Source organism: Lynx canadensis, chromosome A2 (assembly GCF_007474595.2).
Source record: "Lynx canadensis isolate LIC74 chromosome A2, mLynCan4.pri.v2, whole genome shotgun sequence".
Classification (NCBI taxonomy): Eukaryota; Metazoa; Chordata; class Mammalia; order Carnivora; family Felidae; genus Lynx; species Lynx canadensis.
Window position 1 is genome coordinate 69,663,217 of NC_044304.2, and position 144,179 is coordinate 69,807,395.

At 43.8% G+C, this 144,179-nt stretch overlaps 2 protein-coding genes and 1 long non-coding RNA gene across 3 annotated transcripts in view; 2 read left to right on the forward strand and 1 right to left on the reverse strand.

The window, feature by feature from the left end:
- Positions 1–9,189: 9,189 nt before the first annotated feature.
- VOPP1 (VOPP1 WW domain binding protein) lies at positions 9,190–117,529 on the reverse strand. Its single transcript, XM_030307689.2, has 5 exons — positions 117,248–117,529; positions 68,490–68,548; positions 41,235–41,312; positions 35,528–35,664; positions 9,190–11,786 (listed from the first exon to the last, which is right to left on the reverse strand). The coding sequence occupies exons 1-5, from the start codon at positions 117,299–117,301 to the stop codon at positions 11,596–11,598; spliced, it is 519 nt and encodes a 172-aa protein (XP_030163549.1). The 5' UTR covers positions 117,302–117,529; the 3' UTR covers positions 9,190–11,595.
- On the forward strand, positions 14,407–16,566 carry LOC115508713. The gene is made up of 3 exons (XR_003967091.1): positions 14,407–14,691; positions 15,149–15,292; positions 16,397–16,566. It is a non-coding gene; the product is annotated as an uncharacterized LOC115508713 (long non-coding RNA).
- Positions 117,530–136,018: 18,489 nt separating the features above from the next.
- Positions 136,019–144,179, forward strand: part of LOC115501432 (ral guanine nucleotide dissociation stimulator-like) — a 40,459-nt gene continuing 32,298 nt past the window's right edge. The window contains exons 1-2 of the mRNA XM_030296514.1: positions 136,019–136,024; positions 142,528–142,721. Of these exons, the coding sequence (XP_030152374.1) occupies positions 136,019–136,024; positions 142,528–142,721 (200 nt within the window). The remainder of the gene's footprint in view (positions 136,025–142,527; positions 142,722–144,179) is intronic.

Below are 144,179 nucleotides of genomic sequence, written 5' to 3' on the forward strand. Positions count from 1 at the left end.
CGGAGGCAGTCTTGGTGTAATAAGTTAGGTAATGAGTGTCTGTGCTGTGCTGGTGCTGGCAGGTGGCTCTGTATTTATGCTGAGGGGCTGAGGAGGGAAATGGCACCTGCCAGTTTCTTTGTTCCCAGAGGGTTATCTCTATGAATGCTGTCTCTCTCAGACATGCTCTGAGATGAATGAATAACCACCACACTGTGTCCCAGGTACTCTTTAGATGGCTGTTTCAATGCTGTATGTTCCCAGCTGTTTGTCTGCCTTTTGTCCAAGAGCAGCCCCAATGCCTCTGAGCTCTCCCAGAACCAAGCATGCTGACTTTAAAACCCCAGGTTTTAAACCCTACTGTTTGTTGCAAGAACTAATGAAATTCAACCCCTCTCACTTTCCAAGCTAATTGCTGTGGGAGGTTCATTTTCCCTGTGAGTTTCTTCTTCTGTTTCTTGCTCTTCTCCATGAGCACAGCTCCATCTCCACTAAAGAGGCCATGATGTGTTTCTCTCTCCAACAGTATCTTCACACTTCCTACCTTCTTCAATGTGGCCTCTTCTCTACCGTTAGTTGTGGAGTTTGTTCTGCCAAGTCTTCAGGCCAATTTCTGGGTATTTAGGATGATTTAATAGTTACGTGGCTGTATTCATGGGATGAGGTGAGCCTATGGTCCTCCTACTCTGCTGCCATCTTCTTCAATCCCATGATTACTTCTTAGATGATATTGGTACTTCGTATTGCATTATGTAAGGAGGCCTAGCTGGGAGTTCCAGGATGCCCCAAGTGACTTACAAATTGTGTACATATAACTAGAAATATCACTCTCCCCCACTCCTTCTCTGGTCCTGTCATCCTGGATCCCACATACTGTGATGGAAAAGATTTCCAAGGGAAAAAAATAGAATGAAAAACTTGCAGATCTGAAAGGTAATTTTGACATCATTGTTATAAAAGCTGAGGAAACTGAAGCTCAAGACTTGGCCAAGGTCACTGAGGTGAGTTTGAAGCCACAAAAATGACCTTCAACAAACATATTCTTACCCCTGGCCAGACTCATACATCAGAGTTGAAAATATCTGGTGGCAACTGAGGTCAGTTGGTACCACTAACCCGACTAATAACCATATGACACCTTTTATTGAGTACTTACCAGCGTTAGGTACTGTATTTAGTCTTAAAAAATTACTTTTCATAATTCTCACCACCACCCATGAAGCACATTTTGAACAGAACATCTAATCATTTCTTTCGGTGGTAAGAAATCATCCACGGATTCAGTAATTCGACATTGTGAAAGCAGATGCCTCTGTGATGATCTTAGTGATAATCTTTCCATCTCGGTCATAGGATCACTGCTGCAGCTTCAGATATCACATCCATGAAGAGAGCTGAACGAACTGGCATGCGGCAGTGCTACCAACTTCAGTCTCATTCATGAGACAAGTTCGATCTTTCCCAGAAGCCCCAGAATAGACTTCTGTGGTATCTTTCATTGTCCCAAACTGTATTACATGATCACCCATATGAATATGATGGGAAACTGAATATGATGTACAGCCCTTCCAGCTTTTGTAGAACAGACAGGCAAGGGAATGGGGGTTAGATAAACCACACAGCAGTGGAGGTGTTTCTATCCTCATGGTTCAGAGAAGGAAACTGATTCTCAGAATGGCCAAGTACCTCATTCAAGGTTACCCAGTGACCAACTGGCAGAAATGTTTTGACTCTAAAGCTCATGGTGAGTAAGGCATGCTCACCAAAGAATGGTGATGAAGACTGATATGGCCAGAGTCTGAGGTGATTTGAACACTTGAAGAAGAGGTAGGGTCTGTGTATCCTCAAAGCACAGAGGAGACACTGCTCTCAGACAGTGATGCTGCTACTTGGCTAATGAACTGAAGAAGGCCATTCAGGAGAAGAGTTGCCTGCTGGTGTTTGGTAAGTGGATGCCTTAAGTTGTTTTTCTCAACGTTTATTTTTGAGATAGAGAGAGAGAGAGACCGAGCACAGGTGGGGGAGGGGCAGAGAGAGGGAGACACAGAATCTGAAACCGGCTTCAGGCTCTGAGCTGTCAGCACAGAGCCCGATGTGGGGCTCCAACTCAGGAACAGCGAGATCCTGACCTAGGCTGAAGTCGGATGCTTCACCAACTGGGCCACCCAGGTGCCCCTTAATTTTTTTTTAATGTTTATTTTTAAGAGATAGAGGCAGAGCACAAGTGGAGGAGTGGCAGAGAGAGAGGTAAGTGGATGCCTTAAAAGACTTCTATTTATTCCACCCGTAATATATCTTTAATGCTGTATTTCGTGTATCTATACATTTAATGCTATATATATTCAGTGCTATATTGCATATATATTTTATAAATATATATTTAATGCTATATTGCATATTCTCCCTAACCTCTTTTCTGTAAGAGCTTAATCTTGCCATCCCTGGTCTTGCCAACCACACACCCTTCAAGAAGGTACTTCCCACAGTTGGTGAGGGATACATGTTAATAAAATAATCAAACTCAAACCAAAAAAAATGGGGTTTCTTGTCCCCCCATCAAATTGGCAACATTATGTGGACTAATAATCATACAGGGTGTTGGCAAAGGCTGGTGGAATAAGTCAGTATAATCTTTCTAAAGGTAATATGTATCTAGAGCCCTCAAAAACGTACATATGCTTTGACCCAGCAGTTTCAGGAAACAAATGTTCACATAAAAATTAGTAGCAAGCACGCTCAGCATAGCATTTTCACAATAGAGAAAAATTAGCAACAACTTGTGCAAAAAAGCAAGTTGGAGAACTATATTGATATCATAAAGCATGATATCAAAATACATGTCTGGTAAATGTATAAGGAAAAGCAAGGGGATTTTTAACATAATATGTAGGATGATGGTACGTGATGCAGTGGGATAGAAACTCACAAGGACCTCCGCTTTCTTAAGTCAGAAGGCAGTGTGGTGTGTTCATACTATTACACTTGGTCTGCATCATCCAGCTATGCTGACAAACTGTGAGTCATCACAGCGAAGACTGATTTTCACTGGAGCCGACTTCCCGGCGGTTCGTAGGCGATCTCAGCTCCACAATCATCCAGGGGCCCAGATTCTTCCATCTTGCAAGTGTGAGACTCTGCAGCTGGGCTCCAGAAAGAGAGGGAGAGCCGCGGGGCCTGGGTCCCCTGTATCCTCTCTCCACCACCAGCATGGTCCCACCTGGCTGCCAGGACCCGGGGGAGGTGGGCGCAGCTGAAGAGGAATGGATTCTTCTAAGCATCTAGCCAGCATCTTCCACAACTGTTTGTTTTTTTTTTTTTATAATGTTTATTTGTTTTTGAGAGACAGTGGGGGGTAGGGAGGGGCAGAGAAAGAGGGAGACACAGAATCTGAAGCGGGCTCCAGGCTCCAAGCTGTCTGCATCGAGTCCAAGGAGGGGCTCAAACCCACCAACCATGAGATCATGACCTGAGCTGAAATCAGAGGCTTAACTGACTGAATCACTCAGGCTCCCTTTGTTTTTCTTTTTTCTTTTTTTTTCACATCTTATGCTAAGTTACACTCATTCTTTTGAATGTGTAGATTATTTTGTTATTTAACAATGAAAAACATGGCACAACCTGAGAGATCACAGGACAGAGCTTAAGAAAATGCGTAGCACCCATATGGTAGGGCTATTTAATCATTAAAGCGAAGAAGTAGGAGAATGTTTTAATGCCATGAAAAACTGGCAAAAAACAGGCTACAAAAGATTCCCATTTTGATCCCGGGTGTGTGTCGTGGAAGCAAGACAGCTAGAAAGCCGTGGGGACACATCCAACTGTTACCTTGGGGCAGTTGCCAGATTTTCCTTCTCCTTGGTGCTTTCCTTTTCGGTCTACACTTTCTGTACTGAGCACGTATTACTTTCGTAGTTAGATTCAAAAATAGGCGTGCCGGGGTGGCTCAGTCGGTTAAGCGACCTACTTCAGCTCAGGTGATGATCTTAAGGTTTTGGGGGTTTGAGCCTCTTGTCAGGCTCTGTGCTGACAGTTCAGAGCCTGGAGTAGTTTTCAGATTCTGTGTCTTCCTCTCTCTGCCCCTCCCCTGCTCATGCTCTCTCCCTCTCTCAAAGAATAAAAGTATTTTTTTAAGATTTAAAAATAAAGCCATGGGTTTGGTTTCTTTTGAATGAAAATGACTAGCAGGGACCTTGTCAAGATGCGCCAAGCTGGGTGCCCGCCGGCGCCCCCTCGGCCCCGCCTCGGCCCCGCCCCGCCCCCGGCCCCGCCCGTGCAGCCGCCTCTGAGAGCCCCCAGGCCCTGAGCTCTGCCGGGTGGGTGGGGCCGGCCTACCTCCCGGTTCCTCCTGCGATCCTCCTCCGCTAGGCGCCGCCACGCCCCAGCGTGCTCTGTTTAGTCCTCCCCCCACCCCTGTGTGCCTCCGTAGCTCCATTTCTTAGAATAGGAAACGGAGACATCGGGAGCTCCCAGGACCCCAGCCGTGGGTTGATGACGCTGGGTCGCAGCAGCCAAGGCCTGGCCCTACCTCCCTCCCCTCAGCGTCATACTTCGGTCCCGCCTGGGCCCTGATCTCTCCAGGACAGGGCGCGCGCCAAGAACTATCCACCTGCGTCCTGTCTCCTAGAGCGCAAAGCCGGTGCCTTCGCCCCTGCCGAAGGGCGATGAGGCCTGGCTTTCAGAGGAGAGAGTGACAGGACCAGAGGCAGAAGGCGGGAAGAGGGAGCTGGATTTCAAGGTCAGCGCGCCCAGCGCGTCCTACCAGGTTTGGGGGCTAATACAACGGGCAGAGACCTAGCCGAGAAGGGAATAAGGAGAGCCAGAATGCTGTAAGGTGGACATGAGACATGCCCTCCCCACGACTTCCCAGAACTGAGATACTCCTTCGGAGCACTAGACCAACACACCATCCCTGCTCGGCTTCCAAGTCTCTGTGAGGGAGAGGAGACACCTGGAAGGAGGGTCCCTGGCTTTGCGGCTCCCCAGGGGAGCACAGAGAAGGCGCCCGCAGAGGCCAGAGTACTTAGGCAAGTGCTCCCACAGAGGGCTTTTCCCCACTGGGCCTATCCTGGCAGGGGGTAGCAAAGGATAGCATGGCCTTTAGGGACAGCCAGCCTGGCCCCAGAAGAGGGAAGCCCTCTGCTGATCCCAATCCCATCCCCCTCTTACTGTCGCCTTCATCGCTATCCCTCTCTGTACCTATATTCTAGGGCTCAGTCATAGAGGTCAGATGGAAGAGGTTCTAGACGCCTTTAGGACACCCCTGTCACATCTGAGAGGAGAAACTTGTCCTAAGGACACTCAAGTGGCCAGCAGGTTTTTACGGACGAGTCCTCTGGCTAGAGGGCAGGATTTCTGCAATCTGTATCTTGGATCTCCTTGTGCATCCACACTGTCAACACTGGAAAGTTCTTCCTGACAATGACAGGCACGGAGTGGTGGAACTATTGCCTTGTCCTGCTTCAAGAGAAATCTGAGTTTCCTTGGAGAACCTGGTGAGAACCCAAGGAGTGATGGGCTTATGGTTGGGTACACACCTGGGGCAGGAGGCCTCAGGGCTGGTCCGGCATCATCTACCAGACTAGGAACACATGATTTGGGAAGCACTCTTGAGGTTCCACGAAACTGCTCTCTCTTCTCTTGGGTATTCCTCAGCAGCACCTGGATGCTGTTTCAGGACTGACCAGCACCTTTGGAGATGAGAATGAAACAGTGAGCTGCAACGGAGCACAGCAACCCTCATGCTCAGCCAACAGAGTGCCAGGAAGTAATTCAACCTTTTAGCTCCCAAGACTGAGTTGTGATGTTTTGTAACAGGGATCTGCAATATTAGAGAACTGGGTTAGAATTGTGTGTAGAGAATTGTGTTGGTTCACCAGAAGTCATCAACCCTTGTCACAGGAGCTTGAATTTTACCTTCAACTTTATAAATAACCTAATTATGTTGTAAATAACCAGCAAGACCTTAAGAGTGGAGCATTTTCTTTTTTTGTTTTTAATGTTTATTTATTTTTGACAGAAAGAGGCAGAGAGAGAGAGAGAGACAATCCCAAGCAGGATGTCCCTGCGCCCTCAGCACAGAGCCAGGCACAGGGCTTGGGCACAGGGCTTGAACCCATGAACTGTGAGATGTTCCCCTAAGCAAAATCAGAAGTCTGATGCTCAACTGACTAAGCCACCTGGGAGCCCCAGCGCTCAGCATTTTCTTACTCTTGCCCTACACTGTCTAATAAAGTAGCCGCTGGCACTGTGGAGGTGTCGCACACTCGAGATGTGGCTTCTCCAAGTGGAGATTGTGCCAGGGAGTATAAAATGCACGCTGGATTTTGATGGTAATGTGGGAAAAAAATGTCAGCATTATTTTTTAAATGTTTTTTTTTTTGAAAGACAGCGAGAGAGAGAGGGCGAGCAGGGGAAGGGCAGAGAGAGGGAGGCACAGAATCCGAAGCAGGCTCCAGGCTCTGAGCTGTCAGCACAGAGCCCGACGCGGGGCTCGAACCCTCGAACCAGGAGACCATGACCTGAGCCGAAGTTGGATGCCCAACCGGCGCCCCAGGAGCAACATTTCTTTTTACTAAACTTTCTATTGTTACATGTTGAAATGATAGTAGTTGGATTTACTGGGTTAAATACGAAAATAAATTTCACTTTTTTTCTTTGTAATGGAGCTACTGAAATTTTAATGTAACATATTTGGCTCCCAGTATGCTTTGATGGATGATGCTGGACTAGAATATCGATCTAAAGGCATCTAAAAGTACCAGGGGTGTGGTGGCCTCGGTGTTGTTTGTGATTTCCAGAGTCCAGAGAGAGAGAGATGAAAACAGCTCTCTCCAGCATTCCTGTTACTGATGAAAAGGGATGGAGTGACACTCCTCTCCCTCATTACACTCTTGGGACCTGCACAAGAACTCCCTCCCTTCACCTTTCTTCAGGGGTGGTAGAGGGGAGGCAGGCATGTTGATAATCATCCCTGCACCCACCACACCCTTTTTAGGGGGGCTTTGTGTCCAGAAATGGAGCAGGATCTTTCCTGGACAGTGCAAGACAACCAATCCAAAACAGAAACATTATGGTAAAAAGTTGTGAGGGGTCAGGAGACAGCAAAAGAAGTACTCAAAGTAATACGATTGCTTATAAGAGATTGCTTATAATTGATTGCTTATATAATTCATGGCTTATTCTGGGGTGCTCACCAATCTCATCTTAAATAAATGGTGAGGAAAAAAGATGGTTGCCCCAGGTTTTTCCTTCCCAGCTCTGACTGGCTCAAAATCCATTACTGAGCATCACTCACCATTTTAAGACAAGGAGAACACTACGGTGACATGTGGGGTGGTGGTGTATGGGACATCCTTTGTCGTCTATCTTCACGTAATCAAGGTCTGTCTGAAAGATGGAAAATACATGGAGAATGTATTCAAAGATCTTCTCCCCTACACCTTGGGTCTCATCTGCTGACAGATGGACAAAGGATTGGGTGGGAGTTCACTTTCTCTCCCACTGTGCTTCAATTTTTCCTGCTCAAGGAAATGGAGCATGAGGGAGAACAGAGGACTTTAAACATTTGTTGAATATCCACAGTGTGCCTGGGACACGCCTGGTGTAAGCAACAGGTGGTATCATTCTTGTTTTATAGTTGAGGAAACAGACTTGCGATCATTTGAGTGACTGAAACTGAAGGCATTTGTCTGAAGACACACCTCTAACAAACAGCAGACTCAGGACTTGAGCAAGGCTGTGGGTGCATCTTCAGAGCACATGATACCACATCGCGTAGTTATGCCCATGTGGGTTGCCCTCACGTCTACTTTGTGCTCTCCTCTTTGGCATTCAAAGAAGATTAGAAGTTGAGAACTCAAACTATTAAGGCTGAGATGCTTGGACAGTTGGGTGGAAAGCCTGGTGTAGGACAAGACAGGAGAAAGCTTGGCTGAGCTCCTTTCCTCTGGTGCCAGAGAAAACTTCTGGATCTGTGGTGCTGGTGACTGGGTCGTGATTTCTCCCACGTCCTTGAATCTCCACTTTGCAAGGGATCTTCCTATGACCTTGGATCAAGGTCTGGGGACCATGGAAAAGGGATGGTAGCCCAGACTAAAAGTGTTTTCATTGACTGATTCATTCGAAAATGCCTAATTCACTTGTAAAAGTGAACTAATGGTGGGTAGCCCACCTCCCAACACCTTACGATGCAGAGCGCCCCCTTTGTGAGAAAGCAGGCTTCAGGGCCATCACTTCCTGCAGCTAGCTATTCCCCTCACCTGGGAGCCAGGGGCAGAAAACACAGCACCCCGGGCATAGCTGTTCTCCAGAACACCCATCAGGCGCACGCCCTGGCCATGCTTGCCTTCTGCACCTGCTGGCCTTGCTGTGGAGTCTCTGTAAAGCTCTCACCTCCCCAGCCACCTTCTCTGAACATTTTCAGCTTCAAGTTTTCTCAACCAACCCTCCCTGCCATCTTCTATTTCAGCAATCACTCAGAATTTCTGTTCTTGTACGTTTTCACCGTGAAAGCCACTACAGGTTTTTTTGAGGTTCAGTGAAATTTGGGAGGAACAGATATAAGTGAGCAGTCACTCAGTTTGCATTTCTCAAGTCATGACCTTTGACTTGGAAATAAGGCTGCTTCCAGTTTACTGGGGGAAGTTTGACGACCTGATGAGGTATCCAGGTTAGGTGTGTAAATTAGTCTAGACTTCACCATGAGCAAGCTGCGAGACTTCTTTTGGCTTATTTCCTGTCCTGTTTTCAGACAAAATGCTTCTTTATAAACATCAGCTCAATTAATGATTCATCTAAAATGCAGCCTGCCCGTAGCAACTATATCCTTCCATAGATCTGTGACAGAAATACAGTTTCTGACCCCACAGAGCAGCATCGTTCAAATCAGCTACCTATGGAAAGCAGATCCAGGCCCTTTGGATAACTAACCTTGGTATCACCTGTGAGTTTAGCTCGTTAATGCTTCTGCCTTTCCACTTCAGATAATTTTTTCCTTAGATAGATTTTTCAAATATGTTGGTGCACCAAACCTTCCTGAAATGTTCTTTGACAGCATCTAATTTCTGGGGCTCCTGAGGTTGAGTGGGTCACCCACCCCACTCCGCTCCACCCCCACCGGGCTGAAGCAGGACCTTCTGTACGCCCTTCTTCATTAGAAACATCATCTCCACCTGCTTTTCCCCTTCCCAGAAAAACAATCAAAGCACGTGCCCAAATTTATTTTTTATTTTGCATACATAGGAAACAGGACCCTATCAAAAGAGAACACAAAAGCAAAAGAAGCCAAATGTTGCAGAGAGAACACAAGCACAGATTGGCTCCCGGTTTACTCCTAACCACTGACTCTCTAAGACATCAACACGCCAGGAGCTGGACTCACTCCGGGAGGGGGACACAGTCCACTGACGGCACAGAGGAAATGAGAATGGCCAGGAAATGTCACCACAAGTGGAATTTCTACACACAGTATGGGTGTTCACTGTAGCAGGGTTCTCATCCAGGTTCAAGGGAAAACGCAATTTTTCTTCACAAACACAGAATACAAAGCGGTTGAGCACTACCTAAATCATCCAGTCTCTGAGATCATTTGCTATCAAAAAAGATAAACAAAATTAAGTCATGGATATTTGGGTGCCTATTCAACTGCACCCGGATCCAATTCCAGGGGCATCTCTTACTGTGCTTATTTAAAAAAAAAAAAAAAAAGGGAAGGGAGAAATTCAAACTAAAAGTGCAAAACGAATGACCTGGAGGAAGAGGAACCTTCTGGACCCCTGTGGTTGTCCTTGGTTGTAAACGGCAACGTTGTGCTTTGTTGTCTCACTTGAATCCAGGACTCCAGTGTGGGGAGGAACTGCAGTCCGGGACAGGAGTTCGGAGGTCACAGGAGGGTGGCTGAAAGACACCATCAGCAGCATCTGTGTTTATAAACTGTGTTTCCAACGGTGTTCGTGTGGCTCCAAGCGTTTCCTGTGGAATTCCCTGGGAGGCTGGCAGACTCTCCATCTTTAGAGGGAAGGTAAGTCAGAGCCGTCGCTGCGGCCCCATCCCGATTTCACGCCCTCCCCTGATACAGAGATCCCAGTAGGAAAAGGACTCCTGGTCTGGGGGACTCAGCATCCACTGCAGTGGGATGTTCCCATGCTCAAGTTCAATGCGTAACAATTTCGCAAGAGGCTCCAATTAGCTCATTACAAAAATAAGCCCCTGCCCCCCACCCTATCCCACTACTAAACACACACAGGGATCTACCCACCTTGGCTAGGCTGCTCTGCCTTCCTATACACAACCGGTCAGATCTCAATCTGGGTTTAAACGCACTGTCAGCATCACTAACTGCAGAGGAACAGGACCTCCCTGCATCCCGGTGACTAGGGCTACTGTTGGATCCCAGGGTGAGATCTGTTTCTTAGCCAGGATTTGCATTTCCAACCACATCTTCTATTCTAATGTTGATTTAGTTGTCAGTGAGATCTATTCTGTACTTTTTGAAGAGATCTTCCTGCAGTCCTGGGATTTTGCATTCCTCTTTTTTTTCCAGCAAGCTTTCCCCTTGTCAGACACACACTTCTGCTGAGATCAAACAAACCACTGCAGGGGCCTGCTGCCCCAGGCTCAAAACCACCGGCCAGACCCTGCTGGAATTCCTCTCTCCCAGGGGTTGATGTGACTTCTCAGCCAGATGTGCCTCTCTGCTTTGCAAATGTCCATCACAACCCACTGCCGGGGCTGCCTCGGGGAAGGGTGTGGAGACCTCTGGTCATGACAAAGCCAGAGGGTGGCTGCCAGTCTGAGAAGACACTCTGAGTCTGACCTCAAAGGACAGGACTCTCTCTACAGGAGTGTCCGCAAACTCACTAAAAAACGGGGAAACATTTTATTTCTGCCAAGTCAGACCAAGAGCTCATAAAACGCAATGTTCCAGTTTGAGGCAGAGAGAAATTCCTCATAAACTTAAGTAACTTTCCTTAGTCATTTTCAGGTAAGTGTAGACATCCAACTTGGCCGGATTCTGGATCCTGTCATCTTGAGGAAGAGAGCTCTTCCAGCCCTGGCTGTGCAGAAGGGCGGCCTCCCTCATTCTTAGGAAGTAAACGGAGATAGAAAGTGCTAAGAAGTTTCTTCTACACCACAAGTCTAACGGCTTCTTGAAGAGGAAGGCCCACAGGACGAGGGGCTCAAAGAGTGGAGCCTGTGGGGCCTCGTTTCCACGAGCTGCCTGCTGCGTGCCTGGGAGGAAGCTGTCAAGGCTAGCAGCGGTCCCTTCCGTGTGCTCACTTGTGTTCTCCTGCACACACCAGCCCTGCCTTGCCTCATCCTCCTTAGTCTCTTCCCCGAGGATCTAAGGTGTCAACCCTCGGGGACTGTCCACACTCTGCCAGAGCTCGGATTACATCAGAAACAGAAGTAACAGAGGAGACACAGGGTGAATTCAAATATCGGTCCTCCGTGGAACACTTGAAAGGGGGCTGTGCTTGATTTGAAGGTATCAAAGAGGAATTTGCCCTTAGTGGCTCAGAAGACAATTCCTGGAAGCAAACGTTGATGGGGACAGAGAGGTGGAGTGACAGTGCCCCTCCCTGTTCCCCTGTGAGGTCGCACAGGCAGGTGACCCTGCTACTTGGCCTTCACCACCTGTTCATATGGGGGCGGGGGCGTATTGCAGTAAGAAGGGGGCGGTGGGTAGGCTGTGCTTCCCTGGGGTGAGTTGGGTTGGGCCTGGAAAGCCATCGCCATAGCATTCCCGGCAGGATTCATCCCTGGTCCTCCAGGGTCCGTGTAATATGGCAGCCCCGGCTGCTGGGCCCCTGAAAAGACAGATGAGTGGATGTGAGACAGCAGAAAAAAAACCCACTGCCCATCACAGCCAGGGCATGGCCAGGCTGAAGGGGCCATGGAGAACCACCACGCCAACAGTTCACTCGGCTGCCACGTATGGAGGGCTAGCATGCCCAGATATGGGGATAGGTGACAAGCACGAGCCCCGCGCGAGTCCCTGGCCTCATGGCACTTCTCCTGTCCCGGGGTGCAGATGGATGAAAGGGCACACACAGACTCACCAGGCTGGCTATGCGACGGGACAGACGGTAACGGGATCAGGCATGTTGGGGGTGGGTGGGCCTCCAGTGTCGCTAAACCAGAGCCTGAGTGATAAACCAAGGAAGCCCTGCACAGAGCTGGGGAGGCATGTGCTGAAAACTTATCCGCAGACCGCCCCGTGCACACTTTAGAGTCAAGAAAGCCAGGCAAGTAAAGTAGGCCAGCTTGCAACTATCTACCGCAGGAGGACCGTGGTCTCCTGACTCCTGGCCAGAATTATCGCTGGCAGCTCCACAAACCCCTTGAGAACCCAGTTTGCTGAGGTACATTCTGAAGTGTGGTCTCCATTCCCTTCTGCTGGGTTAACATTTTATCAGGGTGGCGGTTACCTGTCATCCGGGTGAGCCCAAGTTCATGGACAGGGCGGCAACCTATGGGAGCAGAAGCCGGAGGGGCGGGTGGATGCATCTACGGAATCTATTTGTCTTTGGCATTGCCGGAAGAGAAGCTCTCCAAGGGCAAGGCTACGGGATGCAGGCTTGGGTGCAGGACACGGTATTGTGGAGAGCGAAGAAGGAGACAAGAGGGAACAAGCTGGCCACCCTGTCCCAGATCTAGCCGAACTCTCATTTTAATGGGCAGAAATATTTGAGCTGCTGTTGTAGAGTCTATTTTTTAGATATGCTTACGCTGATCATGTTGATAACACTACAGAATACTGAATATATAAATAGAGAAAAAAATGTGAGCTTTGGGTATGTCCTGGGCTAGGCTAATTTTGTGGGTAGACTCAGGTCTATTTGAGTTAGGCCTCATTTAAGCCATAAAGATACTGGGAGTGTCAGTGAAGTCATCTCTGTATGCATATTGATTGGGTAGGGCAACCCCCACCCTCCACCTTTCCCCATCCCCCACAAATCTGTCTTGCCACAGTTTAATTGAATAAAGGTCAGATTACTGGGAGGATGCCCAGGGTGTCAGCAGGAGAGCAATAAGTCACAAATGCCACCTTCATCAACTGCCACCTTATCTCACACCTGGATGGCCCAACAGACAGCACCTGCTTCTATCGGTACATCTCCCACACGCTTGGGATGCATTTGTTTACAAGCCCATGACCAGCCATGACCAAGAGTTTCCCAAGGATAGAGATTATGACTTCTTTATCTCTGGACCCCTGTATATTTTATGCAAATAAAAAGTTACTTAAATATTTTAAAAAGCCAAGCAACTGTTTTGGTTTAGAAAAGACCAGATGAAAGTCTTTGACTATGAGAGCAGGAGAGGAGAGAATGGGAGGCTATAGGAGAAAGAGAGGGCTCAGGGGAATGAGAGGTACAGGAGAAGGAGGGGGGTACAGGGGAGAGGGTGCAGGGGAAAGAGAGGGTGTAGGAGAGAGGGTTCAGGGCAAGGAGAGGGTGTAGGGGAAAGAGCATTCATGGGAAAGAGAAGGGTGCAGGGGAAAGGGGTGCAGGGGAGAGGGTGCAGAGAAGGAGAGGGTGCAGGGGAAAGAGAGGGTGCAGGGGAAGGGTAAGGCCAATGAAAGCTTCATGCTGGGCCTGCTGGAGCTGAGGCAGCTTCCAGACTCCTGTGTAAAAGTGGGAATAAAAACATAGATTTGGTTACCACCACCCAGGAAGAGTGCAGGGAGAGAGAAAAGATGGCTGAGAAGAGAACCATAGCAAAGACCAACGTTCAAGACAGAACAGAACACAAAGCATGGAAGGTGGAGGAGAAGGACGCAAAGGAGACTGGGGAGAAAGAGCATCACCCAGTGAAGCCTGGGTTGGGTCATGGCAGCAAAGGGAAAGGAGAATCCTTAAGGAAGAAGTGACTGGTACTTTCCAATAATGCCTCGCAGAGGTCAAAATAAGAACTGCAAATTTTCAGTGGATATGGTTGGTATTTGGGATTTCTCATCAATAGGTAGTTTTAGCACAGTGACAGGCACGAACTGCAGTGGGGAAAAGGCTGTTCAGGGGATGGAAGGAGACGACTAGAGGAGGGGGTGGGTGGTAGCTGACAAGGAAGCAGGAAGAAGAAAGACGTATTTTTAAGGATGGGAAATGCTTGCAGTTGTTTGAAGGGTGTAGGGACACATTTACAGGAAAGAGAAAGGATTTCCAGGAAGAGTATAAGCTCAGTGAAGGCAGGGACCTCATAGGTCTGGTTCAACATTTGCAGCCCACTGCCTAGCAAAGAGCCTGGAGCACAAGAGGGCACGGGTTTGTTCTGTTGAATGTGCAAACAGACCTGTACAGGCAGCAGTTATGAGAAGGAGCACAGGGGGACCCATGGTTGTGTGGGAAGGAGAAGTGGGGTGCTCCCAGCAGCAAACCTCTATATGCAGTGAACCAGGGTTCTAGGTTATTTGAGCAGAGAGATTCCCAAATCCTCAGAGAAGAGATGGCCACAGATGGTAGCAAAATAGTGACAAGGAGTGACAGAGCCCACTGGCATGGAGTTCAATGTGAAAGGGACTTTACAAACAAGGGTGGAAGCCAGGTACCATCTCTTCACCCTATGCAGGTTGGACACGGGAGAAGAGAAATAGCCCTTCGGGACTGAAGGCTCATGGCAGATGGTGCAGTCAGAGACAGAGAATTCTGTGAAGAAGCTGGACTTACAGGAAGACTGTTTCTACACTAGTCGGAGAGGAAAGGATTCAGAGAGGTGAGTTAGACAATGTCAGCCTCACAGCTGCCCCTTCTGTTTCAAGCATTGAGCATCTGCAATGCCAATGTCTATTACATTTGTATTACATGTATGTACACATGGGTATGCATACATGTTATATGGGTATGGTAGGGGGACAGTAAGGGGACAGAAACGGGATCCGATAGAATTTTATACATATTCTTGAGGACACGGAGGCTCAGGAAGATGAAGTAACTTGCCAAAGCCCCACAGCTGATATTTGGAAGCACCAGGATTGAACACAAGAGTGTACTGGAAAGCCTAGTCTCTTTCCACTGGGACAAGTGTCTCTCACAAGAGGGTGATGAACGGGGGTTGGAAGTTCAGGCTAAAGAGGAATGGGAAAACCAGAGAAGACTAGTGACCTAACGGGCTTACATTGTGGTCTCCATCCTCCAAATCAAGGGCTTGACTAAGAACTGTCATGACACAGGCTTCCCACCTGGGCTGCACTCTGATCCCTGGCACATCGTCTTGTCTCCAGAGAACTGAAGTCACTGCATTCTTTAATGCCATCATCTCTTCCCTCATTGAGAGTCTCAGCACGATTTGAGAAGGGACTCTAGATTCAGCAAAGGTGAGTAAGAATATCTTAAAGACATCAGTTGACAGCAGCTCATCCTAAGTTGAACCATCCCACCTATGCCGAAGGATGGTCTGGCGGCCAAGCCTTCTTAACAGTGATCCTGTCACAAGTCAACTGAGCTGGGCCAATCTTTACTTGAGATGCAGAAGAATCTGGCTGGCAGCAGAGACTGGAGTGAACATGCAGGGAGAGGGGGAGATAGCCTCAGGAAGACCATGTGACCCACGAGACGTGGAAAGCTTACCAGCCCCAGGCTGTCCCAATTCCCAACAGCTTCCACGTGTCTTTGTAATTACCCCCACTTGGAGGTAGCCCTCACGAGTTCCAGGGCTCCTGCCAGCATTCTCAGTTTAATCAGAGCCCATATCCTGGCTTCCTACATCCATCTCCTCAAGGTTTAGGCAGGTCTCTCAAACCTGCCTAAAGAGGAGGCACGCAGTTCAACCTTTCCACTATGACTCAGACTTCCTATATTTATTCCCGCTCTTGGTCGAGGTCGCCATATTCCCCAATTCACTCACGGGACTATAAGCTAAGTTCTCTTATGAGGGATAACAGACGCTCCATAATCAGGTTCTTACCTACCTCAGTCTTGTTTCTTACCACCCTGCCTTATTCTTCCCTTCCTAACAAGAGTCTGGTTGCTTGTATCCTGCTCACCTCTTCCCTGACCCTCACCAGAGAGCATCTCCTGGCTGTCCCACATGCAGAACACTCCTCCGTCTCCACACCACCCCAATCCTAGCCTCTTGTGTGGCTAAATCCCACTTGTCTTTCAAGTCTCAGACCAGAATCACCAACTTCAGGAAGCTCCATCTCACCGCCTGCCCCTCCCTTTCTGGCTGGATTAAGTACCCTGTCTTCTTTGCCTCCAGAGCAGTGTAATTTTCTGAGCCTCCTGCACATGAGGATAGGCTCATTCATCTTGGAACCCTCAGAGCCCAGAATGGCACTTGGCATGTGATTTTCCGTAAATGTGTGAGATGAACGGCTGAAGAGGGATGACTGGTGCCGTAGCTCTGGACTTTGTCCCCGCTCTGCTGTACTAGGCACACTTGGCAGTTTCCTAAGAAACACTTATTTCTGATATGATAGGAAGAAAAGGCTGTCCCAGCTCCGCAAGCCTGCACCAACCCTGCCCATCACTCCTGAGGACAGAGGCATTCAATGATGACCTGAATTCCCTGTCACAGGCCATGGGGCTGCATCGGGCTGTGTATCTGTGCATCAGGGCCACTCACCCTGGAGGATAATAAGAAGCACTGGCAAGTGTGTCCTATGTATTTATTTATTAAAAAAAACAAAAAACCTTTTTTAATGTTTATTCACTTTTGAAAGTCAGAGCATGAGCGGGGGAGGGGCAGAGAGAGACGGAGACACAGAATCCAAAGCAGGCTCCAGGTTCTGAGCAGCCAGCACAGAGCCCGACGCAGGGCTCGAACCACGAACTGTGAGATGGTGACCTAAGCCGAAGTCAGATGCTTAACCGACTGAGTCACCCAGGCGCCCAAGTGTGTCCAATTTAATTGGCATTTTTTATGTTAACAGTAATAGCTCCTGGATATTGCTGGGAATTAGGACGGGACTGAAATATTGGAGTTGGAGAGGCACTTGGAATATTAAAGAAATAGAACAGATAGAAGGTGGATAAATTATGTATTCGTCAGGAATATGAACCCTTGGGTGAAAACACTTGACAAACACATGGATGGAACATGCTGGAAAGAGTGTGGTGGAGGTGGAAGGGCAGCAGGAACAGAGGATAGACCCTCACTGAGCCGCTAAAGGCTCCTGGCCGGGTAGCGACGCCAGCAGACATTTGCTAGATCTCTGCTCTTTTGGCTAAAAGAGTGAGTCCTGACAAGACACTGACTTGGTTGACCATTCAGGCTCCCATGGAGAAGAGAAACTGAGGAGACGGACTCAGTTCTGACTCATCTGCATAAGGGGCAAAAGGAACACTTCACTGTATGTGTGAAAACCAGAGAGAGAAGGCCAGGCAAGAACAGGTATGTGTCCACAGACTTGAGAGAGGTGATTTCAAAAACATTCCCCAAAATGTACTCGTGATTCTTTGGCACATAACTCTGGAACCCAAAGCATATTTTGGCTAATCAGGGTCCTCTGAGGTTGATGGCTTTTTCTATTTCTGTAAAAAACGTCATTGGGATTTTGAAAGGGTTTGCACAGACTCTGTAGAATGCTTTGGGTAGTACTGACATTTAAACAATATTAAGTCTTCCAATCCATGCACGTGGGATCAGTTTCCATTTATGTATGTCTTTTAAAATTTCCTGCAGCAATGTTTGTAGTTTCCACTGTACAAGTCTTTCACCTCCTTGGTTAAACTTTCATTTATTTTATGTTTTACTGCTACTGTAAATGGAATTTTTTTTTTAATTTCCTTGTCAGATCATTCATTGCTTATGTATAGAAATTTAACTGATTTTTATGTTGACTTGTTTCCTGATACTTTGATGAATTCATTTATTATACCTAGAAGTTTTTTTTGTCATATCTTTAGAATTTTCTTTTTTTTTTTTTTTATTTTAGAGAGAAAGAGAGTGTGTGAGTGGGGAAGTGGGGCAGAGGGAGGGGGAGAGAGAGAGAGAGAGAGAGAGAGAGAGGAATCTCCAGCAGGCGCCACACTCAGCGTGGAGCCCAACCTGGGGCTCGATCCCATGAGCTGAGCAGTAATCAAGAGTCAGATGCTTGACCAACTGAGTCACCCAGACCCAAATCTTTTGAATTTTCTGCATATGAGATCATATCATCTGCAGTTTTCTTTTCTTTATTATTATTTTATTATTATTTTTTTGTGTGTGGTGTCTTTGGTTTTGGTATTGGGGTAATGCTCGCCCTGTAGAATGTATTTGTAAGCTCTCCTTCCTCTTCCATTTTTTGGAATAGTTTGAGGATAGGTATTAAGTCTTCTTTAAATGTTTGGTAGAATTCACCTGTGAGTCCATCAGGTCCTAAGGTTTTATTTGTTGGGAGTTTTTTGATTGATAATTCAAATTCATTATTAGTAATTGGTCTGTTCAGATTTTCTATTTCTTTGTGACTCAGTTTTGGAAGATTATATGTTTCCAGGAATTTATTCATTTCTTCAAGGTTGTCCAATTTGTTGGCATATGATTTTTTGTAGTATTCTCTTATAATCCTTTGTATTTCTGTAATGTCAGTTGTTACTTCTCCTTTATTTCTGATTTTATTTATTTGGGTCCTTTCTCTTTTTTTCTTGATGAATCTGGCTGAGGGTTTACCAATTTTATCTTTTCAAAAAACTGGCTCTTGGTTTCCTTGATTTTTTTTTCTATTGTTTTGATGAGGTAGTTTCCTTCTTTAAAAAAATTTTTTTAATGTTTATTTATTTTTGAGAGGGGGAGAGGGGCAGAGACATAGGGAGACACAGAATCCGAAGCGGGCTCCAGGCTCTGAGCTGTCAGCACAGAGCCTGACACAGGGCTCAAACTCATGAACTGTGAGATCATGACTTGAGCCGAAGTCAGATGCTTAACTGACTGAGCCACCCAGGCACCCTGAGGTTATTTCTTTCTATTCCCCGTTTGTTGAGTGTATTTTATCATAAAATGGTGAATTTCATCAAGTGCTTTTTCTGCATCAATTGAGATAATCATGTATTTTTTTTTCCCTTCATTCTGTTGATGTGGTATATTATACTGACTGATTTTTTATTTGTTGAACAATCTTTGCAATCCAGGAGTAAGTCCCATTTGGTCATTTAAAAATACTGCTGAATTCTGTCTGCTTGTATTTTGTCGTGGGTTTTTTCATCAATGTCTACTGGGGACAATAATCACCTGTAATTTTTTCTTGTAGTGTCTTTGTCTGGCTTTGGTGTCAGGGTTATTAATGCTGGCCTCACAGAATGAGTTAGGAAGAGTTGCTTCCTCTCCAATTTTTGGGAAAGTTTGAGAGAGACTGTTATTGGTTTTTCCTTAAATTTTTGGTAAAAATCACAAGTGAAATCACCAGGTTCAGGGCTTTACTTTGTTGGGAATTTTCTGATTACTGACTCAATTTCCTTCGTAATTATAGGCCTATTCAAATTTTCTATTTGTTTGTGATTTAGTCTTGGTAGGTTGTGTGTTTCTGGAAATATGTTCTTTTTACCAAGCTAATCCTTTTTTTTTTTTTTTTTTTTTTTTTGGTGTACAACTGTTCATGGCACTCTCTTATAATCCTTTAATGTCTATAGAAGGTAGAAATGTCCCTACTTTCATTTCTTTCCTCCCTCCCTCCCTTCCTTTAAGTAGTCTTCATGCTCAGCACAGAGCCCAGTGAGGGGCTTGAACGCAGGACCTGAGATTAAGATCTGAGATCAAGAGTTGCACACTTAATTGGCCAAGCCACACAGGCACTCCTACACTTTCATCTGATTTTAGTAATTTATGCCTTCTCTTTTTTCTTAGTCCATCTAGCTAAAGGTTTGTCAATTCTATTGATCTTTTTGAAGAACCAATTTTTTATTTATTTGTCCTTTTATTTTTCTTCCTTATTTCATTTAGCTGTTATTTTTATCATTTCCTTTTTTTCTGCTAGTTTTGTGTTTAGTCTGTTCTTCTTTGTCTAGTTCTGTAAGTTATAAATTTAGGTTGCTGAAGTCTTTCTCCTTTTTAATCTGTGTCTAGCTATAAAGTTTCTCTTCCCTTTAGCATCACTTTTGCTGACTCATAAGTTTTGCTATGTTTTGTTTTTATTTTCATTTGTCTCTAAGTATTTTATAACTTCCCTTGTGATTTCTTCTTTGATCCACTGGTTGTTTAAAAGTGTGTTGTTTAATTTCACAATTTTGTGAATATTCCATTTTTCCTTTGGTTAGCAATTTCTAACTTCATCATGTTGTGGTCAGAAAAAATACTTTGTATGATATATATTTTGTTAATCTATTGAGACTTCATTTGCTGCCTAACATGCAGTCCACCCTGGAAAATGTTTCGTGTGTATGACTGTGTATTCTGTTGTTGGGTAGAGTATTCTGTATGTCTGCTAGATCTAGTTCATTTATTTTGTTCAAGTCCTCTATTTCCTTATCTTCTGATTTTTCTATCCGTTATTCTCCAACTATTATAGTACAACTGGCTATTTCTCCCTTCAATTCTGTCAGTTTTTGCTGTATTGAATTTTTTCTTAATATAGAATATCCTTTGTCTCTTAGGACTTTTTCTATTTAACTTTATTTTGCATGATATTAATATAGCCACCCCTGCTCTCTTTTAGGTACTGTTTGCATGGAATACATTTTCTTCCTTTCATTTTCAACCTGTTTGTGTCACTGAACCTGAAAAAGTCTCTGGTAGACAGCATATAGTTGGATCATGTGTTTTTATCCATTCTTCCAATCTCTTTTGATTGAAGGGTTTAATTCATTTGTATTTAAAGTATTCACTGATAAGGAAAGACTTCTGTTCATGCTATTTGTTTCCTATATGCCTTATAGTTTTTCTGTCCCTCATTTCTTACATTACCATCTTTTTTGTTTTCAGTTGATTTTTTGTAGTGAAATGCTTAATTCCTTTCTCATTTCCTTTTGTGTATATTGTATAGCTATTTCTTTGTGGTTACTATGGAGATTATATGAAACACTCTAATGTTAAAACACTGTAATTTGGGGGCGCCAGGGTGGCTCAGTCGACTGAGCGTCTGACTTCAGCTCAGGTTATGATCTCATGGTTTATGAGCTCAAGCCCCGCATGAGGCTCTGTGCTGACAGCTCAGAGCCTGGAGCCCGCTTCAGATTCTGTGTCTCCCTCTCTTTCTACCCCTCTCCTGCTCTCACTCTGTCCCTCTCTCACACACACACACAAAAAAAAAAAACTTAAAAAAATTTTAAACACTGTGATTTGAATTTATACCAGCTTAATTTCAATAACATACACAAATTCTGCTCCTTTACAATTCTGTCCCTTCCCTTTCAATGGCTGATGTCACAAAATTACATCTTCATATGTGATGTACCCTAAAACATAAATAATTATTTATTTTAAATGCATTCATCTCTTTTTTTTAAATATGAAATTTATTGTCAAATTGGTTTCCATACAACACCCAGTGCTCATCTCAAAAGCTGCCCTCCTAAATACCCATCACCCACCCTCCCCTCCCTCCCACCCCCCATCAACTCTCAGTTTGTTCTCAGTTTTTAAGATTCTCTTATGCTTTGACTCCCTCCCTCTCTAACCTCTTTTTTTTCTTCCCCTCCCCCATAGACTTCTGTTAAGTTTCTCAGGATCCACATAGGAGTGAAAACATATGGTATCTGTCTTTCTCTATATGACTTATTTCACTTAGCATAACACTCTCCAGTTCCATCCACATTGCTACAAAAGGCCACATTTCATTCTTTCTCATTGCCACGTAGTATTCCATTGTGTATATAGACAATTTCTTTATACATTCATCAGTTGATGGACATTTAGGCTCTTTCCATAATTGCATTCATCTCTTAAATTATATAGAAAACAAGATTTTAAGCTACAAACTGATGTTACATTAATGTTAGTTTTTACACTAATAATCATTTTTTCTTTAAATTTATTAGTCTCTTAAACAGTGTAGAAAACAAAAAGTGCATTACAAACAATAGTTACAATAATACTTTTTACAATTGCCAAAGCATTTACCTTTTCTGAGATGTTTATTTCTCCATATGGCTTCGAGTTACTCTCTAGTGTGTTTTCATTTCACCTCGCAAGATTCCCTTGAGCATTTCTGGCAGGGCAAGTCTGCTGGCTGCAAACGCCTTCAGTTTTTGTTTTTTTGGCAAAGTCTTAGTTTCCTCCTCACTTTTTTTTTAATTTTAATTTTTTAATGTTTATTTATTTTTGAAGGATACAGAGACAGAGGTGAGTGAGGGAGGGGCAGAGAGGGGGAGACACAGAATCTGAAGTGGGCTCCAGGTTCTGAGCTGTCAGCACAGAGCCTGACGTGGAGCTCAAACTCACGAGCTGTGAGATCATGACCTGAGCCGAAGTCGGATGCTTACCTGACTGAGCCACCCAGGAACCCCAGTTTCTTCCTCACTTCTGAAGGAAAGTTTTGCCCAGATACAGGGTTCTTGGTTGACAGATTTTTTTCTTTTAGCACTTGGAATATATTAGTTCATTGCCTTCTGGCCTCTATAGTTTCTGATAAGAAATCTGCTTATGAGCACTATCAACAATAGCCAAAGTATGGAAAGAGCCCAAATGTCCATCGATGGATGAATGGATAAAGAAGATATGGTATACACACACACACACACACACACACACACACACACACACACTGGAGTATTACTCGGCAATCAAAAAGAATGAAATCTTGCCATTTGCAATTATATGGATGGAACTAGAGGGTAGTAAGCTAAGTGAAATTAGTCAGAGAAAGACAAATATCATATGCTTTCACTCACATGAGGATATTAAGACACAGAACAGATGAACACAAGGGAAGAGAACCAAAAATAATATAAAAACAGGGAGGGGGACAAAATATAAGAGACTCTTAAATATGGAAAACAGAGGGTTACTGGAGGGGTTGTAGGAGGGGGGATGGGATAAATAGATAGGGGGCATTAAGGAATCAACTCCTGAAATCATTGTTGCACTATATGCTAACTTGGATGTAAATTAAAAAAAAAAACCTCACATTAAAAAAAATAGAAATATGCTTACAGTCTTATTGAGGATCCACTGTATGTGATGATTCACTTCTCTCTTGTTACTTTCAATATTCTCTCTTGGTCTCTGGCTTTTGAAATGTAGATCATAATGTGCCTTGGTGTGGCTCTCTAAGTTCCTCTTACTTGGAGTTTGTTCAGCTTCTTGGATGTTTATATTCATGTTTTTCATAAAATTTTGGAAGTTTTCAAACATTATTTCTTCAAATATTCTCTGTGCTCCTTTTTCTCTCTCTTCTATTTCTGACACTTCTACAATGCATATGTTGGTCTGGTTGATGGTGCCCTACAAGACTCTTAGGCTCTGTCCACTTTTCTTCAATCTTTGTTCTTTCTGTCCCTCAGACTTGATCAAGTCCATTGTCCTGTCTTCAGTTCCCTGATTGTTCCTTCTACTTGTTCAGATCTGTATTTGAATCCATGTGGTAAATTTCTCATTTCACTTATTGTACTTTTTCGCTCCAGAATTCCTTGTTGTTATCTTTTTAGGTTATTGCTTTAATGATATTTCCATTTTTTTATACATTGTTTTCTTGACCTTCTCCACATATTCCTGTAGTTCTTTGAGCTATTTGTTTTTGTTGAGCACCTTTAAGACACGTATTTTAAAGACTTGTCTAGCAGATGTACCATTAGGTATTTTTCAGGAACAGTCTCTTTATTTAATTTTTGCCTTGAATGGACCATACTTTCCTGTTTCTTTCTATGATTTGTGATTTTTGTTGTTGTTGAACATCAGACATTTGAATCTAATAATGTGGTAACTATGGAAATAACATCCTCCTCTCCTTCCTGACAGTTTACTGTTGTTTTGCTAATATTTTTATTTTTATTTTATAAAGTTAATTGTTGTAGGCTGTCTCTGTGCTGAGAATAAGCCTGAAGTATAAACTTATGGATTTCTCAGGTCATTTCTGAGCTTTTCCCTAGGATGCACACTCTCTTTCTAACTTTTCTGGTGTATGCAGTTGGTTTGGAACATCCTGGTCTTTACTGTCTGCTCTTAAAGGGGAAAAAGTGAAAAAGGAAGGGATGGGGAGAAGGGCACTGGCCACATAAGTGCCCTGGAGGCCACCTCAGCCAGAGCAGGGAGACACTTGCAACAGCGTGGGGAGGTGTGACAGGGGCTGCCTGCCTCTTTAGTCAGTAGCAGCAAACACCATCAGAGTGCACAGTACCTATATTTGGAGGACAGGGTCCCTTTGCCCACCCTGCTCCTGCTTGCTATGTGCAAGCTCCCCAAGGAATATGTGCCCAGCGGCCTTTCAAGGGGCCTGAGTTGAGGACCAGTAGCTGCCACTGAGCTGAGACTGAAACTGACGAGGTGAACTGTAATTTACCCTCCAACTCTTCCCTGTAAGTGACAAGCCTTCAAGAGACTTAAAAATTCCAAAATACAGTTGACCCTCGAACAACACCAAGGTGAGGAGCACCGACTGCCTGTGCAGTTAAAATCCGTGCATAACTTTTGACTCCCTCGGAACTTAACTAGTAACAGCCTACTGTTGACTAGAAGCTTCAATGACAACAAAGCCTGTCAATTAACACATATTTTGTATGTTATATGTATTGTATACTGCATTCTTACAATAAAGTAAGCTGGAGAAAAGGTTAGAAGAATGTCATAAGGAAGAGAAAATACGTTTATAGTACTGTACTTTATGTATTGAAAAAAAATCTGTACCTAAGTGGAGCCACACGAGGCCACTTGCACCTGGGGTGAGGGTGATGGAGGAGATGTATGTGGGGGAGTATACGATGTGTAAATGGTGGGGGAGGGTGATGAGGGAGCAGCCATGTGTAGCTGGGGGCAGTAGGTGATGAGGAGTACACCACAGGTACGTGCCGGGGGGGCAGGTGATTGGGGAGCTGCCATGTGTACCTAGAAGGAGGAGGATGGGGGAGCACACCATGTGAACCTGGGGTGAGGGTTATGAAGGAGCATACCATGAGTGCAGTGGGGGAGGGTGATGGGAAGCACACCACGTATACATGGCGGGGTGGGTTTAGATGGACACAGAGTCTTTTAGGCAGAAGAAATCACAGTGCAAAAGACACCAACATCACAGCCCGGTAGGTTTGAGGTAAAGCAAAGGCCAGTGTGTGGTGGGAGTGGAATGAGCCGGGAGGACAGGAGCAGGAGAGGTATGTGGGAACGGAAGAGTAGCAGGAGGGGGAGACGTAAGAGACAGAGAGGAGCCTCATTGGCTACCGTAAGGGCCTCTGACTGTGAACAGGGGGGTGGCCTCTGGAGAGTTGTGAGTAGAAGCCAGGACCTCTCTTTGACCGTTTGCTTTGTTGGAAACAGACCAAAGCTGGGGAAGGGGGAAGCAAGAAGGCTAGTGAGGAGGCTCCTATGGTAATCTGGATAAAAGGAGGCAGCAGGAGAGGGGCAGACAGGAGAAACTGTCATGATGGCTTTTAGCCTGAGCAATTGGCAGAACAGACTAGCGCTTTGCTGAGTTGGGAAGATTGGGTGGGGAGGCTTGGGATGTGTGGGGTGAAGACCAGGCCCTCGGGGTCCTCCCTCACTTCTCTCCTTCATTTGCTCAGCTAATGACGTAGGGGGTTTTCTTTTATTCCCAAGTGGGAGCAGATGACTTATTTGCTCATTTATAGATTTCTTAAAACTACAAGGTTTAGAAACAGTAGGAGAAGCAATTACTGTCACTTAGGGAGCGTTGCCTCAGGCCCGGAGCTAAGCAGAGTCTACGGATCAACTCATACACAATCACCCTAAGAAGGTCTCTTACGATCTCAGCCTCATAGTCAGGAGCTTGAAGCTTAGGGAAACTGAGTCACATTCCCAAGATCTGATAGAGAGGCATGAAGACAGAAATGAACCCGAGAGCATCCTAGCCCAGACCCTGAGGTATGTGACTTCTGCTTTTGTAAACCTACCCTGATTTTCTTTGTGGTGTACAATTCAATAAATTCTTTTAAGTGCTCCATTAACTTTTATACTTCGATCAAGTCAATAGTAATGCAAGGGCACTCCACATTTTTTCCTCTCATTTCTAAGTGTTTGTTTCACACACTTGAAGTTATTCAATACATATAACTCAAGTTATGTCTTCACAATACACAATTATCTTAATAGTGTGAAAAAGTCTTCCTTTATATATGTGTATATATTCAGAAAATCATGGATTATGTCTTCAAAGATAAATAGCTGGTAAAAAATATCAGTAAGCTGAAAGAAGGGAACCAGAAGAAGAACTGACTTGGATGTATTACCCATCACAAAGAAAACAGGGGGGGCTTAATCTACTGCTTCTTTGGGAGGAGGGGGAAGGAGTTAAAAGGAATATCTGTATTAGGTACCTAATAATTTCATCCTGACCCGTCAGGGTTTTATAGAGATGATGCAGTTGAAACACAGCTGAGACACACGTGAACGCTGGGGCCCCAGTGTGTCACCAAGCTTTGTGAGCAAGGTTAAGTAGGAAAAAAAAAAAACAACCCTTCCACCAAAAGTCTTGACCTTTTCTTTCCTGGTTGTATAAATCAGAAGTTGAGGGAAGAAAGTAGTTTTGCTCACTTCTTACAATGTTTTGAAACAGAAGCCAAAGTAACTGCTAAGAATTCAGTGGTAAGTGGTATTCCACAGAGCAAATCCTAGAACACAAGGCAGAAAAAGAACAACGGCCGTCACATCAGCCCAGCAGACACATGGACTAAATTCTACTCCGGTCCTGTGGATCTCAATGGTTCGTCCACAGGTTTTGACGCTTAGCTTCTATGAGATTACTTATTGCCATCACTGGCCCCCGCATTTTGTTCCTTATCCAACACCTAGTACTCCCCTGTGCGGTCCTATTCTACTCACTGGGGATCTTGTTAAAATGCAGAGGCTGACGCAGCAGGTCGTCTGGGGGACCACGAGAGAGTCCGCACTCCTAACAAGCTCCTAGGGAGGCACTTATGCCACCAGCCCCAGCTTTGAGTAGCAAGAACTAGACACTTTAGAAGTACCTGTTGATCTTCATAACATATTATTATTCTCCGTCTCAGAAGAGAAATCGGAGTCATAAAGAGATTAGGTCGCTCCCTTCACCTGAACTCTTCCGTAGGTCCTGTGAGCTCTAAGCCCAGAAGGACCCCAAGCCGCTCTGTTGCCACTACCCTTGCCCAGGCCACCGCTGCTGTCAAATCACCTTTGATCATTCTACTTCTCTGCTAAACACCCCCTAAGGAATTCCTATTCCTTTTCTGTTACGTTCTTCGTCTCTCTTTAAAGCAGTAAGAAGTTGGGTTTCTAACACAACCTGATGATACTTTAACACATTTAGAGTCACTGTAATATATATTGTAGGTAGTCTTCTACTGCCATCATAGTTTGCTTTTATAACTCCTCCATGTTTCTCTTGTCTTTGAAAAAAGTTTATTACCATCTTTGATGTGGATTTAGAATGCAGACATGTTACTCTTAATCCTAAGAGTAAACACTACAAACATGTATAATAAACCATCAAACTCAATAGTGGCATTCCTTTTGTCCCTGCTGTCTACCCCTCTGCCAGTCGTTATCAACCGAACCTGGGACAGACATGCTGTTTCCTCTTCCCGCCTTATCATGTGCTTCCTCGGTTTGGAGAAGCCTCACAAACAAAAATGCTGGGCAGAGTCACCCACGGACGGCAAAGGTAACACTGGAGCTGACTTTCTTTCACTGCAGCGTCTGGTGACAAATGGGAGGCCAGTTTGGGGGTGGGGAACAGAGCACAGAGAACTGGCTCATCAGCTGGAAGGCGGGCTCGAACCCAATGACCGGTAGGATTCTGTCAGTCACTTCATGGGATTTTCTCTCCTCCTTTTTGGAGCTAATAAAACATCCCTGTCGGCCACAAACCCAGTGCTAAGCTCATTTTGTTTTCAGGAATAATGATTACCTTCAAGGGTCTCAAATGAGTAGCCAGCCTACCTTCCCACCAGACAGCTTTTCCTCCACAGAGATGTAAGGGTTAAAATATCAATATACAACAAACAGCAGACAGCAAAACCATATCTCACATCATTTGAAAGTACCTCCCTGAGACATTAAAAGTCTAAAAAAAATAGAAAATGTATTAGAGGACACTAAAAGTTTATAAAAGGTCAACTGAAAAGGTAAAAGGCAGGTCAAATGGAAAATGCATGTTGGATTTTGGCTGAAGTTCCACAGACGACCCAAATGTGTAAAATAAGAGAGAAAGAATTTCAAACTTCATCATTTTTAACTGTGGGATCTATAGCTTCCACGTTTTTCTACTAGAGCAGAGGTCAGGAGTTCCTGCTGCCATCACACTGTCTCACTGTCCTTCAGGAGCCCAGAGGCAGGGGTCATCTGTTTAATATCCACTGTATGCCACTGAGGCTAAGCACAGCACTTAACACGCGGCACCTGTGCTAAAGACACATTTGGCAGGTGACAGAAGGAAACTGTGTGGGTACACACCATCATTTGGGGACCTCTCTGCCACCTCTCTGCCCTCTGTCTAGTTTGACCCAAGTGTGTCCTCACTTCAACTCTGAAATGACTAAAGTCATTTCAAAGAATTTAGGGAGAAAAGTTCACGATGACAGATGGGGGAGGTGGCCTGGACAGGTAAAGAAGCAGACCTGAAAGGTAAGCTAAAGACCTTAACTGCAAGCAAAGGGGGTGGGGACAGTCTGTCTGACCAGCTCTGCATGCTGGAACCATGTAAGGAACACACTTCAGACTTGTGTCGTCCTCCCGGAGGTAGGAGCAGTTTTTACGAATGTGGACTGGGTGCTCAGACTCTGTATTCTCTCTGTCATTGGCAGAGAGCAGAATAAGAAGCAGGAGACTTAACTGTGCTAGAAGTTTCTGTCCCCGGTGATCAAAGATTATAGATGGGAATGCTGTCATTATTAAAGTAACAACATGAGCTGCCTACCAACAGGACAGGCTATAAAAAAGGCATTTCCTTTTGAATTGCACTCTGTGTGAAGTGTGTTATCTATCTCTAGTAGATAAAGATAGTAAATGCTTTTATGGAGGGAACAAAAACCTCACATTTTCAAATGGCAGGAAAAAAATTAAACTCCCATTTTTTTTAAAAAAAAAATTTTTTTAACATTTATTTATTTTTGAGACAGAGAGAGACAGAGCATGAACGGGGGAGGGGCAGAGAGAGAGGGAGACACAGAATCGGAAGCAGGCTCCAGGCTCCAAGCTGTCAGCCCAGAGCCCGACGCGGGGCTCGAACTCACGGACCGTGAGATCGTGACCTGAGCTGAAGTCGGACGCTCAACCGACTGAGCCACCCAGGCGCCCCTAAACTCCGATTTTTATATGGGAGAACACTCTAGATGTATCTACTTTACATGAACTGAGTAATGCAAATGGTAAGAAATAGCAATTGAGTTGTCATAGAAAAAAAAAGGTGGCATCAGAGTTCGAAAGAATTATCAGAGTAACAATGGCAGACAGAGTGAGACACACAGGCAGAAAATCAGACAGACACATGGAACTTTCTGGGAAAAAAGTATCAAGGAGGAACTCAATGCTGTGAGGCAATAATTCTTGGGCTTCACTAGATGAAACCGATCTCAAACCACCCCTCTCCACCAACCCTAAATATCTGGTCAGCTAGTCACCTTCTGCCATTGGGATGAACTGGTAAGGAGAACCCTGGTAGCTGTGAAAAGTATATCAGTATCAGTACACAGGCGTTTGTGACTTTTAAAACAAATAACTTAAAGATTTCCAGTTACTTTCTTTCACCAAAAACATAAATTCTAAACTAGTTTCATCCTGAAGGGGGTGTCCGAGAGCAACACAGTGGAGGGGAATGGCTGAGAGTCCCGGGGAAGCACAGGGTCCCTCCCACCCTCGACCCACCTGGGTCTCTTCACCCACTGTTTCTTTGGAAAATAAACCATGAACACCTTAGAGCTGCAGAGGTCAGAGATGGCGACAGGTGACTGCAGGGCTGTCTCATCACCGTCTCCACATACCTGAAGCACCGTCACATTGAACACTTAGGCTTATTCCCCTGGCTCTAAAACAGGCTGCCCCAGAACTGAAGCAGCTCTGTTTGTGTCTCAGCCCTGGTTTGGAAGGTTATTAAACGTCAAAACACACTCCCCACTATTTCCATTTTCCTGCAGTTGGGGTCATTCAGTCAGACCACTAGAGCCACTGCAGGTTGACAGATTTGGTACAAGATTGAGACATAGATTTGGTACAAGATTGAGACATTAGAACAGTCAGGAAACCATCAACAAATTCACCATAAATGCACTGCTGGAAAGGTAGAAAAACGTATCTCCCAGTGGAATACTGGATGGAATGCTGCATCTTCTATCTTTTTAAATCAGTATTAGTCACACTAACCAGTATTAAAGCAAACCATCTTTCAAGAAAACTCAGATCGCGTTAACACCCCCGATGTCATTACTGACTGTTCTCTTTGATCCCTCTCTATGCGTTTGTGCGATTACACAGTCGGAATCAACTACTCAAAATAACACGTCACCCACTGCCCTCTTCCCTGAACATGGCTTTACAGTTGTCTGGCTAGTTACATGGCCTTGATTTTGACCATTAACTTTGGTGACCACATAATATCCCATAAAGAAGAGAGGCCATCATTGAATCATCCTTTTCTTGGCAGCCCCCATTCCTCCCCCGTCCCCACATTCATCTTGTGGGCACCACGTTCAGTTCAGGCCACCACTCAGACCTTCCTGAAATCCAGGCCCTGCTTGCTCTCCTTCAGACCCACAACTCTGCTTTACCACGGCTTTTATGTTTTTTTCTGATTGTTCTCCAAGTTCCTTTTTTCTTCCAGTTGTACTGAGGTATAACTGACACAGAGCATTGTGTAAGTTGAAGATATAAACATCATGATTTGATATATACGTATGCATTGTAAAAGAATCACCACAAAGTTATCTAACATCCATCACTTTGCGTGGTTACATATATATTTTTTCCTTTGTGATGAGAACTTTTAAGATCTACCCTCTTAGCAGCTTCCAAATATGCAGTAAAGTATTGTTAACTATAGTCACCATGAACTTACTTACCTTATTACTGGAAGCTTGTACCTCTGACCCTCTTCCCCATCCCACCCCTCGTGCCACAAGCTGTGAAAGGGCAGCAGTGTGGACGTCTTCGTCACACCCTTCCTCCTGTGTGAACACAGCGGCTGCTGCCAAGTTAGCTAATGTCTGAATGAATGAGTGAAGTCTACCTTTCTTCCCTACCCAGGAGGACATGTCCAATGGGCCCTGTCAGCAGCCTGATGTGGAAAGATTGGGGCCAGGGGGGAGACAGCATTTAGGGAGCTCTGGCTTTCTTCAGTGACATTTTGGCCACCTCTATACAGAAAGACTAACTAAAATGAGGAGTGCTTTTTTTTTTCTTTCAATATATGAAGTTTATTGTCAAATTGGTTTCCATACAACACCCAGTGCTCATCCCAAAAGGTGCCCTCCTCAATACCCATCACCCACCCTCCTCTCCCTCCCACCCCCCATCAACCCTCAGTTTGTTCTCAGTTTTTAAGAGTCTCTTATGCTTTGGCTCTCTTCCACTCTAACCTCTTTTTATATGATTCCAATTTGCAGATGAAGTGCTGAGGCTCAGAAGGGACGTGGCCCACTCTGATCTCACAGACCTTAGGCCTCCTAAGCCCCTGTCCAGGTGCCTCTTTTTGTTCCCCAAACCACGGCTTCTCTGCACATCCCTCACCTAGCTCAAGGCACAAATGAGCTAATGGTAGGCCCTAAGCTTCAGCCTTGGTTTCTTCTGGTTCCTGGGCGGACTTGGAGCCCTACTTCTGAACTTCAGTTACACACCTCGTTTGTCAGTATCTTCCCCTGGGTCTTGCTCCAACCTGCATCAGCCCCCTAGAACCACGATGATGAGGTCACAGTCCTCCCCTTGTCCCAGGTAGGAGCAGGTCTGCAATGGTGTAGATCTGCTTTCCTCCACTCAGCCACGCTGGCCTGGGGAGCTGGTTCCAGGATGTGAGCTGCCACTCTCCCTCATCCTCCAGTGAGCTAGTAGGTTCTCTAAAACCTTCTGCCTTTTCTTCTTCATGCATAAGCAAAGCTCACCAAATCCACTCCCCGCACCCAGATCAACAGAGGAGAAAGGGAGCCACCCCAGCAAGTCCACAAATACTGGCTTGTGTCTCACAAAGATACCATATTCCTGAGCGGTCTATTCTGCATAATATTTATCCTGTGAACCTATCATATGATGTCAGTGCACGGAGTTTCTCTTCCTAGACTGCCACGCCCTGCATGGCCTTCTTACCCTGCATATCTCCCAAGGGCACGGTGCCCTGAGCATTACAGGATCTCAACAAACATCTGCAGAGGGCGTGAATCCCACTGACAGGATGAAGGGGGTATCTACACTGGAATCACTGAAAACCCAACAGGCCCTATTTTTTTATGACTAGTTCTAAACAAGCATATCAAAGCGCTTACATTGCTTCCAAGCTTAGTGCTGTGACAGAGGACACAGACCCTGATTTGGTAGTGAAATTACGGAAACCACACACTCCTATGGCACAAAGCAAGTCTTATTTTGTTAAGATACTCTGATAGGTATATCTGGGGATTGGCTATTTCATACTGCTATGGGTCTGCATGAAATGTACAAATGGAAGAAAGAGGGTGACGACTCACTCTAGAGGGGTGGAGGCACCCAAATCAATGTCTCCCAGCAGGTGGTGAATGGGCCCTTTCATCAGCTCCAATGGTAACTATATCATGGCAGGCCTTGGAAGAAAATGAATGCCTCCCATTTCTCCAAATGCCTCCAACTACAAGGTAGAATGGGATCAAACCACAGTGCCCGAGATGTTTGAGAGGCTGGGCTTTGCCCTGAACAGCTGCTCACTGGCGATTCTGGTCTTTCTCCACTGTCTACAAAGGGACTTGATATTTTTTACTTGGGACTCTCCTGCCCTACATTTATGCCATCTTCTAGTGTCCTACAGTCGGTGCTGTGGCCACAGGACGGACAGCAGCTGTTTGGAGCTCTGCAGCTCCAGAGACTTGGCGGGCATAGTAAAGGCTGGCAGGAAAGGAAGACCACAGGGCCTCTCTTCTTGGTCCCTTCCCCACTCACTCCTTCCCCACTCACTGCCACTTAAACATTCGTTCATACTCTTCAGTCCCATCCACCCGTATACCAGACTGAGTCTCTCACACACATGGCTTCCCTGCATCCTGAAGTTTTCCTCCATAGCTCTCACCATGGTTGGTGACCATTTGTGCAACTGCGCAGGCTTTCACACACAGTTGTGCAAACTGTGCAACACACAAGTGGGTGAGGGCTGGAACCCAGGCCGCACTGCAGTGTCCCATGCACCTGCTGTACCTCAGCAGCTGTACAGTACATATGGACTGAGTGAGCAGTTCCGGCAGGCCGGGACTCCGGGCTCCAAGCGTGGCCGCTCTGAATCCCGACCGCAGGCTGACCAGTTCCCTCAGCTGGCAGACATGAGACTGCCTGGTGCCTGAGATGTAAATCGTACTGAAGCACAGGCTCACTGGGGGGGCCCAAAGTATACAGAAGGGATTAAAATTCAGCACAGTCAATGCTGTTAATGCACTTAGCAAAGCACCCAGGAGAGAAAAGCAGGAAGTGACGACAGAAAAAAAAGAAATTTAGAAGCCTTTGACCCAATTTCTCTGATCTGTTTCTTTCTTGAGCGGGGGGGGGGGGGGGGGGGGGGGGGGGGGGGGATGGGCTCAGACTAATCCAGATGAAATCTGATTTTGCACCCCCCCCCCAACTTTAACTGAAAATTTGCACTTCACCTGATGCTGGAATATGAAAGAATAAAAATCCACTTACACGTGAAAAGTGGTATTAACCCTGGTTGAAAGCTTTTAACGCAGAGCAGCCTCTGAACGGTTATGGAAAATACATATTCAGATCTTTTAGTAACGTTAAAAAAATAATAAAGGTGATTCCTTAAAAAAAAAAAAAAACTGGGGAGGGGCGCCTGGCTCAGTCGGTTAAGTGTCTGACTTTGGCTCAGGTCATGATCTCACAGTTTGTGAGTTCAAGCCCCATATCAGGCTCAGTGCTGACAGCTCAGAGCCTGGAGCCTGCTTCAGATTCTGTGTCTCCCTCTTTCTGCCCCTCCCTGCTCTCACTCTGTCTCTCTTTCAAAAATAATAAATAAACATTAAAAAAAAAAAAAAACCTGGGGAGTATCTGGTGGGAGAAAACTGTAAAAGACCTAAAAAATAAATGTCTCCACTCCCCTTGCATCTTGAGAACAGCATGTCCTCAGGAGAACAGGAGTGAGAAAACTTACACTCAATCCCCCCAATGCTTTTTTTTTTTTAATTTATGATTGATATACAAAAAGCTGGACCTTTTTAGTGGATATGACTTGGTGAGTTTGGAGATAAATACACACTGTGAAGTCAGCACCACTATATATGCCATAAATCTATTCATCACCTCCAAATTTATTACTGTTATTATGGTGCTAAGAACCCTTAATGTAAGAGCTACCGTCTTCATAAAGTTTGAAGTGGACAATACAGTGCTGTTAACCATAAGCTCTACACTGTAGAGTACATCTCTAGGACATATTCATCCTGCATGACTGAAACTTCATGAAAACCAAGGCAAGAACTGCTCCTAGAATTGTGCCTACCTGGGGTGTGCAATGAAAAGTGAGAGCCCCCGCCTTCCACTGCCTAGGTGGAGACTGTGTCCAGCAAGTCAGCAAACACAGGAAGGACGCCCGTCGCCTCACCTCAGCACATAGTGGCCAAAAGACAGGAGCTCTACTGAGCAATGCCCAGCCACCCTGCTATCCCTTCCTTCTCAGAAGGTGCCCTCAAAGGGAAGGAAAACATCTCACATATAATGTGAACAATAGGGAACCAGCCTGTGTCCCAAGGGAGGCCTGAAATCACCCTCCATAGTACCTGAGAATTTTAGATAGGGAAAACAGTTTTGTAAGAATTAAGAAACCACTAATTTTTTTTGAGTCTGTGGCATCACTTTGGGTAATGTTCCCTAATTAGGCCAAATGTAACTTGTGCAAAAATGTGCTCTATTTATAAGTACTCAGAATACAAGTGAATGCATAGTAAATACTTGTTGAATGAATGAATAAAAAGCAAACCAAGAGAAAACAAATGGTCAGCAATGACAGAATATCTAAGCAAATCACCATTTAGTAGCATAATTAATATTTAGTCCCGATGCATTATGATGGCAGGGACCCTACTGCTTGTATAGAAATGTATACACGAAATAATTTTTAAGGGTGATGACAGGGAGCAAACAATATGGTTATAGGAACTGCAAAAACATGCATAAAAGGTGCACCACTAATTAGATAAGAATATGAGGTAACAGACATACAGCCTAATAGACGCTGCACTTTATATCGACACAAATGCACAGTGAGGGTGATCATCAGAACTAAATGAATAAACACGGCCTGAATTTTCTCTTCTAGCATATTCCATAGCAGTGACAAATGCTTGCAGGGGACACATAAAGTGCACAGAGCAGAGACAAGGACGAGGGGTGGGCTGACCTGGAGTGGCGTTGGGGGGCTGCCTGGTGTAGGACACGTTGAAGGCGGGCTCCTCGATCAGCGGTGGGGGATACATGCGCCTCCGGATGAAGAAGCCAGCTCCGCAGCAGAAGAGCACGCCCATCATCAAAAGGAACCTGAGCGAGAGCACAGCGGTGAGCTGGGGCTCAGGGCGCAGCCGCAGAGCTGGGGTTCAGGGCTCAGCAGTGGGGCTCAGGGCGCAGCAGGGAGCTGGGTTTCAGGTGCAGCGGCGGGGCTCAGGGTGCAGCGGTGGGGCTCAGGGTGCAGCGGTGGGGCTCAGGGTGCAGCGGGGAGCTGGGGTCCAGGGCGCAGCGGCGAGGTGGGGTTCAGGGCGCAGCGGGGAGCTGGGGCTCAGGGCGCAGCGGCGGGGCTCAGGGCGCAGCAGGGAGCTGGGGTTCAGGGCACAGCCGGGAGCCGGGGCTCAGGGTGCAGCAGCGAGGTGGGGCTCAGGGCACAATAGTGGGGCTCAGGGCACACAGTGGCTGGCCTGGGCCCGTGGACTGGGAGATCCGTGGGCACTGACTCACACGTGCTAGGGTCAGAAGGCGGGGCTCGGTGCCTGGCTCCTCAGGCTGGCCTTCCTCTGACTTTTCCCCCAGGACCTTCTTGGGTGGGTGACACCAGGGAGACCACTGGCCTGCAGACTTCTGGGATGCCCCTGAATGCAGCCCACTCACACTGAGAAGGTCTCTCAGTGAGCTTTCTGCCTCCAATAGCTCCAAATGCTTAGCTGCCTTCCAAGGGTTGGTGCCATCTCTTTCCTGTCCATGGCTCTACCTCAATTCAATTTTAGTCAAAACAGGAGATGCTTTCTCAACCTTGCTTGAATGCCATGGCTGACCCAGCTTTTGCCTCGCTGCCCATGTCCCCCATTTTCCATTCTTCACTGGCAAAGCAACACGGATAAGAACATTTATCCTTTCTAGCCATTTCTCTCCATTATTACGTGAATATTCAGAAAGAAATTTTACATGGTGACCTTCCGAGAGCACACCTTAATTATAGAAAAACTATAGGACTAGAGAAAGTACTCATACTCCATAAAAGATCCGCAGATATAAAATCTCTATGTTCTAAGTATGGCTGACCTCCTATGTGACCTTAAAGTCTAATGAAGAGTAGAGCTGACTGCTTTAAGGACAGGACCTTTGTCTAATTCATCTGAAAATTCTCTGATATTGTCACATCACTGGCATTCAATAAATGACTGAGAAATGGATAAATGGTTCTTCCCACCTCACATTTGCACTATACCTTGTATTTCTAGAAACATGGGAAGTCATTCTGAGAAGGGCCAAGTGTCTGTCCTGCACAGACACGGCTGGGAAACTGTGATGGGACTCGTGGAACCTTCCAGAACCTCACTCATGCCCACACTGTGTGGGCAGCCTACTGCCTTGTGAAAGATGAATGAGCAGGAGAGCCCGCTGCGTTGTGGTCAAAGGCATGTGACCACACAAAAACGAAATTTAAGAAAAAAGGAGGCAATAAAGTCTTTAAGAATATGAATACGATGTTAAGTGTAAGTCCATCAGTCAGTCAGGAAATGATTTGGGAAAGGGCTGAAATTGTGGCTCTCGGACCTGTCTTCTAGTTCATTATTCATTCAATAATGTTGAAGCACCTGCTCTGGTCCTAGAACCATGTTGCGCATTATAGAGAGTAAGGTAAAGTCCCTTCCCACCCACTAAACCTGAATTGTGATAGAGGAGGGGGACGGCAAACAACAAATTTACAAAATCGCTGATTTACAACTTTGGTAAGTGCTAAGAAGGAAAACCAAAGGTGCCGTCATAAGTGCGTGTGTGTGTGTGCGCGCGTGCGCCAAGTGCACGTGTGTGTATACAGTTAAATATACATAATGTAAAAGTGACCATTTTCACCATTTTTATGTGTACAATTCAGTGCAACAAGAGGTTTTAAACAAGGGTATGTGTTATAGCGAGGTGACCCAAAAAACTTCTTTTCCTTCAAAGCAGTATCTGAGCTTAGTTCTGAAGGATGGAAAGAAAGAGGCCAGTTGAAGGGGAGGGAAGGCACATTCTGGGTAGAAAGAACAGCACATGTGTGCCAGCTGGGTCAGCAAGAGGCCCCAGAGGATGGCTGTGGGCCGCAGACGGGGGAGAGGCCGAGGGGGCTGCTGTCTTGGGATACCAAAGAATCCCACTGTGCAGGGGCCTGGCCAAAGAATCCCACTGTGCAGGGGCCTGGCATCTCGGCACCGAGATGCTGGAATCACAAAGGGAACTGTTTCGGCTCTTAAGACTAATTTCCCTGGGGTGGACTCAATGGTGATCTTACATTCAACAGTGGGCTGAACTGTAAGTATCTGAGCACAGAGAGACTGACTGTGCGTAAGGGTTTATGTACAGGATACATAGTGCTTTTCAAACAGTGCTACCACTCACTCCCAAGAGATGGGCTCCCTGGTTTTGGAAAAAGCACAAGAAATCTGAGATAAGGGTCTCTTCCATGGGACAGGCCACAGTGTTGGTTCCACTATCACATGGAATTATTCTTCTCCTAGCCAGATATGAATGATACTGAGGCACCTCATCTGATATTGCACCTTAGACTAACAGAGACCAAGTAAGTACCAGGCAGGGACAGAACAAGTCAAAAGGTAGGAGACTGACTACCAGCTTAGGTATCAATCATCAGATTCATTCCTCATTGAAATATTGGTCTGAGAGAACTTATTTTAAGAGAGAAACTGACAAGGGGTCAGGAAAATGAGCTTATAGAACAAGGAAAGAGAGGAAGGGGAAAAAGAGGAGTATAGTAAAGAAAAGCTGTTCTTTGAAGCACTAAAGCTTGACCGTCCTCTAGATGTTCCCTTTCGTTGCTGAGCGGGTTTTGGAAGCTTTACGGGGATTAAGAGAGGAAGTTCATGCCTTTTCCATTATCCAAAGTAATCTGGTTTCTTCAGTTCAATGTGTTTTTTCAATCCCTTCTTGCCCTCCCCCCAGCACTCAGCACAGCAGCTCTCTCCCTGGATGCACGTCCCAGGCATCAGGTGAACCATGATGCAGACCCAGGTGGGTGGGAGCCCCCGGGGCAGGGCTCACGCACACAATAACCCTGCTGGTTTTTACTCCTTCATAGTGTACTTTCCAGCTCTACTCAAGGGTGCTACTGGTCTAGTTCTTCAAACCATGAAGATTTCATTCAGACTGTGTTGGTCAAAGATTACTCAAGATTTTAGAACCGGGGGGGACTTTTGGAAGCATTCTCCTCCAAAACCTTTGTTCTATGGTAAGGAGACAGAAGTCCTTAAAAACGAGGTGGGACCAAGGTTGGAGAGTAGCCCTTCCTTCCCTCTATGTCCAGCTCCATATTCCTATCCCCTATGCTTCCCCCACAAACACCTGCCTCCCACATGACTCTTCTGCCACTCTCTCACTATGTTGGCTCTTCTTACCTCCTTGTCCCATCAACATGCTGGTCCCTTTGAACAGAACACCCTCCCTGACACCCAGTCAGAAGCTTTGTAGCTTTTCCCAACTTTTCTGGGATCAGAGGCTCCATCCTGTGTTTCCAGAACACCAGTTTAAAACCCTCCACATAGAATTACCTATTTAGACACCTGCTTCTTTTAGGAGCCTGGCTACCCTAAGTGCCTCTCCATGGGACCCTGGTGTGTACAAGACCCTTCATGTTTACTGAGAGAAGGAATGCACAGGAGCCAGACCCAAGCATCCTTTGACTTCAGCTGGGGCACCTCAGACTCACATCTCCAGCTGTTCTCTGGATGTACCCCCACTTTAGAACCTGTTGTCAGAATCTCCTCTTCTATCATCTGGCACTCCCTGTTTGATGGCACTCATAAGATGTCTCTGTGCAGGGATTCCGCTCACTCACTGCATGCTGTCTTACCAACGTGTCCCAACTCTGATAAGTGACCCTGGCTGGCCTCTAAAAGGCACCTGACTGCTGGCTCAGGTAAAGTTTCCTGGGAAAGCCAACAGAAGATGCTCTAGCTTCTAGGCCCTTATGTTTCTCCCGCACTCTCAATTTAAAAAAACAAAAAATCACCTGATGGGCGCCTGAGTGGCTCAGTTGGTTGAGTGTCTGACTTCAGCTCAGGTCATGATCTCACAGTTTGTGGGTTCAAGCCCCACATTGGGCTCTGTGCTGACAGCTTGGAGCTTCAGACCCTGTCTCTCTCTCTCTGCCCCTCCTCCACTCTCATTCTGTCTCTCTCTGTCTCTCAAAAATGAATAAACATAAAAAAAATTTTTTTAAATCACCTGATACCTAAACCTTGACAAGTTTTTTTCATTTTTAGGAACACTTCATTTTTAGGAACATCTGGTGCTTCAGGCTAACCTGGCATAACTTCCTAAGCATTTCAGGACTCTTGCACCGGACAGTCCTGTCTCCTTCTACCACAAGGCCCCATGGAGGAAAGTTCTGAGGGAAAGCATGCATGAAGCTAGGCAAAGCTCTGAAATACCACCTATCCTGGTCCTCCCGGTCCCTACTTTGGTACTGGCCCACTTCACTTGAAGTGTACTCAGAGATGTTTACATTCAGAAGATCTTAGGCTAATACCTTCTATTATAGAGTTTTAGGCACCAACATGGCACTTGGTTCAGGAGGGCTTGCCAGAGGTAGTGACATCAAGACAGGGGATGTCCAAGCCAACCCGAAGGGGGGCTGGGCCAGGGCCCGATGTGACAGGTGAGTCGAGCCCCCAAATGGCCAATGCCCCATCAAGGAGGTAGTGATGGTGATATGGAAGCAGGCTCTCCTATCAAAGACAATGTGACATGTGGAATCCCACTTACTGGCATTTTCCCTAATCAAACTTGGGAACAATTGTCAGAAGGGAAAGACAAAACCTCACAAAAAATTTCAAGTGGCTGCTGTAACATGCTTATTAGTAAAAGTCTTAATGTCTTTGGAAGTCAGTGATGTCAGAATCTAAAAGTCATAGAGAAGCTTAAGGCTTAACCCTTTGTGGAGCTTGCCTGGATGACACTACCATTGCAGTGAAGCAGAGGAGAGGGCGTGTGGGTGCAGGAAATGCTCTTTTGGTTTTAGGCACATCCCCTCCCACTCACGCCCTGCCGTCCCTGAGATGTGAAGCAGTGTCTCAACTATAGACTCAAATACGTTTTTAGACACACCCCTGAGCAGGCACCCTTTAAAGAGGGCAATCCCCTGGGGAATCCTGTTATTAATGGAAACTGCACCTCTCCCCTTCCAGGATGCTCCATCAGCGTCACTCCCTCATCCCCTCTCAAGGTAGAATTTTACAGACTTCCCCCAAGAGAGCTGGAAGAGGGACAAGGATGCAGGCTGTCTGTCCTGACAGTTATCTACTCAGCTGACACCATGAGTGGGAATGACTTCTAGGCAGCACAGACTTGATCGCAAGTCGGCTAATTCTGAATCTTTCGGACAGTCATCCTCAGCTCCATCTCAGAAACTGGCACAGCGGCTTCTGGAGAACAACAGTCCTCCAGCCTACCTCCCAAAGACGAACTCTTCTTTCCAGCCACCCTCTGTGAAAACGGGAACAAGCTTTCTGCAAACTCGGTGAGGCAACCTGAACATACCTGTGTGCTTGACAGAGGCTGTCCCCAAGACCAAGACCTCAGGTGAAGGTGACGTGACAATACCGAGGCTGGGGGTGGGTGGTAGACCAAGGCATTCGAGACCAGGAGGGGTTGCGACCTACCAAAAATACCACAGCCTCTGTATGGAGAGGGCCCGCACACAGCACCTGGAGCCACAGCAGTCCTCGTAAGGGCGGCATCTGTAGGAGAGAGGGGGCAGAGGCCGGTCAGTGTCCTGGGTCGGAAGGAAGGCCGAACCATTCATGAGGTCCAGGCCGAGTCAGGGCAACGGACAGAAACGCCACCGCTGCATGTCACCAACCAGAACTGAGTGCTGTCTGGTGGGCCAAACAGAAGGTGCAGAGATGGATCTGGCCAGTGCAGGTCAGTGTGATTCAAAGCGCCGGGTTCACTACCCATCTCCAGATGCTGAATCACAATGGTTCCCTTCTGGTGGGGCCTGTGAACCGAGGCCAGCATGAGTCACGCCAGCGCTGCAATGGGAAGGAAGTTCAACAACAGACCCGTGTCCACATGCTGTAGACCCTGCTCAGCGCTCGATCCCTGATGATGGTCCAAAGCTGGGTGCACGGCACTGGCAAGTCCCCTGAGGTTCAAAGCAGAGCTTATGAAGTCAGACAGATTAGCAAGTTTAGTTCCGGTCTTGCCACTTAATGGCTATGGGACTCTGGCAAGTCACTGGACCTCTGCAAGCCTCAGTTTCCCCATATCTGAGTTTTTGTAGTTTCCCAGTGAAAGTGGTGGGAGGGCAGGATCCCTTTATAGTGCTGCATCCTTATACACTCTGCTGACAGGGCTGTCCTTGTCTCGCTGCCCCCTCCCCTCCACGGTGCCTGAGGCTTGGGGCCCTGCGGGGTGTGGGTGGGGCTCAGGGGCTATTCCTCCCCTAGAATAGCTGCCCAGTCCGGGCCCTTAGGACTCAGTGCAGGCTCCAAGGAGTCAACCCAGCTTCCTATAAGATGCCTGCCACCCCCTTTTTTTGGAAAAGAGAGACGACTATGAAAGCTGAAGCCCCTTGATTCTGCACCTTGGTATTTACAGAGAAACTGTCACTGCAGTGACTTGAGTCCATGTGGCAGTAGGTGGGGAAAAGGGAGAAGGTGGACTGTTTCTCAGTAATGTTGGATGATCATATATTTGTCATCTAGGTTCCTGCCAACTTTCTTCTTTTAAAAAATAGCCAGGAGAAATACACAATTTGATCCAGGATCTTAGACACTGAATCTGTAGATAATTCTGGTACAAATTGGTTTGCTTTATGAATAATTGTGTAGAAAATAGCTCCCTGGGAAATATTAGCAAAGATTAGTTAAGACGGAGAGTTAGGAGTTATAGTGAAACTCAGCAGACCTGAGTTCCTATGCCGTTTCTCCTTGGTTGGCTCCCAGGGCTTGAGTCCATGTTTTTATTTTATTATTATTATTTTTGAAATGTTTATTTATTTCTGAAAGAGAGAGAGAGAGAGACTGTGAGCAGGGGAGGGGCAGAGAGAGAAGGCAACAGAGAATCCCAAGTAGGCTCCATGCCATCAGCACAGAGCCCAATGTAGGGCTCAGACTCCTGAACGGAGAGATCATGACCTGAGCCAAAACCCAGAGTCGGACACTTAACTGAGTGAGCTACCTAGGAGCCCTGTTGTGTCTATCTTTTTAAATACCCAGCACCCAACTGCTGCTACATCTATCACTTCAAGGACAAAACTTATCTGAGAGACTCCTGTCCAGTCACCTCCACCACAAGTACCACATTCTCCATATGATACAGATGTTTTCACATCCAGTCCTCCCATAATCCACAAACACAGACTTCTACGTACTAGGTAGAACTTGTTGTGATTTCCATGAGATGCTTCCGTCCATCGGTGACATAAGGTTATCTGTTTAACTTGCCTTAATCAATCAACACATAGTAGAACACTGAAGTGTGTGTCTAAAAATGCTGCTGGTCAAACAAAGGAAAAAAGAGGCAAATAAATCCACAGACTCTTAAATACAAACAATAAACTGGTGGTTCCCAGAGGGGAGGTAGGTGGGCAGGGTGAAATAGGTGAAGGAGATTAAGAGTGCACTTACTCTCATGAGCACTGAGTAACGTATAGAATTGCTGAATCATCATATTGTACATCTGAAGCTAATGTGACACTGTATATGAATTATACTTAAATTAAAAAAATTTAGGGGTGCCTGGGTGGCTCTGTCGGTTAAGCGTCCGACTTTGGCTCAGGTCATGATCTGACAGTTCGTGGGTTTAAGCCCTGTGCCAGGCTCTGTGCTGACAGCTCAGAGCCTGGAGCCTGCTTCCAATTCTGTGTCTCCCTCTCTCTCTGCCCCTCCCCCACTCACGCTCTGTCTTTCTCTCTCTCTCAAAAATAAATAAATATTTAAAAAATTAAACAAAAATAAATTTTAAAAATGCCGTGTTCTTATAATGCGTTCTTATAATCTATGCATCCATTAAAAAGCCACACCAAGGTGCTACTAAGGAGCTGAGCTTTGCACTGGATCCTGGGATGGGGCGTGAGGGATGGAACAGTGAAAAGCCAGACAGAAGTCCCTGCCGAGGAGGAGCTTTCTTTCTAGAAAAGGGAGGCAAACAATAAATAAAAAAAAAAAAAACACATGAACTGTGTTGGATGGCAGTAAGTCCCACTATGGCGAAAAATAAAGTAAGAGCTGGTAGGCTGAGAGCACGGGAGAGGGGGCAGTAGATAATAACACAAGTTTAAACAAGGAGTTCAGGGATGACTCACTGAGAAGGTGACATCTGAGCAGAGACCACACGGAAATGCAGCCTGGCAATGACCTGGACCAGCACAAGGGCCTCAGTGGTGGAGGAGTGTGGCTCTGGGGTGGCTGGACCTGCTGCGCCTCTAGTCCCAGTTGCACAGGGACTGTGGTTGCATTGTGGAGAAGAGTGGTTAAGCATCGAGTGTGAGAGGAGATGAATGGCCCTGTTCAGGGGGTTGGGGGTGGGGCAGGGAATCTGGGCCAGGGCTGGACCAGCAAGGACCCAGCACTGCACAAACAGCACCCTCTGCTAATGTGATGCACAGCATCATCCACAGTGACCCCGTGGTGCCCTCCTCCTCAAGAATCTCAATGGTCCTGGGTAACCAATATGTGTGTGCTCATGTGCGTGTGTGTGTGTGCGCGCGCGTGCGTGCACACGCATCTGTGTGGAGAAAGAGGGGAGCATTCAAGGGAGAAAAAGGACTTCTTGCTTTTAGGGTAGGTGGAGTCCAAACAATTAATTGTAAATGAAAAGAGATGAAACTCCTTTCTATCATGCATCTGTAAAGATAATCCTCAGCAATTATGTTGGATTCATGATCAATGTGATAATGTGATAGGCAGGTTTCAAAGATGGCCCCAAGATTCTCACCCCTTTGTGTATGTGGTGTGCACGATCCCCTCCCCTAGAGTGTGGAGGGTCCTACGAATATGATGAAATGGCCACCCCCATGATTAGAGAATATTATGTAAGGTTGTATGTTATTTAAGGCTCTCCTGCTAGCTTCAAGAAGTAGCTACTGTGTTGTCAGAAGGACACATGGCTCGGACTGAGGGTGGTCTCCAGGAGCTGACTGCAACCACCAACCGGTCAATGAGGAAACTGGCACCTCAGTCCAACAAGCACAGGGAACTGAACTCCACCAACCTGCACAAACTTGCAGAACCCCAAGCTACAGATGAGGACACAACCCAGCCAACTTCCTGATTTCAGCTTTGTGGGACCCAGAGCAAAGGACTCATAGATGCTATGGCCAGACTTGTGATCTATAAAAATTGTAAGAAAATAAATATACAGTAAAACCTTGGTTTGTGAGCATACTTCATTCCGGAAACCTACTTGTAATCCAAAGCACTAGTACAATCAAAGCAAATTTCAAGAACCACTGGCTCAGTTGTGATCACGTGACATTCAGCATCATGTACAACTTCTATTGCAAGACATCACTTGTTTATCAAGTTAAGATCTGTTAGGAATGTTTGCTTGTCTTGAAGAACACCTGCAGGACGAGTTACTTGCAATCCAAGGTTTTACTGTAATAAGTTTGTAGTAATTTATTATGTAGCAACAGAATACTAAGACAAGGAAGGACAAAGGTCACAGGTTATGAGAACTTCGAGGTGCTTTACCACTGTCATAATACCCAAAGCTTCTACATACAAGGTAAGTATTATTAGCCTCATGTTTGAAATAATCTCGGGAAACAAGGCATTAGGGATATTGTGTGTCTTTTAAGTCCAGGGCACTATCTGGTAAAGCCAAGAATGGACTTGACCAGCATTCCAGGAAAGTGTTTAGCACAGACACTGCCTCGTAGGTAATATGGAGTCTTCCATTACCGAAGGGTAACTTCTTTATCCCTACTTGGTTTGCCCATTCTTCCTGGGCCCTGCTTTTACAAGCTGCTATGGGCCGAGCCATCCCAGTGATGATGTGTGGTGACTGTACTAACAGTGAGTCCACAATCATGTAGCTCATGCGAACGAACCAGCTGAAGAGGCAGAGAGAAGCAGAGCAGTGAAGAGATGCCTAAGAAAGCAAAAGAGGTTGAGAAAATGTAGGAGGTGAAGGGCAAGTTTAACGTGGCAGGAGCCATTCCCAAAGGGCAAACCAAGCCCCAAGGAAGTGACAGGGAAAAGAGGGAAACTCAGCAAGACCACAGAAACAGAGACCAGCATAGAATCCCTGGGTAAATAGCAGGAAGTCCCTGGGGCAGAGGCGACAGATGGAAATTCAGCGACCACTCTTTAGTATGCTTTAACTAGGGACAGCATATTGATTCCCCCAAATGCCTGGACCACTCTGTGTCAATAACTCTCCACAATTAGCAGATAGTTTAATCATTACACATAGAAATAATACAGTAAGATGTGAGATTAGGTAAAAGTATGATGTTCGTTTGGAAAGGACTCTCCATGCTGCCGTAATAAATTATACATCAGAACAGTGTTGTTTAGCTACTGTGACCGACTAATGGATTGTGAAATCAGGTTATTAGGTTGTGATATCCATTTTACAGAGGCAAAGATCGATTTTAAAGAAATCCTAAGACATCACACGTAAGAAGTGTTTTGCGAAACTTCTCTTTTGACCACATATATACCCTCACAGACGTGTGTGTACTAGGCTGCACCACGAAGGCTGTTTCCTCAAAGCTCTGTTGTGTAAGCCCCAAAAGTGGACAAGCTCAAGTTGTGTTGTGTCTGTATCAGCTTCTTTACCCTCCTGGTAGGTTGTGGGCAGCATCAGGTCCAACCAGAAGGTCACTTCCTGCTGGCTGGGCTGAGGTCCTTTCAGGTCCCCCGTGACTTCTGCCTGGGTGATACTGGTCAAATGGCTATTGCATTTTTGCTCCCAACTGTACTAAAAGTTGCCCTGCAACGATCCAATTCTGGAAGATGCAACTCTCAGGAAGGCCCCCTCCAGCAGGAATGGCCCCTGCTCACCTGCCTGCTTATGAGCACCCCACGAAGGGAGGAGGTGGCTGACGAGTGGTAGAGAACAGAGAGGGCAGATGTTTGTGGATTGGGAGAAATGAGACTGTTCTCTTCCCGGCTCAGAATACTTGCTCTCCATGGCTCTGCCACCTTTGCCACCATGAAATTTCCTGTGTATCTCTCTCCGGGTTTTACCCCTAATGATAACCAGAGCTGCCTCAGGCACAGTCAGAGCTGAAGGCAGACTCAGCTAAACTCAGGTAAACACGAACTTGGTATAAAGAAGGAAGGTAGGTATAGGGATAAACATTTGGTGAATGATCGTCTTTCAAGAGCTGAATTTGATAAAATGCTTGCCCTCCAGAGCTGTACTTATGAGCAAGCGTTTGCTACTTTGAAACCTAAGCCCTGCAGCATCCTATTTCCCAGGTTAGAGAAAACATGTAAGACAAGAACCCCTACAAGCCTTTGTCTCAAATTCTACACACACACACACACACACACACACACACACACACTCCCCTCAGCCCAAGAATGAAGGCAGAAGCATAATGATTTTGAGTTCCTAATTCAAATTACTCTCTGTTATCAAGATTCAATGTCTAAGTGCTCTTACTTTTCAGGATCCAAATTTGGAACACTAGCAGCAAATATGTGTGGTCAACTAATTATCTGCTTTCTTTGCTCAAAACAGAGCATCCTTTATGCTCCCTTGCTTAGCTGAAGACCCATTCAGTCCAAACATACTCTTGCTCATTCTGCAGTCCTGGACTGGCTCCCAGTGTGGATACTGGCGAGTGCCAGACTCTTGAAGGAGCACGCAATTACCCATGGGGTGACACTCTTACCCATTTCTCTCTGCTACTTTTTTTTCCCAGTGGACCTGCTGGTAAAGTAGGGCCCCAAGAACACACCTATTGGCATTGCAAATGGCTGTGATTACAAAAGGAATGTTAAATGTAACGCTGAGCTGAATAAAAAAGTAGGAAACACTAGCAGGCAGTCCAGCATACTAAATAAGCCATCGTCTGACACATCAGGTCTAGTGCCTAAGTCTCAAATGGCACTGGTGTTCCAAAAGCCCGCTCAAGACTAACTATGCTCATTACCTTCACTGTGCGGGCCACAGAGGAAGTCCGGACAGAGACAAGAGAATTTTCCTTCTTGTTCCACTCTGTGTGCCTCCCCTCAGACTTGCAATAGAAAAGAACAAATGGGACTTTTAGCTAAATTCACTCCTCAACGTATCTACCTTTCAAGCTTAGATTCGGAGACACACACTGCTGCCACAGAGGTGTGGAAACAGCACGTCCACCAGCTGCAGTGGGTCCCTGGCTGAGCTTCCGGTCAGCCAGGCCTTCTTCAATGTATCCATGAGCCAAACATACATTTCTCATGAGATCAGAGACATGGATGTTAATTTGTTATTAAGTACATTGCAGAGATAAAAGGAGACTGTCTAGCCTGTCCTCCAGTAAAGGATCGGTAGTGAGGTCCTGAGGATACATAATGTAAAATGAAGCATATGTCTGGAAACGCATCTGCCAAAAGTTAGAAATGTGTCATAGTAGCGATTAAATGCAAATAGAACAGAATGGCTCCTCTGGGAGTTTCAGAAGTCTAAAAAGTAAGCACATGTCACGCTCGGCACTGCCCAGGAGGGAAGGGGTCCGGCCACTGGACATATTTTTTGTTTGCTGTTGAGTCACATAAATCTCAAGGGCAGAAAAGGATAACATACCGGGGCAGGGAATGTTCAACATTAATCAACTCACAAAATCTTTGTAGTAAAGAAAACAGGCCAGATATTCATATGTTAACCCTTTCATGTGGTGTAAAATGGTAATATATACTGAAAATGATTCATGGTGGGGCACCTGGCTGGCTCAGTCAATTAAGCTTCCGACTTCAGCTCAGGTCATGATCTCGCGATTTGTGAGTTTGAGCCCCGCACTGGGTTCTGTGCTGACAGCCTGGAGCCTGCTTTCAATTCTGTGTCTCCCTCTCTCTCTGACCCTCCTCCACTTGTGCTCTCTCTCTCTCTCTCAAAACTAAATAAAAATTAAAAAATAATTTTAAGCTGACTCATGGAAAATCATCTCAGCATCTGGAGGAACAACAAAAATAAGCGTTCAGAGTGGGGGTCTAGAAATGGAGTTTGTGGGGTTTGCTAATTTATTTTTGGTGTTAAATAAAGAACAGGGCATTGCTAACAAATGAAAACTTTGGAGTTTTAAGTAATTTCCTGTCAACACTGTTTCATTTAAAATTCCAATCTATTCCATCACCTGCTATATTAAGTCTCAGCAAACCACCTCCTTCCTTCTACGTTTCTGCCAGTACAACGCATGTCCCCTGTCCAATCATGACGGTCTTACTTTGACAGGTGGTCTGCTCTCCTCAATTGTATGCTGTACGTATCCTGATAGCTACCCTTCCTCTTACACTCCTTTTATTATCGTTTGTTTGCTCCCACAGAGCAAAGCACATGGGAGATGCTTGAAGCCTTACGGAGTTCAAATCAGGAAATACATTCAACATTATCAAAGACCCTCAATTAACCTGTGAGAAACAGGACTCCTTAGAAAAACTAAACACATGCCTACAAGGTTTGGAGAAAACTCCAAAAGGCAAGTGAAACTCTGGGGTGAGGGACAAAGCAGAGGTCAGCTTAATCCTTGGCCCACCCAGTGCCCTTGGGAAATCTCCTTGACACATCTTGCAAAAGCTTGAAGAACTCTGTGTCTTCCTTGTATGGAGGACTTCCCCCTCTGACCGCAGCATGGGACGGGCTTTCCCCTTCCACCCCCTCCCACAGAGACTGTCCACTCACGACCGCAGGATCTCCTGAGGTGCACGCCTCTCACGATTCTGGGGCATTCTTCTTCAGGCAGAGTCCACGTCTGGCCCTCATTGGTCCTATTCCCACCTCCCAGGGCCATCACACAATAAGCAGCCCCATCAACGTCTGAAAGAATCCTCATGGTTTCCGCAGTCTTCTCCTCTCCAGGAACATATCGAGTATAGTTTTGGCACAATCTCAGTTTCCTATCCTCAGGAAGAATGTCCATTCACTCTCATTTGTACACTTACCGCAGCCTTAGTACCAATATTTTAAGCCAGCTGAATCATAGCGACATTCCAGTTTTTTCACTCAGTAAGTTGTATCTTCCCATCCTGTACAGTAGGGGCTACAGGACCTAAATATAGGATCTAATAGTTAGCTCTAATCAAACTTCATGTTTGAAATCTGGTCTATTATTTAGTCGGTCAGGAGCTTCCAGAACCTCATTCTGTCACTCTAAGCATTCACTGTGCCTTTGAGTCTTCTGTCATTTAAATGAAGAATGGGAGTCAAGTTTTCTTGGGACCTGGGAATGTGCAACCTCACCTAGCCCATTGTGTTCCTCCTGTCTACAGTGCTCCCATAGCAGATGACGGGGCACGGCAGTGTCCAATAACAGCCCAGTAAGGTCAGGTGGACAATGAGGTCTGGGCCTCAACATCAAATGGACTCTTGACACACCTTAATGCTGAAATCTAGAACCAGAGATCTTCTGAAAGCCTGACAGGCTGCCTAGAGTAAGAAAATCAAAGGAATGGGAATGCAAGCTGCTGCAGCCACTGTGGAAAACAGTATGGAGGTTCCTCAAAAAACTAAAAATGGAACTACCCCAGACCCAGCAATTGCACTACTAGGTATTTATCCAACGGATACAGGTGTGCTGTTTCAAAGGGACACATGCACCCCCATGTTTATAGCAGCACTCTCCACAATAGCCAAAGTATGGAAAGAACCCAAATGTCCATCGATGGATGAATGGATAAAGAAGATGTGGCATACACACACACACACACACACACACACACACACACACACACACAGTGGAGTATTACTCGGCAATCAAAAAGGATGAAATCTTGCCATTTGCAACTACGTGGATAGAACTGGAGGGTATTATGCTAAGTGAAATGAGTCAGTCAGAGAAAGAGAAAAATCATAGGACTTTACTCATATGAGGACTTTAAGAGACAAAACAGATGAACATAAGGGAAGGGAAACAAAAATAATATAAAAACAGGGAGGTGGACAAAACAGAAGAGACTCATAAATATGGAGAACAAACTGAGGGTTCCTGGAGGGGTTGTGGGAGGGGGGGATGGGCTAAATGGGTAAGGGGCACTAGGGAATCTACTCCTGAAAGCATTGTTGCACTATATGCTAATTTGGATGTAAATTTAAAAAAATTAAAAATAAAATTAAATAAATAAAGAGGAAATAATAAACCCCAAGTATTTTACAGTTAAATAAAAAAAGAAAATCAAAGGAAGAGAAAGAAAGAAACCCACCCTGCTAAATGAGTCCTGGCCTAGCTGCGTGGGATGTGGGGATGGGGGGCAGGGGTGTGGACTGAAATTGCACACCATGCAGGAGGAGTGGCTACCTGAGCACCCAGACCCAGCACTAAGTGGGTTCTAGGACACTAACCAGCTGTCCTATATGCTGACCACTCAGAGCGTTCAGTGCCTGGATGAAAAGAAAGCAGTATGTGAATTATATATTCACTTATAATAAAGAGGAAGTTGGAAGGAAGAAAGGATCCAAGACCTCCTCTCCCTACAGCTTGTGAGTGTGACTGCTACAGTATGCCTTCCATATTGTCACTCAAATCAGTGACAAAGTATTGAGGACGGAGCCAATGGTGAGCTCCATTAGAGCTTCCTTCCATGTTGGTATTTTATTAACCTTAATTTATAGGGACAGCTCTTATACCAGTTACAGATCCACCCACCTGGCCCATTTAAAGCAGAATTCCCTGTCTCATCGCTGAGCTATCGTGTGAGAGGCTATTAAATGTCCCCATGAAACTGAGGCACACTGTCAAGTTGCAGATCTCCCAGTCTTATGGTCCCTTTGAAAAAAATGAGCCCAACCTCACAGGACATTAGAGGGGTAAACCCAAATTTGTTCCAGATGATCACAGAATATCCCTTTAATAATCTCTTCTAGATGATTCTCCTGAAGCCTCCACCTAGGAGCCCCCTTCTCGAGCAAATGCCCTGGGTGATGAGCTCACTTTTCATCTTTTGCACATGCCCTTTTAAAACCTCAGCCCGGTGGGCTGCTTGCTTCCTAAGCATATCGACATCCTGAGTAGTCCCGCCTCTTCTCTCCTAAACAAGGTATCTTCCTGAAATGTCCCACCAACTCCCTGAAGCATCACTTCCAGATGCATATCAATGAGTCACAGCCATCTCTTGCCCAAAATTGAGTCTGTCATCCTCAAATCTATTAGTCACCATCAATTCTACCTTCCTATAACAAGCTTTTTAATGATATTATACTATTTAATATAATTTTGCATTTTCAGCCTTAGGATAGCATAACATGGCAGATTATAGCTCTGGCTTGCCTTTCAGACCCCAACCTACTATGGGAAAGTTCTCCATTTGAATGAAACAGCAATAAGTCTCCCCTGCAAACTGGGAAGGACAAGGTCCAGGGGGAGCACCTAGCTCTCCAAGTGCTCACACTCTGTGTTGAGCACTCAGGAAAATGGTTCTCCAGAACCATCAGGTAGCTTTAAAAAACACCCATGCCTTTTGGTTGTGAATCACTCCTCTCAGGTGAGTCTGGTACACAGCCAGGACTGAGAGCCAAAGGATCTAAATTTGGAGAGCTCTTGTCTCTTCCTCCTTTCTCGGCACCCAGTCAAGAGAGCAGGAGTAAGGTGCGAGTTTGTGCTTGTGCATGTGAGTGCGTGCATGTGGTGGGGTTTATTGTTTTTATTTTTCTGCCAATTAAAAAAGCACTTTTACTGAGGCATAATTGTTATGTAAAAAAACTTCACATATTTAATGCACACAGTTAGATGTTTGGACATACGAAAACACCTGTGATACAATCATCACAATCAAAGTAATACACATATTCAGATCAGTTGCGATAGTGAATATCTGTGAGAGAAAGACTTTTTTTTAAAGGACTTTCAGGGGCGCCTGGGTGGCGCAGTCGGTTAAGCGTCCGACTTCAGCCAGGTCACGATCTCGCGGTCCGTGAGTTCGAGCCCCGCGTCGGGCTCTGGGCTGATGGCTCGGAGCCTGGAGTCTGTTTCCGATTCTGTGTCTCCCTCTCTCTCTGCCCCTCCCCTGTTCATGCTCTGTCTCTCTCTGTCCCAAAAATAAATAAACGTTGGAAAAAAAAAAATTTTTAAAGGACTTTCATCTCTCCAATCACACGTTTTAAGCCTTTCATCTGTCTGGCTGTCAAGACGAAAACTTCACAGATTTGAAGATGAGCTGATGGTTCATTCTTTCTGTCAATGTCGGTTGACTGTTGATATGTCAGTATCATTTCTTTCCCGGTGTGACTTTGTGTCCCTGACAGGCAGGGCTGTGCCTATCTGTTGAGACAAGGTCCTACTTTGATGATATTTTAACTCTGATCTGGTTGACATACCCCATGGCAAAGTCAACCATCTCTGGGCTCTGAAGAAGGTGGGAAGGACAGCTGCCCCATGAGTTGTTTCTCCAGAGGCACATCTTTTATTTATTTATTTATTTTTTTTTAAATTTTTTTTTTCAACGTTTATTTATTTTGGGGACAGAGAGAGACAGAGCATGAACGGGGGAGGGGCAGAGAGAGAGGGAGACACAGAATCGGAAACAGGCTCCAGGCTCCGAGCCATCAGCCCAGAGCCTGACGCGGGGCTCGAACTCACGGACCGCGAGATCGTGACCTGGCTGAAGTCGGACGCTTAACCGACTGCGCCACCCAGGCGCCCCAGAGGCACATCTTTTACTAGAAAACATCTCAAATAAACCAGGACCGGTTGTCCTTAGGGTGGCATATGGGGATTACCTAGGGAATTTTTACTTTTGCCACGGAAGAAAACACTATAAATGCTTATGAGAAGTCCTAAAAGTAACAGACCAAATGGCTTACAAAGGGCTCATTCCCTTGCCATGTAGCCCTTGAATCGCTGATGCCTCAGAGCACTTGCGCCCACTGTTGAGGTGAGGAGATGAGGTAAAATGGACCAGGAGGCTTGAAACCACAGCTGACTTTTGCTAACTCCAAGTCTGGAGACTCTAACCTTGTGTTTCTGGGAGAGGTTTCTCCTCTTTTCTCCTTTCAGACAGAAAGGATCTGATCACTTAAAATCAGTTTCATTCAACTCTGTCCTGAAAACCAAAGGACTTATTCCTCTAGCTCTGGATTAACTCTCAGACTGGAAAACTAAATTCTGGCAAGAAGAGTGAATTAACATGGAAAATGAAAAACAGAAGTGAAGTCCTATGATCTTACAGAATTTAAATCTGTTAATACATGTTACTACCATAACAATACAAATGGAATAATAAGAATTTGCCATTACAATCTTTAAAGCAGACAGACTCTAATGTCAATTAGCTCAAAAATCTTAAAAATTAGAGTCAAGATGATACGTGGCTTACTTTCTCAGCTTTACTTTTACTTGGGTGATGAACTCCTATTTACATGCTCAGAACTCTTAAATCTACACTCTATCCTTGGACTCCCTCTTGAGCTACAAAAACAAAGCTCCCATGATCCACGCTTCTGGGATGTTCTGCAAGAACTTCAAACTCAACATGGACTTAGCTGACATCCTCTACTCCCTCTTCTGCTAAATCCCTCCTTAAAACCTGTCCTTTGCATGATCTCTCTATCTGCCCAAATGGAGACCTCTGAGTAAATGAGTCCCTTTATTCCCACACTGGTTCTTCTGTGAAATACGATTCCAGCCCACCACTGTGTTCTTTAGCTCTGTCTTCATAAGGTCAGACCTTCCATATTTTACCCTGACTACAGCAATAACCTCCTCATTTTGAGACAACAACCGCCTCATTTACATGGCTCTCAGCCGTGTACTGTCCTGACAGCTTTCTGACAGACCAAGCTGATGCACTGTGCAGAAGGAAGTCTCCACTATACCCTTCTCAATGAGCCTCACACTCCTTTTTCCACCTCATCCCCTGCCACCTGCCAGGCACCCTGAACTCTAGCCTTGTGGTTGCCCAAATATATGATGCATCTTCATACTTCCATGCCTTACACTTCACTAAAGCCTCTGAAACTGCTCCTCACCTTTCAAAGGTCAGCTTTGTGAAGTCTTCCCTAACACCACCCCTAATTCTCCCCCATACACCATGATTCCCCCTTTGCTAGATCTCCATTGATACAGTTCTCATCACGTACTGTATTATTGTTCATCGTTAACAGCATCTGTCTTCCATACGGGACCCCGAGCTTAAGAGCATTCCTATGTCATTCCTTTAGGTACTGCCCGGGTGCCTACCATGGCTCAAGGCACATCATAAGTGCCTGGCCTTAAGCAAAAGTGACAATGCAGTAGAAAGGAGACTCCTCGAGATGAAATAGCACATTAACTACCATGAACTCAGAGTACAAAGGGTACTTTGATGACAATATGACACCCAGTGCTGGTGAAGATGGCTGGAAACAGGTGCTCTCATACATTCTTGGCTGATTATATCATGAGAGCTTTGGGGAGGCTAGTCTGGCAGTATTTACTAAAATATAACATAAGCATAACCTTTGCTAACACAATTACATTTCTGCAAAATCATCCCATGACAAAAATAAGTTCAGGCATATCAAGATATAGTATGTACAGAGATGTTTATCAAGTAGTGGGGCACACTGAAATCCTTTCTACAAACTCCTGGGACCAGATATGTGCGGAACTCAGAACCATTTGGATTCGTGGATGATAAAATTGCATGATACCACTGAGCACAATCTGCACTGAAATTCACAAAACACCTGTTAAGATAATCAAACAAGAGGCCATCAGCTGAGGTGGCATCACAGCCTATGTAAGCAAACCAAAACCTAAGCCAGAGTCAATTCCTGTAAATGCCTCAAGGTTAAGAACCACTCACAATAGACAGCTAGGGTCTCCCAAATAATGCAACCACTTACATTACAGCCCATTAAATAATTTCCTTGATTTGCTTCTCTATAAAATCCTTGCCCCAAGTTCCTGTTGGTAGAGTGCTCCTAACAACTTCCATTATGGGATTGCCCAATTTGGATGGATGTTTACACAAATAAACTCTAACATTTTCTAATATGCCCCAGTTTATCTTTTAACACGTCATGCTAGATGGAATTTTACAAAGAATAGCCTTGTGTCTGTGCAAATCCATTTCTGCTACCAAGTGAATTACTTAAAAATTTGCTCACATGAACATTCTCTGGGATAGCTCACATGTTAGGCAACAAAACGAATCTCTATAAAAGGAAGAATAATGAAATCATGTAGTGCATCTCTTCTGACCACAATGGTATGAACTAGAAATCCATTGTAAGAAAAAATATGGAAAAAACACAAATGTGGAGAATCAACAGCATACTATTAAACAACCAATGGGTCAATGAAGAAATCAAAGAGGAAATCAAAAATACATGGAGACAAATAAAAATGAAAACACAATGATCCAAAATGTTTGGGATGCAGTGAAATCAGTTCTAAGAGAGAAATTATAGGACTCCGTTTAGAAATAAGGAAAATCTCAGGTAAATAATCTAACCTTATATGTAAAGACACTAGAAAAAGAAGAACAAAGCCCAAAGTCGGTAGAAGGAAAGAAATAATAAAGAACAGAGCAGAAATAAAAGAACTAGAAGAACAGAAAAGATCAATGAAACCAAAAACTAGCTCTTTGAAAAGGTAAACAAAACTGATAAAGCTTTACCAAGATTCTTCAAGAAATAAAATAGCACCCAAATAAATAAAATCAGAAATGAAGTAACAACTGATACCACAGAAATGCAAAGGATTGTAAAAGACTACTATGAAAAATTACATGTCAACATATTGGACAACCTAGAAGAAATGGATAAACTCCTAGAAACATACAATCTTCCAAAACTGAAATTACTAAGAAAGAGAAAATGTGAATAGACCAATACTGGCAATGAAATTGAATCAGTAATCAAAAAACTCCCAACAAACACAAGTCCAGGACCAGATGGATTCACAGGTAAATTCTATGAAACATTTAAAGGAAAGTTAATACCTCTTCTCTTCAAGCTAGTCCAAAAAAATTAAGAGGAAGGAAAGCTTCCAAATATATTCTATGAGGCCAGCGTTATCCTAACACCAAAACCAGACCAAAGGGCACTACAAAATAAGAAAACTACAGGCCAATATTTCTGATGAACTTAGATGGAAAAATTCTCAACAAAATATGAGCAAACCACACTCAACAATACATTAAAAGGATTATTCACCATGACCAAGTGCGATTTATTCCAGGAATGCAAGGATGACTCAACATTCACAAACAAATCTATGTGATAGACCACATTACCAAAATGAAGGATAAAAATCATATGATCATCTCAATACATGTAGAAAAAGCATTTGACAAAATGCAAAATCTGTTCATGATAAAATCTCTCAACAAAGAAGGTTGAAAAGGGGCTCCTGGGTGGCTCAGCTGGTAAAGCATCCAACTTCAGCTTAGCTCATGACCTCACAGTTCATCGGTTTAAGCCCCGCATTAGGCTCTGTGCTGACACCTCGGAGCCTAGAGCCTGCCTCAGATTCTGTGTCTCCCTCTCTCTCTGCCCCTCCCCCACTCATGCTCTGACTTTCTCTCTCTCTCAAGAATAAACATTAAAAAATTTTTAAAAATTATTTATGAATACCATGTTAAATTTTAGAAAATTAGAAATGGAATTTGGACCTTCAGTAGTAAAAACAAAACAAAACAAAACAAAACAGAATGGACACTACCTGAACATACAATGATTACAGGGAAATGTGTGGGTTACGGTGACTCCCCAGGGAATACTCTATTATAAAAAATAATGAGGTTGTTTTGTATATGGATTCAGAGGACTATATACAATATGTAAACTCAAAAAATCAAGTTACCCAATATATACAGAAATAAGGCATTTTAGGGTTGTCTGTGTTCATTTGGGTTGCTATAACAAAATGCCACTGGCTAATAAACAACATAAAGTTAATTCTCACTGTTCTGGGATCTGGCAAGTCCAAGATCAATGATCACGATCATGTTCTCATGAGGGCCCTCTTTCTTTCTTTTTTTTTTTTTTAATGTTTATTTATTTTTGAGACAGAGAGAGACAGAGCATGAGCAGGGAAGGGGCAGAGAGAGAGGGAGACACAGAATGTGAAACAGGCTCCAGGCTCTGAGCTGTCAGCACAGAGCCCAACGCAGGGCTCGAACTCACAAACTGTGAGATCATGACCTGAGCCGAAGTCGGACACTTAACCGACTGAGCCACCCAGGCGCCCCATGAGGGCCCTCTTTCTGGTTCATAGCTGGTGCCTCCTTGCTGTGTCTTCCCTCAATGGTGGAAGGAACAAGGGATCTCTTCAGAGCCTCTTTTATAAAAAGCATTCTGAGGGCTCAGCCTTCATGACCTAACCACCTTCCAAAAGCTTGACTTCCTAGTACCATCACCTTGGGGCTTAGGAATCAACATATGAATTTTGGGGTAACACAAACATTCAGACCACAGCAGGAGTCTAGAGATGTGAAGGGTGAACAGTCAGGGAAATCTTTCTCCCTGTTCTGAGGACAAGAAAATGCCAACTTCCACCAAGAATCTTCCTTGCTAAGCCCAACAATAAGAACTGAGGAAGAAGAAAAATTCTTCTTTAGAGTATCTGTCCCCAGACTAGACCAGACACCTCCCCCTCCCAAGGCTGCTAAGTAAAGGCTGTGTTCAGCTGCCTCATCATGGCAGAACAGCAAGGAGCGGGTGAGGACTGCATGGTGAAGGAGGCACGCCTGCTCCCTCACCCCACACTTCTTTCCACTCTGCACATCCCTCAAGTTCCCAATGCTGCTGGGAGGAGAGCAGGGCACATGGAGTCCAGTTGACCTCACAGAGAGGAAACTCCATCAGGCTCAGGGTCTGACAACACAATAGGGAGGGTGGTGCACACCAGTGCCTAGTAATGATCGGAGGTGGCTCTGGAATGTCTCAGTGCCCCTGGAAATGACCTTGGCACCTAAAAGTCTAGCAGGCAGCTAAGGTGGCCCCGCCTGGCCTGGTTCTGGCTCTCCACATCCTGTTTCTAGGATATAGATGTGACATCTGCAAATAACACTTCATGCACTCAGACCATTAATTACTGACAGCAGAGAAATAAACCTAGAGAGACACAATAAACCAGGGTAATGTGAGTACTTTAAAAGAAGTTTCGACACTCCAATGGGAGACTTGGGAACAGGGCCTGAAAAGGCCTGGTCACAAGGGAAGAGCAGTACTGGAAAGAATGACCTCTACCCAGTGCTCCCCAGTGCTGGGCACATGCTGCTGCTGGATAAGCTATGGACCATGAATTCCGGGATGGCAGGTCCTGGCTCCCTCATCATGGTCCTTCCCACTCACTCTCCAGCCCCTTTAGTGGTGGTGTGGAAATAGCAGGGACTCGATACATGTTAGAGGAATTAATGCATGACCCTGATGATGTACTCATTAATTCTCTTTCATGTATTCTATCTTTTGTATTTGACCAAAACACTTTCCATGTATTTGACCAAAACACTGTTCCCTTTCCTTTTCTCCTTTGAGCTAGGTGCGGTGTGGATTCCCTCGAGTCCCAGTGGAGGTGACTTCTGAGAAATTTCCCCAGATTCTCTTTGATCTGAACCCACAACGAAAATCAGTGAGTAAGCGGCGCCTGGGTGGCTCAGCCAGTTAAGCATCCGGCTCGTGGTTTCGGCTCAGGTCATGATCTTGAGGTTCGTGAGCCCGACAGGTGTGGAGCCTGCTTGGGACTCCGTCTCCCTCTGTCTCTCTGCCCCTCCCCCGATCACTCTCTCTGTCTCTTTCAGAATAAATAAATAAATAAACTTAAATAAACTAAACTAAACTAAGTGAGTAAAAGAAACATCTAGAATTCAAATACTCTACACCTCTGTTCCAGCCACAGATGTGACCACTCGGCAAAAGATCCCTAAAGAAGCCATAAACCCAGGTTAATGGCTTAACCTCTCCTGTTGCTAGTTATTTCATTTGTAAAACTGGATAGGTATGGTCTTGAGGTTTTCTTAATATTCTATGAAAATACAGATAAATCAAGGACCACCTTTGGGTCAAACCTTTCCCACTTGCCAGCTATCCAGAGGGCCACTAGGTTATCTTGCTTCAAAATCATTGTTGTCTAGTGAAGATTACCCAACTCACTTTTAACGTACCCTCAATTTTCCAGAAGGGATTACTAGATTCATTTCTATTCATAAAGACCAGGAAACATGCACATGTAAATGACCAGCTTCCTCTGGTCTGTTTAAAATCATATGAAAAAAAAGTCATTGTCTGAATAAGCATTCACACACATGACTGTCGCAAAGCTCCAGCTCAGCACCTCCTAGGAAGATATCTTAGGAACCTCAGAATCTGAAACAGTAAGTGGTCACAGGCGCCTAGATCCATCCTGCTGGCTGACTGTGTGATTAACCTCTTTTTCCTACTGTTGTGTCAATACTAAGACCTGCAGAAGAAAAATGACTCGTTGCTTTGAAAGAAAATATTAAGTGGCTGTTTTGTATTTGGCAGGAAGGGTGGACCCTTATTACGCAGAAATCCATCCCACATTGGTATGCTGTTTCTGCTACAATACATAAGCCTCCTCGGTCATTCACCTTTTATTCTCTATGCTGTAAATTACTCTGCACAGACAGCCATAGAATAAGTAGGTGTCATAGAATAAGCAGGATGAGACCTTCGAGATTACCTAGCATAGGAAACTGGGACTCAGGAGTGTCAGATTTGCCCACAATACACTGCAACCTAATGGCAGAGTAGGACTAGAGAAGGTCTTGTCTTCCAGTCCCTAAAACATTTTCCATCACCAAAGACTGACGGTGATTCACTCTTGCCTTCTCCACCCCCCACCATTTGTTTCAGTTACTAAATGTGCCCCAAACACCTTCTGTGTCAGGCCCTGTGTTAGCACAGAGATATGGAAATCAGCAAGACAGAACTCATACCCTCAAAAGATTCCCAGGCTAGGGAGGAAGGAGACAACCAATGTTTTACTTTGGCAACAGTAAGTCTGATGATGGAACACGGTAGCAAAGGACCAGAGAAGGATACACATCCCTCAGCTGAAACAGAGATAAAGGAAGAGAGGCCACTATCAAAAGCTTTCTGAAGGAGATCACACATATGCCAAGCTCAGAAAGGTCACTGCACATAGTAAGCGCTCAGTACATGTCAGCTATTGTTATTTTCAGTCCTTGTATTGTCATTAATTCCCTCACAATTCCCCTGACATTGTAGAGGACACTGTGTCAGCTACAGTGTGGGAAAACACGGGGACACGCTCTACTCTGTCTTGGTCTGAAGAAGACATGGAAATATGGGTGGATCCTGGTGACCATTATACAGTGAGCTGGGGCTGTAAGGCACTGCCAGCCTTCCATGCGAGGCTCGTACACCACTGTCCACTTTGGAGGAGGCCCTGAGGTCCCTGGCCCCACCCTAGGAAACCTACCCATCTACATGCCCATGGAACATGTTGCACTTACTTCTGCTTTGCAAGCTGTCTCCCACCTCTGGTTTTGAAGATACATGTCCGTCCATGGATGGCGACTGAGGACAAGAGAGTCTCCGGGACAAGCCTCAGACTGCAAATCTCAGCAGAAAGAGCTTGAACAGAGGAGAGACACTGCTCCTGATCTGCGAGGTCCTCCCCCGCAACTGCCCAGGAAGGGGCTGGTTATGGCCATGATGCTATTCAATCCAGCACCAAGGGCACCCTGTGCCAACCTCTGGATATGGGACCCAGGCTGGGAAGGGCCCTTCTGAGAGTCATCAAGAGCATGTCTCACAGTGAGACAAGCTCATCCAGTCTTCCTGTCCCTCTGGGGCAGCAGTCCTTGTATATGAAGTCAGGGATCCCATGATGTCATCTATGGACACAGACCCCCGACCCTCCCCAAGCCATATCAGTGATGATACACACATTATGAACATGCACAGCAGTGTCAATCCTCACTGCAACTGAATGTGGTAGCTACCATTACCACAGCTACTTTCTAACAGGAGAAAGAAGGCCTAAAGCCAAGTGATCGGCCAGGTTGCTCAGCTGGTGAGAGCAGGAGGGCCCAGAACTAGCTCTCCTGTGCGTCTTGACTGTCCTTCCGCACCCTCAGGAGCAGAGGGTACACTACCTGAGAAAGGACACCAGCTCCCAGGCACCCGACAAGGAATTCAGTGCCTCCTACCGCTACCTGGGCATCAAAGCAAGCTCCAGAATGTGACACTGCATTTAGACTCTTCGGTGACAAATGCCACCTCTGACTGCATACTTTCTGGACTCTAAACAAATAGGGAGGACAAGAGTGCTCCTTTGGATGTGTGTGGCCCTGTGCCTGCCTCTACCCGGGGACATGCTTCTTGGCAAGGACCTTCCCTTATCTTCCCACCTCGTGCCTCCTGCAGCTCTCATGGTGTTTTATGCTGTGTAGACAAAGCGGGAGGGTAGGGGTGGGGGGAGGGTTGTGTGAGCAAGCCCCTGACAGAAGAACAATTCAAGTGGAGACTGAAAGCAAAGGAACTGGATTCGGTGAGTCCACATGACCACCCAGCTATTTTGAGTGGCTCAAAATAGCTCCTGTTGCCAGGAGGACCGACAAGGAAGCCCTGAACCAAAGTAGGAAAAGAGGCACATTTTAATTAAAGGCTTTTGGAAGGGCAGCCTGTAGACAAGAAAGAAAGGTAGTAGAGTGAAGGGCAGGGGGAAAGAAAAAAAAAAATAGGAAGTCTGAAACGCGTGGCTTCTCTGTTCGGATTTCCAAGGGACTTGCTCTTCAAAAACAAGGGTAATGTTTTGTTTGTACATTTATGTATGCAGACTTCTAGCTCAACAGGCACTAAGAAAAACACAAGTGCAAGAAATTAAAAAACTGACTGAAGGGAGAGGCAGAGAGAGACAGATGTATGTCTAGGTAGCTACAGTGGAAACCTAACTAACTTAAAAAAATAGCCTCTATTAGCTTGGTAACTGTAGTGCTGGAATAAAATTCAGAAGCACACAGAGAGGCAGGGAAAGTAGGGATGCCATACAGGATTTCTGGTGAGATAAACAAAATCAGATTTCAAATGCAAAAGTAAAATCTCTAAAACAAGTTCGCAAACTAAATGTCCTCTCCCTAATGCAGTCCATGATAAATTGTAAGCACAAAACAGAGGTGTTGTTTGGAATATATTTTCTGCAGGGGGAAAAAGTCCTGTCACAGAATAAGAGGACGCCATCTTGAGTCTACATATCGTCAAGGAATTACGTACTTTGAAGAATTTCATACAAAGCACTATACCCAGAAGAAATGAAAGGTAGAAGATACCAGGAATATATTTTTTAAGTGAGATCTGTTACAATTCATGGGTTTTAGATTGAATATTAAAGGTGCTTCAAAAAGAACTGCTCAGCCACACATGATTACACTGTGGCTCCCTGGGGCACAGGCACCATCCCGGCCCTACACTGCTGTATCCCAGCAACAGACACGCTGGCAGACGCTCCACACATGTCTGTGGATGGAATGAACAGAGTGCAGCCATCTCAGCCCCTCAAGCCGTACCTTGCACACTAAACGAGAGGCAGGTCTGGTTATCCAGTGGAGAGACCGCACGGCACAGCCTGGATGTTGGCTCTTGACGTTCAGGCTCCCTGTGAAGGCGAGCTCAAGCTGGCCATAAGCCACCTTAACCTGCACCACCATCTGTGCCAACACCATGGAAACCATGATGGATCCAGTTGGCTCTGGGGAACACCGTGCTCCCCATGTCTTCCATAGGCCCAAGTGCTTCTAATTGGGGTTGTGCTCTTTCTGTGCCTAGCATCTGGCCTGTAGCAAATCCATCCTTAAGCAGCATAAACGTGGATGGAGTAGAATTTATCCAAGCCACTTCTCCTCACTCCTCTTGGATAAAAATGCACCATTACCCCAACTTGATGGAAAGTAGGGAAGAAATCTTACCTGTGTCAAATACCTTGCTGGTGCAATGAAGTGGCAAGCTCAGTTGGTAGAAGAAACAACCTTGTATACACACACAGAGGAGATGCAAGCTGGCCTTGGGTGTGTATATATTTGTGTATGATTTCAGTGCTGACCATACACAGGCCCATGCTATACAGCCAGGTCAACACTCATGTCCGCATTTCAAGAAGAAGCTAACTGAGAAGGTCAAAGGGCCACTATATAATAGTGGAGTGACTGTAATGTGTGGATCTGGAGAAAGGCAGTGATTTCACAATGTTGTGAATATACTACATGCTGCTGAATTGTTCACTTCAATGGTTCATTTTGCTACGTGAACTTCACCTCAATTTAAAAGAAAGTTATAGAACAAATATTTGCACCCTGATCTTCTGGACCCTGGAGAACTTAAAGTCTATGATTAAGGAAAAGGTGCCACAACATGGGAAATAAAAACAGGAGAATCAACAGGCAGGAAATAAACTGTGCCAAGATGAAAGTAAAAAGCCAGTATCATGCACTGTGGCAACCAGTGGGGTTAAATAAATGTACGGGTTGTGGCCCATCCTGGGAGCACTCACAGGGCACACAAGACTGTGTGAAGACTCTCAAAGATTTTATATCAGAGCCAAAATGAGGAAGAAGGAAGGAATTCTGAAGGAAGGCTTTCCAGCCAGCGAAGAGCCTGCCAGCCAGAGAACTGGCTTGCAGAAGTCAGTGCTGGCCTGATGGTGGGGACTGGAAGGAAATGCACCCACTCAACATTTGGGGGTGTCTGCTGTGTGCCAGGCACTATCTTAGGCACTGGTTGTTCAAATATTCAAAACTCCTGGTCCTTGCCCTCATGGGACTCTTTTTTTTTTAATTTTTTTTTTAATGTTTATTTTATTTTTGAGACAGAGCATGAACGGGGGAGGGTCAGAGAGAGAGGGAGACACAGAATCTGAAACAGGCTCCAGGCTCTGAGCTGTCAGCACAGAGGCCGACGCGGGGCTCGTATTCACGGACCGTGAGATCATGACCTGAGCCGAAGTGGGACGCTTAACTGACTGAGCCACCCAGGTGCCCCAGGACTCTTAATAAAGGAGATAAAACCAGGCAATATCTTAGAAAGCTATGGTTTAAAGGTGGCTAAGAATTTGGGCTTTGTTCCTGATGTTTTTAGGCAGGGAAGTGAAAGAAAATCTCAGTAATTTAGAAAGACGTGAGACCTTGATGAGAGAAGAGACTGAAAAAAGATAGAAATCTATCTACATATTCAATGCAATCCCTATCAAAATTCCAAGGGCATTTTCCCCAGAAATAGAAAAAACAAATCCTAAAATGGTATGAGCATAAAAATACATACATTGACCAACAGAACAGAATAGAGAGTCCAGATGTAAACCCTTCCATACATCATCAGTGAACATTCGACAAGGAGGCCAACAGTCAATGGGGAAAGAACAGTCTCTTCAACAAATGGTGCTGGGAAAACTGGAAAAATGCATACAAGACAATAAAACCAGACCTGTCTCACACCACTCACAAAAATTAACTTGGAATGGATCAAACACTTACAACACCTGATATGCCAAAAATCCTAGAAGAAAATATAGGGAAGAAGCACCTCGACACTGGTCTTGACAAAGATTTTTTTGGATATGACACCAAAAGCACAAACAACAAAAGCAAACATCAGTAAAAGGGCTCTATACTGCATCAAACTAAAAAGCTACACACAGTAAAAGAAACAATCAACAAAATGAAAGGCAATGTATGGAATGGGAGAAAATATGTGTAAACCACTTCTCAGATGAGGGGTGAATGTCCAAAATATACAAGGAACTTGTACAACTCAATGGGGGAAAATAACAATAATAATAATCCAATTAAAAACGGGCAGGGGCGTCTGAGTGGTTCAGTTGGTTAAGAGTCTAACTTCGGCTCAGGTCATGACCTCATGATTCATGGGTTTGAGCCCCATGTCGTGCTCTGTGCTGACAGCTTAGAGCCTGGAGCCTGTTTCGGATTCTGTGTCTCCCTCTCTCTCTCTCTCTGCCCCTCCCCTGTTCACGCTCTGTCTCTCTCGCTCTCAAAAATAAACAAACATTAACTAAATAAAATTAAAATAAAATAAAATAAAATAAAATAAAATAAAATAAAATAAAATAAAATAAAAATGGGCAGAAATGAACAGTTTCCCAAAGAAGATAAACAAATGGCCAACAAGTACATGAAAAGGTGCTCAACGTTACTCATCATCAAGGAAATGCAAATCAAAACCATACACAGGTATCACCTCACACCTGTTAAAATGGCTACCAGCAAAAAGATAAGAGACAATTAGTGTCAGTGAGGACACAGAACCCTGTGCATTGCTGGGATTAGACATCGGTCCAGCCATTATGGAAAACAGTATGAAGAATCCTCAGAAAATTAAAAATAAAATTACAACACATGATCCAGGAATCCTACTTGTGGTTAAGTATGCAAAGGAAATGAAACATGATCTCGAAGAGGCATCTGCCCTCCCATGTTCACTGAAGCATTATTCACAATAGCTAAGATCTAGAAGCAATCCTAATGACCATCAACAGATTAATACATAAAGAAGATGCAGTGTATACATAGTGAAATATAGCTCACCCCAAAGAAAGAGGGAAGTTCTGCCATTTTCAACAACATGGATGTACCTTGAGGGCATTATGGTAAGTGAAATAAGTCAGAGAAAGACAAATAGCATATGATCTCTTATTTGTGGAATCCAGAAAGCCAAATTCATCACAAGAGAGTAGAATGGTGGCTGCCAGAGTCTGTGGGTGGGGGAAATGAGGTATGAGTCAAAGAGTAAAAATTTCCAGTCATCATATGAATAAGTTCTGGGGATGTCATGAACAGCACAGTGATTATAGTTAACAATACTACATTATATGCTTGAAAGTTGCTAAGAGAGTCAATTTAAGTGTTCTCACCACAAAAAAGAAATAGCGATTATGGGACATAACGGAGGTGTTCATGAAAGCTATGGTGGTAATCATTTTGCAATATGTAAGTATATCAAATCACATTGTACACCTTACGTTTATACCATGTTATATGTCAATTATATCTCACTAAAGCTGGCTAAAAAAGAAAGTATATGCAATGGTTCAGAAGAGCATTAACACAGGTATGGATTCACATGAAGGCAGTGGGAACAGAGATCACAGGCAAGACTAGTGGGTATGGCTGGAGTTTTCAAGTGGCTGTGGGATTAAGTGACATTAATTTATGGAAAGGGCAGAGGACAATGTCTAGGCTATAGTAAATTCTCAGTGTTACTATTACTATGTTTTATATTGAGCCTCAGTGTTCTAATAATTGAGTGACTTTACTTTCCAATGTTTAGAGCCCCCACACATGAGAGGATCCAAACCAGGAGACCCACCACACTAAAGACAAGAACAAGGCTTATCTCTGTATTCTCTGTCAATACAAAACACCTTCCAAATATGGAGTGAATAAGGAAATGAATAAAGGAACAAACAAACAAACAAGTAAATACAAGAACAGCAATGACCTCCAACTCCCAACCTGTAAAAAAAACAAGAAATGGCTCCTCAGCTGATCTACAGAACACTTTGAGAAAGATTCGTTTTCAAGGAAGAACACATAGGAAGACGTCCCATATCTTGCATACGGAGCAGAATCAAGGAACTGGGCTTCCCAAGGAATATCCACTGTTCTAAGAATCTAAATATTTTACCTCCGTGCCATCCCATAACCATTTTTATTCAAGCTGACAACTCTGTAATTAAAGTCCTTAGGCTGCTGCTTGATTTTTCCAAGTGGGGCTTTGTCTTTTTGCAGCTGCAGAGGCTTTCTGACAGAAGCCCTGGGCATTGAGGACTCCTGCTTGTCAACATGTCCCCATTCACAGGTGGGCAACCTTCCTCCTCCTATATTTGTCTCTTCAAGATCAGAAACTCACCCCAAAATGGCAGGTAATAAAAAGGTACCTATTGGCCAATTAACAAATAACACTCTTTGCTACTATTATTATTTCCTGTCCAATCTCCCTATACACTAAAATATATAGTGTTTCTGCTATGATTACATATGTTACTGAAAATTATCATGTTTTATAAAATTCAATACCAAAAATAACAGAGTTTGGGGAAAAAATGGTTTGGGGTATTCCTCTCAAAACCTATGGAACTCCAAAATACAATAAAAATAATAACTGATAACCTTGAGAGTTATTCTGACCATGTAGGCAGGTAGCTCAGCATAGTACGTGGCTAACTCAGCAGACATTTAAAAAAACCCTTAAAAACAACAGGGTAAAAGACAACAATGCTTTAATTAAAATAACACCAGCAGGCACCCAGGGCATAGGAAGAAACATATCCTGCTTGAAGCCAAGAGCCATGAAAGGCTGACTGTACCTGTCTGGGGGGAGACAGGCCAGGTGATCTTTGTATTCATTGTCAACACACACACACACACGTACATGCACACATAGTCCAGCAGCTGAGCTAAGGACTTTTTCCCTATCCAGCTCAAGTTCAAAATTCTACTCCCACTGCTCCCTTTACCTCGGAAAATTTGTCTAAACCAACATGACTCTGGCCCTGCTCAGACACCTTGCCCCTCTTGTCCAATCATGTATGAGCCCACATGCATCACAGAACAAAGCACATGGTATTTCATGCTGTCTTCAAAGTAAGTGGTTGGAGCAGGCCGAATGTCCTTAGGGAAGTCACCTGCACAATCATGAGCAGAGGCATGTGAAACCAAGGGTGAAGACCTCCCCAAACTGACTGTTCCCCATCCTATAAGCTGTCCTATTATCTATTAAAGAAATAATTCCCAGAGAAAGATGTGACCACAAGATCAAACCAACAGAAAAATGCAAATACTTACATATAATATGTTGGATAGAGTCCTTCAAAATACCAGCAATGTTTTTTGGCCTCTGTACACTGAAAATAGAAGGAAGAAAACCTTTGTGAGTGGAAAGTCATCTGCATATTGTTAAGACGACCGGACAAAAAGACACAAGGAAAGGTAAATTGATACATGTTGAAGTGTAGAAAGCAGAGGGTTGGGGGAGACCCTGCATCAGAGGGAGATCCACCCTCCACAATGACTTTTTATTTCTTTATATTTCTTAAAAGGGAAGAAGAAAACATAGGAAAACATCTCTTTGCCTGTAATTTTTCTAGCTTTCAATTTCCCTACATACATGGGCATGACCAATTCATTAAAAAGTAAACTAAAGACAATCTGTTTTTAAAAATTCACACAGTACGGGGGCACCTGGGTGGCTCAGTTAGTTAAGTGCCCAACTCCTGGTTTTGGCTCAGGTCATGATCTCACGGTTTTGTGGTTTCAAGCCCCACATCAGCACAGAGCCTGCTTGAGAGTCTCTCTCTCCCTCTCTCTCTCTGCTCTCCCCTTCACTGTCTGTCTCTCTCAAAATAAATAAATAAACTTAACAAAATTAAAAAATTCACATATTATGATACTCTAAATATCTAAAATATGCTAAAAATAAAATATTACAATTATTTCCATTTCCCCCCAACTTTCGTGTTTGAAAGGTATTTCCCACAGTTTTGACCTTTCCAGATCTTTCTATTTCAGAATATTCCAAAAGGCATATTCAAATCATGGCTCCTCCCATGGGGATCCACATCTGGCAGACTGTGTAAAGCAGGATTCACTTGCCAGTGTCAGTACTGCCCCCTGCCCTCATTTCCAGGGATGAGAAACAGGGAGGGTGATGAGGAAAGACACTAAGAGCTTCCCGAGTGCTTTCCAAGGAAGTGTCACACTTGACGTTATGGGGGGCACAGCAGGTGCAAATGCTGCCCTGGTGGACAGACTGCCTCACACGCCTCCAACAAGTGAGAGCAAGCCGACGGCACCAAGTGCTCAGTGAGAGCTCCAAGCAGAAACGCTGTCCTGGACCTAAACAAGATATTTCTAAAATTCTTCGGCTTGTTCTACCATTTTTTTTTTTAATTCACAACTTCCTACATTCATGATCCAATTCATTGGACCCTATGTATAAACAATACCTCCCAAATACTAGTGCAAAGCTACCAGTGGGAACACAGGGAAAGGCGTCACGAAAACAAAGCTTTCTTTGGGCAAGGCAGGGTCTGTCTCACCCAACTCCCCAGCCTGACCCCGCCATCTGCCCTCTGCCTTGCCCAGTGCTAGCAGGTGTATGGCGATGCCTTCCCGCAACAGTCTTCCCGAATAGCTCTCAAGACGTTTCAGAAATAGACCCTGACTCTAGAGTGGAGAGGCGAAAGCAAATATTATGTGTTACACTGGCTAAATCAGATGGGTTATGAAAACAGCGTGAAACACTGGGGGTGAGGGGGGGTGGTTTAAATGTGCTTTAGGACACCCAGAAGCACACTCGGGCAGCCCAAAGTGACCCAGCTGTATGAATGGAAAATGAGTTTAATTTAGACTCTGTCAGTTCCTGTCCAGTTCAGGAAAGGAAATTCAGACAGCTAAAGAAATTAATTTATTTTGTCAAGAAAGAGAAATTTCAAGTGTCTACCCTAAACTACAATTTATTTCACTAGAGTCCTCTATTATAAGCTGAGCAACCAGGTCGTTCTTCCAGGTGGCATGTTAAATGTTCCTTCTTTATTCTCCATCACTATTGGAGACAGGCACACTTTCTTAGAACTTGACACTCAGCTCTCCCCATACCGCCCCATGACTACAGGGTGGCAGAGAGAGATCCAGACCAAGACATCAGGATCCTGCTCCCAGCTCTGTCTCTAAGCCTGACAGACTCTGTGAAAGGAGGCTCTCTCTGCCCTCGACACTCAGCTGCCCGTGTGGTGGGGCATGTGACATGCACAGATGTGTGTATGGGACCTATGGCGGTACGTGTGAAACTTCGGAACTACGACAGGGTATCGAAAAGCACCAAACTGTTACGTACAGAACAGCTCCCAGGCACTATCAGACATGACGATTGGGAAGGAAATCTAGCAGTGTCTGGGAAACGAATATATTTCTCTTTAACCACTGACTATCTCTCCACAAATATGAAACATAATATGCAATGGTTTATTGATCATGGCATTATTTCTAATAGCAAAATCTCGGCAATGACACAGATACTCACAGCAGGCTGGTAAAATACACGACGAGGAATGTACACAATGTGGCCAACAAGACGTCTCTTGTTCCGAGGTCTCTCGGAAACAGTATGAAATGGTTTCTAAGATGCAGTGTTACTCAAAAGACAATGGGCAAAAGTGCGCATCCACTATGCTCCTTGTTACGGAAAAGGAAAATTCTACATTTGGTTAATTTCTTACTAAACGAATTACAGGAAAGGTATAGTAAAAACTAATGAGAACGCTTACCCCATGGGGGCTGCGTTAGGAGATGGGAGAGAGAGCGATGGCACATTTCTCTGTGTATACTTTTTTATTCACAGTTTGACTTTGGAATCATGTAAAATTCTTTCATGTTGAGAAAAATAAAGTTAAGTTAAAAGGAATTTGTAAAGAATCTACTCTTCTCAGACCACAAAATTCGACTAAGGACTATCATGCCACTGCACGCACACATCACTTTTTGCAGGAAGGAAGCAGACACAGCAAACAGCTGGGAAGTTAGAAGAGCTTCACAAGAAACTTGTGAGGAGAACACACTCCTCTTCACACCCTCCCAATGCCCTCAGATGTTAGGACACTATTTCCATCCCATTCTCCCTCTGATCTCAAAATGTTATTTCTGGTGTTTTTGCTGAGATCTTCAGTAACCTCACTGGGGCCTCCTTGGTCATTACTTTTGTTCACAGTTATTTGCTAATCACCTTTTTACCATTTTTCATTAAGCTAGTCAAATAAAACCTAGTTTGAAAAGTATCAACCTCCATTTGTTCCTTTAGAAAACATTCTCTTCAGAAAATGTTATTGTGGGGGCACCTGGGTGGCTCAGTCGGTTAAGCAACTGACTCTTGATTTCAGCACACATCATCATCTCACAGTTCCCGAAATTGAGTCCTGTGTTGGGCTCCGTGCTGACAGTGTGGGGCCTGCTTGGGATTCTCTCTCTCTCTCTTTCTGCCCTCCCTTGCTTGTGCACATTCATTCTCTCTCTCTCTCTCTCTCTCTCTCTCTCTCAAAATAAATAAAAATAATCTTTACCAAACAGAACAATTTGTGGCCACATTTCCTGAAGCAGAAGAGATAAACACTTTTGAAGCTGAGCTATTTACCATTAAAACATAGTTTCATTTACCGCTACTTGAAGCTTGTTTAAGCTTTTGACATTTGCAAATATCCAGGTAACTTCTTCATTATTTTTGGTAGCTGGACTTTTACAACAGCTCTCTTGTATAAGAAATGTTATATAATAATACACACAGATAATACTTCCCTACGTTAGAATGGGGTATTATTCCTTTTTACAGCTGGATAATTGGAAGAACACAGAATGACATATTTCATGAGTCAGCTGAAAACACTGAATGAGGACTAAGAAGTTCTGGGAATTTTCATCATCGAGTCTTTCCTTCACTAAATGCTTGTTAACTGAATCCCAGGTGTCAAAGTCAGCTTGCACACCAATCCAAGAGCTTCATGGTAGGACTGAAGATCAGGTACCGTAGGGCCGGAGGTGGAAAGGAAGATCCCTGCTAGAAACCACCCAGGATTGAGAGCCGGTTCCGCCAAGTGAAAGTCGACCAACAAAGGCTCTCAGAAGTGATTTCGTGAGCAAATGGATGGGTGGTATGGGGAGAGGCAGAAGGAAGGCATTTGTGTTAGGGTCTACTAGGAAAACACACCCGCATCAAGGGGTAAGGGTGGATTCATCCCACCGAAGAAAGATGAATCAGAACATAGCTGGGTTCTCAAGCTGACTGCCACTTATCAGCCATGGTGCCAGTCAGTCTGCACCTCAGCTGTCTTATTTCTAAAACAGGATCGTCTGTCTTCCCTGCTGAATTTATAAGATGGCTTTATGAAGTCATTGAGATTGAATGCATCAAAATGCCTGACCAGATCAGCGTATAGTCCACTGAATCTCACACCCAGCCAGGAAATCCATCTCTAAATGTGTGCCCTGAAACAAGCTTTCCTACTTCTCTGCAACACATGACTCACTTTACTATGATCATCCAAGTAGAAGCAATGCTTTCAAACCTTCTGAGAACAAAGATTCTAAGTATGTAATATCTGACATTTGCACACTATTTAGTTTTCCAAAATCTCTCTAAAGGAAACAAACCCCGCCCTAAAACAAGTTTTAACTATATCAACTAGGGGAAAAAAACCACTGTCCACCCAAAATGTAGGCCTACTCATTCTACAAAGGTACTATCATGGCTTCTTAGGGATTGACCATCTACTGAAACAGAAACTATATTTGTTAGGAGAGGTCTTGTCAGCTCCTCTCTGCTACCATCTGGACATCTTCAACAGCCAGGGTTCTCTACCAGGCTCTGGGCAAATGGTAGGCCCTCAATGCACTCATAATATAATACTCCTCCCATGTGTATAATGAAAGTAATAAGCATAGCCATCTCTTTTTCAAAGATATCATAAATAATAGCAACATTCACAAAGCAGAATATGCAGGATTGTGAGAAAACATCTACCATAAGGAGCAAGTGAAGGGTAATCTAAGGTTTAAACTGGAAAGGTCTGTAGGACATCTGCAGTCAGGGAAGAACCCCAGTGCTCTATTATTCAAGGACTAGGATGTCCATAAATGTAGTTGAGCCCTCCTAAATATAGTCATCCATATTTAGCCAGGATCTAAATAAGCCCAAAGAACATATCCTTTGCTAATCCCCAACAGCAATCCTCACACTGACATAAATTATTCTGAATCTATCTGTGCTGAAAATAGGAGGTCCCAGATGCCACCGTTTAATAAAATGGTACAACCTTCTCCTACTCCAACTTAACAGAAGTGTTGCACCACAACAGCACACAGTCGACTCTGACAGAATGAAGCTGCCTGTGACTTTGGGACACACAGGAGTGAGGACTCGAGTGCCTAAAGGATTCAGAACACTGGATTTTATCTAAATCCCACCCTTTCTCCTTTTGCTCAAAGGGGGATGGAGTTGGATCTTTAAATGAATAGCCAACTGGAAAAGTAGTGCTTCACTAACAGAACTGATCCCACTGACACCTGGAAAGGATTTTTTTTTTTAAACTTATTTCACCAACCTGTCCAGGACCAGTAAGTCCTCAACTTTCTTCAACATGGTGGGAAGACCCTGGGAAAATCAGTTTGAGGACTCTCTGTCAAAGGGGAAAGATGCCCGGCTGCACCTCGGTGCTCCTTTCACATTCGTCAAAAGCTGAACTGGAAACACACACCACCGGATGCAGGCTGCATTCTGTTCCAGCCCAATTAGAGTGGGCATTTACACTCAGCACAGACTCTGAACAAAGAGAGCCTCTTGGATGCTGGCAGGGCTGATGCTCAGGACCAGGGACAGAGAGAGAGGGCAGCAGGAGGCCTTGTGGAAGTCAGAGCAAGAATTTATGGAGGGAGTAACAGCTAATTATATCAAGGTCTCTGAATTTCAAACAATAAATAGGAGTCAGCATGCCTCAAATTCTTGTACTGGAATTTTAATCAACTTCCTAAGTGCTAATTACTTAATCCTTGGGCTTATGGATATTCTCTTTTTCAGGAACATCTTGCCTCCAAGGAACCTTGATTTTTTTTTTTTTAAATAAAAGTATGAGGCTTCTCACAAGCAACATTTATTAAAGGAAAGAAAGCAGAGAAACTCTTTAAATAACAGAAATAAAAGATCGTCTGATGTCTTACAGAAGAAACCAATCAGCCAGCAAATAACTATTAGATATATAACACTGTCTATTACTATCTTGAAGATTCTGGGGACATGTAGACTATAAGACACAAATTAGGCCCAGCTACATATCCCTTGGAAAATTCTGTGGACTCTCATAACTTATTCCGAAGAAAGCTTCCTTGTTAGCTTTATCTGCCTTAGTTTTTCATGAAGGAATGGTAGGGGAACTCAGTCAAGGTCCTTAATTCAAGTAGGTAAAAATCCTCATGTCCAGGAAATGAAAATTAATCAATAACCAAAATTAAAAGGCAAACAATAAGGTATGAAAATATAATAAACTTAGTATCTTTAAATAAAAAGCTTACATAATAAAAGATAAAAATTCCAATAGGAAAAATAAATAAAAGTAATAGATATGGAAATTCTTCAAAGAAGAAACAAAAACAGTCAATAAAGCTATTTTCTGAGACAAAATTCATTAGTAATCAAATAAGTATAAATTATAATGATGTGGTTTTAGCTACCAAATTGTTTAATAAAAAAAAAACAGTACCAACTACTGATGAGGACAAGAGAGTAAAGACATATCACATAATAGTGTTGGGAATATAATGTCTCACATGACAATTTTCAATATATATCAAAAAACCCTTTGAAATGTACGTTTGGTTAACAAAATTATAATACATCCAAAAGATATATTAGTAGGCATATACTATCAGATACCAGAAAAATATACAATTGTATGGGAGCATTTTGCTAAGAAAAATAAAGCCAATAAAGAGCATATCTAGGACAGCATATACTTGCTGCACATCATAGGACAGAGAAAACAATATGTAAAGATATATGCCAAAATAATGACAATAAATTACCTTTCTGGTGGCATTAGAGATGATTTTTTTTCCATTGTTCATCTTGGTAATCAAGTTTCTAAGCTTTCTGTATGGAACATTCTGTTTTTAAATTTGTTAAATTGTACTTGAAAAAGAAGATCACTTACTGTCCAATAAAGAAGTGCAGAGTAGACATAAAGAGATATTTAAAATGAGGAAACATAATTGGCTAACAAAAGTGAACATCATCCTACCATAAATTAAATAAGATGTAAGAGATGAACAAAATTTGTGAAAAATAATATACAAGGCTAGAAAGAGTGTACTGAAACAGCAATTAAAACTGTATTTCTAAGAAGTTTAACATCATGAAAAAAATTCTCATTTTATGCAGTCATTTTAAAATACATTACATAATTTTAACAATGTAAAAACAAATCTGTGTTTATAGGAAAAATGGGACAATATAAGCCTAACTCTATAGTGTATTTTGGGAAGTGCGATTTCCTTTGGGCTGCTTTGCAAATCTCCCTCTAACTGAGCCTGAAATTCTCGTAACAATATTATCAGAAGCTGTTGTAGCAAGATGCAGGTGGCACATGAGTCCTAAATTAGCGTCAAAGGTGGGATCCGCTGAAAGACTCACAACACTTGGGTACACAGGCATTCCTACTCATGCCATTTGAACATGAGAGTTCTGAGAAACACGCTTTTTTTTTAAGTTTATGTATTTATTTTGAGAGAGAGAGAGAGAGTGAGAGCAGGGAAGAGAAAGAGAGAATCCTAAGCAGGCTCCACACTGTCAGCACAGAGCCTGACGCAGGGTTCAAACTCATGAACCGTGAGATCATAACCTGAGCTGAAACCAAGAGTAGGATGCTTAACTGACTGAACCATCCAGGCTGCACGACCATGCTATTTTTTAAAACAATTATCAACATAAAGTATAATTTATGAGACAGTCATGTGATCCAGGTTCTAGCTCAATATGAGGTTTAATTCATATGCCATTTGGAAAACCTACCCTCTTGTGTTTCTCCATTACTCTCACACGACTACCATACTCACGCCACTTCTGATACCAGATGTGTGGGGGTTTTCCCCACACCACCCGGTAATTTGGTGACACTACCTGGGTGTCCTACAATAGTAACTCAGCTCTGACCCTATGTACCAGGAGATAGCATTAGATCCCACAGGTTAAGGGCTCAGTCCTGCAAGAGTGCCCTGACCCCCTTCAAGCACCAGTTGTCACTTAGGCTTCTGATCTACCGGCTCTGGATCAGAGGTTCCCACGACCTCCTGCTGAGGTTCCATTAATCTGCTATGATGGCCCATAGAAGTCGGAGAAACACCTGACTCACTAGATCACTGTTAGTATAAAAAGATAGAACTCAGGAACAGCCAGATGGACAAGATGCATAGGGCAGGATAAAAGGACGGGGTATGAAGCTTCTACGCCCTCTCTAAATGCATCGCTCTCCCTCAAATCTCTATGTGTCCACCCACCTCAAGTTCTCTGAACCCAGTCCTTTCGGGGTTTTATGGAGTCTTCATCACATACGCATTATTGATTAAATCATTGGCCATTAGCAAATCATTTAGCCTCCAACCTCTCTCCCCTCGCTGAGGATCAGAGGAGGGACTGAAAGTTCCAACCCTTTAACCACATGGTTGGTTCTGTGGGCAACAAGACCCCCATGCTTAGGTGCCTCCCAAACGTCAAGTATTAATATAACAACAGACACCTTTACTGGGATGAAAACCAAGTATGTATTTCTTAATATAAATCACAGTACTGCAAACATAAAAGTCACCCATTTTCAATGCACAGTTTGGTGAGATTTTAGAAATTTTTATACTTTGTGCATTCAATAGCACAATCCAGTTTTAGAACCTTTCCATCACCCCAGAATGTTCTCTCTTGTCCTTTTGCAGTCAGTTCTAGCTCCTGCCCCAGCCCTGGGCAACGCTGATCAGCCTTCTAGTTTTCTCTTGCCTTTTCTACAAGGTTCAGTTAGTTACATGAAACGATAAAACTTACAGTCTTTTATGTCTGGATTCTGTCCATCTGTGTTTGTTGCTGTCAGCAGCTCACTCATGTTTAGTGCTGAGTACTATTCCACTGAATGGACACACCACACTTTGTTTATCTATTTATCTGTGTTGTTTCCTTGTTCGGGCTATTATGAACAAGCCTGCTATGAACGTTCGCATGAAGATCTTCGTGCGGACATATGTCTTCATTTCCTGGGTAGATACTTAGGAGGGGAATTGCTGGGCTATATGGTGACTCAATGTTTAATTTCTTAAAGAATCTCCACACTGTCTTCCAAAGCAGCTGCACTATCTTACATTCCTGCGTGCAGTGTGAGGGCTCCAGTTTCTCCACATCCTCACCAACGTGACTACTATTTCTGATCTCAGCCCTCTGACACTGTACTGGTATCCCGCTGTGGTTTTAACTGGAATTTCCCTAGCAACTAATGAGGCAGAGCATCTCTTCACGCTAGCTCAATTCTAAGGTGAAAATAGTAGCTGCCATTGATGCAATGCCTCTTATCCTCCAGGTACTCTGCAGGTAAAACCTCACTTAACAGCATGACAACCCTGAGAGTTAGGCAGTAGAGGTACTTAGAAGCAAGTAAATGAAGGTCTCTGAGAGGTGAATTAACTTGGCCAAGGCAACACAGGAAACAAGCGGAGAGTTGCGGTCTGAATAAAGCCGGTGGGTTTCTAAAATCTGTGTGTTTTCTCTGACAGTGGACAGATGTCGCACTTTCCTGTGTCACGATAATTCATAATCCCATTCTTTGCTCTGTCTGTCGCGTCTCCCACAGGGAGCCAGAATGAGATTTATTTTAGGCATCGTCTCATTGCCTAGGAGAAACGAAAATGATGCCTGAAACCGCATGAAAGACCTCATTCCATCCTCCCAAAATAAACCTTACTAGAAATCATACCTTGGAGCACCCCTCCTCTCTCAGCACTATCATTTACTGCATCTCCAAGAGCAAAAAAGACAAGGGTGCTTAGCAGCTTTGCCAAGACTTGGCCAACCTGCCTCAGACAATCCCAAACCAAAGGAGCCCAAAGCCTACCTGCAGGCAAACTAATCTCTTTTCCACTCAGAAAGTGTTCTTAGCTGCTAAAAACACTCAGAGCTGCAACTTTATAGCACAGAGTGAATTCACAGGTGCCAGCCAAAAAAGTTTATGTGACAAATTTTGCAAATGCCACCAAACATCATTCATTCAAAAACTGATGACTGGGAGATTTCATTAGAATGATCTGAAAGCAGTGATAACAGGTGGAAATAGTAGAGCTACTGTTACTTGCCGGCAACAAATTAATAATCAACCTTTGTTATGGGCCAAAGGCTAAAAAAGGAAGCACTGAATAGACATGAAGCCTTTAGATACTCTCCCCAAGGGCCCCAAGGGCCTAATCCAGGGAAGTCACCCCCTTCAACAATGTGCCTACAGAGTACAAGAACGACCTTATGAAAAAGTCAGCAGATCAGCTCAGCAACCACCTGATCTATCACTGGTGCACCCTGCTTGTATGATACATATCACAGGAAGTGACTACATCCCACAGCGCCGCCCAAATGGATAACAGACATTTACTGTTACATTACGTCGGAACTAAATCTTTGTTTGCCAACAGATCCAAAAGCTAACCACCAGACTGGTGAGAAAATACCAACTTCTTCTCTGTTGTCGACAGAAATGCCTGCAAAGATTCATAAGCACAGCACTTCAAGAGCAAAATGCCAAAAAGTAAATAAGGACTTCCTAAGATGGGCTGTGTACTAGCCTCCCTATTTGGCTTATATTTTAGAGGGAAAGTGCGTTGGATTGTCTGCTGACATATAGATTGCTCTAAGTCTGGATTTGGACTGTAAGGAAGAAGCTCTTAAAAAAGAGCTGAGAGGGGCGCCTGGGTGGCGCAGTCGGTTAAGCGTCCGACTTCAGCCAGGTCATGATCTCGCGGTCCGGGAGTTCGAGCCCCGCGTCAGGCTCTGGGCTGATGGCTCAGAGCCTGGAGCCTGTTTCCGATTCTGTGTCTCCCTCTCTCTCTGCCCCTCGCCCGTTCATGCTCTGTCTCTCTCTGTCCCAAAAATAAATAAACGTTGAAAAAAAAAAATTAAAAAAAAAAAAAAAGAGCTGAGATTTGGCTAAACACAACGAGAGGCTGAACAATGTTGGGATCATCCACATTCAGAAGGTGGTACGACATATGCCTCCTCTCATGCCAAGCACCTTTGTCCCCAGAAAGGTGCATACTGTTAACAGTTCCCTGGGTCTTCACAATTGACCAGTGCAGGCCCACAATGACTCCCTAGCACCCACCCCAACATCAGCTAACTGCCACTCTCCATCAGATCTCCACTTAAAGATGAATTTCTTCCTGGGCGCCTGGGTGGCTCAGTCGGTTGAGCGTCCAACTTCGGCTCAGGTCATGATCTCGCAGTTCGTGGGTTCAAGCTCCATGTCGGGCTCTGTGCTGGCAGCTCGGAGCCTGGAGCCTGCTTTGGATTCTGTCTCCCTCTCTCTGCCCCTCCCCCACTTGCACTCTGTCTCTCTCTCTCAAAAAAAAAAAAAAATTAAGAAAAAAAGATGAATTTCTTCCTAAGTCTGAATGCAGAAGGGCAGTCTGCAGGCTTTCTGCAGAAGGGACTCTGCAGGCCACCCCCAAAACAGTCTGACCCTACCATTTACACGTCCTGGGCTTCTCCTTTGTAATTACAGTGAGTTCAGTAGTTCAGTGTTACCTGGGGCTCAGTGTCTCTTATTCTCCTAAACACAAAGGCAGGCACCTATCAGTGTAACTCAGGCTTGCTTCCCTAATGCTACCACATGTACATTATGTGGCATGTACAGGGTGCTTAAATGAAAATCCAATCCTCAAACCCCCCACAGAAATTCACTCTCCCAAAATCCACTCACCAACAATGGGCGAAAAGCTATGCCAAGTGCTGGGTGGAGGCTTGGATCCATCAGGGGAGTAATCTGCCCACACCCTTCACTGCTCTCCTTAGCTCCTCTCCACAAGCCAGTGAGGAGGCCAAGAGGGTCCCACCTGGGAAACTGCAGCTCACAGTGAGCCTGGCAGAACATACAGCGGGACCTCCAGCTCCAGCCTAACTCTGTCACATCCCCTTCCCCGCCAGCTGCCCTCAGACCTCCTGGACTTCGAGACACCTCTCTTCTCCAGCTGATGCGGTGAAGAACTTTCACTGCTAACCTAGGGATTGTGTCTCCCAGGATTCTCTTACTGTACGAGTGCTTCTAGAACGTGAACCGTGGAAAAGTCTATTTCTACAAACCAGAATGGGTAGGTGCTATTCACAAACGCTATCTCTTGTGCAGTCTGCACTTTGCATAGCGACCTGTCTCCCACTTGGAAGTATCTTCTTAAACCCCGCTACCCTGGTCCTCCCATCCACCTCCAAGCCCAAGAAAAATTTAGTCTCCATCCATCCAGCCTCCAAAGTAATGTAAAGATGCAAAGAGTAAGTTCAACACTCTGAAATGGACAATATATTTCGGTCCTTCTCTAACTTAATCCTCAAGTATTTTCTCAAAATTTGAGTGTAAGCTTTTCCTACAAGGCTGCACCCAAACCACATACGATCACTCACACTACAATCCAAATCCAATTCCACAGCCCAGCTAAGAATCACTGTAAACTATGACCTTGCATGGTTTAATGACAAATGTAATAACCTGTCAATGCAAGCCTGCAAAAGAGCATGAGACAGACACTTGTCCAAGAGTTTCACGGGGCACTGTGTGTAACAGCAAAAAGCTAGAAAGTACCTAAATGTCCTTCAAAAGGAGCTGATTAAACAAGTCACGATCATTAAGGAGCACTCTTTAATTTTAAGGGAAATGCAGTGGGTTTATACACGTTGATATAGAAATATCTCTAAGAAGGGGCGCCTGGGTGGAGCAGTCAGTTAAGCGTCCGACTTCAGCCAGGTCACGATCTCGCGGTCCGTGAGTTCGAGCCCCGTGTCAGGCTCTGGGCTGATGGCTCAGAGCCTGGAGCCTGTTTCCGATTCTGTGTCTCCCTCTCTCTCTGCCCCTCCCCCGTTCATGCTCTGTCTCTCTGTCCCAAAAATAAATAAACGTTGAAAAAAAAAATTAAAAAAAAAAAAGAAGTATCTCTAAGAAATATCTCTTAAGAAAAAAAGAAGAAACGAATTGCAGAAGAGCATGTATAATATGATCCGTGTACTTTTAACAAAGTATCTGAGTATACAAATTAGAAAATAAAAATTCATAGGGCTACAAGAGAAACTAAAGATAACTCCCTCTGCAGAGAAGGTCTAGGGTTGGGAGGTAATAGGGTGAAGAGAAGGCCTCACATTCTGCTTCATACCTTTTTTTTAGTTTTTTTAGTTTCTTTTCATTTGGCAGGGGGGTTGAGGCTCTTGGGTTTAATCATTAACCCATGCAAATGAATATGTGATTGTCCCCAGGGTGTTCCCCAAGCTGAGAATGGTTGTACAAAGCAAACACCTAATGAAAAGGGAAAGGTGATGACAGGAAGCAGGAAGTTTTGGCAAAACTGAATTATGCCTAAATTCAGTATGGCGTCCCGGATTAGATCCTGGAGTAGAAAAAAAAAAAAAAAAGGAAATTAGTAGGGAAAATGGTGAAATTCAAATAAAGCCTGAAGATCAATTAATAGTAATATATGTATGTGTCTTATTTTAGCAAATGTAGCACGGCAGTGTAAGATGTTAATTTAAGACGTTAAATTAGTGGAAACTGGGTAAGAGAACACACCGGAACTCTGTATTAGCTTTCCAAGTTTTCTGTGAATCCAAAATTATTCCAAAATTAAAAGCTGACTTAGTTTTCTTTCCCTGATGATGACTGAGCTATCACCTCAGGCCAGTCAGAGTGGCTAAAATGAACAAATCAGGAGACTACAGATGCTGGCGAGGATGTGGAGAAATGGGAACCCTCTTGCACTATTGGTGGGAATGCAAACTGGTGCATCCACTTTGGAAAACAGTGTGGGGGTTCCTCAAAAAATTAAAAATAGAACTACCCTATGACCCAGCAATAGCACTGCTAGGAATTTACCCAAGGGATACAGGAATGCTGATGCATAGGGGCACTTGTACCCCCATGTTTATAGCAGCAATCTCAACAATAGCCAAATTATGGAAAGAGCCCAAATGTCCATCAACTGGCGAATGGATAAAGAAGATGTGGTTTATATATACAATGGAATGCTACGTGGCAATGAGAAAGAATGGAATATGACCTTTTGTAGCAACTTGGATGGAACTGGAAGGTATTATGCTGAGTGAAATAAGTCAGGCAGAGAAAGACAGATACCATGTTTTCACTCATATGAGGATCCTGAGAAACTCAACAGAAGACCAGGGGAGAGGGGAAGGGGGAAAAAAAGTTACAGAGAGGGAAGGAGGCAAACCATAAGAGACTCTTAAGAACTGAGAATAAACTGACGGTTGATGGGGGGGGGGGGTGGCGGAGAGAGGAAAGTGGGTGATGGGCATGGAGGAGGGCACCTGTTGGGAGGAGCACTGGATGTTGTCTGGAAACCAATTTGACAATAAATTATATTAAAAAACTCATTTAAAAATATGCAAACACATTATACTCAAAACAGATATACAAGAACAAAAACCTGAATTAGGGCTCCTGGCTTTGAAATACAGAGAGCAAAGAGGAGTGGTGAAGAGTCTGCAGCAGGATCGAAGGGCCTTGCAGGCCACCTTGTAGGACTTATGGTCTTTTTCCAGAGGCTGAGGGAAGCTAATATTGGGCACTCTCCTCAGCATGCCTCCAGGTCCTGGGGAGATGGGCAGCCTTCAGTGTGGATGAATGGAACAGCTGAGACAACTCAGCATGTGAGCAGCAAAGTGAGAGAAGAGACTCAGCTCTCTTGACCTACATTATGCCAACTGCCCAATGTGGCAGAAGGCCAGGCAGTTCATAATCCCTGGATTTAGCAGCCCCAGGTCAGCTGTAAGGATGTGGGAGGAGCCCACACAACTCCAGGAATTAGTACTGGGTTGGGCATTATTCCATGGCTCTCATCTAATGCCTAGTAACATCCAGGTCAAACCCCATCACATCTCTGAGGCTGTGGAGAAAGACAAAAGAGACTCAAGGGATTGCACAGATAACAGAATCCCAGCAGGACCAAGATCGCCTCCCCCTTGGGCAGGAGCCAGGTGACTTCTGAGTCTCTTTCAAACTATGATGCCACAGAAGTCACTGATGTTAGGCAGGACATTTGGGCTGATTTTATAGTGCAATACTGTTCTTTCCTGACATGTAGGTATAGGAACCTATTATTTCAATTTAAGCCCCTCTATACCAAAAAATCTTGCCAGCTTCTTGGGAGTTACAGAATCATGCAAATTCCAGTAACAGCAAGAAAACAGCTTTACAGAGACCTCTGTACATGCAGAACTAAATATGCCAATCATTCAAGCCCTTACTAGAAATTGAGTTGAGAATGGTCATCGCCACTAGCCACTCAAGGATATGTTTTGTTTAGCCCACAACAGTTTTAACGTAAAGAAACTTTACAGAAAAATCTAGACTTCCAACTTGGAAAAAATCCAAAAACCTGTCAGATGGTACTGAGCACTGCCTACCTCCCTGCACACCTTTTACAGGATGAGGCCTTTGTTAGCTGTCTACACTTCCTGCCACTCCCTAGGAGATGGATCGAGTCAGCCACACATGTTCATTTACCTCCTGGGCCCTGCAGGCATTTGCAATCACTGTCTTCTGCGCACAGAATCCCTTTCTACCAACTTCCCATAAAATCCCACCAGCAGTTTCACATCACAGCTTCTTCCCTTGTCAATACACTTCAACCTTTTTACCAAAATACCCATGATGGTACCCAACAGCATGGACACCAGACTCTTTGAATGCAAGCAGGTGAATAAAGATGTGGTCTCCAATGGAATGCAAATTCTTTTGACATCTCCAGCTTTCTCTTCAATACTCACACCGACTGCATTCTGTTCCATGATATAGCAGTATAACATTTCATGCGTAATGTTTTCAGTTATTTATAAATTCCAGGACAACCTTTCTTCCTCCCTAAAAACTTGAAGTTAAATGGAGGCTCCAGGCAGATATGCTAAGTTGATGCTGTGTCTTCCTTTTCTCCTAGCACATCAGTGTCCTCAGTTTGAGAAGATCGGTTGCCAACTGACTTGACCTCAAAGGCTCAGTCTGTCCCTCAGGACTTCAGGATATCCAGGAGGGTGCCTAGCAAGCTTCCCTGCTCATTTTCTCACATTACAGGTGAAAATGTATATTTGTCATCCCTCACAGTGACCTACCTTTGTTCCATTAGCAGAAAACTTAATATTTAACACCCAGATGACACATACTCTCCCAAACAGGCTGACTTCTCTGTGTCGGCCAGCGAATAATATACAGTATGTGGGTGACCAAGTTGGCTGTTGGTAATTATAAAGCTCTCTTTTATGTGTACTCCGTCTAATGGACTTTAATCACCTTTAATTTTATCATCCTTGAGCTGGAATTTCCCGTATTCCTCCTGGCCCAAGACTGCATATAGAAATCTGGGAAACATAGTCCATAATTCTCAGCATCCTTACAAGGACAGATTAGATAGATGATATGAAAGATGGGGGAACATTATAGGTACTTCATGATAATCAAATCCCAGCATCTCCTAATACCTCACAAAATCCACAGTCTTATTAGCAGGAGGAGGGATCTTGTTTTATCACCATTTTGGGGTATGAACAGCCTGGGGTGATTACCTGGAGACACAGGGCCTGGGGGACAGGTGCACTTGTGAGGACTGAGAGATGGGAGGTGCAGGGACTGGGGAACGTCATGTGAAGTCCTGCCTGGCAGGGAGAATGCCACATCCAAGAGACCTTCCAGTAGATAATGGATAGTCTAGGCAGGTGTTCCTATTACCTAAAGGTCTCCAATTACCTAAAGGTCTGATGAGGAAGATGGAATCAGTTCATCATAAACAATTCCCAAGTACTAGAAACACCCAGGCTGCTAAACAAAGGCCCATTCATATAGTCACAGGACAAAAAGGCTAGCAAGCGGCCCAAGTCCCCTAATCATTTAATTGTTTAATTTCTACTAAAATGCCCAGGTCTGTGGTTCATCTGGACAAAAGCTAAGGAAGGAAATGACCCTCCAACATCACTTTTGCCACTGGGACTAGAGCAAGGCGCCATGTTCTTAGAGACCTTTGCCCTTTTTTCTACCCTTGGAAATAAGGTCTGCTGGTATGTTCTCCATCTTCACCCCAGGGTGACTATTAGGTGAGATCCATGCTTGCTGACACTTTGTGCAGAATCAACTCACCCTGGGAGCAAAAGCAAAAGAAGGAAGTGGCTGCTGTTGAGTATTGTTTTATCTACTTCCTTTACCCCAGACACTACCTTCTAAACAGACAGGGATCCAACTCTATGGAAGACACTTTCCCTTCACCTTCTTTCCAGACAAGAGAATGTGGAAGTTTTCTATACAAAATCCCTCTTTTAAAAAAATCTTAGAGGCTCCTGGGTGGCACAGTTAAGCGTCCAAGTCTTGATCATGGTTCAGGTCATGATTTCACAGTTTGTGAGTTCAAGCCCTGCATCAGGCTCTGCACGGATGGCACAGAATTGGCTCGGGATTCTCTCTCTCCTTCTCTCTGTCCCTTCCCCCACTTGGTCTCTCTCAAAATAAACCAACGAACTTTAAAAAGGCCTATACATTAAAAATCCTCTATGCCCCTCCTTTCTGAAAAAAAATGCTGCTCTCAAATGAGGAAGGGCCTATTCCTAGCCCATTCCCATCATGGTCACTACAGGGACTGACTGCCCTGACCAGGAATATAGTCCCTGGACCATCTACATGAAGACCAGGCAACTCCCAAGAGCACAGGTGCCTGAGAGCCATATGGTCAGGGTCAAGCAGCCTGACAAATGAGTAGCAGGTATTACCAGGGAATTCCGATGCTTGGGAGAGGGCACAGCATTTCATTTGTAAGGCAACCCAGTAACTCCTTAAGGAATTTCATTTCCTGCATTGCAGAAGTCAGTCACCAGAACTGAAGGTCCAGCATCAGCCGAGACAGCTAATCTACCAAGCAAGAGCACAGGGGTGGACCTGCCCCCTCTGAGAGAGAAAATCTGCCAATACCCAATGAATGCCAGGAAGTGCTAATATTTTAAAACTCTTATCTCATAACATAGGGAAAAGGTAATTTTTTTTGGTCAAATAAGCAAAGATACATTTGACCCTATGTCACATACACTGCTAGAAGAAGTATGAGTTTGCTTAAAAAAAAAAAAAAAAAAAAAAAAAACAACTTTCTGAAAATCAGTCTAGCAAGACAAATCCAATGTCTTTAAATCTGTCAATAAACTCTGGTCTGGTTATTCCATTTCTAGAAATGTATCCTTCAAAAAAATCCCAAATGCACAAAGAATCTTATTTTAGGATTCTTCAAAAATAGAAAAACAGGGGCACCTGGGTGGCTCAGTCAGTTGAGCGCCCGACTTTGACTCAGGTCATGATCTCCCAGCCTGTGAGTTCAAACCCCGTGTCAGGCTCCATGCTGAGAGCTCAGATTCCGTGTCTCCCTCTCCCTCTGTGCCTCCCCTGCTCAAGCGTACTGTCTTTCTCTCTCTCTCTCAAATATAAATATTTAAAAAAATCTTTTAAAAATAGGAAAACAGGCAACAAGCTAAGCATTCAACATGAGAACTGATGACTCCATCAATAGCCATATAATAAAGATTATATAGCCACTAAAATGTGTATGAGTATTTGTTAATGGAAGGGCAGTGCTCAGGAGAGGACAATGCAGGACGGCATACATGTTGCAACTACTGTATAAAAAATGCAGAGAAAATGGCCAGATGGAACACATTATGTGATGCTAACAGCTGCTCTCTAAGAAAGGTGAATAAGGAGAACCTTGCTCCTGTTTCCTTGTGTATTTTTCTGTTTTCCAATTATTTCACAACCAGAATGCACTGTTTTGACTTTCATAATGCATAAAGCAATGTTTCAACTATGAATTTGGAAAATCAGAGACTGCTTTGGCTTGAGCATCAGGACAAGCTTCTTGGAGAAGGCTGTATTTGGAACGTGAACCGCAAGACAGAAAGGGTATTCCCAGAGGAGGAAAGAGCAGAAGCAGAAGCAAGTGGGCAGGTTCTAGTCGGAAAACATGGCACTCTGGCTTGACTGGCAAATTACCAACAGAGAGCACACAGGCCTTGCTTCATCCCAGCATTCCTTCGGACCTCTTGTCACCGAGGCACTCCAGGCTGTGGTTACCAGGGAGATTAGTAGGAGTTTACAGGAGCTGTGACAACTATCTGCCATGCTTCCTGCAGTGGGACCACTTCTCAAGTCAATGCAAGTTTTCACCGAATCAAAGTGAAATTAGGATACGAAACAGCAGAAACCAACGTTTACAGTAAGCACACCCTTCTGAAAATTTCCTCCTAGTTAGTGTCCTCCTATTTTATTTGTTGTAGCTACAGCAAAATGACAAATGCTTGACAACATTGTTTCCACTGCCAATCTTCCTAAAGTCAACTTGGAAGGATTCAGGGAGTCACAGTATAGGCACAGAGTTAATAACATCTCATAACCTCATTCCTAATATTTGTGTCACCTGAACAGGAGGCACTGTTAGAAAAGACCTGAAGTTCATCTGTTATACTGCCTAGTTTTTACATTTTGGATTCAAGAATTTTTTTTTTCCAAGGAGGGGTTTGGGGGACAGTTTTACAAATTATTTTTTTAATGTTTATTTATTATTGAGAGACACAGAGAGACAGAGCATGAGCATGGGAGGGGCAGAGAGAGAAGAAGCCACAGAATCCAAAGCAGGCTCCAAGCTCTGAGCTGTCAGCACAGAGCCCGACACGGGGCTCGAACCCACAAACCTGGAGATCATGACCTGAACCGAAGTTGGACATCAAACACATGAGCCACCCAGATGCCCCTGGGGGACAGTTTTAAATGTAATTCCTAACAATTAGTTCCACTATGTTGCAGAATTTAATGAGGAGGTATTTTCATTTCTACTTTTGCACCACCTGGGAGGAGGAGCCAGGGTGTGCTAATGGAATCTGCACAAACACAAACCTCTGTAAGGGGGCTCCTTCTGAAATGAGGAAAACAAAAGACTAGCAAGGGACACAGAGGACATTTACCTATGATACAGACCCTAAGCCAGGATTACTAGGTTACAACTACAGGTTGTAAGCTCCAATTCATCTACTACAAAAAGAAATAATATTTTTTCCAAATTTTTATTTAAATTCTAGTTAGTTAACATATGGTGTAACATTGGTTCTGGAAGTAGACTTAATAATTCATCACTTGCATATAAAACCCAGTGCTCATCATAACAAGTGCCCTCCTTAATGCCCATCACCCATTTAGCCCATCCCCCACCCACCTCCCTCCATCTCAATCTTTTTGTACTTGATGAAAGCTATAATATTTATAGATCTAAGCCTAACAATTTTGGTTTTTGTTTAAATATGTTTCTTAAAGAAACCAATGAAAAACTGGGGGTCAGAAGTGGATTACTTCCCTCAATTGTACCCAAGTTTCCACCCCCTGTTCTCAACCCTACCATCCCTGCCCCCAGCAATAGACACACCATGTTAAGTCATATATGACCATATTAGAAGCCCCATCCTCAGTCTTTGACTTCACTGGTAACACTGAGCTTCCTTTTCTACCCTCAACACACATGCACACGCACACACGCGCACACACACACACACACACACACACATACACACACACACTCCTCTGTGCACATGTTCCTGTGCACCCATACCTTCATCACATTCTTCCTAGGCCTCTCAGCCAGGCATCATTTCCTTCCAGACCCTGGAGCCTCACAGCAGGGTTGTTCCCAGGTCTGTCCTCTTCAGCATCACAGGCTGTGCACTGTACAACTCAGGGAACACCACTCAGAAAGACTATGCTGTGACGGGCACGTCCTGGAGGGATGCATCTTGGCAACCCTGGCTGCTACTCACCCTGTTCAAAATTTATCATCTTGGGTCTCTTTCCCTCCTATCTTCTGCCACTTCCAAAATGAAAAGCGTCCAAAAAAATGTGATCACTGGTAAAAAGGAGAGGCAGAGAGAACTACCCATACAAAGGTATTCCTCCTCGTGTATTTACTGCTGACAAGACAGGCTCCAAAACCTACCCAGTGATCAGTTGATTCTCAAAAGATGAAACATAAAAATGTGCAATGCCCGCTATCTCACTATTGGACAACAGCACCTGGTTAGGGCAACTGCATGGGGTAAAAAGGCTTGGGATGGGACAGCTCAACCACATACCATCTAGAGAACCGACAGGGCCCTGAAAGGCACCGTGATTAAGATTAGTAGGAATTTTAGTTGCATTCATGGATTTCAAGTAGGGAAGTGACAGGTTGGATTACAATTTCAAGAGATTACACAGGTAGATGGAGGACGATGGCACACAGACTGAAGAGCCTCGACCGAGGTTTAGAGAAAATAGAGGCATGGGGGAGGAGCATTCTAGAAATTAGAAGGAGGAAGAATCAATAGGACTTGGAGACAGTACAGGATGCAAAGAAAGTGGGGCTGGAACAGCCCCGGGTTTCTGGAGTAGCATCCCGGGTGAACAGTATGGCCACCGAAATGGAGACAACAGATGACATCTGAAGAAAGAGTGAGCTGTTTCAGAACCAGGGTCTGGGAGACCTTTCAGCTACCATGGCAGAGATTTCAATTAGACAACTGGATAAATACAGGCTGGAGTTCAGCAGGGAATTCTGGGGTTAGAGATAGAAATTTTGGAAACTTAGCATAAACACAACCGCAGAAAATTTAGCTGTGGATGAGACTCCCAAAGACCTTTCAGAGAATAAGAATAGAAGGTCCTCAACCAAACCTAGGAGACATCCACACCGAAGGTACAAGTGAGCCATCTGGGAAGGTAACGGAGAGGGAAGAGCCCCAGGGGAGCAGATGCTCTGCTAGGTGCTGGAAAAGAGAAAAGCTGCTGCGAAGTTATTTTCCTACAGAGATGCTATTTCCAAGTTAAGCCATGACATTAAAACATACTTCTAGGGGCACCTGGGTGGCTCAGTCGTTTAAGCCTCGGATTCTTTTATTTTTCTAATATGAAATTTATTGTCAAACTGGTTTCCATACAACACCCAATGCTCCACACTGGGCACAGAGCCTACTTAAAACAAACAAACAAACAAACAAACAAAATCAAACATGAATCTAAGACAAAAGAAAAATCCATCTGAAACTTAAAGTTACACAGAAAAAAAAATTTTTTTAAATAAATTTAAAAAAAAGAGTGATTAGGGGCGCCTGGGTGGCTCAGTCGGCTGAGCATCCGACTTCAGCTCAGGTCGTGATCTCGCGGTCTGTGAGTTCAAGCCCCGCGTCAGGCTCTGTGCTAACAGCTAGGAGCCCAGAGCCTGCTTTGGATTCTGTGGCTCTCTCTCTCTCTCTCTGACCCTGCCCCATTCATGCTCTGTCTCTCTCTGTCTCAAAAATAAATAAAAACGTTAAAAAAATTAAAAATAAAAAAAGTTACACAGAGAAATGTGCTTTTTAAAAGTCTCTTAAAAAACTATCAGTCTGTCTGCAGACTTCGCAAAAGTACTAGAAAAAAAGGAAGAAGGAAAGCAGTAAAACCTGGGAGCTGGGAAGGGAAGGCGGGAGGGGCAAGAAGGCAGGGACTGTGTGGACACCCCCAGCTTCTGCGATGCCTCCACACCGCCCCCCCACCCCCCGTCACATCTGCTGCTCCCTCCTTCTTCCCAACGCAAACACCCAGCCCCTGAAGGCTAACACTGCACAGACATTAAGATGCAGACTTGTGGCAATCACTAACCGTTAGTGTTTCAGTTTCTGCACACATAAAAACTGGAAAACGCAACTCCTACTACCTCCGTTTACCACATGCGTGATCTCTGATAAATCACGTACCTTCTCGGGGCGCCTGGGTGGCACAGTCGGTTAAGCGTCCGACTTCAGCCAGGTCACGATCTCACGGTCCGTGAGTTCGAGCCCCGCGTCGGGCTCTGGGCTGATGGCTCGGAGCCTGGAGCCTGTTTCCGATTCTGTGTCTCCCTCTCTCTGCCCCTCCCCTGTTCATGCTCTGTCTCTCTCTGTCCCAAAAATAAATAAACGTTGAAAAAAAAAAAAATTAAATCACGTACCTTCTCAACTTCACTTTGCACATCTGGAAAGTACAGGAATGATACCCACAGGGTTACTGTGGGGAACGCAGGTCAGGTGTCCAATGAGAACAACACCCAGCACGTTTCTGGCACCAGGTAAAATCCAGCTCTAATTGGTGGTGGTCCATTTTGTTTCAGTGCATTGTTCTAGATACATGGACCTTTTTCTTTTTTTTTCTTTTTTTTATTATTACTTTTTTAATGTTTATTTATTTTTGACAGAGAGAGACAGAGGCAGAGAGAGAGAGGGAGACACAGAATCTGAAGCAGACTCCAGGCTCTGAGCTGTCAGCACAGAACCCAACGTGGGGTTTGAACTCACAAACTTTGAGATCATGAACTGAGCTGAAGTCAGATGCTTAACTGACTCAGCCACCCAGGCACCCCCATGGCCCTTTTTCAAAGTACCAAATGCTCTTTAGGTACAGGCTTCTCCTGGTTTCCCTGCCCTATACTTCATTATTAATTATAGTTGTGGTGCTCAATTATTTTCCTATGAACAGCATGCCCTTGGCTAAGAGCAGAATTCCTTATGGTAAGTTTTAAAAAGAAACTCAAATTTCATTCACATGATTTCTTACAAGGACCTTTCAAGAACTAATCCTAAGGAAATAATCAATCCTTACACCAGAATTTTTTCAATGAGCTCTACTAATGAAAATAAAATAGAGCAAATAAATATAAATTGGAAAATACTCAAAATAGCTCATGAACCAAAACTGACTTTTTGTTTTCTTTTATATGTATTCTAAAATGTTTCCTGGTAGATTTTCCTTTCCTAGCTCTTTGTACATGGTGATGAGACGATGAATTTGTGTACCAGGAACCTCCCATTTTACCTATGCAGGGACCAGACATTCACGTAGGAGGCAGAAAGCCACTGCACTCCCCAAACACCTCTGCAGGATGTGTCTGGAGTCATCAGCTCCCACACAGTCTGCCAAACCCCTCCGGACCCCCAGTCATGGCACAGGGCCCCTGACTGCAACAAAATGGATGATGATAATTTGCACAGGACTCAAAAGGCCACAAAGACAAGCCAATCAGCCATGCTGTTTTTGGAGCCACGTTTCAGTTCTTAAGCTTATCTGTTTCTAGATACCACGAACCAAAATTACCGTCTTCTAGATTTCCACATCCTATTTACAATAAAGACACATGACTCAGGAAAAGAAGACTGAATTTCAGTCTCTAATAACCAAAAAACCCAGAACATGAGGCAGCCAGCAGGAACCTATTCCAAGCCAGGCCACAAGGAACCTGAAACAGAAGAAAATTCTATCATGATATAAATTTATATACTGGAGGCAGAGGTGAAGCACTGTATTTAAGAACAGACTATGATGTCAGTCTGATGGGGTTAGAATCCTGGCTCTGGCTAGAAAATCTCGGTCAAGCTTCTTAATCTCTTGTGCTTCATTCGGCTTATTTGCAACATGGATGTAATGCTGCACTGAACTCAGAGGAAGGTTGTAGAGATGAAACGTCAAGTGCTTACAACAGTGCCTACAGGACGTCAGCAAGATGGTAGAATAGGAGGTGCCCAGCTCATCCCCCAACACAATCACCTGGCAGCCAGCCACGGACAAAGTCTGCTTGTGGGAACTTTGGGATCCAAGTAGAAAGTTGCAAAACCCCAATGAAGCCTAAGACCATGAAATATCACCTGGTGAAGGCAGGCCAGTGCCCTAGTGGTATGCTCATGGGCAGTGGTCCCAGCTACAGACTGGAAGTAGCCCTGTCCCTATGGATGTGGCTCCAACACAGCTTCACAATGCTCCTGAAACAACCACATTTGCAAAGGACCCCGGGGAGCCACAATCCATCCGTGACCCCTTTATCATACCTGCTGACCTCAGACCTCAGTGCACCAGAGGTGGCCCTGAGACCTAACCCCAACCCCACTATAAGGAGGTAAAGAGTCACTCCTGCTGGCCCAGGGACCTGGAGACACACATGTTTTCCTCTGGCAGCAGGTCTGTTGACCTGACTCTTAGCTGTGGATTCCTTCGGACTCAGTTCCAGGACTGATCTATGGGGGTCTGAGGGCAATGATGTACACTCAGGGAACTGGAGGACACATGTCTGTATGAGTCCCCACTGGGGGGGTCTACCAACCTCAGTCCCAACTGTAGATCCTGTAGAGCCTTGTGATCCTGTTCCCACCCTGCTCTACCCTGGTCCAGAAGGCAGTGCTACCCATCTAGGGACCTGGTGGAAGCATGCTCAGGGATACAGCTGGAGCCACAGCCATCCATATCCTCCCTGGTATTGGGAGGATACCAATTGAGGCTCATCAACTGTAGGCCTGAAAATGGCCGTGTGACCAGACTCAAGACCTGCTCAACCACAGTCCCAGAGCAGTCCTGTCCACCCAAGGTACAGGCGGATCCACAGCAACCCATGCTCATGGTAACAGGCCTGCCAATGTTGGACCCAATGGTGACCCGGCAACAGTCAGGTAACCAGGCTTAGCCCTGCTCGACTGCAATCCTACAGATAGTGCCATCAGTCTGGGGACACAGCAGCGGAAGGCCTGTACCTGTTAACACCAGCCTGTAAAGACAGGAAGAAGTGCTTAACTGCTTCAAGTACACAGACATCAGTGCAGGGTGACATGGATCACGAAGAATCAGGCAACTATGACATCACAACAGGAAACAAATAAAGCCCCAAGAAATGGAAATATATGCAGTTTCTGACAACGAATTCAAAATTATTACCTTAAGAAAGCTCAGGGAGGTACAAGGAAATGCAAATAGACAATTCAACAAAATCGGGGGGAAGTGCATGAACAAACAGACATTTCAACAAAAAGGAAAATAAAAATATCAAACAGAAATTCTCTAGCAGAAGAATACATTGAATGAAACATGCAAACAATTATAAGAGAATAATATGAGCACTTCTATGCCACCGAATTGGGCAATCTGAAACAACAGGAGAAATTCCTACAAACAATATCAACTACCAAAACTGAAACAGGAAGAAATAAAAAATTCGAACAGACCTATAATCACTGAAGAAATAAAACAGTAATCAAAAATATTCCAACAAACAAGAGTCCAGGGCCGAATGGCTTCCCAGGGGGAATTCTGGCAGACATGTAAAGAAGAGGTGATACCAAATCTTCTGAAACTGTTCCAAAAAAATAGAAAAGGAAGGAAATCTTCCGAACTCATTCTATGAGGCCAACATTACCTTGATCCCCAAACCAAAGACCCCACTAAAAAAGGAGAATCACAGGCCAGTATCACTGGTAAACTTTGATGCAAAAATTCTCAACAAGATACTAGCAAATCAAATCTAACAGTACATGAGAAGAATCATTCACCACTATCAAGAGGGATTTACTACTGGACCGCAGGGCTGCTTTGGTACCTGCAAGTCAATCAAGGTGCTACACACATTAATAAAAGAAAGGATAAGAACAATATGGCCATCTCAATAGATACAGAAAAAGCATTTGACAAAATACAAGCATCTTTTCTTGATACAAAAAACCTTCAGGCAAGTGGGGATAGAAGGAACGTACCTCAATATCATAAGGACCAGATACAAAAGGCCAACAACTAGTATCATCCTCAATGGGGGAAAAGCTCTCAGTTTTTCAGGAACACTACCGGGATGTCCACTCTCACCACTGTTGTTCAACACAGTACTGGAAGTCTTAGCCTCAACAATCAGACAACAAGAAGAAATAAAATGCATCCAAATTGGCAAGGAAGAAATCAAAGCTTTACTCTTCACAGAGATAAGATACTCTATGTGGAAATCCCAAATGACTCTGCCAAAAAATTGCTAGACTTGATACATAAATTCAACAAAGTCACAGCATATAAAATCAAACAATAGAAATCAGAGGGCACCTGGGTGGCTCAGTCAGTTAAGCGACTGACGCTTGATTTCAGCTCAGGTCATATCTCATGGTCGTGAGAAGGAGCCCCGTGTCAGGCCCCATGCTGAGCATGGGGTCTGCTTGAGATTCTCTCTCTCTCTCTGTTCCTCTGCCCCTCTTTCCTGCTTGCACTCTCTCTCTCTCTCTCTCTCTCTCTCAAATAACACTTAAAAAGTAGAGAAATAAGTTGCATTTCATACACCAATAATGCAAGAAGAGCAGGAAGAGAAGCAGGAAGAGAAATCAAGGAATCAATCCCATTTTCAATTGCACCAAAACCATGAGATACCTAGGAATAAACCTAACCAAAGAGGTAAAAGATTATACTCTAACAACTATAGAATGCTTGTGAAAGAAATTGAAGAAGACTAAAAATAAAAAATGCAAAAACATCCCATGCTCATGGATTGGAAGAACATACATCACTAAAATGTCTACATCACACAAAGCAAACTGCACATTAAATGCAATCCCTGTTAAAAGAACACCAGCATTTATCACAGAGCTAGAACAACAATTCTTAAGTTTGTATGGGACCAGAAAAGACCCCGAATAGCCAAAGTCATGTTGAAAAAGAAAAGCACAGTGGGAGTCATCACAATTCTGGACATCAAGCTGTATCACAAAGCTTTAATCAAGACAGTATGGAACTGGCACAAAAACAGACACATAGATCAGTGGAACAGAATAAAGAACCCAGAAATGGACCCATAAATGTATGGTCAACCAATCATCCACAAAGCAGGAAAGAATATCCCCTGGAAATAAGATCGTCTCTTCAACAATTGCTGCTGGGAAAACTGGACTGTTACATGCAGAAGGAAGAAACTGGACCACTTTCTTACAACATACACAAAAACAAATTCAAAATAGATAAAAGACTTAATTGTAAGATGGGAAACCATCAAAATCCTACATGAGAAAACAGGCAGCAACCTATCTTACCTCAGCTAGAGCAACATCTTACTAAACATGTTGCTGAAGGTATGGGATACAAAAACAAAAATGAATTACTGGGACTTCATCAAGATAAAAATCTTCTGCACACTGAGGGAAATAATCAGCAAAACTAAAAGGCAACCAACGGAATGGGAGATGATATTTACAAGTGACATATTGGATAAAAAGCTAGTATCCAAAATCTATAAAGAACTTATCAAATTGAACATGCAACCACAACAAAAAAAAAAATAATCCAGTTAAGGGGCAACCAGGTGGCTCAGTCTGTTGAGTGCCCGACTTCAGCTCAGGTCATGATCTTACTGCCTGTGATTTCGAGCCCTTCATCGGGCTCTGTGCTGACAGCTCAGAGCCTGGAGTCTTCTTCAGATTCTGTGTCTCCGTCTCTCTTGGCTCCTCCCCCACTCACAGTCTGTCTCTCTGTCTCTCTCTCAAAAAAAAAAAAATAAATAAACATTAAAAAATTAAAAAAAAATTAATCCACTTAAGAAATGGACAGAAGACATGAAGAGACACTTCTCAACAGAAGACTTACAAATGGCTAACAAATACATAAAAAATGCTCAAACTCACTCGTCATTAGAGAAATACTAATCAAAACCACAATGAGATACCACCTCATCCCTGTCAGAATGGTGAAAATGAACAACTCAGGAAACAACAGATATTGGCAAGGCTGCAAAGAAAGGAGAACCATCTTACACTATAGATGGTAATGCAAACTGGTTCAGCTACTCTGGAAAACAGTGGGAGTTTCCTCAAACAGTTAAAGATAGAACTACCCTACAACCCAGCAATTACACTACTGGGTATTTACCCAAAGGATACAAAAATACTGATTTGAAGGCGTGCATGCACCCCAAAGTTTATAGCACCACTGTCAATAATAGCCAAATTATGGAAAGAGCCCAAATATCCATGGACTGATGAATGGATAAAGAAGATGTATGGGACGCCTGGGTGGCTCAGTCGGTTGAGAGTCCGACTTCGGCTCAGGTCATGATCTCACAGCTTGTGAATTCAAGCCCCGCTTCGGGCTCTGTGCTGACAGCTCAGAGCCTGGAGTCTGCTTCTGCTTCTGTGTCTCCCTCTCTCTCTGCCCCTAACTCATTCACATTGTGTCTTTGTCTCATAAATAGAGAAACATTAAGAAAAAAGAAGAAGATGTGGTGTATATATACAATGGAATATTGCTAAGCCATGAAAAAGAATGAAATCTTGCCATTTGCAATGATATGGATGGAACTAGAGTGTATTATGCTAAGGGTAGTAAGTCAGAGGAAGACAGATACCATATGATTTCACTCATATGTGAAGTTCAAGAAACAAAACAGAAGAATATAGGGAAAGGGAAGAAAAATAAGGTAAAAACAGAGAGGGAGGCAAAACATAAGAGATTCTTAACTACAGAGAGCAAACTGAGTACTTCTGGAGAGGAGGTGGATGGGGAGATAGGCTAAATTGGTGATGGGCATTAAGGAGGACACTTGTGGGGATGAGCACTGGGTATTATATATAAGTAACAAATTATTAAATTCTACTCCTGAAACCAATATTACAGTATAGGTTAACTAACTAGACTTTAAATAAAATCTTGGAACAAATGAATGAATAAATAAAATTTTAAACAGAGAGGAAAATAACATAATGAATGAATGAAAAGAAGAATTCATTAGAGACCTCCAACACTACTCGATCAAGAAGAAAGGATCCGTGAACTCAAAGACCAGTCATTTGAAATATTTCAGTCAGAAGAAAAAAGAGTGAATTAAAGTGAAGAAACTCTATAGGATTTATAGAACTCTATCAAGTGAATCAATATATGCATTATGGGACCTTGAGAAGGAAAAAAGTAAAAAAAGAAAGGGATAGAGAGTTTGTTTAAGAAATAATGGTTGAAAATTTCCCAGATCGTGGGAGGGATATAGCTATCCAGGCTCCTTAAGCTCAAAGTTTCCCCAACAGGATCAACCCAAAGATTACATCAAGACACACTGTAATTAAATTATCAAAAGCCAAAGCCAAAAAGACAATTTTTAAGTCAGCAAGAGAAAAAAGATTCGTCACATACAAAAGAACCTCCATAAGACGATAAGCAGGTTTCTCAGCAGAAACTGTGTAAGCCGAAAAGAGTGGGATAATATATTCAAAGTGCTGAAAGAAAAGAAACGCTAATCAAGAATATATTAACCAGCAAAGCCGTCCTCCAGAAATGAAGGTGAAATAAAGACTTTCTGAAACAAACAGAAGCTAAAGGAGATTACCACCACTGACGTGTTTTGCAAGAAATACTAAAGGGAGCTTCTCAAGTTATAATGAGTGAATACTAATTAGTAACAGAAAAACACGCTGGGCTTGAAAACAGTATAAAGGACAGCATAGAATCTCTTGCTACAGAGATCAAGGGACTAAGGAACAGTCAGGAGGAGCTAAAAAAGGCTATCAACGAGTTGCAAAATAAAATGGAGACAACTACGGCTCGGATTGAAGAGGCAGAGGAGAGAATAGGTGAACTAGAAGATACAATTATGGAAAAAGAAGAAGCTGAGAAAAAGAGAGATAAAAAAAATCCAGGAGTATGAGGGGAAAATTAGAGAACTACGTGATGCACTAAAGAGAAATAATATACTCATAATTGGTATTCCAGAGGAGGAAGAGAGAGAGAAAGGTGCTGAAGGTGTACTTGAAGAAATAATAGCTGAGAACTTCCCTGATCTGGGGAAGGAAAAAGGCATTGAAATCCAAGAGGCAGAGAGAACTCCCTTCAGACGTAACTTGAATCGATCTTCTCCACAACATATCATAGTGAAACTGGCAAAATACAAGGATAAAGAGAAAATTCTGAAAGCAGCTAGAGATAAACATGCTCTAACATATAAAGGGAGACCTATAAGACTCGTGACCAATCTCTCTACTGAAACTTGGCAGGCCAGAAAGGAAGGCAGGAGATCTTCAATGTGTTGAACAGAAAAAATAATGCAGCCAAGAATCCTTTATCCAGCAAGTCTGTCATTTAGAATAGAAGGAGAGATAAAGGTCTTCCCAAACAAACAAAAACTGAAGGAATTCGTCACTACTAAACCAGCCCTACAAGAGATCCTAAGGGGGATCCTGTGAGACAAAGTACCAGAGACATCGCTACAAGCATGAAACCGACATACATCAAAATGACTCTAAACCCATATCTTTCAATAATAACACTGAATGTAAATGGACTAAATGCGCCAACCAAAAGACATAGGGTATCAGAATGGATAAAAAAAACAAGACCCATTTATGGGGCGCCTGGGTGGCGCAGTCGGTTAAGCGTCCGACTTCAGCCAGGTCACGATCTCGCGGTCCGTGAGTTCGAGCCCCGCGTCAGGCTCTGGGCTGATGGCTCGGAGCCTGGAGCCTGTTTCCGATTCTGTGTCTCCTTCTCTCTCTGCCCCTCCCCCGTTCATGCTCTGTCTCTCTCTGTCCCAAAAATAAATAAAAAACGTTGAAAAAAAATTTAAAAAAATAAATAAATAAATAAATAAACAAGACCCATTTATTTGCTGTCTACAAGAGACTCATTTTAGACCTGAGGACACCTTCAGATTGAAAGTGAGGGGATGGACCCCAAAGGCAAGGGAATTAAAAGCAAAAGTGAATTACTGGGACCTTATGAAGATAAAAAGCTTCTGCACAGCAAAGGAAACAACCAACAAAACTAAAAGGCAACCAACGGAATGGGAAAAGATATTTGCAAATGACATATCGGACAAAGGGCTAGTATCTAAAATCTATAAAGAGCTCACCAAACTCCACACCCAAAAAACAAATAACCCAGTGAAGAAATGGGCAGAAAACATGAATAGACACTTCTCTAAAGAAGACATCCAGATGGCCAACAGGCACATGAAAAGATGTTCAGCGTCGCTCCTTATCAGGGAAATACAAATCAAAACCACACTCAGGTATCACCTCACGCCAGTCAGAGTGGCCAAAATGAACCAATCAGGAGACTATAGATGCTGGAGAGGATGTGGAGAAACGGGAACCCTCTTGCACTGTTGGTGGGAATGCAAATTGGTGCAGCCGCTCTGGAAAACAGTGTGGAGGTTCCTCAGAAAATTAAAAATAGACCTACCCTATGACCCAGCAATAGCACTGCTAGGAATTTACCCAAGGGATACAGGAGTACTGATGCATAGGGGCACTTGTACCCCAATGTTCATAGCAGCACTCTCAACAATAGCCAAATTATGGAAAGAGCCTAAATGTCCATCAACTGATGAATGGATAAAGAAATTGTGGTATATATACACAATGGAATACTACGTGGCAATGAGAAAAAATGAAATATGGCCTTTTGTAGCAACGTGGATGGAACTGGAGAGTGTAATGCTAAGTGAAATAAGCCATACAGAGAAAGACAGATACCATATGGTTTCACTCTTATGTGGATCCTGAGAAACTTAACAGGAACCCATGGGGGAGGGGAAGGAAAAAAAAAAAAAAGAGGTTAGAGTGGGAGAGAGCCAAAGCATAAGAGACTGTTAAAAACTGAGAACAAACTGAGGGTTGATGGGGGGGGGGGGGGGGGGGGGGGGGGGGGTGAGGGGTATTGAGGAGGGCACCTTTTGGGATGAGCACTGGGTGTTGTATGGAAACCAATTTGTCAATAAATTTCATATATATATAAAAAAAAAGAAAAAAAAAGAAAAAAAAAAAAAAAAAAAAAAAAAATACAAAGAAAAAAAAAAAAGAAAGTGAGGGGATGGAGAAATATTTATCATGCCACTGGAAGTCAAAAGAAAGCTGGAGTAGCCATACTTATATCAGACAAACTAGACTTTACATTAAAGGCTGTAACAAGAGATGAAGAAGGTCATTATATAATAATCACAGGGTCTATCCAACAGGAAGAGCTAACAATTATAAATGTCTATGTGCCGAATACAGGAGCCCCCAAATATATAAAACAATTACTCACAAACATAAGCAACCTTATTGATAAGAATGTGGTAATTGCAGGGGACTTTAACACTCCACTTACAGAAATGGATAGATCATCTAGACACACAGTCAATAAAGAAACAAGGGCCCTGAATGATACATTGGATCAGATGGACTTGACAGATATATTTAGAACTCTGCATCCCAAAGCAACAGAATATACTTTCTTCTCGACTGCACATGGGACATTCTCCAAGATAGATCACACCCTGGGTCACAAAACAGCCCTTCATAAGTATACAAGAATTGAAATCATACCATGCATACTTTCAGACCACAATGCTATGAAGCTTGAAATCAACCACAGGAAAAAGTCTGGAAAACCTCCAAAAGCACGGAGGTTAAAGAACACCCTACTAAAGAATGAATGGGTCAACCAGGCAATTAGAGAAGAAATTTAAAAATATATGGAAACAAATGAAAATGAAAATACAACAATCCAAATGTTTTGAGATGAAGCGAAGGCAGTTCTGAGAGGAAAATACATTGCAATCCAGGCCTATCTCAAGAAACAAGAAAAATCCCAAATACAAAATCTAACAGCACACCTAAAGGAAATAGAAGCAGAACAGCAAAGACAGCCTAAATCCAGCAGAAGAAGAGAAATAATAAAGATCAGAGTAGATATAAACAATAGAGAATCTAAAAAAACTGTAGAGCAGATCAACAAAACCAAGAGTTGGTTTTTTGAAAAAATAAACAAAATTGATAAACCTCTAGCCAGGCTTCTCAAAAAGAAAAGGGACATGACCCAAATAGATAAAATCATGAATGAAAATGGAATTACGACAACCAATCCCTCAGAGATACAAGCAATTATCAGGGCATACTATGAAAAATTATATGCCAACACACTGGACAACCTGGAAGAAATGGACAAATTCCTAAACACCCACACGCTTCAAAAACTCAATCAGGAGGAAATAGAAAGCTTGAGCAGACCCATAACCAGTGAAGAAGTTGAATCAGTCATCAAAAATCTCCCAACAAATAAGAGTCCAGGACAAGATGGCTTCCCAGGGGAGTTCTACCAGACGTTTAAAGCAGAGATAATACCTATCCTTCTCAAGCTATTCCAAGAAATAGGAAGGGAAGGAAAACTTCCAGACTCATTCTATGAAGCCAGAATTACTTTGATTCCTAAACCAGACAGAGACACAGTAAAAAAAGAGAACTACAGGCCAATATCCCTGATGAATATGGATGCAAAAATTCTCAATAAGATACTAGTAAATCGAATTCAACAGCATATAAAAAGAATTATTCACCATGATCAAGTGGGATTCATTCCTGGGATGCAGGGCTGGTTCAACATTCACAAATCAATCGATGTGATACATCACATTAATAAAAGAAAAGATAAGAACCATATGATCCTGTCAATCGATGCAGAAAAGGCCTTTGACAAAATTCAGCACGCTTTCTTAATAAAAACCCTCGAGAAAGTCGGGATAGAAGGAACATACTTAAAGATCATAAAAGCCATTTATGAAAAGCCCACAGCTAACATCATCCTCAATGGGGAAAAACTGAGAGCTTTTTCCCTGGGATCAGGAACACGACAGGGATGTCCACTCTCACCGCTGTTGTTTAACATAGGGTTGGAAGTTCTAGCATCAGCAATCAGACAACAAAAGGAAATCAAAGGCATCAAAATTGGCAAAGATGAAGTTAAGCTTTCACTTTTTCCAGATGACATGATATTATACATGGAAAATCCGATAGATCCCACCAAAAGTCTGCTAGAACTGATACATGAATTTAGCAAAGTTGCAGAATACAAAATCAATGTACAGAAATCAGTTGCATTCTTATACACTAATAATGAAGCAACAGAAAGACAAATAAAGAAACTGATCCCATTCACAATTGCACCAAGAAGCATAAAATACCTAGGAATAAATCTAACCAAAGATGTAAAAGATCTGTATGCTGAAAACTATAGAAAGCTCATGAAGGTAATTGAAGAAGATATAAAGAAATGGAAAAATATTCCGTGCTCATGGATTGGAAGAATTAATATTGTCAAAATGTCAATACTACCCAAAGCTATCTACACATTCAATGCAATCCCAATCAAAATTGCACCAGCATTCTTCTCGAAACTAGAACAAGCAATCCTAAAATTTGTCTGGAACCAGAAAAGACCCCGAATAGCCAAAGTAATCTTGAAGAAGAAGACCAAAGCAGAAGGCATCATAATCCCAGACTTTAGCCTCTACTACAAAGCTGTAATCATCAAGACAGCATGGTATTGGCACAAAAACAGACACATAGACCAATGGAATAGAATAGAAACCCCAGAACTAGACCCACAAACGTATGGCCAACTCATCTTTGACAAAGCAGGAAAGAATATCCTGGAAAAAAGACAGTCTCTTTAACAAATGGTGCTGGGAGAACTGGACAGCAACATGCAGAAGTTTGAAACTAGACCAATTTCTCACACCAATCACAAAAATAAACTCAAAATGGATAAAGGACCTGAATGTGAGACAGGAAACCATCAAAACCCTAGAGGAGAAAGCAGGAAATGACCTCTCTGACCTCAGCTGTAGCAATTTCTTACTTGACACATCCTCAAAGGCAAGGGAATTAAAAGCAAAAATGAACTACTGGGACCTTATGAAGATAAAAAGCTTCTGCACAGCAAAGGAAACAACCAACAAAACTCAAAGGCAACCAACAGAATGGGAAAAGATATTTGCAAATGACATATCGGACAAAGGGCTAGTATCTAAAATCTATAAAGAGCTCACCAAACTCCACACCTGAAAAACAAATAATCCAGTGAAGAAATGGGCAGAAAACATGAATAGACACTTCTCTAAAGAAGACATCAGGATGGCCAACAGGCACATGAAAAGATGCTCAACGTCGCTCCTCATCAGGGAAATACAAATCAAAACCACACTCAGATATCACCTCACACCAGACAGAGTGGCCAAAATGAACAAATCAGGAGACTATAGATGCTGGAGAGGATGTGGAGAAACGGGAACCCTCTTGCACTGTTGGTGGGAATGCAAATTGGTGCAGCCGCTCTGGAAAACAGTGTGGAGGTTCCTCAGAAAATTAAAAATAGACCTACCCTATGACCCAGCAATAGCACTGCTAGGAATTTACCCAAGGGATACAGGAGTACTGATGCATAGTGGCACTTGTACCCCAATGTTTACAGCAGCACTCTCAACAATAGCCAAATTATGGAAAGAGCCTAAATGTCCATCAACTGATGAATGGATAAAGAAATTGTGGTTTATATACACAATGGAGTACTACGTGGCAATGAGAAAGAATGAAATACGGCCCTTTGTAGCAATGTGGATGGAACTGGAGAGTGTGATGCTAAGTGAAATAAGCCATACAAAGAAAGACAGATACCATATGGTTTCACTCTTCTGTGGATCCTGAGAAACTTAACAAAAACCCATGGAGGAGGGGAAGGAAAAAAAAAAAAGAGGTTAGAGTGGGAGAGAGCCAAAGCATAAGAGACTGTTAAAAACTGAGAACAAACTGAGGTTTGATGGGGGGTGGGAGGGAGGGGAGGGTGGGTGATGGGTATTGAGGAGGGCACCTTTTGGGATGAGCACTGGGTGTTGTATGGAAACCAATTTGACAATAAACTTCATATATTGAAAAATAAAATAAAATAAAATACCAAAAAAAAAAAAGTGGTTTGGAAATGTAAAAAAAAAAAAAAAAAAAAAAAAAAATCAAAAAATCACAAAGGAAGACCACAAGAAAGGAAGAAAGGAATGAAGGAACTATGAAAAAATTTAGAAAACAATGAACAAGATGGCAAGAGAAAGTTCTTATCTGTCAATAACAACTTTAAATGTGAATGGACTAAATTCTCCAAATAAAAAAAAAGCACAGAGTGGCTGAATATATTAAAAAAAAAAAAAAAAAAAGAAAAGACCCAACTATATGCTTCATACAAGAGACTCACTTCAGCTTTGAAGGCACACATAGGTTCAAAGTAAAGGGATGGAAAAAGATATTCCTTGCAAATGGTAACAAAAAAAGAGAGCAGGAGGACTGGCTATGCTTATATATATATATATATATATGCTTATATCAGACAAATTATACTTTCTTTCTACACTATACTATACTTTCTATACTATACTTTCTCAAAAGAGAAAGAAGGTCATCAAATAATGATAAAAGGGTCAATTCAATGTATAACAGTTATAAATATACTAGCACTCAACATCAAAACATGTAAATGTATAAAGAAAACATTGACAGATCTGAAGGAGAAAAATATACGGCATACAATAATATTAGGCGACTCCACTCCATAATATATAGATCACACAGAGGGTATCCATAAAGAGACAGCAGAAGTGAACAACACTATAGACCAAATGGATCTAACAGGCATAGATAGAAGTTCCCACCAGCAGCAGAATGGACATTCTTCTCAAGTGCACATGGAACATTTTGCAAGATAGATTCATGTTAGTTCACAACACAAGCTTCAAGAAATTCAAGCAAATAAAAATAATTCCAGGGTTAGACTTAAATGGAAGACCTGAAACTGCAAAATTCCTAGAAGAAAACATAGGGGGAAAGCTCCTTTTTACTGGTCTTGGCAAAGATTTTTTTTTTAATTTTTTTTAACTTTTATTTATTTTTGAGACAGAGAGAGACAGAACATGAATGGGGGAGGGTCAGAGAGAGGGAGACACAAAATCTGAAACAGGCTCCAGGCTCCGAGCTGTCAGCACAGAGCCCAACGCGGGGCTTGAACTCACGGACCGTGAGATCATGACCTGAGCTGAAGTCAGCCGCTCAACCGACTGAGCCACCCAGGCGCCCCGGCAAAGATTTTTTTTAATATGACACCAAGAGAAGAGCACAGGCAACAAAAGCAAAAGTAAACAAAGGGGACTATGTCTAACTAAAAAAACAAAAACAAAAACAAAAACAAAACTTCTGTGCAGCAAAGGAAACAATAACCTGAAAAGGCAACCTATGGGATGGCAGAAAATAGTTGCAAACCATATTATCTGATAAGAGGTTAATAGGTAAAATATACAAGGAAATCATACAATTCAATAGCAAAGAAGCAAGTAACCCAATTGAAACATAGGCAAAGTACCTGAATAGATATTTTTCCAAAGAAGACATACTAATGGCCAACAGGTAAATGAAAAAAGGCTCAATATCACTAATCTTCAGGGAAAGGCAAATCAAAACCACAATGAGATGTCATCTTAAACCTGTTAGGATGGCTAGTATCAAAAAACACAATAGATAACAACTGTTGGCAAGTATGTGAAGTAAAGGGAGCTGCGAGGTGACTGAATGGCTCAGTCGGTTAGGCGTCTGACTTTGGCTCAGGTCATGATCTCACAGTCCTGTGGGTTCGAGCCCCATGTTGGACTCTGTGCTGACAGCTCAGAGCCTGGAGCTTGCTTCGGATTCTGTGTCTCTCTCTCTCTGACTCTTCCCAGCTCATGCTCTGTCTCGCTCTCTCTCTCTGTCTCTCTCAAAAAAAAAAAAACAAAAAAACAAAAAAAACCTTAAAAAAAAAAGAGAACGGCTGTACACTCTTGGTGGGAATATAAATTGGTACACCCATTAGGGAAAATGTTAGGGAGCTTCCTCAAAACTTTAAAGAAGAGAACTGCTATGTGATCCAGTGATCTCGCTTCTGGGTATATATCCAAAAGAAATAAAATCACTGTTTTGGAAAGATGTCTGAACCCTCATGTTCATTGCAGCATTAGTCACAATAGCTAAGGAAACAACCAAAGTGTCAATGCATGAATGTATCTTTGCAAAGTTATATGGAAAAAATATAACATTATCCCTGCTTTAAAAAGAAAGGGATTCGGCCATTTTCACAACATGAATGAACCTGGAGGACAGTATACTAATTGAAATAAGCCAGACACGTGAAAAAATATGACAGTATTCCATTTATATATGGAATCTTAAAAAATCAAACTCATGAAACCAGAGAATAGAACAGTAGTCATCAAGATGGGAGAAGAGGAACATGAGGAAATATTTTTCAAAGGGTACAAATATTCAGGGCAGGATGAATAAGGTCTGGACAGCCACGGTACAGCATGGTGACTACAGTTAATGAAACCGTATTGTAGACATGAAATTTGCTGAGAGAGTTGATCTGAAGTGTTCTCACCACACATACATAAAGGATAATTATGTGAGGTGACGGATACGTTAATTAGCTTGACGGTAGTAATGTTGTCACAATGCATACATATATCGAAATATCACATCATACACCTTAAACACATAAAACTTATTTGGCAAGTGTACCTTAGTAAAGCTGGAAACAAAAGGGAATAAAGAAAAGAGAGATAAAGAAAAGAGAATAAAGATAAAACTTACAAGTATCAGTTTTAAGAACCAGTTTTTGACACATACTAAGCAAACTAGTAACTGTTAGTTATCACATCATCACCAGCATCTTATCTATTTGTCTATTTATTTTTATTTTCAAGTTTTTATTTAAATTCCAGTTGGTTAACATACAGTGCAATCTTAGTTGCAAGAGTACACTTCAGTGATTCATCACTTACATATCACACCTAATGCTCATCAAAACAAGTGCCCTCCTTAATGCCCATCACCCATCTAACCCATGCTCCCATTCAACTCCCCTCCAGCAGCCCTCACTTTGTTCTCTATAAGTAAGGAGGCTGTTCCATGGTTTGCCCTCTTTCTTCCATGTGTTCATCTGTTTTGTTTCTTAATTCCACATGAGTGAAATCATATGGGATTTGTCTTTGACTTATTTTGCTTAGCATAATACATTCTAATTCCATCCACTTCATTGCAAATGGCAAGATTTCACTTTTCTTGATGGCTGAGTAATATTCCATTGTATCTGTCTGTGTGTATTTGTATGTGTTTGTGTGTATGTACATAGATATACATCCGTATCTTCTTTACCCATTCATGAGTCGATGGACTTGTGGGCTCTTTCCATAATTTAGCTATTATTCATAATGCTGCTATTAACATTGGGGTGCATGTATCCCTTCAAATCAGTATTTTGTGTCCTTTGGATAAATACCTAGTAGTGTAATTGGTACATCATAGGGTAATTCTATTTTTAACTTTTTGAGGAACCACCATACTGTTTTTCAGAGTGGCTGTACCAGTTTGCATTCCCACCAACAGGGTAAGTGGGTTTCCCTTTCTCTGCATCCTCACCAATATCTGTTGTTACCTGTGCTGTTAATTTGAGCCATTCTGACAGGTATGTGGTGATACCTAAATGTAGTTTGTTTTGTTTTGTTTTGTTGTTTTTAAATAGGCTCCACACCCACCATGAAACCCAACATGGAGCTAAAACTCACTACCCTGAGATCAAGAGCTGAGCTAAGATCAAGAGTCAGATTGTTTTGTCTGTGCTATCAGCTAGGGCCTGCTTTGGATCCTATGCCCCCCCTCTGCCCCTCCCCCACTTATTCCCTCTCTTTCTCTCTATCTCTCTCAAAAAATGAATAAACTTCGAAGAGTTAAAAGAAAGAAACATTCGTTCTAAATCTCAACCATGAATGCTCTGTGATGCACAGGTATACAGCTTCCAAGTGGTCCTTCCCACAACAGCTCTCTTAGACCTTTGCCATTGCTTCAAGTTCAGACCCTTTCCAACTCACCCCCATGGCTTACTTTAATAAAAACCAAAACAATACAAAGAAAAAAAAAAGGTGTGTCGCCACAGTTGCCCCAACCTATTTCCACTAAACCTAAAATATATCTGCACCTTCCCTCCAACCCACCTCCTCATTTCCCAACTCAAACCACATTCTCTCCCCTGAGGTTAACATCTATATCCAACTCCTGTTTCCATTCCCCCCTCCATCTGCTAAGCTTTTCTGCACTAAGGTCCTCTAGGTTAAGGTCTAAGAGGTTCACACACCACAAAGAGGCCATTAAAATACCTGAGCTAGGAGGTCCTCAATGTGGTTTGCCCAGGTCTGGCACTTAACTCATACCTGAGGGAACAGTCAGCATCGTCTTCCCAGACATCAGTCACCTGAGCATCTACAAGTATGGTGGGAGTTCAAATGGCAAAGGAAGAGAGGAGGGAAACAACCAGAGATCATGTGCTACTTTCAGGGACCTGCAGCATCCAGGTTAGTCGCTGACTAAAGAATGCCAAGTCTTCATCCCCTCAGAGCCACTGTGCATCTGTTAAGAAATAAAGATGCCAGAGGGCCTGCCTAGAGACAAGTTCACAATCTGTTGATCCAGCCTACACAAAGAGTTAAGGTTCAAGTGGGGGACTTTTCCATGGCCTCCCACAACACTAAGGCACTTCTCCTTTTACAAGTCAATCAACTGAGTCAAGGAGAGCTTCAGTAATTTCCTCAAAGACTCCCAGCCAAGGCACACAAAGTGGAGATTCTATAACACATGGTCATGTCATCATCTGCTAACATCCATATGTTCATTTCCCCTCAAAATCCATAGATTGGAATCCTAATGCCTGATGTGATGGTATTAGTGGGTGGGGCCTCTGGAAGGTGATTAGATAACAAGGCCCTCATGAATGGGATTAGTGCTCTTATAAAAGAGACGACACAGAGACCCCTTGCTCCTTCTACCAAGTGAGGACACAGCCAGAGGTGTTTGGCTATGAATCAGGAAGATGGCCCTCATAGGACTCAACCATGCTGGGGCCTTGATCTTAGACTTCCTGGCCTTCAGAGCCATAAGAAAGAAATTTCTGTGTTCGATTTTGTTAGAGCAGGCCGAATGGACTGAGACACCACCCAAACAGATGTTGACAAGTTTAACAAGATGAGATAAAGAATGTTAATGTGAGTTGAATTACAATAAATATATAGACCTCAATTTCAGTCTTAAAAAATATAAATTATAGTATACATCTCCACAACTGTTGTGAGGACTTGTGGGTTATCAGGAGCCCTTGTCAAAAAGATTTCAATGTCACTGAAAACTCAATGTGAATCTCTTGGCTTATCTTATCTGCATATGACAAGGTCCACAGGAGGGTTCTGATAGAGCCAGTCAGATCATGCCTATAGAACAGAGTGTCCTGAATGTTCAAATAAGACATAATGGGAAGACATAGGAGGCAAGCCAAAGGCTTCATGGCAAAATATACTTACCACTGAACTCATTCTTTCTTAGCAGTGCACCAACAACCCAGCCCACTTAACTAAAGCAGCTCTGGAATCAATCTTTGATGACAGGATCATAGGAAAGTACAACACAAATACCACACAAATGGACAGCAAAATGATCTCGCAGATCTCACAAAGATGCAGTACCTAATGAAGCCTATGAAAGGGACAAAGAATCTGGCAGTTTAGCCACAATAATGACCCAACAGATGCTCAAAGGAGAATGGTAGGAATAAAAAATACCAAGAGAAGCTAGAAGTGTACATTGTGGGTGGAGGGTTGGTTACTAGAGCAAATAATTTTGGAAAAAAAAGAAAAAAATTTACTATGATCATTCCTCTGACTTTCAATGTCAAGTGAAGACTTGAATATTATTCATCACATATTTTTGTCACAAAAATTAATCTCTTCCCCCACCCCTAAAATTCTAAAATTGTAAAAAATTCTAAAATTCTAAAAATGAATACTTAGATAAAATTCATTTATTTTAATTTTTTTTTATTTTAGAGAGAAAGAGATTGCACAAGCAAGGGAGAGGGGAAGAGGGAAAGACAGAGAGAATCTTAAGCAGGCTCCATGTGGAGCCTGAGGCAGGGCTCGATCTCAGGACCCTGGGATCCTGACCTGAGCCAAAATCAAGAGTCAGATGCTCAACTGACTGAGTCACCAAAGCGCCCCTAACTTATTTTTATAATTTGGACTTTGTTTTTCCCCCACTATTAACTACAAAATTCTGGTCCTTAAGTGGATTTACTTTGGGGGCACCTGGCTGTATCAGACAGTTAAGTATCGGACTTCGGTTCAGGTCATGATCTCATGGTCCGTTGAGTTCGCGCCCTGCATCAGGCTCTGTGATGACAGCTCAGAGTCTGCAGCCTTCTTTGGATTCCTGTCTCTCTCTTCTCTCTGCTCCTCCCCTGCTCATGCTCCATCTCTGTCTCTCTCTCAAAAATAAACATTATTATTTTTTTAAAAAAACACTGGATTTGAGTGGACTTTTCCTAGGACCAACTATTTTCACAGTTTGACAGACTTTTCAAAGGGCAGGTGTGAGGACCATGAGAGGACTCAAAAGCACATCCTGGGAGAAATGACAGAAGGAAATGAACCTTGAGAAGAACACACTGGGGACTATAATAAGCTGTGTTCAAATGCTGAGGGGCTGACATTGTGATTCTATTTCTTCTGAAAAGCCCAAGAATGCAGAACTAGAGCCAGGTTAAAAATAATGTAGACATTTCTCCTCAATATAACAGAAAACTTTAACAATTAAGTTGCCCAAAAAGTGGATGCATTGTTTCCATTACTGCAGGTGTCCAAATAGGTTACAGTTAAGGAAGTACAGGTTAGTACAGCACTCCACACTTCAGAGTCCACAGCTAATCAATGACCTTCCGCTCTCCTACCTTACACCTATTCAGTTCCTTCACCCAAGGTCATTACTCAAGGATCTATTAACTCATTCAAATATTTACTGAGTCCTACTCTGTGGCAGGTACTATTCTAGGAGCTAGAGATATTTCAGTCAACAAAATGGAGAAAACCTTTGCCCCTCTAAAGTTGATTGCATCAGATTTTGAAAGTAACAGATACACAGGTAGGAGGGAATTGGTCTGAGCAAGGGGTCTGGAAGGAGAATGGGTTGGAATTTTACATAGGGTAATCAAGATAGGCTTCCTGAAGGGTGGCATTTGAGAGGCCTCATCAACAGGAGATGATTAACGTGAATTCTAGAAACATTACTTGTCATCCCATGGCTAGATAATCAAGTGACCACTAGCCCAATCAATAGACTTCTAGAGTCACTTCCCCCCAGCTGGCCTTATAGCTGTGCACAAGCCAAAAGAAAGCAAGGGCCAGTTAGAGCCCCAAGTCTGGTCCCAAGGCCCCTGGCCCTCCTCACATACCTGGAGACAGGTTTTCCCTGCTTCAGAACAAGGCCTTACCACTAGGTTCAACTGCCATCCACCAGCTCGCAGCCACCTATGGAGCTTCCAGCGATAACAAACTCCCTACAGTCCTCTTTTTCATTGAAATCCCATGTTGCCCAGATTGCCACTCTACAGAGTGGCCAGTTGCCACTCTACAGAGTGGGAGGGATGAAAAGGTTTATTTCAGAGAATTGGCATCCAAGGGCTGCCACAATTGTTGGCATGCCAGGGCACAAGAAGTATTTGGCAAAAAAACAAAAACACACTTAAACATGACTTGGTTCTAATTTCTAGACTCCCAGACATCAAAATACACAGAACTTTAGGAAACTACTTAGTAATCCTCTTATTTTCCTTAGTTTCAAAAAACAACATTCACTTTCCAACACTCTCTGGAAGTTTCAAGCCTAAGAAGGGTTGTCCTTTTGTGGGAACAACTTTCAAACACATGGGAGCCTCACTTAAAGGTTTCCAGTTTGGGATCCAGGGCAGAATTAGAAAGATACTAATGCCACTCCCTTCAGGAAAGTAACCCAGTAGTTGGGGCGCCTGGATAGCTCTGTTGGTTAAGCCAGCCTCTGACTTCAGCTCAGGTCATGACCTCATGGTTCGTGGGTTCAAGCCCCCTGTCAGGCTCTATGCTAACAACTCAGAGCCTGGAGCCTGCTTCAGATGCTGTGTGTCTATCTCTCCATCTCTGGCCCTCCCCCACTGGCTTTCTCTCTCTTCCTGTCTCTCACTCTCTCTCCCAAAAATGAACATTAAAAAAACAGCTAACAGGGCAGAGCCTGTTTGGGATTCTCTATCTCCCTCTCTCTCTGCACTAACCCTGCTCACAGGCACACACATTCTCTCTCTCTCTCTGTCTCTCAAAACAAATAAAAAAGCCTAAAATAATAATAATAATAATAATAATAATAATAATAATAATAATATAACCCAGTAGAGTTCATTACTCATCCAGTGAATGAATGGATGTGACAGAATGCCTAGCACCTACCCTGGGGAAAGTTATATTAATTTTTCAAGTTTCTTAAATGTTTATTAATTTTTGAGAGAGAGAGAGAGAGAGAGTGAGTGAGAGAGAGAGAGAGAGAGAGAGAGAAACCCAGTGGGGGAGGGGCAGAGAAGCAGAGAGCTAGACACACACAGAATCTGAAAACAGGCTCCAGGGCCCGAGCAGGGGGCACAGAGCCCAGCGCAGGGCTGGAACTTGGGAACCGCGAGGGCGTGACCTGAGCCCAAGTCGGAAGCTCAACCCACTGAACCACCCAGGCGCCCGGGGAAGGTTCCATTCAGGAGTCCACTCCATCCATCCCCGCCCATTTCCGCAAGGTCAGAGCCCTTACAACACATACCACCAGGAAGGATGCTATACAACTGTCCACAACCTGCCCTCTGTCTTCCAAAGAGGCTGCCCTGACGATATCTAGCAAAGAGGGCGCTCTGATCAAAAGGCCCACGGATAAAGGGCATGCCTGCCTACCTACCCTTAGGGCCTGATGACTCCCCAGGTTCCCCTTGCAGCGCACTTTGTCCCACTGGAAACGTCGTGGCTTTGGGCTCCCAGGTGCCCCGCAGCTGAGCGCAGGCCACCGGGAACGACCTCACCGCAGCTACCTACCAGGAGACAGCTTGGCACCCTTCACCCTTCCTGCAGGCCCTGTGCTCAGGGTCTCGGACCAGCCAGGGCGCAGGACACAAGCAGAGAACGTTAGCATTTGAGGACGCAGAAACGGCCTTGGGGTTCCCCTACTCGGGGACCACGTTCACCACCTGATCGCCGGCGACGTTGGCAACCGGCACACAGGGCGACGGGGAGCGTGGACCGCACGGAATGAGGGCTCTCGGCCGCATCTCCTGCAATTCAGAGGGGGAACTGGCAAAGGTCACCTCAGTCACCAGCTCCCAAGAAGCCTCCCTGCGGAAGGGATGGTGCCATCGACAGCCTGTTCCTCCTTCCAGCCCTGCCTGGGTTTTAGGGGGAGCACAGCACCGGCGGGGGGGCGGGGGTCCTAGGAAGCTCCAGCTGACCCATGCCCCCCGCTGTGCCGCCACCCTCACTAGGAGCCCCGCGTGTCACTGTCCAAAGTGTCTCAGGCTGGATGTGAAATGCTAGGGTTCCCCGCAGAGAGCGTGACTCAGGCCCTAGAGCCTATTTTGCTGGATTCCCCGTTTGAGGGCACACGCACGTCTCCAAGCCCACCTCTGCTCGCAGGACACGCACGCTAGGTGCAAATGCTTTCCCTGCCTCTCGACAGGCAGCAGTGGGACAGCCAGCGGTGCAGCACGCTCATGTGGAGCCCGACTGCCTGGCTTCATGCCTCGAGTCCTCCCGCTTCACAGCAGTGACCCCCGCAACACGTTCTTTCACATCTTCCCTTGGAAATACGAACGGGGACCAGAGTCCTTGCCGAGGTACTTACTCTGTGTCGTCAGCATAGATCTCTCAAGTGCTCAGAACAGTGCCTGGAACAGGCTAAGCGCTCTACCAAGGTGGGATAAGACCAAGGAGAAGACAAACACGCATAGGCAGTCCCCTCCCTCGTGGCCAGCACCTAGGCAACTGCTGGGGATGGTGAGGCAGGGGAGGGATCCCTTCCTTCCCCCGACGACGACGGTGCCCGGCTCCCCCTCCCTCCTCAGGACTCCCCGCTGGCATCAAGAAAACCTCCCTGCCTGATTCTGGGTGGTGCCGGCTAGGAACCCAGTGCCTCAGGGAGAGGCCCTGGCACATCTCCCTGGATACTTGGACGGGCTTCAGGTCAAAAGACTCTGCCTCCTCACCTATATGGCAACAGGGACTGCACACCCGTGGAGCCGCTTGAGGACTTGCAAAGCATCAAAGGTGTTCGGACCACAACCGAGTTTCGAGGACACGCACGGCGACTACTTTACCAAGGAAACCTCTCACATGGCGAGCTCATGGATCAATATCCATGCGATGACTTAGGCCGAATCATCACGGTAATCAGGAAGGTAATGATACTCAAGGTCACCATAATCTCCTTCGTTCCGGAGAGACACAACTCACCCCTCGGGGACCAAACACACGCTTAGGAGCCTGAGCTGCTCCAAGTGGCCTACACCACACCATCTTACTGAAAACATAAAGTACCAGTCAGACTGATATGTAAGTTTGGGAAAGCCTCAGTTCTTAGACTTTTGCTTTTGGTAAGGTCACGGTGCTGCCTTCAGGATGTTTTCAGTCTTTGAGACAGGATTGGAAAACTCTGTTGAAATGAGAAATTCCAATGCAAGAAAACAGTGTCTTTGGAAAGAACTGGGTCCCTAACGCGGTCAGGACTCCATACAGGACATGGCACCGCAGACACTTAGACGCACAAACACAAACGCCAACAACCTGACAGAGGTGGAACCCATGCAATGAAAGAGCGTTTGCTCAAGACCTCATTTCCAAAGGAGGCTGAGAGACGAGCACTGCCTGCTCAAGTACACATGCACTGGTTTCTAGGGACCTGGTGGGCTCTGAGTCACTTCTCCCTCTTGCTGCCTGGTGAGTCCCAGAGGAGATGTGATTCCTAAGGTCTGAAACTCTTGAAACACGGAACGAATGCAAGACAGGAGGCGCTCCACGGAAACGGGAAGCACCACGCCCCACGGATAGGAAGAACGTAACCCACAAGTCTGCCTTTGACGAGGAGCTTTTCCATCCACCTTCCTCGCCAGAGTGCGAAGAAGACGTTCCCACCCAACATGTCCCAAAGAGATGACTTTGGACTCCATCCACAACACCCAGTTCTCCTCAGCACACATCTCCAAGTAGGAAAGAGTCTGGACCACCCTCTAAAACACAGAAGCGCCACTTATTCCTGGCTCCCTGGCTCCGAGTTCATTGATGGAATGCACAGTGCCTTCAGAAATGAAGAGCTCAACAGGGAGTTGCACTTCCCCTATCCAGACTCCTACCACCTAGTCCCATTGACTCCCACGATAGAGGACCCCCTTTCACCACAAGCGGGGTGAGATCTCCCCCTCCCCATCAGAGGGTGCAACTCTGCCACCAGGGGCGGGGCGGGGCTGGGCGGGGCAGGGCAGCTGGTGTGGAGGGGGGAGGCAGGAGGCCTGTGTTCACCTGCTGCTTCCACTCTCAACCCCTTCAACACAGTCCCTGGCTGGCCTCCAGCAACTCAGGCCCACCACCCTGACTCTCCCTGGAATGTTTCTCTGGAATCTGAGGTCCCTGTGCTTCATTTTCACAGGCAGGAATGTTTCCTCCTGCTCTTGGCTGCGACGTCCCTGGCCCTGCCTTGACGTTTTCCATCAACGGCAGGTCTGCGTGTTCGCACCTCCACCCTCCAACCCACTGCACACAGCGGGCCTGACTCTGCGCCTGCGCAGCTCCTGGACCACCGCCCCCCCCCACCCCTGGAGCCTAACCCCCCACTGGATCTGGGGCCCTCCTCCTGGAGGGAAAGGGCAGGGTGGGATGGCTACAATGCATAAAGGTCACTCCTGAGTCCTCCAGACCACCATAGAAAGGAGAGCAACAAGAACCCCTGAGCATGAGGGAGGGGAGGTGGGGTAGGGCAGGCGGGGTCGGGTGGGAATGGAAGGGGAAGACAGAGAGGGGCAGGCGGAAACCCTGATGGGACCTTATTACCAGGATCCCTACATTCTCAGCCCTGGGACTTATGAAGGTACTGGAGGGAGGCTGTGGTTCTCAGCCCCTGGACCTTTAGGGTTCTCACAGAAGGTCGTCTGGGGCATCTGGGCATCGCACCGCGCTCAGCCCCTGGCAGTGGTTGCGCTCCACGAGCCTATCCAAGAGGTGCCCCTGTGTAGCGCGGCCCCCACCTCAGCCCCTACCTCCAGGAGCAGCCCGAGCAGCAGGGCCGCCACCCTCCGGGGCTGGCGGCTCATGGCTCCGAGTCCTCTCTGGGTGTGTCCCGCTACCAGGTCGCAGGCGCCAGTCAGCAGCACGTCCCCCGTGAGACGGTCAAGAGGGCAGGGAGGGCGTTAGTTCCCAGCAAGCCCGGGGTGGGGGGAGGTGGGGTCTCCGTGCGGCTTGAGGTCGCAGAACCAGTACACGGAGCACTTACAGCTCAGCCCTCTGCGCTCCGCCCCCGGCCTGGAAGCAACCGCGCCCGCGTGCGCGCGCGCGCGCGCGCGCGCGAGCACGCTCCTGGCACGCCCTCTTTGGCACGCACTCGTAGGCACAGGGATCCAAGCACAGGCAGGGGACACAGCTTTAGCCTGGAGACTGCATCAGGTTCTGTCTCTCCCTCTCTCTCTGCCCCTCCCCCATTCGCGTTCTGTCTCTCTCAAAAATAAATAAACATTAAGAAAAATTAAAAACAAAAAAGGTGAAACTTTGCGATGCTTTCCTCCTAGCCTGGTATCTCTCCTGTGTGTCCTCTACCTGGTTCTAGATGATGGCTGGTTGCTTCCAGGAATTGGTAATAGGGTAAGGGCTGGCTGGCCAGGCTGTTTCCCCGAGGAAAGACCATGAAAGCGCACAAATTTCTGAAAAAGTAACAAGGTGAAGACAACTCTAGTACAAAACTCTCAAGGAGGATGTGACTGGCAGTTGCAAGAAATTCTCTGATCTGTTGTTTGGGACAGGACTAGACATGCCCCAGGCCTGCTCAGCTGCCCCTGATGAGGGAAGATCCCAGAACCTGGGCTTTTGGGTTGTCACAGGAAGCAAATACACGAGCGACTGGGCTCGACCTGGAGTCCCCCGTGCAAAGCTCATCTCTCCTCACATGGATCTGCCTGAATGATGGACATGGATTTCATTTGTTCCACCAATATGTGTCTACACCTTCTTTCCAGTTGAGTACTCTTGTGGTCCTTGGGGATAATAGCAGTGAACAAAACTACATGGTAGCTTACCCTCTAGTTTGAAGTGTAGACTTCAATCCAGTGAGGGAGGGGTAATGGATAATTAGAATAAAGAAAGAAAGGTATGTGAAGTTGTACGTGGCCAGGAAGAAAAATAAATTGCATGACACATTTAGGAGGTATGGCAGGTGTCACTGGGAATAGGAGAGGCAGGCCAGGCCTCTATGGCAAATTGTCAGCAGCAGAGACCTAAAGGGAGGCAGGAAACTGAATGGCACTATTAAGTGAAGGCCCTAAGTTACCAGCAGCCAGGGCCCTGGGAACTTTCAAACAGGATCAGTGCAGTGAGGCCCTGTGCTCCTCTCTACATGTGGTAGAACTTGAATTCAAAGACAAAATAGGACCCGCAATCTGTGGCAATTATTTGCTCAGGAAACCAACCTGTTATCTACAATGGCCAGGCCACTATCTCGAAGTCAGACTGGCAGAAGCTTGTATACATTGTGTCCCGACTTTCAATTTAGAATCAACTGGAGAAAGCCACTTATACTCCCCTAATCCATCCCATAGTATGGCCCACCTCTAGTTACCTCACCTACAGTTTCTCCATGACAACAGCCTCCACTTAAGTCGGGGCATCCTAGAAGCCTTCCCTTTTTTTCTGCCTTGAAGCTTTCCTATTCCTCTGCCTGACTTGGAGTCTCTGCCAAATACGAGAGATCGCGGCAGACTCCCTTGCTGTCCCAAGCACCGAGTCCATAGCTTTTGCCTGTTCTCATGTGCTTAGTCTTTGTTGATTTCCCTTGAAGACTGGAGGAGTCATTCCTTATAGAAATAAGAGTGGAATTACTCCTGGCCTTGCCACACCTTCCCTATTTTCAGCTAATTTCCACTTTTGAGCAAACAGACGGCAACACGAGAATCTAAGGTCTATGCTGGGGTGACCACCTAAAGGTCCTTACTTGTCGACTTTGTAAGGAGGCTAGTCTGTTACTGAGGTGAGGATGTTGGAGTAAAGGAAAGGGGAGGGGCTGACTCAGAAAACCACTCAAAACCCCAGAGTGGGTGTGGAGATTATTATGATCTAAAGACATAGGAGATTCAACAGAAGAATCTTCTCAGAGCTTCTCTGATGTGACTCAAAGCAGCAACTGCTGGAAAGGCCAGTCTACTGAGTGCGTCTACTCATGGGTAGAAGATTGAGAATAAATCTATCATAAATCCCCTCTCTGGGAACGTTTCATGGCCATGAAAAATTATGAAAAGAACACTCACTCCCACAGAAACAAAACTCTTCCTACCTCAACCAAAACACCAGAAACAACAAGTGTTTGTGAGGATATAGAGAAAAAGGAACCCTCGTGCACTGTTGATGGGAATGCAAATGGGTGGAGCCACTGTGGAAAAGAACATGGAGGTCCTTCAAGAAATTAGAATAGAATTACCCTACAATGCAGGAATCACACCACTGGGTATTTACCATAAAAATGCAAAAGCACTAATTCAAAGGGATACATGCACCCCTATGTTTATTGCAGTGTTATTTATAAGAGCTAAGATACGGAAGCAGTCCAAGTATCCACAGACAGGTGAATGGATAAAGAAGAAGTGGTATATGTAAAATGGAATATTACTTAGCCATAAAAAGAATGAAATACTGCCATTTGCAACAACATGGATAGAGATAGAGAGTATAATGCTGAGCAAAATAAGTCAGTCAGAGAAAGACAAATACCGTATCATCTCACTTCTGTGGAATTTAAGGAAAAAACAAATAAACAAAGGAAAAAAAGAGAAAGAAACAAACCAACCAAGAACAGACCCTTAACAATAGAGAATGAACTGATGTTTACCAGAGGGGAAGTGTGTGTGGGAGGGGGTATGGTTGGAATAGGTGATGGAGATTACAGAATACACTTATCATGATGAAAAGAAAAAACTTTCTTATCTCCCATGTGTTCTCCTAAAATTCCACTGCCCTGTTATTTTTTTAAATGTTTGTTTATTTTTGAGAGTGAGAGAGACAGAGCGTAAAGTGGGGAGGGCAGAGAGAGACAGAGACAAAGAATCCAAAGCAGGCTCCAGGCTCAGGCTCACGAACTGTGAGATCATGACCTGAGCTGAAGTTGGATGCTTAACTGACTGAGCCACCCAGGTGCCCCATCCATTGTCTTTTTATAAACAAACCTATTTGTTCTACCCACAGAAGCTCTTTCCCCCACTCCCTTTCTCCTACTAAGATATGTAAGCCTCTAACGGTAATCATGTAGTAAGCTAGCTACTCTTTTTTGTAAGTTCTTCTCTACATAGGAATAAATCTTTTTTTCTCCTTTTAACCTACCATTTCAGTTTAATTTGCAAGTCCTCAATGAATTAGCCTAAGACGGTAGAGAAACAGCTCCCCCCCCCCAACATGGCTGATGCAAGAGAATTAGTGAATGAAAAATTGACAAGATTGGGTGAGAAATGGGAAAGTTCGGAGTTAAGGACTTAGGTCATAAGCATAGATTTTTATAATCAGATTTTAAAAAGCAGAACAATGGTGGTAGCTTTGACGCTCCATAGACTGATTTTGCAAGGATAACCCTACTTGGTCTTTTTTTTTTATTTTAATTTTTTTATGTTTATTTATATTTGAGAGAGAGAGAGAGAGCAGGGGAGGAGCAGAGAGAGAGACACAGAATCCAAAGTAGGCTTCACGCTCTGAGCTGTTAGCACAGAGCCTCACGTAGGGCTCAACTCACAAGCTGTGAGATCATGACCTGAGCCAAACTCCGACGCTTAACCGACTGAGCCACCCAGGCGACCCAACCCTACTAGGTCTTTAAAAAAAAAAAAAAATGCATTTCCTACTACTCGTGAAAGTGTCACTATTCCATATAGTATATGCCTTTTCTCCTTATTTTTATATTTTTATTGTTTTGAGTTTTTTATTTTAATTCCAGTATAGTTAACATACAGTTCTATATTAGTTTCAGGTGTACAATATAGAGATTTAACAATTCTATATATTACTCAGTGCTCATCATGAGAAGTGTAGTCTTTATTGCGCATTACCTATTTCACCCATGCCCCACCCACCTGCCCTCTGGTAGCCATTAGTTTATTCTTTGTAGTTAAGAGTCTGTTTCTTGGTTTGTCTCTCTCTCTCTCTTTTTTATTTTTAATTTTTTTGCTTTGTTCCTTTGTTTTGTTTCTTAAATTCCACATAGGAGTGAGATCGTATGCTATTTGTCTATGGGAGGGAGGGACCCCACAGGCAGAAAAACGGGAAAAGAACAGATCCCACACCAGGCACCTGAGTCACAGGGACCCATACTGGGAAGATGAATCCCTGTAACATTTGGCTGTGAAACCCAGAGAGGCTTAACTCCACAAGTTTTTTACAATCAGTGAGGCCTAACACCTGAAACTTTAAAATCAGTGATCTTGGCTCTGGGAGAGCTGAAGGGTGATGGAAAATTGAGTCCTTGTACTTGAAGAAGAGACAATACAACAAACAACACCGCTGAGATAAAGCATAGAAGTAGCATTTGATGACATATCGGACAAAGGGCTAGTATCTAAAATCTATAAAGAGCTAACCAAACTCCACACCCGAAAAACAAATAACCCAGTGAAGAAATGGGCAGAAAACATGAATAGACACTTCTCTAAAGAAGACATCCAGATGGCCAACAGGCACATGAAAAGATGTTCAGCATCGCTCCTTATCAGGGAAATACAAATCAAAACCACACTCAGGTATCACCTCACGCCAGTCAGAGTGGCCAAAATGAACCAATCAGGAGACTATAGATGCTGGAGAGGATGTGGAGAAACGGGAACCCTCTTGCACTGTTGGTGGGAATGCAAATTGGTGCAGCCGCTCTGGAAAGCAGTGTGGAGGTTCCTCAGAAAATTAAAAATAGACCTACCCTATGACCCAGCAATAGCACTGCTAGGAATTTACCCAAGGGATACAGGAGTACTGATGCATAGGGGCACTTGTACCCCAATGTTTACAGCAGCACTCTCAACAATAGCCAAATTATGGAAAGAGCCTAAATGTCCATCAACTGATGAATGGATAAAGAAATTGTGGTATATATACACAATGGAATACTACGTGGCAATGAGAAAGAATGAAATCTGGCCTTTTGTAGCAACGTGGATGGAACTGGAGAGTGTAATGCTAAGTGAAATAAGCCATACAGAGAAAGACAGATACCATATGGTTTCACTCTTCTGTGGATCCTGAGAAACTTAACAGGAACCCATGGGGGAGGGGAAGGAAAAAAAAAAAAAGAGGTTAGAGTGGGAGAGAGCCAAAGCATAAGAGACTGTTAAAAACTGAGAACAAACTGAGGTTTGATGGGGGGTGGGAGGGAGGGGAGGGTGGGTGATGGGTATTGAGGAAGACACCTTTTGGGATGAGCACTGGGTGTTGTATGGAAACCAATTTGTCAATAAATTTCATATATATATATATATATATATATATATATATATGTAAAAAAGAAGTAGCATTTGAGGGTACTTGGGTGGGTGGCTCAGTCGGTTGAGTGTCAGACTCTTGATTTAGGCTCAGGTCATGATCTGAGAATTTTAAGATTCTCTCTCCCCCTCCAGTCTTCCCCATCTCAAATTAAAAAGAAGGAGAAGGAGAAGAAGGAGGAGGAGGAGGAGGAAGAGGAGGAGGAGGAGGAGGAGAAGGAGGAGCAGTAGGAGGAGGAGAGGGAGGAGGAGAAGGAGGAGAAGAAGAAGTTTGAAAAATTCCTGGGGTATATGGGAAAGAGATTTATTTAGTAATCTCAGAACATGTGCTGGAGGAGCAGAGGATAGAACACTTACCCAGGAACAGAAGAGCTGGTGGATGCCATTTCCTTCTCGCTGCCCACCCCCCGCCCACAACTAAACACACGAACACCTGTGGAAACCAGTGACATTCAAAGCACTCTCCACCGAGCTTGCTAAAAGAGCACTCCACACCAGCATTCCCTTGCTGAGATACTCCTGGTAGTTCTACAAAGCAGCTGGAGATCTGCTCCCACAGTGTACTTGTGCAAGCCTGGCTAACCCTGCATGCCACACTCTGTGTTTTCCTGCAGACCTGCCCCATCCAACACACCCTCAGGAGGACTCCATCCAAAGTGGTGCCACAAGCGTAGCAGTGTGCATGCAGCTTGCACGAAGTTCAACACAGCTCCAAAGTGACTCCCACCTGGGGAAGAGGGCAAGATAACCATCAACACATGTTCCACTGTGGCCCCAGCAGTGGAGTCAACTGGGGGCAGACATTTTGTCTGACTTCAGGCCCTGTCCACCAATGAAGGCTTCTCAGAGGACAACACAGGGAGAGAGTACCTTGGAATTCAGTGCGACTGTGGTTCTGACAAATGCCAGGTCAGACTCAACACAAGCCCACTGGCCCATCAACAACACAGGGCCCAAACCCTATCCACAGCAGGCAAAGAGAGCCATTACAGATGACTGGACTGAAGGCAAAAACAGCTCAGCCACAACAGCAGGATGCATGCACCACACACATGAGACACCCTGAAGCACCATGGTCAGGTGATGAGGGGACATTGCACTACAGGGGACCACAGGACTTCTCCTTCATAAGGACACAGTTTCAGTTGTCAGAACAGGTAAGCGATCTGGAGCGCAGAGTAATGGAAAACAAAGAAGCAAAACGAGAGGAGCAACAAGAATACTAAAAAATGAAAATAAATAATGGCACTCCGTGACACCACAGAGTGTAATGAAATTTGCATGATACGGGTCCCAGAAGGAAAAGAGAGACAAAAGGGGTCCGAAAATTTATTGAAGAAAACAAAGCTGAAAGCTGCCTAAATTTGGGGAAGGAAACAGAAATCCAGGTCTAGGACAAAAAGAGGCTCCAACACCAAGACACATGGTAATTGAAAGGGCAAACTGTAGTGATAAAGAGAGACTTTAAAAGCAGTAAAAGAAAGCAAGACAGTTACATATGAGGGAAACCCCACAGAGCTATCAGCTGATTTACAGCAGAAACATAGCAGGCCAGAGGAGAGTCATCATATAATCAAAGCTCTGAAAGGAAAAAAAAAAAAAGCTGCAACCTAGAATACTGTATCCAGGAAGTCTATCATTCAGAATAGAAGGAGACATAAAGAGTTTCCCAGATAAACACAAGCTAAAGGAATTCATAACCATTAAGCCAACCTTACAATAAATGTTAAAGGGGATTCTCTGAGTGGAAAGGAAAGAACATGAGCAGGAGTAAGGAATGTGGAAAGCACAAAAGCAGTAAAATGAAGTACATATACAAAAAGAAATTAAGGGGTTCACAAAATAAAAGGATTAAAGTATAATATCATATACCTGGAAGGCTGGGGGAAGTGAAGAAAGGGTTCAAGTTTAAGTGACCATCAACTTAATATAGACTGCCATATGCAGACTGCTAGACACAAACCTAATGGTAACTTTAAATCAAAAACCAGTAATAGATATACAAAAAATAAAGAAAGGAATCCAAGTATATCACTAAAGTAAGCCAACAAGAGAAGGAGAAGAGAATAAAGGCGAAGGCAAGAGAATAAAGGAACAAAGAACTACAAAAAGAACCATAAAAGAAGTAATAAAATGGCAATAATTACATACCTATCAAGAATGACTTTGAATGTAAATGGACTAAATGACTTAACACTCCAAGCAAAGGAAATAGAGTGATGGAATGGATAAACAAATAAGACTTATCCATTTGCTGCCTGTAAGAGATTCTTGTTGCAATTGGAAATGGGATCAATTTCTTTATTTGTCTTTCTGTTGCTTCATTATTAGTGTATAAGAATGCCACTTATTTCTGTATATTAATTTTGTATCCTGTGACTTTACTGAATTCATGTATCAGTTCTAGCAGATTTTTGATGGGGTCTATTAGGTTTTCCATGTATAACATCATGTCATGTGCAAAAAGTGAAAGTTTGACTTCATCTTTGCCAATTTTGATGCCTTTGATTTCCTTTTGTTGTCTGATTGTTGATGCTAGAACTTCCAACTCTATGTTAAACAACAGCGGTGAGAATGGACATCCCTGTCGTGTTCCTGATCTCAGGGGGAAAACCCTCAGTTTTTCCCCATTGAGGATAATGTTAGCTGTGGGCTTTTCATAAATGGCTTTTATGATGTTTAAGTATGTTCCTTCTATCCCGACTTTCTCGACGGTTTTTATTAAGAAAGGATGCTGAATTTTGTCAAATGCTTTTTCTACATCGATTGACAGGATCATATGGTTCTTATCTTTTCTTTTGTTAATGTGATGCATCACATTGATTGATTCGTGAATATGGAACCAGCCCTGCAGCCCAGGAATGAATCCCACTTGATCATGGTGAATAATTCCTTTTACATGCTGTTGAATTCGATTTGCTAGTATCTTGTTGAGAATTTTTGCATCCATATTCATCAGGGATGTTGGCCTGTAGTTGTCTTTTTTTCCTAGGTCTCTGTCAGGTTTGGGAATCAAAGTAATACTGGCTTCATAGAATGAGTCTGGAAGTTTTCCTTCCCTTTCTATTTTTTGGAACAGCTTGAGAAGGATAGGTATTATCTCTGCTTTAAATGCCTGGTAGAATTCCCCTGGGAATCCATCTGCTCCTGGACTCTTATTTGTTGGGAGATTTTTGATGACTGATTCAATTTCTTCGCTGGTTATGGGTCTATTCAAGTTTTCTATTTCTTCCTGTTTGAGTTTTGAAAGTGTGCGGGTGCTTAGGAATTTGTCCGTTTCTTCCAGGTTGTCCAGTTTGTTGGCATACAATTTTTCATAGTATTCCCTGATAATTGTATTTCTGAGGCATTGGTTGTAATAATTCCATTTTCATTCATTATTTTATTTATTTGGGTCACCTCCCTCTTCTTTTTGAGAAGCCTGGCTGGAGGTTTATCAATTTTGTTTATTTTTTCAAAAAAAACCACAACTCTTGATTTCATTGATCTGCTCTACAGTTTTGTTTTGTTTTTGTTTTTTGTTTTTTGTTTTGTTGTTTTTTTTTTATTCTCTATTGTTTGTATCTGCTCTGATCTGTATTATTTCTCTTCTTCTGCTGGGTTTGGAGTGCCTTTGCTGTTCTGCTTCTATTTCCTTTAGGTGTGCTGTTAGTATTTGTATTTGGGATTTTCCTTGTTTCTTGAGATAGGCCTGGATTGCGACGTATTTTTCTCTCAGAACTGCCTTTGCTGCATCCCAAAGCGTTTGGATTGTTGTATTTTCATCTTCATTTGTTTCCATATATTTTTAAATTTCTTCTCTAATTGCCTGGTTGACCCATTCATTCTTTAGTAGGGTGTTCTTTAACTTCCATGCTTTTGGAGGTTTTCCAGACTTTTTCCTGTGGTTGATTTCAAGTTTCATAGCATTTTGGTCTGAAAGTGTGCATGGTATGATCTCAGTTCTTTTATACTTATGAAGGGCTGTTTTGTGACCCAGTATGTGATCTATCTTGGAGAATGTTCCATGTGCACTCGAGAAGAAAGTATATTCTGCTGCTTTGGGATACAGAGTTCTAAGTATATCTGTCAAGCCCATCTGATCCAATGTATCATTCAGGGCCCTTGTTTCTTTATTGATCCTGTGTCTAGATGATCTAATCAATGCTGTGAGTGGAGTATCAAAGTCCCCTGCAATTACCACATTCTTATCAATAAGGTTGCTTATGTTTGTGAGTAGTTGTTTTATATATTTGGGGGCTCTTGTATTCGGTGCATAGACATTTATAATTGTTAGCTCTTCCTGATGGATAGACCCTGTGGTTATTATATAATGCCCTTCTTCATCTCTTGTTACAGCCTTTAATTTAAAGTCTAGTTTGTCTGATATAAGTATGGCTATTCCAGCTTTCTTTTGACTTCCAGTGGCATGATAGATAGTTCTCCATCCCCTCACTTTCAATCTGAAGGTCTAAAATGAGTCTCTTGTAGACAGCAAATAGATAGGTCTTGTTTTCTTTTATCCATTCTGATACCCTATGTCTTTTGGTTGGAGCATTTAGTCCATTTACATTCAGCGTTATTATTGAAAGATATGGGTTTAGAGTCATTGTGACATCTGTCGTTTTCATGCTTGTAGTGGTGTCTCTGGTACTTTGTGGTCCTTGCAACATTTCCCTCACAGAATCTCCCTTAGGATCTCTTGTAGGGCTGGTTTAGTGGTGATGAATTCCTTCAGTTTTTGTTTGAGAAGACCTTTATCTCTCCTTCTATTCTGAATGACAGGCTTGCTGGTTAAAGGATTCTCGGCTGCATATTTTTTCTGTTCAATACATTGAAGACTTTCTGCCATTCTTTCTGTCCTGCCAAGTTTCAGTAGATAGGTCTGCTACTACCCTTATGTGTCTACCTTTGTATGTTAGGGCCCGTTTATCCCTAGCTGCTCTCAGAATTCTCTCTTTATCCTTCTTTTTCCAGTTTCACTATGATATGTTGTGCAGAAGATCGATTCAAGTTATGTTTGAAGGGAGTTTTCTGTACCTCTTGGATTTCAGTGCGTGTTTCCTTCCCCAGATCAGGGAAGTTCTCAGCTATGATTCATTCAAATACACCCTCAGCCTCTTTTTCTCTGTCTTCTTCTTCTGGAATTCCTATGATACGTATATTGTTCCGTTTGATTGTATCACTTAGTTCTCTAATTTTTCCCACGTACTCCTGGATTTTTTTTATCTCTCTTTTTCTCAGCTTCCTCTTTTCCCACAATTTTATCTTTGAATCCACCTATTCTCTCCTCTGCCTCTTCAATCTGAGCTGTGGTCACCTCCATTTTATTTTGCACTTCATTTATAGCGTTTTTTAATTCCTCATGACAATTTTTTAGTCCCTTGATCTCTGTAGCAATAGATTCTCTGCTGTCCTCTATGCTTTTATCAAGCCCAGTGATTAATTTTATGAGTATTATTCTAAATTCTTTTTCTGTTATATTGCTTAAATCAGTTTTGGTAAATTCGTTAGCTGTAGCTACTTCCTGGAATTTCTTTTGAGGAGAATTCTTCCATTTCGTCATTTTGGCTAGTTTTCTATCCCTTATGAGTGTTCAAATCTTGTTATGTGCTCTGCACCTGTGAGCATTGCTATATTAAAGGAGGGTCATACACTGTCCAGGGCCTGGCCTTTCAGGAGGTGTTTTTTCAGGGATTGTTACTTGCTCTCTGTTGTTGTGACTTTGATTATTTTATTACCCTACTCGTAGTGATTTTTTGGACCCTCCACCAGATGTGCCTTGATTTCTTCCTTGGAGTAGCCCTGGAAAGGAAAACAGATAGACAAACAGGAGACAAAAACACACAAACACACAAACAAATAAACAAACAAATAAACAAAAACAAAAACCTAAAGACTAAAAAACAAAAACAAAAACAAAAACACCAACTACAAGTAAAGAAGAGAGTGGAGGCAGTGCTAATGGATGAGCACATACCACGGGAAAAATGCGTGGAGGGGGGGAGAAAAAATAAACATTGATTAGGCAGAGAGACTAAAAGGCTTAATCCAGAGAGAGAGAAAGGAAACTAAGGAAGGAGGTGGGGAAAATGAAACGAGGATACAGTTACCCAGACAGAGAAACTGTGTGGCTTGGTTATTCCAGAGAGAGAGAAAGGAGTGTAAAGAAGGTGTAGAACATGTATGAAGATAATGGGTTAAATGTCTGTTTAGACAGACCGATAACCAGAGTGACCAGCCAAGGGAAGGAAGAGATAAGGAGAAGAAATGGGGGGGGGGGAGGAGTGGGGGGGGGCAATATATATCTGTATATCCAGAATTGACCTAGAGTTAATCCAGGCAATGCTGCATAGCTTGTCGGGACGAGCTGTCCACAGGGTCTGTGCCGCTCCAGTCGATAGCAGTTACCCAGTGCAAAGGAACGTGGTTTGGTGTGGTCTGGACCCACCTCCACTATGGGCCTGGTAGTGATCCCTGAGGCCCCGCCTTGGTGGTGGTGTGTGTGTCGGGGGGGGGGGGAATGGTGATCCCCCAGTCTCTTTTCCACAGAGCCAGACCCAGTGGACAGTTTGAGTTGTCCTCACTGTGCCGCGGGTGCAGAGGGGGCGGTCTTCCCTCTCTCCACTGACTCCCCTGATCCTGTGCTTGACTAGGATTCAAAGTCCTGCTATGCGTGCTCTGGCCCTGGAGAAGCACCTCTCAGTGTGGCCAATATGTGGTCCTGCTGGCTTTGTCTGTGTCACCGCACTTCAGGGAGGACCGACTTCTCCTCCTGCGGACTGAGCCGCCACCCTCGCCACCGCAAGCCCCTGGGGTGGCGGACACAGGCTGGCTTTGTCTTTTCCCACAGCACTCCAGGGAGACAACGGACTTGTCCCCCTGCAGACTGCGCCCTCGGCCCAGTCACTGTGCCCAGGGTGGCTGATGCAGGCAGGTTTTGTACTATTGTGCAGCCCTCCGGGGAGGGAACCACTTTCTCCAGCGCTGGACTGCGCCCCTGACCTACCACTGCACCCAGGGCTGGCTCCCCTCCTCTCCGGGTGGACTTCGGAACAGGGAGCCGTCCCCAGTCCAAAGAAAGCCCCGCAGTTAGAGATCGGATCCCTCTCAGTCTCAGTCCGAGGTCTTTCTCCGTCCAGATATGGTCCTGCACTTCCCCAGCCACTCTTTCTCCTCCCTTTGCCTCTCCGCAGAAGGGGGTGCCACCCCTCCGTGCCCACGTGGCCTTTTTTAATCTCCCCCAGTTCTCAGTTACCCACCTATCTTTTTTCCAGATTTCCCATTTTTTTCCTAATAGATTCAGTTTCTTTTCCTCCCAGGCTCTGGTGTTCAAAGTCCCTTGGCTTCTACACTTCTTTGTTTGAGAGACACGGGACATATGGATCCCCCTACTTCTCCTCCATGTTGACCCCTCTCCCTTTGTTTCTTTTTCTCCCATCATTTTGATCCTGTAACTAGGGGGAGCATCTGTAAAATATAATTCTCTGGACTCATGGTCAAATGGGACCTTTTCAGGATTGGACATGAAGATTGGGTCCTTTGGGTTACTATAGTTATGGAAATGGTATACCCATTCAATTATGCCAGTTTTGTACCACAGGACCTGGGCTTTATCTTATTGTTTTTCATTCACTGTGAGGAGACGGTGCCAAGCAATAAATATCCAAGTGAGGATAAGAAGGTCCTGGTACAGACATTAGTGGTTCTGGGGGACTTTGCCTTTTCTTTTCCCCCTTTCTCCTCACCAGAGGACTCAATAACCCTGTTAGCTTTTCCCTTTGTAGGAAGAATGCCTCATCAGGTACATTTCTTCATTCTCACCTGTTCAGGGAAAAGCCAAGGGGTGCAGGATTTGTGGTGTCTCAGAGGTAACAAGCATATATCCCAGATGGACCTTTAAGAAAGTTATGGATTTTAGGGGGGTTAGAGACACTGGCCAGTGGACACATTTTAGCAGCCATGAGTAAAAATTCAGAGCTCTTTTAAGCAAATAAGAAACCCACAATAGCCTCCTCTCCTTCTTTCTACATAAAATACTTAAGAAAGGTTTAAATTTCAGTTAAGGCATAGTTGTGTGGTTTTTTTTTTATCTCAATTGCTACTTCTTGATTTTTTTGTGTGTTACCTTAATCTTACGTGTTATTACCGAAAAAATTTCAATGATGTCACTATGAGCCCTCTTCGTAGATGGCTGATTTCTTTTCCAGGGAGTCCCAAAAGACTTCTCCAGAATTGGGTCTGTCACTACCAGCATGATAACAATGGGAAAAGCCCCTAGGCTTCTGGAGTGTAATGCCAGAATCTTGGCCTATTGGTATGCATGGTATTAAATAATGTCCAGGAAGCGTCCATGGGGTTTTGCATTTATCAAAGAGCTAGTCTACCTTCTCAAGGCTCTAAGGAGGTGCTAATCCCAAAAGTTCAGGACATTTTTATTTGTCCATTATTTTTTTTAGCAACATCATGCCAGGAATTAGACCCATCATATCCCATCAGGTCAGGGAAGGCAGTGACACTTGGGAGTGAACTGGTGACACAGAGACTGTAGGCCTCTGTTATAGTTTTCATTTTGTGTTGCCTTTGGTTTCTGCTTGCAAGGCTATTTCACTTTTCTGGGTTAGGACATACAGTGCAGGCAAGAACCATTAAGTCATTGGTTGCAGGCAGGTGTCTCTCATCCCACTCACCTACAGGAATCCTTTCCTCATGCCTTTAGTCCAGAGCCTCTCCTCAGGAAGTGACAGTAAGTCTGCAATCCGATCTGATCCAGTCCAACCTCCTCAGCTTTCCTTGGCCTTGATTCAGAGACGACCCTTTCACACTTTAATAGTCAAGTAAGGCTTTTATAATTAGTGGTCTAATCATCTTGTTAGAACATATGATACTGATCATGCTTCTCTGGGGATCATTGGATTATTATGGAAGCGATAGCCTTTTGGGTTGCATACTACAGGCAAAACGTGACAGAGGAAATATGGAAAAGCACATAGTAGCAAGAAAACTTCTAGCAAGTGGTGCTTCTTTCCCAGGTGGTATTACCCACCTGAGTTAGATGGTTAGTTAGCAAGTCACAGGTAAAGGACACTCCCGTTGATTAAGTGCTAGGGCAATCATGCAATCCTGCTGATTACACAAACTGTTTTGTGTGGGTCTTAGCTTATAACTAACCAATGACCCAACCTTTGTTGTTTTTAGTAAGATGGCAAGACACCCTTCAACAACAAGTTCAGGAAAGTGAAAAAAGATAGTTTAAAAGACATGGAAATTATACTTGGTGTCAGCAAGATTTTTGTTGGGTCAGGGAGACAGAGAGAGGGGAGAGAGAGAGAAGATAGTACACACAGGGTGGGGTTGTGTTTTTGTTATGGTATAAATGGGGGTCTTGGGTGTCATGGCATTAGTCTTTATTGGTAAATTAAAACATAAGAGTGGGAAAAGTACAGAGAATAAAAAAGACAAGTGTCCCAAATGCTGAGTTATTGAAATCAACCAAGACTTATTAATCAATGGAGCTTCAGTGGGGGGAGGTGTCCTATTTGTCTACCCCTGTGGCTAGGGATGTGTTTATTGGAGATAGCTTTCTTTGAAATGGATGCCTCTTTGAGATGTACGTCCTGGCAATCAAAGCTTAAGTCAGACACTTGCATTACAAAAAAGAAAACCACAATTGTGTGGGCTCCTGCTACACTAACAAAAGTCAATCAGTCCTCTGGAAGGTAGTTCCTCACCTGCAGAGTGTTTAAACTCTTCTTTAGGGTAATGACAATGTGCCTTTATCCTGACTTTCACATGACAGCATTTAGATGCATAAAGACCCTTAAAATATTTTATTCCACTTTAGGCTTCCAAAGTTCCATCAAGTTTTTCCTCTTGACACTCCAGACACACTGATCTCTCTGGAAAACTCCACTCAATGTGGGCAGTGTGGTATTTATCCCTGAATGAAAACTTGGCTAACTACAGAGATGAGTCCTCTCACAGTATTTGCTGATATGAACTGCCACTTTCTAAATCCCAAGGCTCAGAGATAATTCTCTCTCCCACTGTCATAGCCTTCTCTAAAACATGGATGCTTAAACTGGTCAGAGTGCTAGGGGTGTGTCTTACTTTCCTTCTACAGATTTGACTCTAAGAATATTTGCTACTCAATGGTTAACTCCTATGCAATCAAGAAAATCACTACCTTCTCATGGTGTTCAACATTAAACATTTCCCAATATTAACATCCTCTATGAACAATGGTTGACCACGTACTATGTAATAGTTTCTGCAAAAACAAAAATAAAATTAAAAAAAAAAACACTAAAGTTTGGCTCTGAAATCCAGGAATCAAAAGTTTTGTTAGGATAGAAAATGTATCCTACAATAGCTGGCTAAATTCTTCATCACAGATGCAGCTAGTATTTTACCAGTTCCTACCATTTTCATAGAACAAGATGTTTCTAGTAATTGAATGTTACAGCTATTAAAATCTGGATTATGTAGGAAAATTACAAGTCTATATTTTGTAAGAATGTATACTATGACATTATCACACTACTTGCAAACATGCGTATCCATAGAGGTTTACAGAATATTTTTTAAAATTAAGGTTATAATTCTTGCCCTCTCAGAAGATTTATTTTCTTGTTAAAAACTATAGTCACTTGCAGATTTATAGTATGAAAAATAATCATTTCCAGGAACATATTAGTCATTATTTCACATCTAATCAGAGATTTAATTCACATTAATAAAACAGATATTTTAGTAAGGCACTTGTATTCTGGACAGATGATTACTCCGTTGGCTTCTGCAGAATATTGAGGGTAATTTATTGAGCCTCCGTGTATTATTTCTCTCAGATTCAGATCTTTACCATTGATATGCTCATTATCCTCAAATGTACATCTCAATCTGAAGTATTTCTGAGCTTGACACTAACATAGCCATATCCAGTATCCTACTAGAGAATCTCATTTGGGTAATATGTCTTCAAGCTCATGTAAAACCGTTAATTTTCTATCTTCTTTATCAGCTCCTTTTCCTGTTTTCTCCACCTTGAAAAGTTTCTTTCCACCTATTTCTCTGTCTCTTACCTCTCAAGTAGCTTATTAATTTTATTACATGAGTCTCTTGAGTGTGTTCTTTCTCTTACAAAGAAAGAAAGAAAGAAAGAAAAGAAAAAAGAAAGAAAGAAAAGAAATTCTTACTTATGTCCTACTTCAGATCTTTACATCTTCTGTCAATATTTTCCATGTTACTTCCTTTCAATCTATTCTCCATGCTGCTGAGAAAATAATCTTCATAAAATACAGGAATAAAATCAACTCCTTCTTTGTTTAAAAACTCCCCAATTTGGGGGCTCCTGGGTGGCTCAGTTGGTTGAGCGGCTGACTTCAGCTCAGGTCATGATCTCGCAGTTTGTGATTTCGAGCCCTGCATCAGGCTCTGTGCTGACAACTCAGAGCCTGGAGCCTGCTTCCGAGTCTGTGTCTCCATCTCTCTCTGCCTCTCCCCTGCTCATTCTCTGCCTCTCTCTCTGTCAAAAATAAACTTAAAAAAAATTTTTTTTAATCTCCCCAATTTCTTCCCATTGCTTTTTATTTCCTTAAATAAATTTCCTTAAAAAATTTAAAGGAGATTTAAGGAAATTTAAATTTCCTTAAAAAATATATTAAAAATACATTTTTAGCCAGGTAAAATACACATAATCTAAACTTTACCATCTAAATCATTTTAAGTGAACAGTCTGGTAGTGTTATGTATATTCATATTGTACAACCATCATCAACATCCAAATCCAGAACACTTTTCATCATTCAAAACTGAAGCTGTATCCATTAAATAATAATTCCCCATTCCCTTCTCCTCCCAACACCTGGCAACTGCTATTCTACTTTTTATCTCTATGAATGTAACTATTTTAGTTACTTCATAGAAACGGAATCATAAAGTAATTATCTTTTTGTGACTAGCTTATTGCACTTAGCATAATGCCCGCAAGGTTTATACACATTATAATATATGTAAAAAAATTCCTACTTTTTCAAGGGTAAACCATATTCCAGTGTAGTTGTATAACATATTTTGTTTATCTGTTTGTCAGTGGACCCTTGGCTTGCTTCCACATTACAGATATGGTAAGGAAGGCTGTTATAAACATAAGTGTACAGATATCTTGTTGAGAACCTGCTTTCAATTCTTTTAGGTATATACCCAGAAGTGGAATTCCTGGATTTTATGTTAATCTTGTGTTTAATTTTTTGAGAAAATGCTGTATTGATTTTCAAAGAAGCTGTGGCATTTTACATTACCAAAAACAGGGCACAAAGATTCCATTGTCTCCACTGTCTTGCCAACAACCACGTTTGTCATTGTCTATTTTATCTTAGTCACGTTCATTGTAATGGGTGTGAGGTGATACCTCACTGTTGTTTTGATTTGCATTTCCCTAAAAATGAGCATCTTCTATTGTGCTTATTAGGCATTTGTATATCTTCCTAGGGAAAGCGTCTATTTAAGTGCTTTGTCCAGCTTTTAAATTAGTTTGTTTCTTTTGAGTCTTAGGATTTCTCTATATATTCTGGATATTAATCCCTTATTATGTGTATAATGTATAAATATTTTCTGCCATTGAGTAGAGGAGTTCTATCTATTACAAATTTGTGATCTCCAAAGAGGCAGCATCAATAAACAGTTCCTCATGTGTTGATAGCTAGTAAAGATACTTCAAATGTGAAAACAGCAATATAGTAATGCTATAGTATAGTATAGTATATAGCAATATAGTAATGTCAAAACCAAGAAAACATGGCATTGCCAAAAGCTATCAATATTTCCCCAACAACATAAAAAAAGACAAATCTGTAATCTAGCTGATAAAAAATGTAAAATAGCTCTATTGAAGAAACTTGACAAGCTACAAGTAAACTCAGATAAACAGTTAAACAAAATTCACAAGAGGGTACAGGAACAAAATGAGACCTTTATCAAAGCACAGAAATGATTAAAAAGAGAGAAACAAATTCTGGAGATAAAGAATTCGATGAGTTGGATGAAATGAAGAATACAATAGAGAACATCTAAGGTAGAGTAAGCAGAGAGAAGAAAGGGGAAAAAATGAGTTAAAGTATGTAACCTTTGAAATCACACAGATACAAGACAATGAAGAGCAATTCTGTAAGGATGATGGAGAAACCACTTAAGTATAGTATAAAGGTTAAGCAAATAGAGGCTTCAAAATAGCTATAGCTACTATAATTTGAAATTGAATACACAGCATAAGAAGAGGTAAATTGTGGCATCAAAAATATTAAAGGGAAAGAAGAAAAGTGTGAAGCTTTTACTGGAAAAATGAAGGTAAGTAGCTATCAGTAAAATCAACAAGTGGGACTACATCAAAATGAAAAGCTTTTACACAGCCAAAAGAACAATCACCAATATGAAAAGGCAACCTGCACGATGGAAGAAAATATTTGCAAACTATATATTATGTAAGGTTTTAATATACAAAACATACAGAGAACCTACATGATTCAGTAACAACAATAACAGTAACTACTACAACAAACATAACTATGACAACTCAATGAAAAAAAAATGAGCCGAGGAACCTAATAAACATTATCCAAAAAAGACATCCAAATGATTAACACATACATGAAAAGACGCTTAACATCACAAGTCATCAGGGATACGCAAATCAAAGTTACAGTACATATCACCTCACCTCACACATGTTAAGATGGCTATCATCAAGAAGGCAACAGGTAACACACATTGGCTAAGATGTGGGGAAAAGGAAATCCTTGGACATGTCTGCAGGAATGTAAATGTGTTCAGCCGCTATAGAGGAAGAATGGACCTTCTTAATTAAAAAAATAGAATTAAAATATGATTTAATATTGACACTTCAGGGTGTATACCCACCCAAAGGAATTAAAAACAGGATATCAAAGAAAATATGTACACTCATGTTTGTTGTAACATTATTCACAATAACCAAGATATGGAAATCATCTAAGTGCCTGTCGATGAATGAATGGGGAAAGAAGATGTGGTATAAGTGTATAATGGAATATTATTTAGCCATGAGAAAGAACGATACCCTGCCGTTTGTAATAGTATGGATAGGCCTAGAGGAAATTATGCTAAGTAAGGTAAAGCAGACAGAGAAAGACAAATACAGTATAATATAACATATATGTGGAATCCAAAAAAAATCACATTCATAAAAACAGAGTAAATGGAGGTTATCAGAAGCTGAGGTTGGGAGAATAGGGCAGATGTTGTTTAAATGTACAGATCTGACACCAATAGACAAGTCCAGGAGATCTAATTCATAGGATAGTGAAACAACAATATTGCCCTATAATAACCAAGCTTGCCAAAGACCAGATCTTAGGTATTTCCATCCCAAAAAGAAATTAAAGTTATATGATGAGATAGATGTGCTATCATTACAATGGCAATTAAATTACTGTATATAAATGTCTCAAATCAACACACTGTACACCTTACATGTGCACAGCTTTTTATGTCAAATACATTTCAATAAAAAAGAGAAATGCTCAATATAGTCAATTAAGGTGAAATGAAAGAAATAGACAGCAGCTTAAAGCCACATGGTGGAATGAAATATTAATAAAAGTAAATGCACAGGTAATTGTTGTGAAATGTCATCAAAAAGATGTGGTTTTCAGTTGACCTGTGAGCCAGACTTCAGGCCCTCAGAGGTTTCGCACTTTTCTCCTCTCCTTGTGGTGTGTATTCTAACGGCCTTTCCCATTCCCAGACGCTACTCCAAGGACATAGCCGTGAGATGGTGATTTGGTGTTGAAAACACCTACGTGGTACATGTAACTGGGCCCAGTTCCGTTTCTTTAGAAACTTGTAGGGTTTAGTGAGTGGGTGCAGGGATCCATCTGCCTTGCTACCACCTAAAAGAAATCTCAAATGTAAGTTCCTTTTGCTTATTAAAACTGCCACCTAACGGGGCGCCTGGGTGGCGCAGTCGGTTAAGCGTCCGACTTCAGCCAGGTCACGATCTCGCGGTCCGGGAGTTCGAGCCCCGCGTCGGGCTCTGGGCTGATGGCTCAGAGCCTGGAGCCTGTTTCCGATTCTGTGTCTCCCTCTCTCTCTGCCCCTTCCCCGTTCGTGCTCTGTCTCTCTCTGTCCCAAAAATAAATAAACGTTGAAAAAAAAAATTAAAAAAAAAAAAACTGCCACCTACCAACCTGAAGTGGCCTGCCTCTTCCTTTGGTTTCTCTCTGTCTTCTGTATATGAAGACCAGTGTCAGGTGATACCTGGAAACTTCTCGGAGGGTTATGAACCAACAATTGGTAAGTTAGGCAGGAGACCGAAGAATGGGCCTTGAGAAAGAGACATCTGGAGGGGAAATCCCAAGTGGGCCATTGACCTGTCTGTGGGGAGGGAGGACCCTATGTCAGATACTTGTAGATGGCCACACAAAGATGGGATGGCCTCAGAACACCACTGGGTCTAATGTGCTTGTTAAAGGAACTACACCTTGTGCAGTGTGTCAGAGAAAGGAAGCTCATGGTAGCCCCAGTGGGCTGGCCTCTACTGTGGACACTTTGGCCAGCCGCGATGTCCAACTGGAGGCTAAAGCCATGTCAGGAAGTTAAAAGATGAGCTAAGATCAGAAGAGGACATGAGAGTGCCCACCACCATGACAGCTTCGGGGCTGGCAGACAAAATGGTAGAGCAGGATGATAGTAGGAGACTTTAGCATGCCATTTTGCAATGCAATCTGCCATGGACTAAAGATCTAGGCACTAATGACAAGGTCATTAGTCATTGACCTTGACTAATGACTAATTAGTCATCCACCTTTTAGTGGAATCTCTATAAAGGTGGAATCTCTATAAAGAAGTGACGAAAGTAAAGAAGAGGATGTTGTGGTAATTGATGAAGAAACAGAATCTCTAATACAAAGGAAAATTTTAAATAACAAGTATCCCCCAAACCTTTAGGAGAAAACTTCTTTCTTTCCAGGTCCTTTGAAGTTGTAAATCTTAACATGTCTTTGAAATGTAAACACCCCAGCAGATAATCAAAACACTGCCCACAGAGACTGAAGAAAATACAAGTGGGGTGGGGGAAGACTCTAACATACAGACCACTATAGCAGCTAGCTTTTCAACTGTATTATAATGATCTCTCAAAAAATCTTTAATTCTGGCCATTTTTAAGTCTTTTGTTATTTGTGATTTGCAGATAGTAGCTGTTTTACTCTAATGCTTTGTCAAAAAAAAAAAAAAGTGTCCTTGCAAAAGTCGTTTAGGAAATTCATTTTTTTAAAAAAAGGCTTTGGTGAGTAAAGGTTTCTGGTAACTAAGGTTAACTTGGCTTCATGTGGAAGGGACAATGATGAACTTTCAAATCACCCCCCCCCGCCAAGGCTACCTGAATAGGCAGTCCCGCCATATGTCATGGATGGTAGCTGGGGACCTATTTCTTCTGTTCTCTTTCCCACATAGATGAGACAGGATCATTATATTGATGATATAATTTTAACACGTAAAGATTTGCCTCTACTCCAGGACACCTTGCGGGCTTTGCTGGAACATCTGCAAAAGAAAGGATATACAACAAACCCATAGAAAATTCAGGCAACAGGCACTCACATAAGGTTTGAGTTATCATCTAGTCAGATAAGACTCATATTGTTCCAGAAGCTGTGATTTATAAGATGCAAGTCCACCCAAACTCTAAGAATGTGAAAGAGGCACAAGGTTTTGTAGGGGTTTGGGGGTTTTTGAGGACTTTTATTCTCTACCTGGCACAGTGCCTCTATACTTTAACGCATCTGATGAAAAAAGGACATATATGGGATAGGGGATCAGAACAGCAAGCCACCTTTGAGAAAGTAAAAATAATAGTAAGGCATGGGGCGCCTGGGTGGCTCAGTCAGTTGAGCTTCTGACTTCAGCTCAGGAATCTCATGGTTCGTGGTATAAGCCCCTCATTGGGCTCTGTGCTGACAGCTCAGAACCTGGAGCCTGTTTGTCGTTCTGTCTCCCTCTCTCTCTGCCCTTCCCCACCTCATGCTCTTCCCCCCCCCCCCACTCTCTCAAAAATAAATACACATTTTTAAAGAAATGAATGTTTAAAATGGTACATTAAAAAAATAATAGTAAGGCAGATTAAAGCTCTGGGCATTTGTCCAACAGGGCTCCTTTTTGGATTAGACGTGTCTTTGACTCCAGAGGCATGGGTTGGCACTGTGGCAGGCACAGTAAGAGGAGAGAGTACCTCTAGCATTTTGGTCAAAATCTGACATACCCTCAAGAGAACAATGGTTTTTAGCCAATGTACACAGCTCTCCTCCAGGTGGAGCCTCTCACTATAGAACACACTGGGATGAGAACTTCCATGACTGTGCAGGAGAAGATGAAAACTATTTTTCATCGACCCATCTCTGCTATGGCTCAAACCCCTACTTTGACTAAGTGGCATGCCTGTTTTCAGCAGAGGAGTCCCTGTCCACTGCCCAGTGTCTCTAGATGTGCAGGCACTACCAGGCCCTGTATAGAACCTCCAGATGCCCCACACCTATTCCTAATGGTGGCCCCTGCAGCTGAGAAAGAGTGGGTAGGAGTGATTCCCACTGATACCTGGTATACTGAGGACATCTACTCACATGGTCTGTGATCAGTATTCAGCCCAACATCGACACCATCTGGATGAGAACAGGAACAAACCATAGCAGCCAGTGGGTTGAAAGCAGCAGTCAGGCTGTTAACCCTTTGCACTGACAGCTGGGCTTTTCTAAAGGTATTAACCAGAGGGCTCAGACAATGGAAAGCCAAGTGCTTTGATGATTATGAATAAGCCCTTATGGAGTCAAAATATGTGGAAAGACATTTGGGTCTGTCTGCCAGAGCCTAAGGCGGACCTCACTGTTTTCACTGTACCAGCGTATAAGACACTGACACCTCCTGGCAGTCAGAAAGCTCACGCTTTAACTACTTGTACTAAAGTACAAGCTTTAACTACTGAACTCCGTTAGAATGGGTGCGTAGAAAGAGTGGCCACTGCAGTGCCCAGATGGAATGGCATATTGCTAGGAATGCTGAATTACCTTGAAGTACATTGACGTGGGTAACGCAGTAACAGCCTGTCCTGTGAGTTCTAAACAATGTCCAAGGAAACTGCCAGAAGCATCTGGAGCCATTCACTGGAATTCCTAACCAGGAAGACATTGGCCGGTTGATTCGATCAGCCCTCTTCCTCTAAGTGAATGTTCTAAATACTCCTAGTTTCTGTGGTCACTGCATCTGGCCTAACCCAAGCTTTCCCTTCCTGCCATGCAAACCAGGCCGCCACCATTAGGGGATTCGAGAAACTGGAAACTATGTATGGATGCCTTCATAAAATATACACCTTTCAAAAGTGGGAGTCACCTTTCAAAAGTATAATATGCAAAACTGGGCAAAAGAACATGACTCTGAATGGAGGTTTTACCTACCCTATAACTCACAAATGGCAGGGCTGCTAAAAAGAAAAAAAAAGAATATTAAACTAACAAATTAAATATGAAAGTAACAAGCAAAACCATCTTGGCTAGTGGCCTAAAATACTGCTCCAACCTTAACACATTGGAATGATCAACCAGCAGGGCCTATTACTCCCTATGATAGACTAGAGCCCCCCCACCGAGATATCCAGCACCCTAATAAAAGTAAAAGCTGTGGGAAACAGCCTTTACCGTGACCGTACATAAGATTAACTTGCTCTCCTGCTGACAACACCAAGTCCTATGACAACAAAAAAAGGAATTATCTCCTGAAATTTAGAATGGCACATTCCCCTGGGATAGAAAAGTTGCTTTGCACCTTGAGTGCCATCTCTGCTTGGATCTCTGCTTGGATTCCATCGCCCTGCTTCAAGCTGGACTTGATGAAATACACTATGCTTGAAATTGAATATACCTCGAGAGAGGGGAAGTGTGGGCATCTTGGACTGTATATCTCATTCACGATTTACCTTCTCATGCTTACCACTGTGTTCCCCCTGGCCGACGTCTATGGTATCCTACAACCAAGCCAAGGTTTTAAAGCTGCCAACTCCATCTCCTCGAGGCCAGAAAGACACTGTGCTTCATTAGTATGATCATTTGGCCACCACTTTGTTCCCTCCACGGGAACAAAGAGGATGTTTGCATATTTTCCAAACTCCTCTTCCCAGGTGTCCCTGTTGGCCTGACCATCCTTCCACACCTTCTCCAAGTCTGGCACAAGATCACGATGAGCAGGGGGATTTTTAGCCACAGGGATATGGGCCTCATGGCATTATGTCTGCTGTTCTGCACTTTGGTTGCCAAGGAACACGCCCCTGGGGCCCCTCCAGATCAGGAGCAAGGGCCTTACCACCTAGACAACATTCTGGAAATGAGACCACTCACCTCCTCACCCATTCAGCCCTTCACAAATGTGGGACTGTGACATGATTCCCTTCTCTTGCTGTGTCACAGTGCTGCACTGAGCATCCTACATGTCCTATTATCCTGATCCAACCTCTGCCAGGTACTGTCCCTCTCCTCGGATCCCCAGAATGCACTGTGCTGTTAGAAATCACAGGGACACTGCTGTTAATGCAGGGAGCTGCTGTCCATACTCATCTAACAATCTGACCTGAGATCCTAATGTGTTCAGTCATTTCCCACCTCAAATTCTCGTGTGAATGCCAGGATCCTTTTTCCTACTCTGGGCACCCAGGTCTCAGGCTTGCCACAAGTCACTGGGGTCTGGGGATTTGGTCTGCATTCTGGACTCCAACCCTCCTGTTGGCCATAGTGCTGTGTCTGATTCTAAGTCCTTCCTGTGTTCTACCTCAGGGTACAAAGGTCACACCCAGGAATGAGAATGAGAACTGTGTGGGGTGGACCATCGATGCAGGCCTGCTGAAGCAGCGAGTGGAGCACCTCGTACCCGCCTTCCTGGGGAGAGACCCCACGTACGTCTCCACCTTCTTGGGCACGTACCCAACTTTTACTACCAACAAGGAGGTCCTGGAAGTGTTGTTTATGAGGTGAGCACCCTGCCCTTCACAGCCCAGTGTGATTCAGTCCTTGAGGTTTTGAGTCTAGGGAAAGTCACCAACTCCCTGAGTCTCACTTTGTTCCTCTGATCGGGATGGAAACACTCCAGCTCCTCAGTGGGGGCACTGCAGGGAAAGTCACCCTGGCCTGTGGAAAGCTCTGCTGGCAGGGCTGCGTCTCTGCTGGGTCATCTTTGTCCTCTTGCCCATGATCAACTTTCTGCCTCATCCCTCACTGTCGCCAGGTGTTGAGTTGGGCTGTTTTCCCATTGGAAAAGGAGATTGGAGGCTCTATCTGTGTGTCGTGTCTGAGTCCTGGCTCAAACCAGTCAAGGATGCCCAGGATGAGCAGGACGCCCAGACCCACACCAATATGCGTGATGGAGCTGACTGGGGCCCTATCATTCTTCAAACACGCAGGAAGCCCCACTAGGTGCAGGCACTTCTGTAGGAGCTGCCTGGGATCCAATGCGCAGAGCGGACAGTACCCTCCCCTCCAGAGCTCCATTCTAGTCAGCAGTCAGTGACTCTGGATAGGACAAGACGTAGCATCCCCAGGACAGCTCATATGATGTCCTTCTGGCCTCCTCCACATACCGATGCTTCCATTCGGAGGCTGAGGAGGATGGCGGACCCCAGGAGCAGGAGAAACTGTGAGTAGGCTGAGCTCAGGCTGGAGGGCCTTCCTTCTCCAAGAGGGCAGTGCTGAGACTGTGCGTGGGCGGGGCTGCAGGACCCAGCATCCCACACGTCTGAGAGTCCTGTGAGAGGGCAAAGTTCTGAGGGCTTTCTCTTGGAAGCAAGGAAAGGGGTCCTGTCCTGTCTGGTAGAGGATGGGCTGTGGGCACAGGGAGGCAGCAGAGGGCGCCAGAGCACCGCGTCAGCCCCTTAGAGAGTCCAACCCCATCCCTTCCCACTCACAGCCCTTGCTTCCACCCCCATCAGGGGACCCAGAATAATGGTTTTGGGGAGCATCACGCTCACCACCTTGGGGAACATCCACAGTGTGTGCTTAGCAAGGGTACAGGAGACACAGTGAGGGCTCAAGGAGCACATATTACCCACACTATGGGAGACCAATGTCAGTGGGAGGACACCCACATGTGCACTGAGTGCATGAGGCAGTACAGAGGCACAGGTCGTCACGTTGAAGGCATCAGGAGGGTCCCAGCAAGCCCAGGTAAGAGACAGAGTCCCCTTGTCCCATATTTGTCCAGATCTTCATGGAGCGCTAAGGTATGCAGTGAAGGCACTGACTCACCCCGACACCACCCCTCCATTCACACACGGACTTGAATTCTAGTGGGAGGTAGGCAGGGGGACACACGGAGGAGTCTGGCTGGCTTCCCCAAGATGGAAAGACTTTGCCACATCATTGGTTAAGGGGTCCCAGTCAAAAAGACTTTGGCCGGTCCCTCTTCAGTGACTAAACTATCTCAAGCAGGACTC

Coding starts and splice junctions, on each gene's coding strand:
- VOPP1 (XM_030307689.2), bottom strand. CDS start 117,301: ATGAGCCGCCAGCCCCGGAGGGTGGCGGCCCTGCTGCTCGGGCTGCTC. Junction 68,549..117,247: donor TGCTCGGGCTGCTCCTGGAG/GTAGGGGCTGAG, acceptor TTCTATTTTCAG/TGTACAGAGGCCAAAAAACA. Junction 11,787..35,527: donor GCCCCCCAACGCCACTCCAG/GTCAGCCCACCC, acceptor CTGTCTTTTCAG/GGGCCCAGCAGCCGGGGCTG.